This window comes from Eurosta solidaginis, chromosome 2, assembly GCF_040869045.1.
Source record: "Eurosta solidaginis isolate ZX-2024a chromosome 2, ASM4086904v1, whole genome shotgun sequence".
In the NCBI taxonomy this organism is placed as follows: Eukaryota; Metazoa; Arthropoda; class Insecta; order Diptera; family Tephritidae; genus Eurosta; species Eurosta solidaginis.
In genome coordinates this window covers 280,985,117-281,107,012 of record NC_090320.1, presented here as the reverse complement: position 1 = coordinate 281,107,012, position 121,896 = coordinate 280,985,117, and the positions used below count along the sequence as shown (strand labels likewise).

The window sequence follows — 121,896 nt, the reverse complement described above, 5'->3', positions numbered from 1 at the left end:
TAATTTTGATAAGATATATAAGATTATCTTAGCAAAATAATGAAATTGCCTTTATTTCATAATTAATAATAAATTCCCTTTATTTTGACACGATCCTAGGAGGAGTCAGTGGCAACACTTTTAACAACCGAAGGCAGAATTTGAGCTCGTATCAACTACATTCTGTCGGCTATTTTGTGTCGTGCCAATATATCCGTGGCAATTTGACAAAAATACATATCTCGAGTTAACATAAAAGTGATATTTTGGCTTGTTAATAGACACGCGTTACAAGTCTCACAATATTATTTATTCATAATCCCATAAAACCATATCGCCAAATGGCTCCTGCAAATATAAGAAGTCACTATAATGAAATAATGATAAGTTTTTAGTTAAAGGTTAATTTATCGCCATTATCTTAACTCAAGATTTGTCGCTTTGTCAAATTGCCACATGTTTAACATATGTACGTATATTTACTACTTTGTCGAAGTCTTAAATATGTAGCATTAGTTACGTTCCATTGAGACTTGAGCGAGATACGGATAGAAATTTAACATGCAAATGCAACAACAACGTTGTGATCCTGATATTTATCTGGTTCAATTTCTGATCCGTATAGCAGTTCTGTTCGTTTCGTTTTCTGTAGTAAATTTTTTGACAGCTAACCACTTTTGAGTTGGTAGCACTCATGGCTCAACTATATGGTTGGTTCATCTCTACAGCAACAACATACATTTGTTCACATTGCCAAAATCAGAGTGTTGCTGTTAGACGAATGGAATGGAATGAAAACATAAAACTTAGCAGCATTTGTATGTAGTAAGAAAATGTTGTAAATTCGTTGGTTTCATTTTAAGTTTGCCATCTCCTTCTGACAATCCCTACTACAGTGAAATGAAAAAAATAAAATCAGCTGGTGAGATGAGTCAACCATATAGTTGAGCCATTGTAGCACTGAACTAAATATGTGTACATTTGCGTATACATAAAAGAATTCGCCATATTTAAAAGCGAAAACACTGAAAGAGTAAACAACTTGAAGATGATGTAAGGAAAATAAATAGTTTGCTTACGTGCGAAACTATTTAAATGTTAATAATTCTATCAGTATCTTAAAATTTTGTGTACGTTTCTTCTTATTTTCAACAAAACAGATGTTTTATATTAGTGCTGCCAGTTCTCATAAAGTTGATCCAGATCGTTCCAATGAGATTTGAGCCAGAGCCAGAGCTCGATAAACGAATGGAACGGCCCTATTATGTCTGTTTATATTTTCATACATGTATATGCAATTATCAACAGCTGATAGGTTAATTTGGGGGTGGTATTGAATTTGGCAGGTCAAAGCAGTACGTGTTTTATTTGTACAACCAAGCTTGCTTCTGATCAAATATTTATTTACGTGCCTACATATGTATGTATATTATTGCAAAGAATTATATTAGTTTAATAGTAAATACATTGTTTGCGCCTAATTGGCATTTCTATATGTAATCATATCAAACGTCAATTAGTGGCATTGGCAGCACTGACTGTCAGCTGTCAATGACTACTTCCGATTATTCTTAAAGTAAACAAACAAAGAAAAACTAGTGCAAGTGTTTTTTATAATCGGCTATAATCCTCGCGTAAGTAAACCTTACAACCCGCAACCCGCATTTTAACGCTAACATTTTGGTCCATCGACCCGGATCGCGCAATATTTCCGCAAAATATAGTCCACATCGCTTTAATTTTATAAGTTTCATAAAAACCCGCAAATAAAAAATGTCTTCGTTGAAAGTTCACGATTCTGCTTTAAATGCATTAAAGCGGCATTTGCAATCGAGCAAAGCCGATTCGCTTGCAGTCAATGTAGAGGCTGCAGCCACATATTTGCAATTGCTAGAGGAGCAGTGGGAACGTTTCTGCAAAGCATAAGAAGAAGTGGAGGTGTCGTGTGGCGACGAAAACACAGCAGTAGTGAGGAGTGGTATTTGATCGCTAAATCAAATTTTAAGCGCATTCTTGCGCCACAAAAGCAACCAACCCCTGCAGTAACTCCGACTGCACCTGCACGCATGCCGCTACCGAAGCTGCAGTTACCATCCTTTAGTGGCGATCCAACAAAATGACGCATTCTGTTCACTAGTGAATTCCAATGCAAGTTTGTCGGACGGACAGAAGTTGCAATACTTGCGAAATTGTTTAAATGGTGAAGCATTGGAATTAGTAGTTTTGCTGTAAGCGACAGCAACTACAGTGAAGCTTGGGATATGCTGACAGCACGCTATAAAGTTATGCGTATCATAGTGGACAGCCATATAAAAGCATTATCATAGATCGAAAAGGCATCGAAAGACTCCGCAAAAGCAATTAAACACATTTTAAATTTAACATTGCAGCACGTTGGTGCGCTACGTGCCCTCAAACGCCCGGTTGAATTTTGGGACGACTGGCTTGTCCATTTGACTGTTTCGAAATTAGCCTATGAAACGCGAAAACAGTGGGAACTATCGCTTGTAGCCGACGATGTGCCATCATTTACATCGCTTCGAGATTTTTTGGAAACGCGAGCCCGCTCTTTGGAGATGGTGCCCGCTGCCGCAAACGCACGTACAACTGCAAAGAATGTTTTGCATACAACATGCAACCAATTAGTACCAAAAAATCATCCATCATCCAAAACCGCTAAAACGACATCGTGTACATACTGCAAAGGAGAGCATCGAATAAAAAATTCAACCAACTCGACGCGAGAGCAAAGCTATCCACAATCAAAACAGATGGTGCATGTCTAAACTGCCTTAGTAAAGGATATGTTTTCGCTAACTGCCGCAGCTCGTCATCGTGCCGCATATGCCAACGCCGCCACCACACGCTTCTTCATGCTGGTCTCAATACAAACGAGGCAGCTCCTGCTATGCAAAATGCCGTCCAAAACAACGTAACGTCGCACTACGCTGATGCTGAACGCGTGGTATTATTAGCTACTGCTGACATTTTATTGCAAGGTAACTCCGGCCGCTGGCAGCCAGCCAGGGCACTGTTCGACAACGGCTCACATGCTTCGTTCATCACGGAGCCCTGCGTTCAACGACTTCGTTTACCACGAAATACGTCACCAGCTTGCGTCACGGGTATTGGATCCGTACAAGGAGGTCGCACAAAGGGTGAGGTCAAGTTATCCATAGCGCCAAAGTCACTAAACTCTAAATTTCACGTGTGTACGCTTATTTTATCTAAAATTACTAACGACCTACCAACAAACGCCTTGTCCGAATCACGTTGGCCGCATGTCAGTGGCTTACCGCTTGCTGACCCTAACTATTTCAAACCTGGTCCGATAGATGTCTTGATTGGCATGGACGAAATGGACAAGTTTTTACTCGACGGCCTAAAAAAGGGTGAAAATGGCACTCCGATGGCACAGAACACCGTGTTTGGGTGGGTGCTGTTTGGCAACGCGACTCCCTCACAAATAAAACCCCGGGTAATCTCAACGCATTATTGTAATACGCAACTAACTGACCTCCTCGCTAAGTTTTGGGAGCTGGAAGAGCTACCACCTAGAAAGTTTTACACGCCCGAAGAGTTATATTGTGAGAAGTTATTCGACGATACAACACAGCGCGCAACTGACGGCCGATTTATTGTACGTTTACCGCTGAAATCCGAGGTGTTGATTGGTGAGTCGCGTAATGCAGCCGTTCGGGCATTGTTGCGAATGGAAAGCAGGTTCGCCACCAACAAAGACCTTCACGAAGAGTACTGCAAATTTATGAAGGAGCTTCTTGACTTGGGTCATATGGAGCTAGCTACTCCAACAACGCGAACCGCATACTATATGCCACATCACGCCGTGGTAAAAGAAACAAGTTCTACTACTAAGCTTAAGGTCGTATTCAACGCGTCAATGAAGACGTCGTCAGGGCACTCGTTAAACGACGCGCTAATGGTTGGTCCTCAGCTCCAACAAGATCTCTTCCCGATTTTATTTATTTAAAATAAAGCAAACATATATATATATATATATAAACGACTATAAGGAGTTTCAATTTTAATTCTTTATTAAAGAAAAACTAGTGCAAGTGTTTTTTATAATCGGCTATAATCCTCGCGTAAGTAAACCTTACAACCCGCAACCCGCATTTTAACGCTAAAATACATAGCCCACATCCCAAATTTCAAACTTAAAGTATAGATCCTATATTTGTCATACATTTAACATGTTGCATACATATTATAAACGTTTACTCAACAAATAAGTAAATATCTGCAAATTAAAAACACTTAAATTCTTAAAAGAATTCAGCTCGACCGACATGGCGCGACGCGAATTCACCATAAAAATTAGTGGCGAAATGTCAGAATTTGGGAGAAAAGGAATCAGCGATACCCCAAGCAAACATTAGTTACGTTCCATTGAGACTTGAGCGAGATACGGATAGAAATTTAACATGCAAATGCAACAACAACGTTGTGATCCTGTTATTTATCTGGTCCAATTTCTGATCCGTATGGCAGTTCTGTTCGTTTCGTTTTCTGTAATAGATTTTTTGACAGCTAACCACTTTTGAGTTGGTAGCACTAATGGCTCAACTATATGGTTGGTTCATCTCTACAGCAACAACATACATTTGTTCACATTGCCAAAATCAGAGTGTTGCTGTTAGACGAATGGAATGGAATGAAAACATAAAACTTAGCTGCATTTGTATGTAGTAAGAAAATGTTGTAAATTCGTTGGTTTCATTTTAAGTTTGCCATCTCCTTCTGACAATCCCTACTACAGTGAAATGAAAAAAATAAAATCAGCTGGTGAGATGAGTCAACCATATAGTTGAGCCATTGTAGCACTGAACTAAATATGTGGACATTTGTGTATACATAAAAGAATTCGCCATATTTAAAAGTAAAAACACTGAAAGAGTAAACAACTTGAAGATGATGTAAGGAAAATAAATAGTTTGCTTACGTGCGAAACTATTTAAATGTTAATAATTCTATCAGTATCTTAAAATTTTGTGTACGTTTCTTCTTATTTTCAACAAAACAGATGTTTTATATTAGTGCTGCCAGTTCTCATAAAGTTGATCCAGATCGTTCCAATGAGATTTGAGCCAGAGCCAGAGCTCAATAAACCAATGGAACGGCCCTATTACGTTTGACATCTCGTCGCTTTGCAGCGAGCATTTCGCTACTTTTTCCGAACTGACGTCTCTCATAGCATCATCTTTGATAGCACATATTCGTTCAAACTTGGCAGCACAGACATTGTAATAGATTAGGCCACGTAATTTTATTGTAGAAGTTGTCAAACGAAAACATATGGAAAACAAATTTACGGATATCACTACATTTGCAAAATAACAATATAAAATATTCTTAATTATTTAAATTAAAAAAACACACACAACTTACAGATATGAGCGACCTGAGTCAATGGTATAATCAAATACCGCGCTTCACACGCTACTGGCTTACATGTACGGTGACGCTCAGCCTGCTGGCACGTTTCAATATACTGCCCATGAGCTCCATGTACCTGCATAGTGAAGCGGTATTTGGACGACTGCAGTTGTGGCGATGTATAACTGCGCTATTCGTTTATCCGCTAACATCAGCGACAGGATTCCATTTCCTTATAAATTGTTATTTCATATCGCGTTACATAGCGCAGCTGGAGAAGGAGCAATTCGGGCGTAGTCCTGCTGATTATTTGTATATGCTATTGATAATTGCATTTTTGGCGAATGTAGGAGGCATGCTATTTAATGTGAGTATAATCATGATATGATGCATGTTTTAGAAAATTATAATGCAGCTTCTTGTTCCATCAGGTATATTTCCTTATGGACCTGTTGGTTGTATCCACAACATATGTATGGTGTCAATTGAATAAAGATGTCATTGTTAATTTTTGGTTTGGCACGCGTTTTAAAGCTATATATTTGCCATGGGTCTTGGCAATAATGGAACTTGTATTCCAAGGGTAGGCTGTAAACTGTAATACCACGTCATTGATTGCACTGCGGTGAATAATCATTATTATTCCTTTTTTCTTAGATCAATTGCATCACTCATTGGCATTTTTATTGGACATGTTTATTACTTTTTCAAATTCCAATATCCACAAGAGCTTGGTGGTGGTGCATTTTTGGAAACCCCTGGTTTGTTGTAAGTGTGCATTATTTTTTGTAGTTAGCGGGATGCGTTTATAACGCTTTTCTTTACAATCTGTAAAACTTTCAAGATGAGTCCCATTTAAGGGTAAATAAGTCAACCGTAGTTTCTGAAGGAGTGGAGCTGATATGCTTTGTTTTTTTTTTTTGGAGGACGTGAGCGAGGAAAAGCCGATTATGTCATGTTGTTGTTGTTGTAGAGATAAGGTTGCTCCCCGAAGGCTTTGGGGAGTGTTATCAATGTAATGGTCCTTTGCCGAATACAGATCCGGTGCCACAGCACCATTAGGGTGCTAGCCCGATCATTTCGGGAACGATTTATGTGGCCACATTGAACCTTCAGGCCATTCCCTCCCTCCCCACCAAGTTCCATGAGGAGCTTGGGGTCGCCAGAGCCTCGTCTTTTAGTGACATAGGATTCGCCGCGGATAGGTGAGGTTGACAATTGGGTTTGGAGAAGCTATATATTGCGCTGGCAACCTGAAGGGTTGCGCTACACAGCCCCTTGAATCTGGTATTTTAGTCGCCTCTTACGACAGGCATACCTACCGCGTTAATATTCTGACCCCCTAACCCGCTGGGGTCCGATTCTGTCATATCGTGTTTTTGTGATTATTAAGTATAGATCTATTGAGCACACGTGCTCGCTACTTCAAATTGTGATTTAACAAATAGATTTAGTAGCCCCAATATTCACATAGGGATCTGATAATGGCGCCAGACAGTTAAGAATTAATAAACTAATCGGAACACTTGCCTGCAATTTTATTGGGAGCTCCTTCGGTTTTGAAGCATCGCAATTACTTGCAACAGGGTCAAATCATATAAGCCTTTAAAATTTCTGCAGCCATATCAATCAAAGCATATGATGTATTTCATCTGCTCATTATTAATTGGCGGACCCAATATTAGCACGACAATGAAATTCGTGTTGTCGAATTCGAAGAAATGGGCGAGAGTATGTAATGCATTCTTTGGATTGCAATACCATACGACGAGTCATCAATCGATAACAAAAGAACAATTCTGATATTAACATAAACATGATGTATCTGACATCGCCACAGAGATTAAAGAAGGCATCAAAAGAGCCAAGTACAGCAGTGGGCCCAGTAGTCATAGCCATGCCGATGGTAGTACACCCCGACGTTGAGAGACTCGGCTACCTAGCTGACGTTTTCAATTAGTTGTTGTTGTTGTTGTTGTAGCGATTAGGTTACTCCCCGAAGGCTTTGGGGAGTGTTATCGATGTGATGGTCCTTTGTCGGATACAGATCCGATACGCTCCGGTAACACAGCACCATCAAGGTGCTGACCCGACCATCTCGGGAACGATTTATATGGCTACATTGAACCTTCAGGCCATCCCTCCCTCCCCACCCCCAAGTTCCATGAGGAGCTTGGGGTCGCCAGAGCCTCGTCTGTTAGTGAAACGGGATTCGCCGCTCGAAGGTGAGGTTGACAAAATCACGGTGGGCGCTGTTCTCAGAGTCTAATATGCAATACGTACAAAAGAAAAAGCAGACCTGCCATGGAGTCGCGCGTCACTTCGGTTTTGTAACAGGTCGCGCCTATTGCACTGTTTAAACAAAACCACGGTGGGTCTTGTCCATGCCTTGCGTATATCAAAAATCGTATAGACAAGTATTTTATTCATAAATCTGCTGAAATCGGTGATATATTAAGGTACATTCCATAGGCACAAATATTCATTTTTTATTTTTATTTTTTGAAACACAAAGAAATACCTCTGTCTCATACTATGTCTAAGGGGCACCTCTTTCGTCTACTAAATACTTTGTGACACAACCACCCTAACTTAATTTAAAGTAATATTGGCTTTCCATTTTCGTTTATATATTCTGCTCATGCATGTACTAAAGTCACGTTTTTTATAGTTGGATAGCTATCGTGAGATAAAATAAATTGTTTGCGGACCGAATTGCAAATTTGAAAGTATATATACTTTTTCCCGGTTTCATTTGGAAGTCAACCAGAGGGATAAGATTAGAGTCCGTACTAGGTGAAGAATCAAATTTGAGAGGAGTTTTTAGGTTTGGCATAAGAACTATTTTTCCGAATATTTTGCTACAGAAAATTATCTTTTTATATATCAGCGGGGGCTGAAAAAATTATCAAAGCTTCAGTTGATGACATGTCACAGGGACTCATATAAAGTTCGAATATTATTATACTTAGCGTAAAAACGCTATAATGAATACAAATGATTTATGAAAACTTACTTAATTTCACTTATTTTTTCACCTCACTAGAAAACAATATGTACCAGATATCAGTGGCGGATTTAGTGGTTTCGGTGAGCCACCAGCGAGTCGTGCGCCTCAACGGCCAGTAGCTGGAAATGGTATTTTTGGCAATACCTGGGGACGTGGCAATCAATTGGGACGGAATTGAAATGAAAGTGAAAAAAGGTAATGAAGTGGAATATACTTAAACTGCAGAACTTCTAGTATATTTTAAAAGATATTATTTTGAAAAAACTACAATACTTTTAATTTATATGCATACCATGTTAATGTATTTACGTAAATATCTTTATGTGCATTTGCATATGCGCTAAGTTAAGTAACGAAAACTGACTAAAAAAGACTACTCTTATACCTTAAATAACTACTGCAATCATATTTCATCTCTCTTTTCTACTACCTTATCTTGGTGTATATGTAAATATAAAGAAAAAAGCGCATTATATGATGATGTCGTCATTGTTATACATAATAAAGAGTTAGCTTTGAGTTTTTGTATGTTATACATAATTCGACCACATAAAATCACATACTTACATATGTAAACTTAATAGCTATGTAAATAATGTAATAAAAACACACAAAACAAGAACAAATATATTTATAATAACAATTTATTCAATAAAATAAAAAAAAATTACAAATACATATAGTATCAAAATATGCTAACAATAATATACGTACACAAAATTCTATCGTCCGTTGACATATTCTTCATTTAATATCGCAAAGTAATGCAACGCCTCGTAATATCCAATGATCTGGCGGCTTCAAAGATTGCAGCCAAAGTGGTGTGATGTAGTTGAGGTCAGTGCGATTAATTTTCTTGTAAACGGGACACTGGAAGTAATTTATAAAAAAGCAAACAAAAGGGTTTTACATTCAAAAATTTTAAGACTGGAATAAATTTTAATAAATCGGTATAATATTAATTAATTAATATTAAGGGTATAATCAGCCCTATTCTGCATTTCGACTTGGATTGGAATTTTTTCGATTTGGCAATTTTGGTATTCTGTGTTCCAATCTCTTTCGATCCAACTTCGAATCGTTCGATTTTGTGTATTCTGCATTTCGATCGTAGTTCCGTTTTTCTAAGTTGCAAATTAGTTGGCGGAAAAATATTTTCTTTTTATTTCTATATTAATTTATAACAGAATTTTAACAAAAATGTAAGTAAAACTTGCTAAGAAACGTAGAAGGCTTGATGATGATTGTTTTTTTATATGTTTCCAGGTCAAAAACAACATGTCGATGTCGAAGTCCTTGGACGTATTTGCCCCGCAAAAGTATCTAACACATACTTGAAAGCATCCCTATTAAGTCGAAAGTTTTTTTTTGAACCCAAATAAGAAAATAAGTCATTAAACTTTACCACTTTTAAGTTCAATTTCTTACAATTCGTCATTCATCTCAAATGGATTACACAAATCTCGCAATATTTGCCTTTCCATTTTCGCCTGGCCATTTTCGTATGCGTTGCTTTCCAACTCCACAAATAATAAACAGCTATAATTTGTGTCTGTTCGTTGGGTCCAGTTATATGCCAAAGCAAGCTGCCGGAGTAGAGGAAGGTGGAGCGAAAACGTAAACAATCCTTGCGGAAAGAATAAATAAATCTTCATAAAGTATTTTAGGCCAGTGCAATGAAATTAGCATCCATAAAACTCAGAAAATGTCAACTATATCCGTGCAGTAATCCGTTTTAACAAAACTTGTTGGCCACGGCGGGGAATCGGCCAAAAGAACGACAAAAACACACTTACAATTATGAAAACACTTCACTCAAAAAAAATATAACACGGCGGTAATATATTCTATTGCTTTTTTTACAAACTGGCCTGGATAATAAAATATAAACGTTTTTCAGTGTTTTTTACAAATTTTCTTTAATTTATTTTGTTCCAATGTTCACACATTCCGTACAAACAGCTGATTTCGAAAAATCATTTGCTCTTTTCCCGTTACGATTCCGTCGTAATGCAGAATACCCAAGTTCGATTAAAGCGGAGCGTAGAACGGGAACGTAATCGAAATGCAGAATAGGGGTGAATATTTTTAAACGGTTTTATTTAGCTTGACTTGACAGGCTGGCTGGCACGAATTTTGTAATTGAAATTTAAGTAACTTTACGATAAGCTACAAGCTTGAAATTTGGAATATAGTTCAGAACCCCATGACAATGCAATAATAAGAAAAAATCGCCGCTAGGTGGCGCATGGATCGACATGTTCAAAAAATCGTATTTGTAGTGCAATTTGGGTCATATTTGGAACACATAATATATACAAAAATAGAAAGCGACCTATGAAAATAAATCGCCACTAGGTGACGCAAGGATCGAGATATTAAAAAAAATCGTATTTGTGGTCCGATTTGGCTCATATTTGGAACACATAATACATATCTGGGGCCACCGTGGTGTGATGGTAGCGTGCTCGACCAGCTCACGCAGTGAGGACGCACGGGATACAAACTGCGATATCTGTTGGTATCATATTTTCGGCAAGAACCCAACACGGTGTCGGCCACCATGCGCTTTCACACCAAAGCTTTCGGAAATCTAGTCAGCCCTCCGTACAAAGCGGCTATGTTGGAGGAGGATATGAACTCCAGCCGCCTTTACATTTGACCGCCTATACATTTGAGACAGAACGTCTTCAATGAAATTTGTCATCGACACGGGCACCGAGGTTTCGGTTGTACCCAAACGTCACGGTGAGAGTATGCAGCCAAACGCAATGAAACTGGTTGCTGCAAACAATACTACAATTAATACATTCGGCAAACGACAGATAACATTAGATCTCGGCCTCCGATGGCCATTTAAGTGGTGTTTCATAATCGCCGACGTTGCACATCCTATAATAGGTGCGGATTTCCTAAGACACTACGACGTGTTGGTGGATTTAAAAAACAAAGCAAAGAATCGATAACGCATATGCATACGCAATTGCAAACACAAACCAAGGAATTATTTCCAAATAACCAACATAATTTTTACGAGAACTACAAAACTACGACGGCATTTCGAGACCGTTCGACCAATACAAACGTCACAGCATGGTAAACCTGCGGTATTTGTTCCCAAGGATCTGCGCTTATGCAGCCATACTTTTCTACGCGACGATACAATTAAAAAGCCGTTGAAAGCACCTTACGACGGGCCATACCTGGTTGTTAACAAATACCCCAAGACATACACGATAATGATTGAGATGAATTAGCAGCAATAACACAAGCCACAAGTATTGATGCCAGCACATCGGCGAATTTTCTGGAAAGGGGGCGGCGTAGTGACTACCCAAATCGAACCATGCAGCAATATGTGGCAACATCCTAGAACAGCTGAGTTTTAGCAATCGCCAACGTCTAGTAATACTTTAAATTTCAACGCATAATATAATTTGGGACTTTCCTTCTAAGATACGACATTGTTCTTTTTAGTTTTAGTTTAAGCTTTATTTGAGTTAATAAATATAGAATAATAAACATAAACATTCTATACATACAACAATAGAAAGCGACCTATGAAAAAATCTCCGCTAGGTGGGGCAAGGATCGAGATATTCAAAACAATCGTATTTGTGGTCCGATTTGGAACACATAAAACATACATGAACGGAAAGCGACCTATGATGTTCGATTTGGCCCCCAGCGGGTTAGGGGGTCAGAACGTACCCGCGGTAGGTATGCCTGTCGTAAGAGGCGACTAAAATACCAGTTTCAAGGGGCTGTGTAGCGCAACCCTCCAGGTTGCCAGCGCAATATATAGCTTCTCCAAACCCAATTGTCAACCTCACCTATCCGCGGCGAATTCTGTTTCACTAACAGACGAGGCTCTGGCGACCCCAAGCTCCATTGTTGTTGGGGTGGGGAGGGAGGGGATGGCCTGAAGGTTTATTGTGGCCACATAAATCGTTCCCGAGATGGTGGGGCTAGCACCTTAATGGTGCTGTGGTACCGGATCTGTATCCGGCAAATCACATCGATAACACCCCCCAAAGCCTTCCGGGAGCAACCTTATCGCTACAACAACAACAACAACAACATGTTCGATTTGGCTCATATTTGGAACACATATTACATACAGTCGGGTAGAAGTGACATCAAAATATTTTGGAGTTGGAGGAGGGACAAGCATACGTGGCGCAGAGTGGAGTAAAGTCTTTGGAAGGATTATGTATTGAGGACTTAGGTTGTAACAAATTTTCAGGAAAGAGCCCTTGTAATAATGAGTCGCTAAATGAACTAAACAGAATGAGAAATAATAGGCAATTAAATAAAGACTAAAAACTTGAAAATAAAATGATTAAAAAAAATGTTTAAGTTAAACGGTTTTATTGAAAACAATACTTCTATGAAGTAATAATAATACTAAAAGCTAGAAAATAATTAGGCAGGTCCTAGGTACTAGTCACCACACTCCTCATCAATCTAAGGCGTTGATCAGACAAATAAAAGCGTTGGATGCGTCAAATTTCTATTGATAGTCATATATAAGACCAACTGCCCTTAATAAGGTCAAGCTACGCCTCACATTTTAGAAATTTCACGCGGTAATTGAATATTCAATTATTATGTTTTTCTAAGAGAAACTGAAAAGAATGAAAGAAAGAAACATTTACTGGCATATTGCGATGGAACCATTTCGAAAACCGCCAACGTAATCATCACCAGGCATTTTCGTAATGTTATCAAAGGTTTCACCGAGATTCGAACCGCGAATCACACGATGAAACTGCAGTTGCCTTAACCACATAATAATTGCATATTCAATTATTATAAGCCGGTGTTAAGCTCATGAATTCTTAATAAGTTAAAATTTTTTTTTTTTTAATTATTCTATTTCTAATTCAGTTGAACATTTTTTTGTACCACCAAAAGTCATTCATTTCACTCAGCTGTAGTGAACAACAATTCTATCTAAAATCATCTTCGCCTCAAAGCAAGTGAAATTATATTTTTGAATAAGCGGTTTTTTGATATTAAAAGTGCATACTTTCGAACATTAAAAAAGTTTTTTTTTATAATATATTTCGCTAATATTTTATTCTTTTGAGCGAAATATCTTTTTCGGATAAGTCAACAATATTCATTTTTTTGGAAAGGGCGACATCTGAACTGATCTTTCGTTTTCGATTTTGAGAAAATCAGCTGATACGCACACGCACGTTCGTAAATTCAAAAAAATTATTTGCGTGAAAACATATTTGAACAATTTGCTATTTTTTTTGGTAAACCCTTGGCCCTGCAGATTCGCAACTCATTAGCATTCTCATGTTCGAGTTTTCGAAATGTTTTATTTTTTTGTTTAAAGAAAGTGAACGTCTGAATGATATACTCGTTTTCGACAAACAGGCCTGATCAATTTACCCATCGAAAACTCAAAATATGAGCTGTTATTTATACATTCATTGATGGATTTGGTCACACAGATTTTCTGAAAAGCTGCACTCAACACTAGAGTGTTCGAATATTCAAATAATGTTTTTGTTTTAGAAAAGCGATAGTATTTCAATCTTTTTGTTTTCGAAAACTGTTAATACGGGTTCCTAAATTTATTGATTTTGTTATTGCAATTCGCGGATAAGCCGTTGACCAACATTCAAAAGTCTTAAATAAATTCTCATTTTAGAAAATTGGAAACAATTATTCTTTTTTGTAGGAATTCGAAACTGAATACTCTTAGTTTCGAGAACTTGGAATGCTGATTGATTTAGTCTGCATACTGTCCGACTACCGGCCTATGTTAGAAAATTTCGAAAGCAATATATTTTGATGAAAATATTTGTACAATACTCTCGGCTTTTGCAAATTTTCTAAAAAGTCTTATAAAATTCGGTTTCTGGAGATTAGGAAACTGATGGTTTTGGTTTAACCCTGTCGAAGTTGCGTATTCCCAAGACCATCCATTAGACTAAAAGTTCAACATCATCATACTTACCGTATATAATTTTGGATTTTTTGGTGCCACCGAATTTATAGCATAAATATGTACAACTGGTAGCAGCACATAGAGCACCTTATTTGACGCTTCAATCAAACGTGAGAGTTTGCGATCCCAGCCAGCGCCATCCACATATAGGCCCTCAACGAAGACACCTTCCTTAGGTGGTTTCTTACATTCGTCAGTGCCCACTTTTAGGACATCATTATGCATAGTCACTTGATCTAAAGCCCAACCCTGATGAGCGCGTGCTACTTCTTGTTTCATGGCGGTGAGAAAACCTTGTGGATTGAAAAAGCCCGACATCCAGAAAACAACTGGGCGTCCCTTGAAAGTTCGAGAGCATAAAATTTGTGGATCAGTGTATTACTAACCGGACACCATGTCTTAATATATGCAGGCACTTACTGTAAAACACCAGCTATTGAATTGATGATTACGTTCAAGTAATTCTGTAAACCAGAAACCCAAACTTGATGATATCCAACTGCCACGCTTCCATATATTTGGCACACGTGCATTGAATATATTATCTAAAGCATCACGCAACTGTTCACTCATAATGATTGTACCCTCGATAGCTAGTAGAAGATCCTTGAGTGTGCCACGTACAAGAATGATGATCTGTGCTCCAAAAAACCAGAAGAGAAGATATTTGAAACATTTAAAAGCTTATTATTTTTGCCACTCAAATCCAGCTGCTTAACTTACTCGCTGCATACGATCGATTTCTTGTCGCAAAAATATATTCATCGAACTGGTAATGCCCATTAGGAGTAGGCGTTGACGCACCTCATATAAATCATATGGTGGCGGCATTTTACTTTGCATTTCACGTGTCTGTCGTGCTACGCGATCTTCACGCGTCTCCCCAGTGCCACTAGAAGACTCTAAAAGGATAGAGAGTGGAAGTATTTAATTAGAACCAAGGACTTTCATTTCAGTGTAACACCATTATGTTGTTGCGACCGACAAGATTTAAGACCGAGCTTCTCTTCCAATCTGCATCGTGCCCCTTTAATTTTTCCTACAAATTAGCGGAAGGGACCTAAAGGTTTTAACTCCGACTCCAAACGGGAGCGTAACGTTTGCCTGTTTTAGAAAATTCTACCTCGCAAAATCCTGCAAAATGTTAAAAAATCCTGCTTAGGTAAAATCCTGGTTTTCTAAAATTTTGCTTTTCCAAAATCCTGGTTTTCCAAAATTTTGCTTTTGCTAAATCCGGCTTGAAAAATTCTGCTTTTAGTGTACTTACCCTTTAGATAAACTTTCTGAACAACGAAATGAATCGACATACGCAGCGAAAGTATTCAAACTCATACACAGTGATTTTAGAAATCAAATAAACTTTATTCGTAATATGTTTTTATATATGTATGTGTGTACGTATGTAAATATTTTAGTCTAGTAAATTGAAATATTTTTTGCAGCTCTCTTCAAATAACTTGGTTGATTTAATTCATTCCTTTTTTTAATAACTCTTCGTAGTTCCTTGTTTTTTTTTTTAATTATGTTTCTTTTCTTTCTTATTATTTCTCCATTTTCCCTTCATTGTATTTGAGTTTTCGCATAAATAAGCTCCTTTTGTAAATTGTATACGAGTTTATAAAATTATGAGGTACTTTCACCTACAATGACTTTTAGTCTACGATGTATAACGGTATTTCTAGTTCCAGCAATTCGTCAATGAACATGTCTACATACATACATATGTATGTATGTTCATATGGATGGAATAATAAAATAAAAATTATGTGTACACAGTGTTGTATTTAAATGTAATATAAACAATGTTAAAGTGGACATGTCATTACTTTGAAAAGTGCACACTTTTCAAAGTAATGACATGTCCACTTTAACATTGTTTATATTACATTTAAATACAGAATTTTTTAATTCGGGATTTTGAGAAGCAGAATTTTAAAAAATCAGGAGTTAAAAAAAGCAGGATTTTAAAAAAGCAGGATTTAAAAAAAACAGGATTTTCCTTTCGGGATTTTGCAAAAACAGGATTTCGTTATCAACCCCTCAAACGACAGATAGTTTTTACCGAGAAGATTTTCATGGCAGAAATGCACTCGGGGTGTTTGCCAAATCACTGTCCTAACTATTCCCAATAAAAAAAACGTTTCTATAAATTTTATAAAACTATTCTCAGATCGAGAAATGGCACTGAAGACAGCACAGTGCTGCAACTTAGTAACAGGTTTGTCCCTCATTTAAATACGAAAACTATTCCCTGTCAATAACTAGAACTTTGCAGAAGTATTAAATTGTTTAAAAACTGTTACCAATTTAAAAAAAACTGTCCTCAGTAATGTAAATGCATTTACTCCAATTTAAAGAATCTGTTCCCAGTAAAAATTTAAACTTTTTACGATTGCTTAAAAACTATTATACACGGCGGACGTCGTGGTGTGATGGAAGCGTGCTCCGCCATCCACACCGAAGATCCTGGGTGTTTGATCCGGCAGTGTTTGGCAAGCACTCCGAGTGTATTTCTGCCAAGAAAAGCTCTCAGTGAAAACTTATCTGCCTTGCAGATGCCGTTCGGAGTCGGCATAAAACATGTAGGTCCTGTCCCGCCAATTTTTAGGAAAAATTAAAAGGAGCACGACGCAAATTGGAAGAGAAGCTCGGTGGAAAATCTCTTCGGAGGTTATCGCGCCTTACATTTATTTTATTTTTATTATATTAATTATATAAAAACTGTTCCCAGTAATGTACAATTTACTTCTCGCAATTCGGTCCATTTCAGGACACTATCCGGTGTAAAAACTAAACTGTTTGCAGCTATTGGATTGTTTAAAAACTGTTCTCAGTAATATGATTTTTACTTCTTGTCAATCTATGAAACTATTCCAGGTAACAAAACCAAACTAAAAAGAATTATTCGATTGTTTAAAACTCGTTATCAATTTGAAAAACTGTTCTCAGTAATGTAAGCTTGATTCCTTCGCATTTGCTCCAACTTTAAGAAGCTATTCCCAGTCAAAAACTTGAGACTTTGTATGATTGTTTAAAAACTGTTTTCAATTTTAAAACCTGTTTTCAATTTAAAAAACTGTTTTCGATTCAAAACATCGTTCCCAGTAATGTTAAATCTATTTATCGCAATTGTTCCCATTTTAGGACACAAAAGTAAAAAACTAAACTTTTTGCAGTTATTGGATTGTTTAAAAACTGTTCTCAACTAAAAAAATGTCTTCCCAATAACGTAAATTTTATTTCGGCTTTGCTCCAACTTAAGGAAAGTGCTCGCAATCTAATACTTGAACTTTGCGGGATTGTTTAGAAACTGTTCTCAGCAATACAAGCTTTCTTCGTAAGTGTTCCCATTTTTTATTTAAATTTCAACATTTCGCGGAGCCGAAATTGTCTCATAAGTATTTATTCAGAACCCCATGATTCGCAGTAGTTTGTCTTGACGATTACTAACCAAAGTTTCATATTCGGGCCCCATGTTGGGCGCCATTGTGGCTTACTCCTCGCTCGGTAAGGAACTAGCCTAGAATACAAGAATACCAGCTTTCTGACACTTTCTACTATTCAAGCAGTTGTCGGTAAAACATCAGACTCGTAATCGCTGGGTCGTGAGAAAGCGCTCCACGTTGAAGACCATTCTAATGTAGCTGATTGTTCCAGTGTTAAGGAGCCTGGGATGCAAACATACTTGCTTACCACCATACCATCCAAACAGTTAGTCACTCAACGGTCTTCGGCTAAAGATATCTTTCTAACCTTAGAGGCGTTATTGAAAATGATTTTGGGTCTACATAAATTTATAAATGTTCCCCAATTCGTGCCTCTCGGGGATTCTCAAGGAGGAGGTTGGGGTAAAAGTGTTGAAATAGTTTAGGTCACCTAAACCAAATTTTCGGGATTGGTCTCCTCAATAATAGCATTGTGGCACTTGTGTCGCTCCAGGGCAGAATCGTTTTAAAGTTGGAGTTTACCGTAAGCGTGCTAAGTATAACCATCCGAGCTTTTCGGATGAGGTAGTACTCTAGTAAAAAGTGGTGATTCCTTTCTTAAGATGTTTCACTGCTTGCTTTTGTCTTAGTCAAACGACGACTAAAAACTGTTTTGGGCCTAGCCTGATAAGGTCTACGTTAGCTATTATGATACACTTCTAATTAACTAAATCAAACCCAAATAAAATTCTCGAACTCACCTTTCGGTTGTATAGAAATGATTGTATCCAAAATATTTCTCATCGTATTTGTCTGATATGTAATCTCGGCATTCGAATGAAAACCATAAACTTGTGGTGGGTCCAATAACGGCATATCCTCGATCGCTTCCAAATATGCTTCTTGCTCTTTGAAACAAAAGATCTTGTAACCCTTGAAGAACTCAAATGTGGGTGCAAACAAATTATCATGGAACCAAACACGAGCAAAAGTATTCAACAAGCGTTTGTCATAATCATCTGTGACGCGACCACCATACTGCACCTCACCCAACATATAACGCACCGTCGTCCAACTAATGCCCTTACCGGGCTCCAAATCGTCCAAATGATTTTGAACAAACAAACAACTGGCATACCAATCAGCAAAATTGAACTCATATGGAATATTCCAACCCAATGGACCAAATTTACGACGCTCTTGTACGACTGAATGCAGAAAGGATATGGCAAATACCAAAGGATGATAAAATTGTGATTGCGAATAGTCGAGAAAATCTTGTGATAAATTGCCATAGGTGCGCTTGAGACCAGCGCGTATGCCTGCTGGCGGTTCATTAGTGAATTTGATAGACATTTGTAAGAGTGTTATAGAGAATTTGTCATGCGGTTCGGTAGTGATCCAAACACGGAAAGAGTCATTAAATGAACCCGGCTCAGCTTTTTCCAACTCCAACAATTGCAAACACAACTCGTTCATATATTCCAAACCCAAATGGCAATTTTGGAGTAAAACCCAGCCACCCTCTTGCAGACAACGCGCGACCAACTTGCGTGCATGTATCTCCTGTCCTTGACCCATCGATATGGGGAAACATTTGAGTTCGTTCTTTTTGGCTAAAGCTTCGATGTTGGATGAGGGATCCGAACCCATGGAAAGAAAGCAAACCAATGGTGTAAGCGGCTTGCTCTCCAACAGCAACTCATCGAAATTCAATACGACCGGTTCGGCAAAACGATCACCCAATGAGTTAGCGATATATTTACGACTTTGCGCGATCGCACGATCTACGCACCATGAACGTACCAGCAGCAGTTTGTGGAATGGTTGTAGCGCATTGAAACCATCTGGTATTACTTCATTTTCGGGACATTCTTTCTTATACCAATTGAACCAACCGCGTTCATTATTTTGTACCTTTGTTAGCACATGTGCGAATAGACTCATTTTTGATAATTGAACCAAATTTAACCAAGTCTCATCCGTAATCCAACGAAATGGCACCGGTGGGCAATCATTCAAATTCAAAGCAGCGCCACCTTTGATGAAATTCTGAAACTCGTCGTATGTTATCAAATCCAGTTGACGATCAATATTGAGCGCTATCAAGAGCACGAATAGAAACTTGTGCATCTCGTAGAGACCCCGCGACTTATAGCGGTAAATCTCGAAAGTCAAATATGAAATAATACGTTTGATGCGTTTCGCTGTAATATGCGTCTTAGCCGAGAGATGCATTGACGCATCGAAACGTTCTAGAAATTGCACCAATGAGGTCTGATACATATTATTCACCATAGCCATGGTGCAGACTAAAAAGTATAAAACGCTTCCACGCGTTGCCACGGGACGATATTCTTCGCGCGCCAAATTAATTTTAGCTTCGGTCACTTTAGCAATTTCGATTTTCTCCTTAACCTCAATTGCAGTATTTTTGCTTGTATTCAATACTTCAATCACGGTGACGTCATCCAATAAGCTACCCTGTGTGGTGGATAATTTATGCAGTAAATTCGCTTCCAATTCTTTCATTTTCTTCATATTATTTGTGACAGTTTCAACCAATTCTTGACGCTCCTCTTCCAATTCTTTGCGTTCAGTGAGTATAACACGTCCCAATAATTGATCTTCCAACCCTTTCATGGTAACTGTAAAATCAATAATCGAAGTGCGCGCGAAAATTTCAGGTGTATACGCGGGATTCGGCAATTTAGTTGTGATATAACAACGGAAATTTGGATTATAATCCACCTCTTTGTCGCCTACTTTGATTTTATACGAAGTTCCCACTTTTAACAAATTACGATCCAGCACATTATCCAATGAAGGATCCAATTCTTCGCCTACATCCTCAATAATCATAGGTAAACCCAAACTCACTGAGTCCTCAACATGATTACGAAAATATTTATGATTCAATGCAGTCACAATCAAATGATTGTGTTTCTCTTTATTCTTTATCCAAGCTTTACCCTGTGATTGCGGATCGATTAGCAATGGGAAACGTACCGCTTTGGTTGCTATAATGCCATTTTGCACAGATAACTCATCGGAGGGAAGCCCCTGTATATTCCATTCACCAATTTGTGTACGATCTGTCAAACTATCAATAATATTTAAATGCGCTGAGAGCGGTATGGTGCGCTCACGCACTTCCTTTAGCCATTGCGTTTGCAAATCAATGCGATATTCTTGATTGAAAGGTCCCGTATAAGAGAGGAAGGCAGTCAATATAATTGTATCACCCACAAGACGATCTGTTTCACTTTTAAATTGTGCTATCTGTTCGGTCCAACGTATCTTTTCGCCCGCCAAGCCGCTAATCAATGCAGTTGCGGCATCCATTTTATCTTGCACTTTCTTCGCTTCACCCAGCACAGCGTCCTTTTTGGCAATGGCTTCATCGAAACGCGCTTGCACTTCGGCTAGCTCACGCTCTTTGGCCGCGAAAAGATCTTCAGCTTCTTTTAAATCGGATGCTGCCTTTTGGTATTTAGCAGTTTGTACGGCTAAGTTGGCTTTTAGGGGCAACACCTCTTTGTTCACCTCATAGTATTTAGCCATAGCAATGGTCCAAGATAAGAGACCGGCTACATTACCGCATGCGACTTTAGCTGCTTCAAATGTATACAAACTGGGTAGTGGAGTAGAGTAAAATAGAAAAATAAATAATCAATGTAACAAGTCGTCAATGGTGGCAGAAATAGTGTAACTTCCTACAGACCTGGTTTATTCGATTTTTATCCTGTGAAGGACGGTTAAACAGACAGCATTCTCCAAAACTATGAGAGTCTATCTGGAGCTCTCTAAGATACCTATGGAACCATCACCAATAATAAAAGTTGACAAATTTAGCTTGAGGGTAGTTCATTGCCCTGTCTAATATTTTTTTATAAGTGGCGCCCGGGCAGGAACCTAAGCTAGCTGTCAATAATGAACTCGCAGGGCGTCCGACCAAGTGCAAAAGTAAATCAGAGCTACGCTTGAGCTGATATCCTAGCAGTAGAATTAAATTAGTTTTAAATCTTCAGATACAATAACTGTTCTCAAAAGGCAAAAAAGCACACTTCAGCCTGTCGGCCCATTATGTTATCACCGGTGAGAACTCTGCTCAAAGGCTGATATAACTAAAGCATCGTATTTGCTCGGACAAGCGTAGTATGTCCCCTATTTCCGCAAAGGCGGCGTCTGCTAGACAAATGAATAAGTATTGATTTAAGAATCGATATCTTTTTCTGTTCGTTTTATTAATGTTAGCCCATATCTGCTTAGTCACCCAACACGTAGAGTTATGTGTTTGCCAGAAATTTTTCTGCTCAATGAAGTTCACTTTGAAATTTACAGGCAGACAGATTAGAGAGTGCGCGAGTGGTGCTGTAACCATATGCCACTGCAGAGCTTAGGTTAGGTTAAAGGGCGTGCGTGAGAATATTCCACACTTCCACTCGGGGGCATTTTTGGACATTGCGAGTGCCCTCAGTCAGTGCCGTGTGGCAGCACATTCGTCCAACCAGATTACTTTATTCACAGAATAAAATGAAAAAGTGGCTTAACTCCTTGTACTTAAGGAAAGTTTGTGGCCGTTTTTGGTCACATCATGTAAGCAGAAGATAAAGTATTTGCCACCAAGCTTCATATTTCCAAGGAGTTTGCCTATCTAGCCTTTTTTCGAAACATTTGCTTCAAAAACCACCTTCCACACTTTCTTATTCATAGCCGAGCCTCTCTGAAATCTCTGTTTCTACCTCACACCCCAGCCTGCTGCGAATTGGATTCCTCCTCAGTATTGGATTAAAAATTGTTAACACCCCCATCCCGAGACGCCCTAAACCTACAATGGAAAAATTGCATATTTCCAATTTTGCAGCTCTGAAGTCCACTAAGAAGTTCAACTTCACTTTCGTCCCACTAAAATGAGTACTCACTTGTAATTAAAATATGGCAACATCAAGTCCACCATCTCCGCATTAATTATGTCTGTCGGGTATTCGACAATCTTCCTCAGGAAGCTAGTATCGGACATCACTTTTAGCGATTCTTCCCAAGAGCTTTGTAAGAATTGTTTCTCAAAATCTGGTTTGATAGGTTTGATTTTCTTGCGAAATAGAATGCACACGACATCCATAATAAGCGTAATCAAATATGGTGGTTTACCCAGTTTTCGTACAGTCGCAATATCAGCAGCTTTGATTGTCTAAGATGGCGAAAATAAAAAAAAGTGTGTATCAACACTTTAAAGATCCCACAGATCCATCTACTCACCTTCAGTGCTGCCTCGGCTTCCTCTAAAGCTGGTCTCGCTTTTTCCAACTTCGCCTCTGCCACCTCTTTGTCTGCTGATATAACTTTGACCAACTCACTGGCTTGCGCTTTCTTCTCGGCCACCTGCACTTTGACCACCTCCGCGGCGGCTGTAGATTGTGCCACAGTCTCGAGCACTACTTCAGCTTCCTCTGTCGCTACAGCAATTACTTTATTCATTTCAATTAGGTCTTTTTTCAACACAGAAACTGCAGCGCCCGCTTCGTCTAATTTATCCAAACCTGAACTCATGCGATCGGACATTGTTATAATATTTACTTGTTTATCTTGATAGAGCGTTTTATAGCTTTGTAAGAATGATATTAAGGACTTGGGTGTAACGAATGTGGTGCGTCGAAAACGTTCGAAATATGATAGACAAGCTTCAGATACTGTTTCTTGTATCCAACTCATTAGATCGATAATGCTCTCTTTGACTTCGGGAGCACACACCATGGGAAAGTCTTTGAGGTAATGTCGTGATACGGCAATACGCGCATCTTCAGGCCATTTTTGGAACCAATCAATGACACAACCGGATATCAACCCAGGGAATTTTAAAGAGCGCGCACGGAATTTCTCGCCAATCTATGATTGAGGATTTAGATAATTCGAACTTGTAAGTTATGTATATTACTTACCGGTGAGAAGCAAAGTGCGATGTGCAGATTGTAGCGTGCGCGTGATAAGAAGAAATCGTAGAGATTATCTTGTGTTGGTATGCGTTTAGGTGCTATCTTCTTCATGATCGGTATGATTTCAGAGTAGATTTCATCTGTAAAAAATGAGAAGAGTTTTAAATATAGACAGTTTTAAAAATGTGAAGCTTTGAAAAGTAATAATAATACCACTGGAACTTTGAAGTAGAGGGTCACCTCTCCTCTACAAACTTTCCAGTTTTTTTGATAAGGCTGAATATCTTATCAAAAGATAGTGCACATACAGCTGCAAGTCTCAAAGCATCCGAACCGAAAATGAGAAACCTGTCGCTAGAATAGAGCGTAAAGATGTATGGTGAACAGATGACGTCTTTGATGATGCCTACATTAGACATTTGCTGTATTCCCATGGACGTTCGAAATCAGAGCTAAGGCCAAGGAGTCAGACTACAGAAGGTGGGCGACTGTACAACAGGCAGAGAAATTGGCTTAGAGCCACGGAGGAAGAAGTGAGCACTGTTCAAATTAGCGTGATAAGCCCGTTTTGCCGGCCTACTGTGAGACGCTTAAGATCACTAAGCACAAATTAGTACTAACTGTGGAGATCCGCGTTCGGGATTAAGTCGCCGCATAAGCAGGAGAAATCAGCAATATAATCTAGTGCTATTTGACATAAAAGATGTGGTAATGAACATCAGAGCACCAAACTCAAGAGTGGTTTTAGCGCTGAAAACATTCCCCGAAGACCTTGGGATGAGTGTCAAGCCCTTGCTATATATAAATCCGGTAAGCTCGGGTACCAGCATCTTGAGATACTAGCCCAAATTTAGTTTGAACGATGTGATTGAAATATGTCGAATTTTAGTAATTCGACTGGAGAAGCGGACCGGATCAACTCATCTTTGTGACACCTTCCACGGTCTCTAGTGGAAGTTTACTGTAACCGTAGACTCTGATTGTATGCAGAATGCTGATTTACGTATGAAATCCTGTTGCCATTAAACCCAAAGCAATAGAGCATGGGAGTCGCGTTTCACCTGTCATTGACCAAAACCTTGCGGCTCGCAAAAAATCGAGTCGAAATTTTGATCTAGTTATACTAAGTTTACAACATCAACTAAGTTTACATCTCAACCCATGTTACTTCGAGATGGCGCCTGAGCCGGAACACTCTAAAGTAAACAACTTAAACTTAAATTTTTGTTTTATTTTTCGGTGAAAAGCGGAAATAGAATGGAAATCCTATTTAATAAAGCAGTTCCTACTGAGAGATTATCATTAAATTAAATCCACTTGCAGAGGTAAAACTCAAGTTGTTTCCAAAAACACTTACCCATTTCATCCTTGGCAAATAGATTAGCAATTTCACCCGAACTTAATATATTGTTGATATACTCCAGAAAACCTTCATCTTTAATTTCATTATCCGTAAAGATGAATGTAATGCCACGCCCCTCTAAGCCAGCTGTACGATATAGATACTTCAAATCTTCAACGAGATTACCAGCATTATAAGCGCGTGTTAATACAATTTGAAAGAATTTATAATTAGCCATAAACGATGATAGACGCGTTAAACTCTGCTTGCCCGAACCGCCGACACCGACTAACAAAGCATTGCCTCTGTCAGAGAAAAGAAGGAAAAGGATGAAACAATAAATTGCGCAGTGTACAAAAAGTTACTCGCCGACAGGCACTTACCTTGGCATACTCAATATACGCGAAACAATCATTAAATGAACGAGCGCATCATGAAAGAACACCAGATCCATGGTAAAACCGCGTACATATTCGTTAAATTGACCCATATAGAATAAAACTTTATTTTTGACGAAATCCATGCTAGAATTTGGAGAAAGAGAAAAAAGTATTATCTGTTGATGATGTCGGTGATGTTCAATGCGAAACCTTATTATACGTTCACAATCTAATCTTATACAATGTTTACAACTCGACCATTCCTGACCATGGATCGCCCTCGATCCTATGGCAATTAAGCTAAAGGATCAGTCACTGCATCCTCTCTACCAATGTCGCAGTTATCGGCTTTACTCACCCATCTCCGAATGCGATGGGCTTCAATGACCCCATCATATGGAAGCTGGGTCAGTTGACAATTCTCAATGTCACGAATGACATAGCGACCATTCCCTAATACCTTGTGCACTACGTAAGGTCCTTTATACTGAGGCAAAAATTTCTTATTGACACCTACGGCCGTATCAACATTTTTTATGACTACGTAGTCTCATACTTCATACGTCTTGCATTTTGTAACAGACGCGGAGAGCCGTTTTGAGTCATATTCTTGCCTATTTTTAATTTCTTTCGAGGCCTTTTTCCGTATAGTGACCAAGTCTCGATTTGCATCGGAATATAGTTTGTCCTGAAAGTATTTCGTGAATTCATCAATTAAAATTCCGTTTTGCTCCAAATAAAGTTCCTTTGTGTCATGGCAGGTGCTTTGAACCGAATTATTTATAGCGTATTCAACCTCCAGCAGTTTTTTACACCAGTCGGCATGGTTTATTGGATCCGTTAATTTCCCTAGCATTGTTTTAATAATCCTATTTATGCGTTCAACTTGCCCGTTGGCTTGTGAAGAGGCGACAGCAACCTTAACATGGTATATATTTCGTTTGGAAACAAAATCGGCAAATTCCAAAGATGTAAAACTTGTGCCTCTATCACTAATAAATTTTCTAGGGCGACTGTAGTAGCTAAAATACTTTTCAAGTGCGGCAGTAACTTCTCGAGTGCTAGTGGAATTTGTTGGATACAACTTAACAAATTTAGTAAAGGCATCAACTACCACTAATATGTGCTTCCTCTTTGAGTTTATAGATGGTAATGGACCACAATGATCAATATGCAATGTATCAAACGGAAGTGGAACTTTTGGTATTGCATGAAAATTTCTCTCCTTGGCCCTGGGTTGAGTTGCGTACATTAGGCATTTTAAACAATTTCTAACAAACATTTCTACCTTTACTTTCATATTTATCAAAAATAAATGTAAGGCGCGATAACCTCCGAAGAGATCTAAGGCCGAGCTTCTCTTCCAATTTGCGTCGTGCTCCTCTTGATTTTCCCTACAAATTGGCCGGACGGGACCTACATGTTTTATGCCGACTCCGAACGGCATCTGCAAGGCAGATGAGCTTTCACTGAGAGCTTTTCATGGCAGAAATACACTCGGAGCGCTTGCCAGACACTGCCGAGGGGCGGTGTGGTAGGCGGAGCACGCTACCATCACACCACGGTGATAATACATGTCTAGCTTACTAACTATCTACTATCAACGGATTGATGTCCGAATTTTTCGTGAACCACTCGTAAGATATTTATTTCCATTTCAGAGGGTACATACAACCTCCTTTTTTGTCGTGCTTAATCTTATATATCAAACCATCTATTAGATCAAACCCTTCAACAGCGCTTTCGGTGAGACGATTTCTCAAAGAAGCAATAGTCTCATCCCTCTCCTGTGCTATTTGAATCTGAAATTCTACGTCGTTAGTATCTATAATTAATGCTATCTCTGCCCTACTTAAAGCATGAACATGTCCCATTGAGCTCCTTTCCTATGTTGTATTTTATAATTGTAGTTCTCTAGTTCAAGCGCCCACCTAGCAATTCTTGAGTTCAGCTGCTTCCTTTCTAAATTCATGGCTAATGAGTTTCAGTCCGTGATTGTTTTAAAAGGCATACCTTCCAAGTAAGTTCTGAATCTTCTTAAGGCGTAAATAATCGCTAAGGTTTCGAGTTCGTAACTATCGTACCTGGATTCAGCGCTTGACGCAGTCTTTGAGAAATAAGAAATTGGATGAAATTTTTTGTAATCTTGCCTCTGTAGTAAGACAGCACCAAATCCAATTGTACTATCATCTCCCCCTGTGGGTTAGGGGTTAGAATATGCCCACGGTAGGTATACCGGTCGTAAAAGGCGACCATAATACCATGGGTACCCAATCCATGAGTAAGGTGTTTTACTCGAAAGGTAGCAGGGTGGACGCAGTGTATCACCCTGTGAGACCCTAGGCAAGGTCTTTATAAAAAGTGCTACCGCGGGAGCAGGAGATGCCAGTGTGATCTGGTGCACTGCATCGAACGATGCTTTGTACTCAGGTCTCACCTCCTGTCCTGGGATGGCCCCCTTGTGGGAGCATCGCGGTGGCTGTGGTTTCAAACAGAGTTCACTTATGACACACGCTCTGAGTAGACTTGTTTTCCCTTGGGGGCCCAAGACCCAAGGGAATTCGGTCTCATGCTTGCCACGGCGGTCCCAATTTCATTGAGAAGCTGACCCTGAGGGGCAGATGATAGGTTGGTCACATCCCTTAAATTGTGGCAAATGCTGAAAAATAGTTGACGAAAGATGGTGTAAGAGCGCATGTCTATCGTGAGCCAAAAAGCAATCGATAATTGTACGAGTGGGCCGGTGCTCATCTCGTCTTTTGAGATGTTTTGAGGCTGCTTTAGACTGCGCAAGCGAATAGAAGGCGTTCGCTGTGTGGCTGGCCACACCCTATATGTGGCAAGGTTTGACGTTGTCAAATCACTGCAGTGTGGCGGACTGCAATGCAAAGATGTTGCTGGGGCAGGTACTCGGTACTTACAGGTCTGTGAGCGGAAAAGGTTGGCCACATCCCTTAATTGTGGTAGGAGTGTATTTGGAAGGAGTGGAGTGTATTTGGAGGCAAATTGGTGCATAATTGTTGTGTAATTGAGTGGAAATTGGAGCGAAATTAGTAGCGAAAATGGAAGCCAATAGAAGACGATATGGCACACAATGTTTGTCAACGAGTGTGGCCTCAAGCGATGTCGAGGGGCATTGTTGAGGCGGGCACTCGGCACTTACAGGTCTGTGTGCGGAAAAGGTTGGTCACATCCCTTGATTTAAATTGTGATGGTGTTGGTGTTGAGGACGGCGCGCATGATTTGATGCCAAGCTCACTTCGTTTGTCAACCTACCTTAAGCAACATCTAAGCAAAACCAAGCGCCGCTAAATATCTCAATCTGGTTAACTTGTTAACCAGATACTGAGATATCAAAATCAATGAAAGAGGGACCCTGAGGCAAGCACGGAACTCGCGGTGGAGTTGCCGTGCAACCGGGTGCCATTACCCGAAAATGGAAGAGGAGGATGGATAGTCCTCCTCGGCCAAACCAAGGCTGGTTGACTTGAACACCCCAGCTCACCGCATTGGTACCAACTTGTTGGGCCGAAGATCAACGGACATTGATCTGTGTTTTACACCGGAGGTAAGTCTTCACGACAGGGACTCCCGTAATTCACGTTCTTTCGTCTGTACTATCATCACAGTGCAATTCTGTTTCTCTATCACGGTTGTATGTTGCAAGGACTGGACTGTTGGACAGTCGAGATTTTAGTTCATTAAAGGCATTGAGGCAATTCCCATCGAAATTGAAATCAGAGTTTCTCTTAAGAAGGTTTTGAAGTGGCTTGGCTATTTGCGAAAAAGACTGGACGAGATTTTAGTTCATTAAAGGCATTGAGGCAATTCCCATCGAAATTGAAATCAGAGTTTCTCTTAAGAAGGTTTTGAAGTGGCTTGGCTATTTGCGAAAAAGACTGGACAAAACGACGAAAATATGAAAAAAAGTTCTAAACAAGATTGTTGTTATTTCTGATAGACGGGTATTGGGAAACCGCGTATACTCTTAATATGCGAATCATTTGGTCTGATACCTGATTGTGATACTTCATAGCCCAAATAGTCTATTTCACCAAATTTCGATTTAACGAGATTGAGTTTTAGTCCTCGCATAGACAACCGTTCCAAAACAGTCTTAAGTGCATCTTTGTGCTCTTCAAAATCCTGGCTGGCAATAAGAATGTCGTCCATGTAGACTATAAGCGTCCTATTTTCAATCAAGTCAATAAAGCGTTGAAAGACAGCGGGGGCATTTTTTAATCCAAATGGCATTTTAAGGTACTCGTATTGACCATTCGGTGTTACGAAAGCAGTATACGGAATCGAACCAGGTTCCATTTGTATTTGGTGGAAACCACTCTTCAAATCTAATAACGAAAAAAAATTTTTTTTTCAAGGAACTCAATGCAGTCATCAATTAGTAGTTATCCCTAACTGTTATCTTGTTCAGGGCCCTATAGTCAATGCACAAACGAGTATTACATTTTTCTTTTTCACCAGTATGATTGCAGAGGCATACGGAGAGTTACTAGGCCTAATTATATTTTCCTTTAACAGCTCGTCTACCATTGATTGAACCTCGCTTCGTTCTGAATAAGAAAGTCGTCTGGGATTACAATGAAATGGGACATCAGTTGTGAGATGTATCTTCATTTCATACTTATACGGTTCTACCTTAATAGTGGTATTTAAATAAGTCTCGTCAATAATTTGTTTTAACTCTAACTGGCGACTTTTCAATAACTTTATATCTACGTCGATATCGTTATGCGACGCTATGTCTATACCGAAAACAACTGGTATGTCAGTATCATCATTTGCATAATTTGGAAATATTTTTGGCCCATTTTCGGCTTCGATAACTGCGGCATGGTTTTCAATCACACCTACAAAATTAATTATTTCCTCGGCATTTGGTTTCATCTCAAATTCTCTCTTAACCGGTCCATCGAACTTAACTTTAACCAATTTTATGTTAAAGAATTCTAAAAAGTCACGTCCCAAAATAACTGGCAAAGACATATATTCATCTGATAGTATTTTAAGTTCAACAGCTCTTATTATACTCAGTTGAGCAGAGCTCACAGAGTATATTAACTTTGATTGTATAACGGTTGGTTGTACAGGTATAAAGGAATCGAGATAGATATAGATTTCCATATATCAAAATCATCAGTATCGAAAAAAAAATTTGATTGAGCCATGTCCGTCCGTCCGTACGTCCTTTAACACGATAACTTGAGTAAATTTTGAGGTATCTTGATGAAATTTGGTATGTAGGTTCCAGGGCACTCATCTCAGATCGCTATTTAAAATGAACGATATCGGACTATAACCACGCCCACTTTTTCGATATCGGAAATTTCGAAAAAACGAAAAATTGCGATAATTCAGTACAAAAGACGGATAAAGCGATGAAATTTGGTAGGTGAGTTGAACTTATGACGCAGAATAGAAAATTAGTAAAATTTTGGACAATGGGCGTGGCACCGCTCACTTTTAAAAGAAGGTAATTTAGAAGTTTTGCAAGCTGTAATTTGGCAGTCGTTGAAGATATCATGATGAAATTTGGCAGGAACGTTACTCCTATTACTATATGTATGCTTAATAAAAATTTGCAAAATCAGAGAATGACCACGGCCACTTTAAAAAAAATTTTTCTTAAAATACTATCCAAGCTTTTTGCTTGCAGAAAATAAGCAAACGACACCTTTAATCACCTTTCGTAGATAGCAATCATTTTAAATTTCAACAAATTGTATAAATCTCTTAACGTGTCTGCACCCCGCATAAGGCGTTGTTGGGGTTTTTGGCGTCGGCTTTGGTGGCTTTTGAGAACGAGACGATCAACGACAATCATGAGCCGGGGTGGGCGTGAGCTTAGCACCTGCTAAGCGACCGTATATGTATACGATAAGCGAGAGCACAATTGTTACTTCGCCAAAATTAACGACAGCTCTTTTAGTTTGATTTCGATGGTCGTACGGAAAGGAAGTGTCGCACGTGCGCTTAAAATAGAGTACCAAAGAGTGCATGTGACACGTGCTCACAGTTCAAGCATTGAAATCAAACTGAATAAATAATTGATTTTGCTTTCGTGCACGTACGCGTTCGTGTATACTAACACATTCTCAATTTGGTAACCGTGGAAATGTAGTGGTGCCCACCGCTGATCATGAGACTGATTTCAAAAACAGCAACTTTTTGGTGATAGTTGATTAGGTTATTACAGGCATTACCGAATGATTTGCTGTCATGAAAAATTTGAAGAACAGCTTATCTTTTTTGTGACAATTTGGATACATGGATGAGGTTTCAATAGGAGAAAGCGCCGTTCAATTTTTCAGCAAATACAATTCAGACGTTTCCGAGATTTTAGGAGATGAAATGATCCCACTTGAAGCACATTTACTCAGCAAATTTTAACCAAAATATGCCCCATTTGAATTCCATCTGTGCTCTAAATCTAGCTACAATTTTTCCTAATATTTGTGCTGCTCTACATATTTTTTCCACCATACCTGTAACAGTAGCTAGTGCTGAACGTTCCTTCAGTGTTCTTGCAGGGCTAAAGAACTTCCATCTATCAAGAACGCCTTACAGGACTTGGCATGCTCTGTATTGAAGCACCAACAGCGAGACAGTTGAATTTTGACACTATCATAGATAATTTCGCAGCTGTTAAGGCCAGGAAAGCCCACTTTCTCTTTTAATATACCAAATTACTACCAAAAAATATTTGTATTGCAATTTAAAGAAATTTATTTCATACAATTAATGCAATATTTAAATAAAACTATACGCAATAAACTGTACTTATTATACTCAGTTGAGCAGAGCTCACAGAGTATATTAACTTTGATTGCATAACGGTTGGTTGTACAGGTATAAAGGAATCGAGATAGATATACTTCCATATATCAAAATCATCAGTATCGAAAAAAAATTCGATTGAGCCATGTCCGTCCGTCCGTCCGTCCGTCTGTCCGTTAACACGATAACTTGAGTAAATTTTGAGGTATCTTGATGAAATTTGGTATCTAGGTTCCTGGGCATTCATCTCAGATCGCTATTTAAAATGAACGATATCGGACAATAACCACGCCCACTTTTTCGATATCGAAAATTTCGAAAAATCGAAAAAGTGCGATAATTCATTACCAAATACGCATTAAGCGATGAAACTTGGTAGGTGAGTTGAGCTTATGACGCAGAATAGAAAACTAGTAAAATTTTGGACAATGGGCGTGGCACCGCCTACTTTTAAATGAAGGTAATTTAGAAGTTTTGCAAGCTGTAATTTGGCAGTCGTTGAAGATATCATGATGAAGTTTGGCAGGAACGTTACTCTTATTAATTTATGTCTGCTTAATAAAAATTAGCAAAATCGGAGAACGACCACGCCCACTTTTTAAAAAAATTTTTTTTTAAATTCAAATTTTAAAAGAAAAGTTAATATCTTTACAGCATATAAGTAAATTATGCCAAAATTCAACTCCAGTAATGATATGGTGCAACAAAATACAAAAATAAAAGAAAATTTCAAAATGGGCGTGGCTCCGCCCTTTTTCATTTAATTTGTCTAAGATGCTTTTAATGCCATAAGTCGAACAAAAATTAACCAATCATTGTGAAATTTGGTAGAGGCTTAGCTCCTAGGACGATAACTGTTTTCTGTGATACACAGTCGACCGTCTGTCCTTCCGCTCGGCCTTTAACACGATAACTTGAGCAAAAATCGATATATCTTTACTAAACTCAGTTCACGTACTTATCTGAACTCACTTTGTATTGGTGTAAAAAATGGCCGAAATCCGACTATGACCACGCCCACTTTTTCGATATCGAAAATTACGAAAAATGAAAAAAATGCCATAATTATATACCAAATACGAAAAAAGGAACGAAACATGGTAATTGTATTGGTCTATTGACGCAAAATATAACTTTAGAAAAAACTTGGTAAAATGGGTGTGACACCTACCATATTAAGTAGAATAAAATGAAAAAGTTTTGCAGGGCGAAATCAAAAGCCCTTGGAATCTTGGAAGGAATACTGTACGTGGTATTACATATATAAATAAATTAGCGGTACCCGACAGATGATGTTCTGGATCACACTGGTCCACATTTTGGTAGATATCTCGAAAACGCCTTCACATATACAACTAAGGGCCACTCCCTTTTAAAACCCTCATTAATACCTTTAATTTGATAGCCATATCGTACAAACGCATTCTAGAGTCACCCCTGGTCCACGTTTATGGCGATATCTCGAAAAGGCGTCCACATATAGAACTAAGGCCCACTCCTTTTTAAAATACTCATTAACACCTTTCATTTGATACCCATATCGTACGAAAAAATTCTAGAGTCGCCCCTGGCCCACCTTTATGGCGATATTTCGAAAAGGCGTCCACCTATAGAACTAAGGTCTACGCCCTTTTAAAATACTCATTAACACCTTTCATTTGATACCCATATCGTACAAACAAATTCTAGAGTCACCCCTGGTCCACCTTTATGGCGATATTTCGAAAAGGCGTCCACCTATAGAACTAAGGTCCACGCCCTTTTAAGATACTCATTAACACCTTTCATTTGATACCCATATCGTACAAACAAATTCTAGAGTCACCCCTGGTCCACGTTTATGGCGATATCTCGAAAAGGCGTCCACACATAGAACTAAGGCCCACTCCTTTTTAAAATACTCATTAACACCTTTCATTTGATACCCATATCGTACAAACAAATTCTAGAGTCGCCCCTGGTCCACCTTTATGGCGATATTTCGAAAAGGCGTCCACCTATAGAACTAAGGCCCACGCCCTTTTAAAATACTCATTAACACCTTTCATTTGATACCCATATTGTACAAACGCATTCTAGAGTCAACCCTGGTCCACTTTTATAACGATATTCCTAAAAGGCGTCCACCTATAGAACTAAGGCCCACTCCCTTTTAAAACACTTATTAACACCTTTCGTTTGATACCCATATTGTACAAACGCATTCTACAGTCAACCCTGGTCCACTTTTATAACGATATTCCGAAAAGGCGTCCACCTATAGAACTAAGGCCCACTCCCTTTTAAAATACTCATTAACACCTTTCATTTGATACCCATATAGTACAAACAAATTCTAGAGTCACCCCTGGTCCACCTTTATGGCGATATTTCGAAAAGGTGTCCACCTATAGAACTAAGGCCCACTCCTTTTTAAAATACTCATTAACACCTTTCATTTGATACCCATATCGTACAAACAAATTCTAGAGTCGCCCCTGGTCCACCTTTATGGCGATATTTCGAAAAGGCGTCCACCTATAGAACTAAGGCCCACTTTCTTTTAAGATACTCATTAACACCTTTCATTTGATACCCATATCGTACAAGCAAATTCTAGAGTCACCCCTGGTCCACGTTTATGGCGATATCTCGAAAAGGCATCCACCTATAGAACTAAGGCCTACGCCCTTTTAAAATACTCATTAACACCTTTCATTTGATACCCATATCGTACAAACAAATTCTAGAGTCACCCCTGGTCCACGTTTATGGCGATATCTCGAAAAGGCATCCACCTATAGAACTAAGACCCACGCCCCTTTAAAATACTCATTAACACCTTTCACTTGATACCCATATTGTACAAACGCATTCTAGAGTCACCCCTGGTCCACTTTTATAACGATATTCCGAAAAGGCGTCCACCTATAGAACTAAGGCCCACTCCCTTTTAAAACACTTATTAACACCTTTCGTTTGATACCCATATCGTACAAACAAATTCTAGAGTCACCCCTGGTCCATCTTTATGGCGATATCTCGAAACGGCGTCCATCTATAGAACTAAGGCCCATTCCCTTTTAAAATAGTCATTACCACCTTTCATTTGATACCCATATCGTACAAAATAAATTCTAGAGTCAGGCCTGGTCCACCTTTATGGCGATATCCCTAAATGGCGTCCATCTATAGAACTATGGCCCACTTCCTCTTAAAATACTCTTTAGTACCTTCCATTTGATACACGTGTCATACAAACAGATTCCAGGGTTACCCTAGGTTCTTTTTACAACATGGTGATTTTCCCTTACTTTGTCTCCACAGCTCTCAACTGAGTATGTAATGTTCGGTTACACCCGAACTTAGCCTTCCTTACTTGTTTTTTCATTAGTATTCAGACCGATCTATTCACCGATTTTTAAAGTGTAATATTTCTCGCTATCAGTATAATAATTTATTTTCTACAAATATATTAATACTTTATGAAGAATATGTATATTTCTATGTAAACATATTTACTCATATGTTGATCTGTATGAATGTGTAGATAAATTAAAGGTCGTAACTATATATTCATTGAATATAATATACATGTATGCATGTATACGTTTAAATATATATACAAATGCATATAAATATGTAAAAGATGGTAATATTGATTTTGAGAATTTGTTCATTTTTTTCCCCCGGGCCCGGATTTTCTCTCGGCGGCCCTGTCTCGATTCCTTTATACCTGTACAACCAACCGTTATCCAATCAAAGTTATAATACCCTGTGTGCAAAGCACGCTGAGTATAAAAAACAAATAAAGGTGAAGGTTAAGATAAAGATGAAGACGAAGATAAATATATAGACTGCCCGGCATACAGATACTTTCAGTCTAGCCCCAATTTCTTTTTACTTCGTTTATATTACTTTCTTTTCATGTTCTATTCTTCAAATGTCAGTGTAACTCATAACTTCACCAGCGTGTAAGCCCTACTCTCAATGCCCTCACTTGTAGACTTCTTGCAAAAAATCGTGCTTGGATAGACTAATTCTATTACATACAAAAAGACCTCAGTTATAAAAGCTATTCTTATACGCACGAAGCATTTTTGGTTTCTAGTTTGTTATGGAACGGCGGAACTGAGTTTTATGGCCGGCTACCATGCCGGTGAGAAGGGCTTGTTTATGTCCTGCGATTGCGGCGTGTGCACTGGCAAACATATCCCGCAGCTTCAGTCAGCGTGGGTTCAAAAAAAACACAATTGCAAGGCCAAGTCACCTCCTCTTCAGTCCATCGTCTAACAGCCTAAAGTTTATTTTGCACACTGAGGAAAACAACCGCTATTATCTTGCATACCAGACCACCAGACGGTACCAGGACCCACTGCCTAGCAGCGCCTAGAGACATTTTAAGGGCTGCTCTAAACCCACCCAACCTATGGCTTCGTTGATGGCTTTGAAGCCCCATAGCACCACTACACGACCTCAGAAATTAGACCAACTCAAAAGAAAGATTTAGGGATCCATAATTTTTATTCTATTACAAATTTTCATGTTAGATACATAAACATTATGATTAATGATAAAAGAAAGAAACTCCAATTATATACACGAGATTGCCCAAGGCAAGGTATCATATTCTAAAACTAAACATTAGCATACTGATTAGTATAAGTAATTTATCTTAGCTTAATCACTAACGAAATTTTTGTGGTGGGTATTACTATTAATATATTCCTGACCTACCTCAATTTTTCCATTTTAAAGTGGTCACTGAACTTTGGGTTAACATTCGCAAGAACCATATGCACATTTGTACATAATTATGAAAGAAAATTTTCTCCCGCAATAAAGACTGGAAAAAAAAGAGAAGGGCGGGCAGTTCTTGCGATCTACAGAGATGCGCTCCGTGAGAATTCACACTTTGGAAAGCATGTATGAATTCCTGTATATGTACCCACGCAGGTAAAGCGTGCAAAAAAAAACAATGAAAGATCGCGAATTTCCACAAACAGAAATTGTTCGTGTTAATATGCTTACATATATACTCATGAGTTAAAAAGAGTCGTCCTTATACTCTGCTGCAACCTTGTAGGCGGCTAAGGATAATAGTTCCGGCTAGACAAAAAAAATAGTCATCGGAAATCTCATGATTCCTCGCGAAACAAAATTATAGCATATGAACTTTGTATATCAAGACTACGCATGTACATATATATATATTAAGTAAACTGGTTCTCTACTTACATCATTTATTGTTGACACATCAATGTCCCCCGCAGCGTAGAAGGCCTCCTCCGCAGGTAGATTTTGTTGTCAGCTTGCTAAAGGTTGGTTTAATTATGGTTCTATACGTATCTACATGCAATGTCTTTAGTCCATGCCCAAAAGAAAATTATTCCAAGCTATTAGTTCATCCTAACAGACACCCCAAGATCCAAAAACGAGAGAGAGAGCCACGTCTGCTCCAAAAAAAAAATATCCGATTTGAATATTAAGATTATGAAGCCCTCAAACTAAGAAAATCATGAATGGAGCGAAGTCAAAAAAAACTATGCTGTGGGGGGGATTTACTACATATGTTCGTGTGTACGTGCTCTTATGACAGCAAGCATTATAGTATGACAATAAGTTCATTGATAGCAATTGAGGAAGATTAGGAATAAACGTACAAACCACGAGTAATCCCACCAAATGTTTAAGATTTTATTCTGATAGTTAGAGATCTCCTTAAATACAAAATATCATTATTTCAAGTTGCGAAAAAAAAAATTTAGTAACTAATAGCGAACTAGATCTATTTCATGTAGTGCACACGGGTACAGCACAGCAGTATTTAATGAAAAAGAAATCGATTCGAGAAGAAAAAATTTTACAATATCTAAATTTCCATTTTTTTTTTGTTTCCTTTTTTTTTTTTTTTGTCAATTCATTCTTCGTTATTAATCTACGTGTTAAAGCTAGTGATAGTGATATTTTTCATCAAGTTTTAAGGTTACGCTGACATGTGCTTTTAAGACCCCACGAGGGTAATCCTGCACATGTCTCTTTATGTATGTACATCTAATATACGAGCACTTGAGCTAAATTTATGCAAAACGTGTTTACTTTAGAAAAATGTTAATTAATTAATGAAGAAAACGATTATGTTGGGCGTAAAGCCTATCTCCCCTCTTCGAAGGTTCAAGGGCGAAAAGCAAAACGTTCCTAGGAACACAAACTCAAAGTTCGGAACCTATGTTCCTAAAGGAGAAGTTGGCAAAAAAAAACCCACAATAGGCACCAAAGCAAATTCCGATGTCTCCCGTTAATCCTTTGGTTTAATCGCTGGCTCACACATAAATAAGTTGGCTGACCGGGCACCTCTCCAATCACGTCAATCCCATAAGTTTTTGTCTTTTCGAATTCAATGTAGACACAGCAGCTCCTCGTATTGTGCTCCAATAAATAATACAGTAACGCCAAATTTGTACATTTTGTATGTCTTCCTAATTGCAGGTATCGAGTTATGGTGACATTCAGGCTAGTTTCGGGCTTACAATTGAATATTAAAACTTTTTCACTCGCGATGATGTGTTCTGCAGCGTGGCTGGATCTTAAAAGGCGGAAACTCGCTTTTTTTTTCTCTCATACCGAAGCAAACCGGTGATCCCGTCGAAGTAATCGATAAGTCTTTATCGAAGCACAGCTGATCCGTCATGATCGGAAGGGAAATTTCCTAGCTGTGTTCGATTAGCCATTCATTCGTACAAAAGGCAGGGGCCATGAACAAACCAATTCAATGTCGAATTACAATATGTAAAAGTGAGATCCGTAGATTTTTCTTTTTTCTTATTTCTATGTACCCCCGTACACACCCCCCTACCTAAAGTATTGGTGCAGTCACTATAGGTAGTTACGTTTTGGCCTCTTGCAAGTCTTTTCGATGGTAAACACCACGATGCTTTGTAGCTTCATCCTCAAGTTCATACAAACAATTGCCTTTTACTGCTATAACTTTGGATTTAACGAATTTTGGTGCGAGTTTTGCCGAAAACTTTTTAGCAGCATCGCTCTGAACAAAATTTCTTCGGAAGACTGTGTCCCCTGTATTAAAGACTTTGGTTGTACTACGAAGGTTGTATCTTTTAGCTGATGCTTCGAAGGCTTTAGAAATATTTTCAGCTAAAGTTTTCTTTAAGCATTGCATTTTGTCTACTCTCGTTAAAACGTTTTCGTCCAACGTTTGCAGCTGTCGTATAAGTTCATAATCTTTTCCGTGTGTCAACATCTGTTGCCCGAATAACGCATAGTACGGAGTGCAACAGATGGTTTGGTGATATGAGCTTCGCAGTGCCTCGGAAATGTGGGGAAGATTGACATCCCATTTAGTTTGGTCAGACTTTAGGTAGGCTCTTATTCCTTGCAATATAGAGCGATTTACACGTTCGCTTGCATTCGCCTGAGGACTGTACAGCGCGGTGTATGTATGTGTAATACCACGCTCGGCTAATAAACTATTAAACTGTATGCTCTTAAACTGCCTTCCATTGTCGCTTAGGATAACTTCCGGGGTTCCAAAAATACTAAAGACATGTTCCTTCAGGAATTCGCAAATTGGTCTACTATCAAATTTTCTAATGGCCTTTAAAAGAACAAACTTTGTTAGGTGATCGAGCACAATAATAATACCTGTATTGCCTTGTTTTGATTTAGGATAGGGGCCGAGCAGGTCAATGTAAAGTTTTTGGAAAGGCCTGCTAACTATGTATTGGGATGTCATAGGTGGACGCAGTGTCACATTTGGAGACTTGGATTGACGACACACGTCACACTTTCCCACAAAGTCTTTAACATCAACTGTCAGAGTTGGCCAGTACAAGTTTGTGCGTAGGCGCTCGATAGTTTTGGCTACTCCGCCGTGACTCTTATTCGGAGGACAGTGGGCACTTATTAGGGCTTCGGAGACGAGTGTTTTCGGTACCCACAGTTTCCAATTGAATGCTTCCCTTTCAGTGTTGCCGTCAGGAAACTCTGTTCGTTTATATATATGTTTGTCCACTACTTTCAGATCTGGCAGTCTGGGCTCATTATTGCGTATATGCTGTCGCAGTTTAATGTACTCCGCTGAGTCAAATTCAGTTGACGATATGTCAATAAGTGGTCTCAATTCCAATTCCGGTAATGCACTTACTTGGACCATATCTTCAAAATTTTGTCTTGAAAGGCAATCCGGAACAACATTTTGAGATCCCTTTCGGTGCTCTATTTTGAACCTAAACCCTTGCAACTTCAATGACCAACGGGCTAAGTGACCCGATAAGTCCGTTTGGCGCATCAGCCATTGCAAGCTGGCGTGATCAGTGACAATTGTGAAGTCCTGTCCCTCGACATAGGCACGAAACTTCTTCAGACTTAAGATTGCTGCTAAGCATTCCAACTCGGTGACACTGTAGTTACTCTGTGCTTTATTGAGCTTCTGGGAGAAATAAGCTACAGGTACTTCTACGCCGTCTTCATCTTTCTGGGCTAGGACTGCACCAACACCAAGCTTACTCGCGTCGCACTGAATGATGAATGGTTTCTTATAATTCGGGTTAGCCAATACAGGTGCTGAGCATAGTTTTTCCTTGAGAGTTTCAAAAGCCTTGTTCGCATCTTCATTCCATTCAAATCGTTTACTCCTTTTTAATAAGTTAGTTAGAGGTGTGGTTACCGTGGCAAAGTTATCGACGAATCGGCGGTACCATCCTGCCATGCCCAGAAAACGTCTAAGTTGTTTGACGCTAGTTGGGGTCGGGTAGTTTACGACAGACGATATTTTGTCAGGGTCTGTGCGGAGAATACCGTTTCCGACGATATAACCCAAGTACTTTACTTCTCGTATGCAGAACTTACTTTTTTGGACGTTTATAGTGAGGCCAGCTTTTCTTAACTGGTACGCAACATCGGACAAAACTTTCACATGCGTTACAAAATCTTCGGTCACAACTAATAAATCATCCAAGTATACGAACACTTGCTCTTTTAGATAAGGCGGTATGACCCGATCCATCAATCTACAAAGGGCTTGCGGTGCATTACATAGGCCGAAGGGCATAACGCAGTAGCGATAAAGCGGCCGGTTTGGAACGGTGAAACATGTAAAGTCTCTTGAGCTTTCGGCCATAGGTATTTGCCAGAACGCTCGACGGAGGTCGAGAGAGCTAATATATTTTGCTTTTGGCAATCTACTAAGGATGCCATCTATATGGGGGAGCAGATATGCATCTTTGATTGTCAACGCATTGACTTTCCTTGAGTCTAAGCACAACCGGACTTTATTGGACTTTTTGACTAATACAACCGGGCTGGACCACGGACTGTTAGGTGATTCTTCGATCACTCCTAACCTTAGCATCTCATCGATTTCAGCGTGTACTAACTTTTCTACAGCGGGCGATATGGGGAAATAACGCTGCTTAATCGGACGTGCATGGGGTTCGAGCTCAATAATGTGCTCGATTAGATGGGTCTTTCCTAAACCCTCTTTCTCAAAACTTGGAAATCCACTTTTAACAAAACTAAGCTGTTGCTCTTGCTGGTCAGTTAAGGGAATACTATTTTCTTCTGTGCCCTCTCCACCTGAAGGAAAGGTTATTTCGGAAACAACATGCGGGGCTATTTGAAAATCTCTCCAGAAATCTACACCCAAAATTACCTTTTGGGCTATGCTAGGTATAATATAAAAATTTATTTTTTTAACTTTATTGTTAAATTTCACGTCTAATTGCAATTGTCCAAATACAACTTGAGACTGACCGTCGGCTGTGCAAACGGAAATGTGGTGCTGTCGGAGTTGCTTTTTCTCGCTGACTTCCTTGGCCAATGAGCCTCCTAAACATGAAACTTGGGCTCCACTATCGAGTAGGCCCATGTGTTTCTCGTCGAATATCTCAATTTCAGCATATGGTCTTGTGTCTTTTGAACTTTGTTGTATCGACGATATTAATTTATTTACGTTGTTTTTGTTGGACTTAACTTTTTTCCAAAAATTGTTTAACCTAACTGTGGAGCGATTTGGCGAATTCCGTTGAATATCCGGTGTATCATTAAATATTTTTGAACGTACAATTTGGTAGTTCTTCAATCGAACTTCATAAGGGACTATTTTAGTTACGGGGTTCGGTCGTAGCGGGGTTTCGACATTTTCGACATCGAAGCCTCGCTCTTTTGCGAGTTTCCCGGATTGCATTTTAGGCAGTTGGGCTTATATACCTCTGGCAAACCGCAACCATAACAAAAGACACGTCGGTCTGCGAGGCAATCGAAGAAACGGTGACCCTCTTCCCGGCAATTCCAACACTCGATTTTGCCGCTACTTGTAGCCTCTGTAATTCCGTCGATTTCAAGAATTTCGTCTGCTTCTTCCGTAGCTTCAGTGTTAATGCCAACCTCGTTTAGCTGTCGTCGTGGTAATTGGCGCTGGTTTGGAACTGCTGGAGATGTGGTGCTTGCTTTTGCGATCTCATTAAGGAGATTCTCGCCTTTCAAACATAATCGTCGTAATTCCGCGAGAGAGTGCACTGAGACGTATAACAGTTGCTGACGAATACGGGGACGGAGGTTTCTCTGCAAAATCTCGACAAGCTCTGATTCTGGTAACGGGTTCTGCAAGGCCTCAGCAATTTTCATTATTGAGTTTCGGAAGTCGTCGAAACCTTCGCTAGGACCTTGCCTTCTACCTCGAATCAATTCTTTGATTTCTGTGTCGCTCTTATATTCCTGAAAGTTGGTACGTAGTGCCTGACACAGGGTTGGCCACGTCACGCGTTCAACTGACCGCCTATATCGCCAATACCAATCCCTAGCATCTTTCGTGAAAAGGCTTTGTACATGCTCACATAACAAATTAAAATTCCCTCCCAATGTATCTATCACCTGAGACTCAATCCTGTATACAAAGTTGTCAACCGAAAGCTTGTTACTTCCATCGAACTTGATGTCCCAGCTAGCTATGAGCTGGGCTATCCTGCCTGAGTTAGGAGCAATACTCATACCGCTAAACCGGAATTGATCTAGCTGTCGGTTGAAGTGGTCGTCCATATGGGCATTTTCTCGCACCCGATTAGGTGTCGAATTAATTGTAGGCCCCCGCGCATTTTCTTTTGACAAATTGATAGGCGGTTCTGGTGGAGGCACGCTATCTTGGGACACTACCTGGGGGTTCAAATTTAAGTTAAGCCTACCTAGAGCATTTACTACAGTGTTTTCTAGTCTTTCTTCGATAATCTCGGCTATACGTTGGTTGATGTTTTCAAACATGGATGCTTGCCTCGCTGAAATTACTGCCCCAACGATGTTACGTATTCGTGCGTCTTCATCAGAGCTGTTTGAGTTCACAGCCGCACCAAGGCTTTCACTTCTTTGTTGATTTCCCGGTATCGAGCTTGTACTTCCCTGCGTTCCCGATGGTGCTTGTTGGGAACTCGTCAGAACTGCTGTACCTGACTCCTTGTCTCCTGTGGTAACGGGTGTAGTTTTTGATCTTGTTTGCACACCGAAATCTTTATTTGAACACTTTGCATTGCATTGAGGACAGGAATTGTGATGCTTAAGCCAGTTAAGAAGGCAGTACCGGTGAAATAGGTGGGCACATGTGGTTATCAAAGTGTCGTCGTCTGCATTAAAGCTCACACGGCATATCGTGCAACCCTTTCGTTGTGGCCCTAAACTTTCAGTACTATGACGTAATGACATGTTTACTCATTTAAGGTTTTGTTTAAAAAAAATCTAATATTTACTCACGGAAGACCGATAAGAAAATTTTAGGAATCCTCTAAGTTCTAAAGCTATACGACAATTAACAAAAAGGTATCCACTAATTTGAAATTCAATGCTGATTTATCGAGCTTAAATTTTTATGGAGGATGAACTTACAGTATCATTAATTACCCATTAAATATGTCAATGTTATAACGATAAGTAATTTAAGGTTTCGAGAAAAAACAATTTTCGAACTAGATGATAAAAAAAAATCAAATTTTAACACTGAGTTTGGTCAACATTTTCAGTCGTGAAGTGGTTTATGTCGGCAAGAGGGATTCTATACTGGTGGTGCTTCAGTATAAGCCATTTTGCAGCTATTATTGATGAAAAATTAGGTATCGGTTATAGCCTTGGACCGTGACTATAATATTCCGAATACTTCCTACAATCAAATTTCAAGTATTTGTTTACTTAAAATAAGTTTTTTAGAACTACTGAACATCTCTGAAATAGGGAATTGAGATTTGCCAATTTACTCTCATTATCTTTCATACTAAGTACGCACTTAGACGTTTCCATCGGTAAGCTGGCTGGCATATAGCCCATCACAGCAGAATTCCACATGGATAGTGCATACGAGGCAGAACCAAAAATAATGAAATTAACGAAATATATGTGTCGACCTACGTCCTTAATTTGGTACATTCTCCAGACATGTAGCCTTTAAGAATGAGCATTCCTACAAAAAGGAATATGTATATCGACTTGCCAAATATTATAAATCTAAACCAAACTTGCTATGTGGTCCTGTCCGAAGCCTAAGCTTTTAGCCTGAAGCTTTGAAGTTCAAAGACTCACTTTTTATGCTGGTATACGAAAAATATACGACGGACGGACAAATAACATTCGATAGGGGATCGAAATAGGGGAACCGCTTTCATTATGGGTACTGAGTAGTACGCCATTCTTTATCAAGTCGGGCCCCACGCTTGGGCGCCATTTTTATTCTGTTATGGAACGGCGGAACTGGGTTTTATGGCCGGCTACCATGCCGGTGAGAAGGGCTTGTTTATGTCCTGCGATTGCGGCGTGTGCACTGGCAAACATATCCCGCAGCTTCAGTCAGCGTGGGTTCAAAAAAAAACACAATTGCAAGGCCAAGTCACCTCCTCTTCAGTCCATCGTCTAACAGCCTAAAGTTTATTTTGCACACTGAGGAAAACAACCGCTATTATCTTGCATACCAGACCACCAGACGGTACCAGGACCCACTGCCTAGCAGCGCCTAGAGACATTTTAAGGGCTGCTCTAAACCCACCCAACCTATGGCTTCGTTGATGGCTTTGAAGCCCCATAGCACCACTACACGACCTCAGAAATTAGACCAACTCAAAAGAAAGATTTAGGGATCCATAATTTTTATTCTATTACAAATTTTCATGTTAGATACATAAACATTATGATTAATGATAAAAGAAAGAAACTCCAATTATATACACGAGATTGCCCAAGGCAAGGTATCATATTCTAAAACTAAACATTAGCATACTGATTAGTATAAGTAATTTATCTTAGCTTAATCACTAACGAAATTTTTGTGGTGGGTATTACTATTAATATATTCCTGACCTACCTCAATTTTTCCATTTTAAAGTGGTCACTGAACTTTGGGTTAACATTCGCAAGAACCATATGCACATTTGTACATAATTATGAAAGAAAATTTTCTCCCGCAATAAAGACTGGAAAAAAAAGAGAACGGCGGGCAGTTCTTGCGATCTACAGAGATGCGCTCCGTGAGAATTCACACTTTGGAAAGCATGTAGGAATTCCTGTATATGTACCCACGCAGGTAAAGCGTGCAAAAAAAAAACAATGAAAGATCGCGAATTTCTACAAACAGAAATTTTTCGTGTTAATATGCTTACATATATACTCATGAGTTAAAAAGAGTCGTCCTTATACTCTGCTGCAACCTTGTAGGCGGCTAAGGATAATAGTTCCGGCTAGACAAAAAAAATAGTCATCGGAAATCTCATGATTCCTCGCGAAACAAAATTATAGCATATGAACTTTGTATATCAAGACTACGCATGTACATATATATATATTAAGTAAACTGGTTCTCTACTTACATCATTTATTGTTGACACATCAATGTCCCCCGCAGCGTAGAAGGCCTCCTCCGCAGGTAGATTTTGTTGTCAGCTTGCTAAAGGTTGGTTTAATTATGGTTCTATACGTATCTACATGCAATGTCTTTAGTCCATGCCCAAAAGAAAATTATTCCAAGCTATTAGTTCATCCTAACAGACACCCCAAGATCCAAAAACGAGAGAGAGAGCCATGTCAGCATACACATTTTAATGTACATACGTACATATGCCGTAGCACCAAAACTAAAGAGTAACATTTTCCGTTGTTTTCCCTTTCAGTGATTTGCTCCATTCATAATTTAGCTATAATTTCTGTTGAGCTTGCTAGTCTCAAATGACTCACTACCACCTAAAAGGGTGCTTTCTAAGATTTGTAGATTTGGTAGGTAACTAAGAAAAAAAAAAAACACGAGGTCTTCATTAGTTGAGATGTAGGTGATCGCTTATCCATAATAATTTAAACTTTAAATAATAGCAAAAGGACACGAAATCATACGACCTGCGGAGGAGGCCTTCTACGCTGCGTGGGATCCTGAATTATCAAAAACAACATGTAAGTGACAAAATATACAACAATGAGTATGAATTATTATAAACGAAATTGGTACTAACGTTTGCTTTCTACCACTAATGGTAGTAGTTTTGGTTGTTTTTGGGTGATTTTTTTTTGATTTGCTATTTTTATTTTTGACTGTTTAAAGTCTTTGCGATTTACCTTTCGAGTTTGCACATTTTGAAACTGTTTTTTTTTTCTTAATGTTACCTCTCTCTCAATGATTAAGGTTCTCTTTTAGTATACCAAACTCTCTCTCTTGTTTTTTTTCTATTAGTGAGATGATTATGATATATATATTAATAATAACAAGCGTAGTCGCATTGATCGCGAGAATTGACGCTTGTCCCGATTCTTGTTCATTCCAAATAATTGCTCAGATCTCCACCTACATTTATGTGCACGTACATATGTACCTATGTATAAACAAAAATTATGTACAAACTAAAAGTCTATGACCAAATGATATTCGGAATTGAGGTAGGTCAGGAATAATAGTTTTGGATACCCGCCAGGAAAAGTGGTTAGTAATAAACAAACTCTTTTTTTTGCTTATTTCTTTATAAGTACATTATATTCCGTACTTTAAAGAGCATATATTTTTGGAATTAATTAGTATTTTTAAGAACAATGTTTAGATTTAAAGTTTGAGAATTGTACTGAAATAAATAATATGGATCTTTAAATTATTTTTGAGTTGGTCTAATTTCGAAGGTCGTGTGGTGGTATAAAGGGGCTTCGGTACCATCAATGAAGCCAAGGTTGGGTGGGTTTGGAGCAGCCCAAAAATATTTTCTAGGCGCTGCAGGGCAAGTGGTTTTGGTATTGTGTGGATGGATTGGTGCGCAAGATGGTGGTTGTTAATTTGTTTCTTTCCCTAGTGTGCAAAATTAAATTTATCTTGTTAGATGATGGACTGGGGAGAAGGTGACTTGGTCTTGCATTTGTGTATTTTGAACCCACGCTGACTGAAGCTGCGGGATAGGCATACTAGTGCACACGCCGCAAATGCAGGACATAAACAGGCCCTTCTCACCGGCATAGTAGCCGGCCACAAAACTCAGTTCCACCGGTCCATAACAGAATAAGTTGGCAGATCAATTTCCTCTTCTTAAATTATCTTATAAGCTTGAGAACCTTTTGTTAGAGTCCAAAACCAGTCATAATCTATTTTCACTCACCTTGGTATTTCTTCATATATTTTCGGCGGTTCCAATGATACTTCCACATCATCATCCTCACCAGCATCGGGCGGATCTCTTAAGAAATCCACAAAATATGTTTCATCCTCTGGATAAAATTCAGTGACCTCTTCGGGTAAATGTTTTAGAGCATCACGTTGCATGCACGCTTCAAACCAATCTTTATCCTTGAACTCGGTAAAACGATCGGCAATGACTCGGGTACATTCGTGACGCCACAATTTCAATACTGTTTGTACAGTTTCGCATTCCTCCGCATGAATTTTTAATATACCCTCCCAGATGCGTGAAAGATCACGCAAATTAAAAACATAATGGAAATTTGCGGGCGTCGGCAACATTTTCGTTTTGACGTTTTGCCAGAAAATGCGTGTTAACGGTACTAAATGTGGTATTATATCAACCACTTCCTCATTGAAACGCGCCAAACAAAAGTAGCCCTGCCCTATTTTATTGAATATCTGATCCATGGAATTATTACTGGGCAAGGTACAATTGAAGATAGATAAATGACGTTTCAAACGATTTGGTATATCATTACGTCCACCGCCCGGATGTATCATGGCAGCCAAAAGTTGTATGTCCATGATTGTGGAGAAATCGCCTAAAAGGGAAGGTAATATCATAAATTGAGTTTAAAGAATAGATGGAGCGCTTAATTTGTGTACCTGGTTTTTCCAACGAGTAGAAACCTCCCTGCTCGATCATTTGACGTACAATTTCATTAGTAATTTGATCGCCCCATTCATTTATTACCGGCATATTAATATCATCGATGAAGACGGTCATCGAACGCTGACCCGGTGGACCATAAGTGGTGCCAACGCGTTTCTCCACGTATGACTCGATAATGCGCTAAAGATAAGAAATGAATAAGAAAAGTAATCAACAAAAGTGAAACTTTAGCTGTGTTGGTAAGCGTAAAATCATCGTAGTGGTGCTACTTTGGTGGCTGATAAACTTGCAACGAGGCAAAACGCATGCACGCATGTTTGCTTACACTCCAGAAACAATTCTTAAAAAAGCAGTAAAAATCATATACATATATTGTTTCTAATTGCTGTTTTTATGTACGGGTCCCTTTTTCACTTTAATTTGCAATCCAAATATATAAATAAAGTTTTGGTTATAAAGAGGAGATTCGGGATATTAGCGAGCTTTGGGCAATTTTGGTCGTAGTGCTTTTGTTTAGCTATATTTTATTAAAATAATTTGTTAAAAATAAACGATTGTGAGCACACAAAGAAATCTATTTGTACTATGGCACTATTGTGAATATTTGCACTGCATTGCCGGCAGTTGCTACTATACGACAGATGGCAGCGCAAGCTGTAATTTTAATTTATTGATAGAACAGCTGATTTCTGTTGATATTTGATAAGAGACTTTCATATTGGTTGCGCAAGATGCTCACGGGTCCGGCTCGTAATCAAAAAATTTTAACAAAATACATACATGCATTGCTAGCTTTAAACAATTAAAACATTTTGTGCTCCGCAATACAATGCAATGTTCAAGTGCGCCTTCATGGCAGAGCACTTCCTTACCTGACTGAAAAAATAAAAGTTAATGGATTGACGATATTCCTGCAAAGCACAACTAGTACGTAAGCAGTCGAAGAATGGCCTGCTTTTATTCCAACGTAATACTCTCGTCGTCCTTTCATCGTATTGAAAAGTACAGAAAGTGTAACAAAAGCTGATTCTATCAATTTATAATCATCCAAAGAAATTTGGGCTACAAGAGCCCGTGATTCAGCAAGAGAGGAACACTCTTAAGGCCATATTATGTATGACGTCGTGAAACTTTTTGTTGGAGTCACCAACATTCACAGTCACCACTATATAATACCAAAAATTTCATAAAGGCATTCTGGTTTACTGTCACTCACTGAAGTGAATGAATGCACTTATATGATAGGAACTTTGGTTCACACGAGAAAAAATTACTCGTTGCGTTATACACAATTCGCCCTTTAAAAACAAAAAATTGTCATATGGTCCAAGATAACAGAGTTCAACCTGTAAAGTTTTTCAAAGAAATGCACGAATTGATGACCGCGAATAAGGGAAGGACGTTCTGAAGACAGGTTAAGTTGTGTGTAGCTACCCCGGTGGTTGATCTTACTTCAGACAGCAAAGTACTTTGTGATGCCACATACGTTAACAGTGACTATATAAGCTATCGCTACTTAGGAGAATCGTTGCGATGCAACGGTATCGTTTCGAATAAGACCGATCTCGAGCCTAGATAAATCCTTTGGAGATTCAAGTAAGCAAAATTTAACAGTGCATGATGTGACTCGATGGTTCCATTTGATAGTTCTCCATGCAGCGCCGTTTTCCATCATATTACGACGCACGTTATGGACTTATATTATATATTTTCTGGTAACACTACGGACTCATTCAGTCTATGCGAGGTCCTCATGAACCGGCCCGTTCAACCTAACCTACAGATAGTTATTTGTCAAAACACCAGTCATCAGTAGCCTTATATAACCCAATAATTTAAGGAGTCGCCAATCTACTTCTGATCAGAAGGATGCCGCTATCCTGCAAGAGGTTGTGTCCACCCAGGGATGCATAAGCTGACTCAAGGCCCTCTGTGTCCGGTTCAGTCATACCCTTGAGTGCTACAACATTCTGGTGTCAGATGCAAGAACGCTCCAGCGGGTTAGGGGCTTAGAATATACCCGTGGTAGGTATGCTTGTCGTAAGAGGCGACTAAAATACCAAATTGATTCAGGGGTTGTGTAGCGCAACCCTCTCAAGGGGTTGCCCGCGCAATATATAGCTTCTCCAACACCCAATTGTCAACTTCATTTACCCGTGGCGAATCCTGTTTCATGAACAGGGGGTGGGAAGGCGGTATGTTCGGGCTAGTAGCTTTATGGTGCTTGTTGCCGGTACTTACCGGATCTGCATCCGGCAAAGGACCATCAACATCGATATTACTCCCCAAGGCCTTCGGGGAGTGTCCTTATCGCTACAACAACAACATGCAAAAAAGGTTAGCCGCCCCCAACCCACCCACGATTTCACCACAATTTGGATTGGGGCTTAAGTATCAACTTGGCTAGCTGAGTTTGCTACGTTTTTACTTATCCTACAAATCGACGGACTTATATGCTTTACCTCGACTCCGAACGGTAACTGGTAGGACAGACGCATTTATTTCCTGAGGGCTTGCTAAAACACTACCGAGAGGTAAACCGTTTTCGAAAAATGTTCTAAAAGTTGCTAATCACTCGAGTCGTGAACTTTCGGTTAGTTGGACCTGCACACCACTTCTATTAGACGGCGACATCCCATCAACTGCGTCTTTAACTACGGCAGCTTCCGCTTTGAATCTTTAACAGTGATAGTTAACCCTTACGTCTATCGACTTTGCTACAGAATACGGGTGTCGATAGGTATATAGACTTTTTGGACCTAAGTGCCGTTCGCTTACTCGAAGGACCACTTCATCTTTCCTCCAAGTCTTCTATGATTCCGAGACCAACATCAGGACAGGTAGGAAGAGAGACATATAGACCGTGATCGTTGTTCGCCTACTTATTCCAAAATAGCACTTGTGCGCACTTCCGTTGAATTATAGGGCTGGTATTGCATTCGCTATTAAAACTGGGGCCCTGTCTTTCACACTCATAACATAGTCTTAGCTAAATTGTTATTTCACATACCTGAAACATATTTGGTGTGGTTGCCGATGAAAAATTAAACGATTTTGAGATATGTTGCTCTGGATCATAATGAGACATATAACCTTTAATCATCACCGTCTTCGCTGTACCCTGCTCACCAATCAGCAATACCTGTTTGCGTTGCTTCGCAATGTTATGCATCAAATAGCCCGTACGCACATTATCGACATTCGGTACTAAAATTGATGCAAATTCCGGTATACTATCCTCCGGATAAATGAAATCCTCAACACGCGTATTCCAATGTTGCCACATGCCCTGATCATCCACATAATATTCAAATATAGTCTCGCCAGGTAGACGCTTAGGCCACTCTATATAAAATGGACAAATGAGGCTTTAGTTTAGGAACGAAATCATTAATCTTAAAGAAAACGTTTACATACTCAGCTTGGATGGATGTTTGACGACATACTCCTCAAATTTATCACGTTCAGCGATCTCTAATACAGCGCCCAAAGTCCACATTAATGCAAATAAGAACATACGCTCCACAAACCGTTCGCTTCTATTTGTATATTCCTCTAGCATACCATCCATAATTTCAAGCATTTGCTTAATATAAATTGCTTCCAAGATACGCATTTTAGCCATTAGCTTAGTTTGCAGGAATGTATGAGCATCATCGTAGAGGGCGGCATAACATCGTCTATAAATGTCTGCTTCTGCTGCTGGTTGTTTGCGTACCCATGCTGTAGAGTGGGGAAAGAATGTGCAATGAATGAAGTTTTGTAATTTATACTGAGTGGTATTTTGGGAGTAAATCGTCTTCTTTCCATCTTTATGTATTTAGCACGTTTCAACGTATGGGTCATCCTAACCTAACATTTCATGGGGACAACCCTCTACCGATCCGTGTTTATATTCGCTCACTTTGCGGGTACAACATCAATAGTTCTTGGGTTGGCATTCCTGCATCCCTCATGAATCTTAAAGTTGCTTAAAGAAGAAAGCTGCGCATTCCTATATGTGTCAAGCGGAATCAACAAATCTTCATTCCGGCAGCGGTGCTGAAATTTCTGTGAGTTGAACCAAAAAGTTACGAAAACAATACTTGAAGCAATCTGGAAATGATACCTAAGCTATCGAAAAAGCCATCCAGAAGTTATCCTGAAATTGTCCCGAAGAGATTTCTTAAACAATGCCGAAATAATCCCTATTCCAAAAACTCACGAAAGAGTCTCAAATCATCCAGAAATAGTCCCAAAATTCCCGAAATAATCTCGAATAGTCCATAAAACAACCTCGCATTAGTACCTTAATAATCCCGAAACAGCTACCAAATAGTTCAGAAATGAAATAGTTGCGAAACTACCCTGAAACAAGCCCGAAAATATCCCGGAACAAGCATCTGAAACTATCTCAGCTTAGTTCTGAAACGATCCCGATCTAGGAACTGCCACAAGAGTACCGAGGCATATATCCTCGTCCTTAGCAAGTACCTTTTCTAGGAATTTCATCGGCTTTAACGCCCGAGCAGGTTTCAACTTAAACCAGAACTGTACATAGATAGGTAAAGACACTCCCCCAGCGGGCTAGGGGCCAGAATATACCCGCGGTAGGTATGCCTGTCGTAAGAGGTGACTAAAATACCAGATTCAAGGGGATGTGTAGCGCAACCCTTCAGGTTGCCAGCGCAATATACAGCTTCTCCAAACCCAATTGTCAACCTCACCTATCCGGGGCGAATCTTGTTTCACTAACAGACGAGGCTCTGGCGACCACAAGTTTCATGGGGAGGGAAGGATGGCCTGAAGGTTTAATGTGGCCATATATGTAAATCGTTCCCAAGATGGTCGGGCTAGCACCTTAATGGTGCTGTGTTACCGGAGCGTACCGGATCTGTATCCGGCAAAGGACCATCACATCGATAATACTCCCCAAAGCCTTCGGGGAGCAACCTTATCGCTACAACAACAACACGTAAAGACACCTTCGACCCCGTTCCGGTTGATGTTGTAACGGAAAAAAGCCACCACCGAGGTTTTGGAATGGTCAGGTATTAACTTGTGAGCCTGATTGCGAGAAGGATCTAGACACCTACCAAAATGGGAATTGCGCCAAGAACTTGCTTGCCCACCTGTTTACTAGGAGACATCTGTCCAGCCGAATTCCAGTCTGATGGCCAGACTCATTTCGTATGTGATGGGATCAAGAGATCCACGTGGTAGGAGGACGTAATGTCCTAGCCTTAATGATGTTTACTGTAAAGTCAATCGGTGCTAACAATCGATGTCAAGCATTCACCGACCACAATCGGTTGTAGTATGGTCTAAATAAGTACCAAACCTCCTAACCGAATGACGCTATAGACCTAACGCATCCTATTCGCGTGACAGATGACAGTTACATTATACCGATTCTTAGCCTTAATCTGTACGTCTACATGAGTATACACACCACGTAAATATTATGACACGGGTTTGTAGTAACAATTATTACGCACCTTCCATATAAACGGTCCATTTTAATACCGACGAACTCATAAATGTCATACCAACACGACTAACCGTAGCCGGCGACGCATTATCTACATTGTCTGGTTCGAAGACCAGTTTCGAATTATCCGCCATTTTTATACGATCACCATTAGCTAAGGTCAATGTTTTGTTATCGTCCAAGACCGAATTCAAATTTTCAATCCAGACAGCATCTACAGGCCCATCCAGAACGATCCAGCAATTTTGATGTTTCGGAATTTTTAACGTACGACGCCATAGCGTAGAGAATATGCCATCAGTCCAATCATTGGTAGCCACATCGAGACGACCAAACATTTGCGGTGCTGTTATAGCCTGAGAAAGTGGAAAGTTGCAGAATTTAGTGAATTCAATGTTCGCATTCTTCCTATCTTCACTTACCTTAGGATTCATACGCATCTCTTTGTGTGGTTGTCCCATTTCGGTAAAACATCTCAACATAGCATTTGTGCAACTTGTCTTACCAGACCCTGTCGGTCCCATCAACATCAAACCGTGACGCACCAAAGAAGTTTCATACAATTGCACCACCTTTAAATTCCATTCAGGATTATTCACATAGCCCAGTTCGTCAGCAACTTTTACAATTGCGCGCTGTAGATCTTTATACGAGGCAGTCGTCAACTTAATACCAGGAAACATATCATCAATTAAGGATATGAAAAGACCTTCATCTTCATCAATCAACTTGGAGACGTTCATGTCACGTAGCACGCGCATCACAATAGTCTCTTCTGTATCGTTAGGATTGGCGCGTTTTTGTGCACCCAGTGTACGTAAAACTGACAATATATTACGTAAACCAAAATCGTAGTGCACTTGCTTGGATAATTGTTCTTCGCAAAGTTTGTACAGCGTGAAAAATTTCCTTGATAGCACAACATTTTCCTTAAAACCACAACTGGCCAACTTAACACGTATAATAATAGCGCGATCTGGTACCATCATAGCCACTGAACGAAACATAATTTTCAAATTCTCAGGCAACTCTTGACGTCCCGCATAACCGGGATTCATTGTAATAAAGAGACCAAATTCAGGATTAAGTGTCACGGTATCACCATCACTAAAAAGAAACCAGGTACGTTTCTCCTTACGTGCAGTTAGAACAATATAGATTTGTTGCGCTGCTACCGATAAGACGGGCAACTCGATGCGGTTGAATTCGTCAAAGCAGCCCCAGGAGCCAGACTGTGCTAAGCCTTTGTAAATACGTCCTAAGCCACGGAAATCCATTTGATCCGAACAATTGAATACCACAACCAATTTGCCCAAAGCACGTCCCATATCTTTTGTAGTTTCAGTTTTGCCAGTGCCAGCAGGTCCAGCCGGAGCGCCACCCATTGACATGCCTTTTTTTGAAGAAATTAGTATAATCCAAATGAAAAATCAGAATTGTAGGCACTTACCTATAGCTTGCGCCAAGGTAATATAACAACGATCCGTCAATGGCGTAATAGCCAAACGTTCTGTCACACCCAAATATTCATTTTGATATATGAAATTTACATCCGTAATACCGACTAGTATGTCATCGTTGTCCTCATGGTAGTAGAAGCGTGCTTGCTTTTGCCACTCAAAGTCTCCGGCGGATCTGACGCGCATTGTGCAGAGGTCGTCGAAAATATCTCTGAAATGTGGGTAAATATATTAGAACGTCCGTGGGACAAAAATTCATTATAATCAAGAATGTTAGAGGTGCAATTTAATTTGTCCGATAAAATTCGCTGAAATCCCACAATCCTCGCAGATCAATCATTTGCAGACTGCATTTTATCGCACCACTCAGCTCCTTAATTGCAGCTGAGCTATCCGAGTAAATATTAAATTCCCTGACAGTAAGAGCATTCGATACTTTACACACGATCTCTAATCGCTTTGACTTCCATACCCTATAACTCATATCACAACGCCTTAATAAAGTCCAACCCTAATGTCTGGTCGTCTTCTGAAATCCAAGACTAGAATCCCACTTCTAATATTTACTTTCGTTGTACAGTTTCTAAAGATAGGAACAATAGCTCACCGCGGGTTTGTCAATTTAAGTGTTTCTCCAATCAAAGGGTTGTCTAGTTGAACCCCTGAGTGTATCCTTGGAAGCCGCATCAGTGAAGAGAAAAAGCTTCAACCAACTTTTCGATTTGCTAGTGGCCTCACATACTAAAAGTTTTGGAAATTTAATGGTCGGTCATATATTACCGCACCGCATAAATATTGTGGCGAATGTTGACATCACTAGGCTGTTAGTAAATAATCACGCAACAACCAAAACATTAAAGCAAGCCACACTTGTATACATGAACACTTCAATCATCATTTACACACATACATGGAAGGCGACGAGAAGTACATGCACACACATAACCAGCAGCTCGAAGTGAAGAGATATTTCACACACACATGTAATCATCAACCGAAGTTCTTACTCACACATACAAACGCATATAACTAATTACCAAGCAGGAGATACCAGAGTTCTAAAAGGTGGAACGTCTAGACCTTTGGAAAAATATGCGGACTAGTCAACAGGGAGTATAAAAGCAGCGCAAGATGAGTAATAACCAATCAGTTTGATTAACACACGCTATTGTGAAGTACGTGATATTGAAGTATAATTGTACTACTCCAAAGTAAGCTAAATAAAGTCCAGTTTGCAATACTGAATATTGGAGAGATTTATTCAACAGCGATTCGAACGTTAGCAGAAGATTTGAAATAAGCGGAATTTCCCAAAATTCGTTACAATATAGAGACCTACAAATATATAACATATGTATTATGAGTACTTTGATCCAAACTAATGTTGTAAGTTTGTTTAATGGTGTGTTCAGTTTATACTTATATTTAAGAATTCATGAGCTTAACACCGGCTTATAATAATTGAATTTCAATTATTATGTTTTTTAATGGAAACTGAAAATAAAGAAACATTTACTGGCATATTGCGATGGAACCATTTCGAAAACCGCCAACGTAATCATCATCAGGCAATTTTGTAATGTTATCAAAGGTTTCACCGGGATTCGAACCGTGAATTACATGGTGAAACTGCAGGTGCCTTAACCACTAGGCTATCCTGCTGGTATTTGTTTTCATGCTTAATTCAGTTTTTCTCATTTCTACACTAACAACACAACTGAGACATTTTGTCTCTATATTAATTTGTGTGCCATGTAGATGTGTTTTTTTAATGTTCTTCTTCGTTGCGAATGAGAAGGTTTGTAAACTCGGGCTCAGTTTTACATATTTATGTATGTTTGTTTGTTGTATGTTGTAATACTGTCACCGTGCAACTTCGACAATACATTCTGCTTAGCTACGGTCTGCACTATTCTCATGGGTTGCCCGTTCTTTAGCTAATTTCTATGTGACAAAGCAACATTATCAACGCGTCTATGCAAATCCCCCTTAAAGGTTGTCTAATGGTCCGCTGATTTTTTCCCAGCTTTTATGCTTACGAGCATTTGATTCAAAATACCCCACACAGGCTCTTACACTATCCCGAACTCAATGCATGAAATTCAAGCGCGCTACTTCTTATACCAATCCCATTGAGCGCGAACAATAAATTACCTTTGATGTACATGTATGGTCACCATGGTCTCGAAGCGTATACGATCTAACTTTGTTAAATCCTTCACAGTCAAATCAATAAAGTAATTGAGTAAATTCAGAAATTTCGCATTTGTTCGTTTCATTATAAGACGATCGGTGCGACATTTACGTAACGCATACTCTGAGTCGCGCGTCCAAAGCAACTGTACACCCAAAAGACCAGCTTGACCGCAATATGATGGGAATTCTTCTACAAAAATGAATTCAGGATCGTTTAAACTTTGTGCCATACTGGCCAATATAGTACGCATTGTATCTTGCATCTCTTTTAATAGCTTGCCGAGCCATAACTCTACGCTGCCGCTACATTGAACTGGAGTTTCGAAAGGAACTTTCTCATTGTTCATTGAATTCATAGCGATCATAACATCGTTCGTTTTCTCTTGAAAGTCAACCTGCGGTAGAAATTATGAGAGCAATACAAATCTACTCATGTAAGATAATGCGGACAAGAAATCTTACCGTTGCTATGGCATCAAATATGCTAAGTAAATGTGGTTGTATCGTGGTCGGATCTGAAGCTTGTCCGAGTATTTCAAGTAGCACTGGATCAGAGATAAAGAAGAAACGTGGAAAGAGCAAACGTTTCGATTCCAAGTAACCTAAAAGAGAGAACAAAAAATAAAATAAATAAATGCAAAATACGATAACCTCCGAAGAAGTTTTAGACCGAGCTTTTCCTCCAATTTGCGTCGTGCTCCTTTTTAATTTTTACATCGGCATTTTTATTTATTTATTTATTTTTTTTATTTAAATATCTTCTGTTTGAAAAAACTTCACTGAAAGAAAAAGACTAGTAAAATCAAACGAAATACGGGTCAATTCAACCGAAATTTCTGTCAATTTTTATCCATCGCAACAAGATGTTGAATCAACTGCGCACAAATCGTTGATTCGTAGTTGACCGTTTTAGTAGTCAAATAAACAAAAAAAGTTGTTTCATTATACTTTACCCATAGTTTTGTTAAATTAACAATTATTACTGTCGCTCTAGGAATACCAATCAAAACTGTCGATATAAAAGGGATTTCTGTTCTTTTAAAATTACCAGTGCAAACTGTTAAATTAACAGAGTTTATAGTCGAAATGACACTACCAGTGAAATCTATTGAAATAACAGGTATTTGTTTTTTAAATGGTTTTATTTAGCTTGACTTGACACGGTGGACGGCCGGCCGGCACGAATTTTGGAATTGAAATTTAAGCTAAGATAAGCTACAAGCTTGAAACGTGGAATATAGTTCAGAACCAGATGACAATGCAATAATAAGAAAAAATCGCCGCTAGGTGGCGCAAGGATCGATATTCACAAAAATCGTTATTTGTGTTCCGATTTGGCTCATATTTGGAACACATAATACATACAAGAATAGAAAGCGACCTATGAAAAAGATCGCCGTTAGGTGGCGCAAGGATCGAGATATTAAAAAAATTTTATTTTTGGGCCGATTCGGTCCATATTTGGAACACATAATACATACAAGAATAGAAAGCGACCTATGAAAAAATCGCTGCTAGGTGGCGCAAGGATCGAGATATTAAAAAAATTTTATTTTTGGGCCGATTTGGCTCATATTTGGAACAAATATTACATACAGTCCTGCAGAAGTGACATCAGAATATTTTGTAGTTCGAGGAGGTAGAAGCATACGTGGCGCAGAGTCGAGTAAACTGTTTGGAAGAATTATGTATTGAGGACTGAGATTGTAACAAATTGTCAGGAAAAAGTCCGTGTAATAAAGAGTCACTAAATGAACTAAATAAAATGAGAAATAATAGGCAATTAAATAAAGACTTAAACTTGAAAATAAAATGATTAAAAAAGTTGATCAGACAATTAAATAAACGCATTGGGCGCGTGAAATTTCTAAAAATGTGAGGCGTAGCATAACCTTATTAAGGTTCAGTTGGTCTTATATATGACTATCAATAGAAATTTGACGCGTCTAACGCTTTTATTTAATTGTCTCATCAACTCCCTAGATTGATGAGGAGTGTGATGACTAGTACCTAGGACCTACCTAATTATTTTCTAGCTTTTAGTGTTATTATTACTTCATGTAAGTATTGTTTTCAAGAAAACCGTTTAACTAAAAATTTTTTTTTTAATCATTTTATAAATTTTTACATCGACTCTGAACGGCATTTTTATTTATTTAAATATCTTCAGATTGAAAAAACTTGTTTCTAAAATTTTAATGTTGCTTTGCCCGTGACGCGAACCCAGAATCTTCGGTGTGGTAGGCTGAACACGCTATCACCACACCACGGCGGCCGATCATATAAAAGCTTATAATTTTCAATCCTTCCATAAACTTACCAGTCAACGACTTCTGACAAGTCTCCAATTGATCCAACAACCATGTTAGACTTGTCGCCAATGTATCATCACCCGTGCAACATTCTACAGCATTCGGAATCTCACGTGCTCTATACATTATTCGCACATAATTCTTATCGATATTAGTAAAACGTTTTGCTTCCAATGGTAATTGTTTCGAAATATCGCCACCAACAAATACCGCTTCCAAATAAATCCATAAATTTTGTGTCATCAACCATTTCTCTAGGATCTCGCCAGTATTCACCAATTTCGAAAGCCATAATTGGATGTCCTTTTTGAATGGCGCATTATAACGATTCGAGGCCAATGAGTTCATCACCATTAAACTATCCTCTAATGCAGCAATAATATCCAATGTTTCTTGTCCTTTTAATACGAGCTCACCACGACTCTTGAATTGACCTAATTGCAAATTGACCGTTGACCAATCCGCTATAACTTGTTTCAGTTTTGCTTCAATATCCAATTCTTTACTGGCGCCCACACAAATATCCTCTACATCATCCTTGTACTTGAGGATGGGTGCTTCAAGTAGTTTACCAAGCGTGAACTTGGCGCTTGTTGGATCGAAATCAGTTTTAAGAAGAGCATTGAGACGTACCCAATGACGCTCTTTCATTGCTTTGTTGGTCATTAACTCCAGTAGTGGGCACGTTTCATTAAAATCGTCAATTTTAGTTTTTAGATCAATAAATGCGGGCCATGTTTGCATGCCTTTGGGTAGCTTACGACATCTTGATTGAAAGAAGATTGAGGAGATAAGAGAATATATAGAGATTGAGAGGTGTGAGATATGGTTAGAGATGTGTTAAGATTACGATCAGCTTTTCACAAACAAGCACCCTCATAAATCGAATAGTGTCACTTTTAGAATAGTTTCCCAATCAAGAATACGCAGAACCGATACAGCAAAGGCTTTTAAATCGGCAGTAGCGTGTAAAGCTGTTGAGACCAAATGTTCCCGGCTCCATACCAGTTGTTTTCTTTTCTAAAAACTCACTTTAATGGTGTCTTGTGCTAATGGTCTGCAAACCATTTCAGGGTTTACAATGGTTTCGGAATGTCAAATAGTCCAAATTATTCATACTAGCTGTCAACCCATCCAAAAGTGAGCTGTTTAGGAAGAGGTAGGTTCTTGAATTTAAAGCACCTTCAATTGGAGGAATATCTCTGGTGTTGTATGATAGGGTTAAGTATTAGGGATGATTCTCGATAGCAAGCTTCCGTTGAAGCTTAATATGGAGGACAGAGTTGGGAAGGCTTCGAAACTCAGTGTCAACCAGAAATTCAGGCAGCCCAATCACTGCTGCATCTCCCAGGCGAAGGTCGGAGCTATTAGTAATGCGACAGATGACATTTTATCTGCTCTGTTAGGGAATTTAACATTTACTCATATAATCAGGCGGTTATCAAAGCGCTAAGCTCCGCTACTGTGAGCTGTTGAGCTTCGAGTAACCTAAGCAAACGCTGTGCTAACACCACCTCTTGCCAGGTGTGTCAGCTCTTTCTTTGTCAGTTCGTTTACTCCAAGTGCTCGGCGACGATATTAGAATTTACTAAAGTTCATCTTTGTGGGAATGTCTTAGAGTGTCCATACGAAGTGGGTGACTTTGGCCGTTGCGAAAGAGGTTACGACAGCTATCCCTGTTTCGCTCTAAATGACGCCAATTTAGAGCACCAATGTAAATCAAGGTTTCCCTCACTTGCCTCTTCCAATTCGGTGGAGACTTTCCTCTTCCTCTGCTTTTAATGCCCCGCCAGCGAAGCCTTTATCTTCATATCTGCGTAAAATTCATACAGCTCATCATTATACCTCCTTCGATACTCGCCGTCGACGTCACGGACGCGACAGAACCATAAACCTTCCAGAGAACTTTTCTCTCGATATCCAGCCAGTGTCATCGGTAGATGGGTAGATGTGGTTGTAACCAAACGCAGCAAAAATGGGTTCAGGCGAGCTGTCCCATAAATGAAAAGCGGCTAATCAACTTAACCTAACTTAGCCTTGCATTTCAACTACACATACCTGACTTGGAAGTCAGCCAACTCCGCACTGATCTTTTCAATATCCACCTCAGCCCACGGCATCTCATAGTAATCGGCGATGGTTTTCAATACTTGTATGTACAAGGAGTACAAACGATTCAAATAATTAAATTCACGTTTACGTTGATGCAGCAATGGATAATCAGTGATTGGCAAACCAAATAATTTTTCACCACTATTATACATTTCATATTTACGCCACAACTCGTCAAATTGACCCTGAAACAGGAATACACGATCACTTGCTTCTTTAGCCGAAATACCCTCAACCATAGGCCCATTCGCTTCGAAATTGATATTGAATTGTTCGAACTCTTTAACAAATTGCGCAATGCCCTCGTTCAACTCGCGCAACAGCGGGCCTTCCATATCCGAAATGCGTTGTGATGTTTTCTTGGCCTGTAAGGAGGTTTGAAAAAATGTGTTTGTCTAGTGAGGAAAACTGTATGGAATCTTGGGACTTACATTATCCAACATTTTGTTGAATGCCAATTGTAAGCTATCCACTTTATCGTAATCGTCTTGTGGCACAAATATATTATACTGAGCGAATAGCGCATAAGTATCCGTTATCAAGCTGAGGTTCATGTCCATGCTAAGGATGAGAAATTGTAAATTAGGTTAGGTTGAATTGGCCGGTCTGTGAGGATCTCACATAGACTGTTAGTGTTAGCAGAAGTTTGCTCAACGACCGAACTGAAAACCACTATCTGAAACTAGGGCCCATGTTATAAAATAACTCCGCCCTCTAGCAGAAGCTTTATAGGACTTATGGTACTAGCTTCTAAAAGCTGTAGTCTTAGCCTGGCGAGCGCAGGGCACGAGCTCAAAACGGGCTCGATCGTTTCCTCCTCAAACATGCACTTCCTACGTCTGCTATCACTTACAAGGCCTTATTTAAAAGCAGGCGCGCCAGAAGGCAGTCCGAATCCCATAATAAGCCTCTTTTCAGTGATAACTGTGTAAATCTACGGTTATAAGTTCTGCACATGATCATCGACACTTTACAGCCCCGCGCCTGCAACTCTCGCGCAATCTGATTAGGGTGTATACTGTACAAGCTTCGAGAGATGCGTCCTGTTAAGCTATCTCATCCGTGGCATAGAGTGCAGCCGTCGGGGTTGTTTTCAGAGTTCATGTTATGCAAGGTATTGATAGCCTGCATACCCGCTTTAATTTTTTGTGTGGCTGTTGACCAAACAAGGACTCCATGTAAATATCCAATGAGAGACAGAGGGCGATAGACACCACGTACACCCCAGCATTCTTTTACATCCATTAAGTGCCTTCGATGCCTTCTTCACTCTCTCCTCCACGTTGAGCTTCCACGAGGTTTCTCCTGAAAGGTCACCCCTCCTAGCTTAGGTCTAGTCCAACTTGGGACCTTATGCCTCTTAGAATAAAAGTCTAGTTGAGGGGTCGATTGCTAATACGCTACCAAAAATATCGAGAGGTGTCAAACGACGCGTCTTGACATCAGTATTAATAATCCCAAGGAGGAAAATACAAATTTTAACTCGATCAAAAGATATTAAAGAAAAACCGAAAAATTGTGCAGAATACCTTTCTGCGTTGGCGGCCTTGGGCCGCGCTTATAAAAAATTACCCTGGGTGGGCCCAACACCGGTTTGGAGACCAAAACTCTATCCGCGCAAAACACTTATGTTCACAATTTTTTTTGTGGGTACAACAACATTACAACAACCACTTGAAAATCGCCAACTTCAACTGCAAATATCTCCGGACAGAGATAAACAATTTTCTTTTCCGCCTTCGGATTATCGTTGTCGAGGTCAATACGCGTCTTTTGACACCTCTCTCGATACTTTTGGTAGCGTATTAGCATTTGACCCTCAACTAGACTTTTACCCCACTTAGTAAACAAGACCATACCGATGTTCGTATTGGCGCTCAACCCTACATTAGATTCATCGAAGAGCTAACTATATTTTGACGGATCCCACATTGAATCACCTGAACAGTTGGTTAGTAGTCAGCGTCCACAGCAGTGGTGATAATACCCCGCCCTACGGAGTGTTACTGCCCGTCGATTTTATGGCGTTATACAGCACCCACTGCGAAGTAATCTTCCTGCAATTAAGCATGCACCGGATCCACCTGGTTGTACTTCAATGATTACCTGTTTAGAGACATTGTTGAAAGCCCCGACAATATCTTAGAAGACTCCCAAGGTGTGCTTATATTCCAAGGCTTTCTCTATCTTTACAACCACCCTATGCAGTGCCGTGTGTACCGACATGTTGTGTTGTGGTGAACAGTATTATATCCATGTTGGACATTGTGTACACGTCTATCAGCCCCACAAAGGTTTTGAGCAGAAATGAGGTTGAGCTAAAGGTTCTGTAGTCTTTGGGATACGTACATATGTACACTAATCCTCCTCGCCTTTGGTAGGAAAACGATACAAGCAGTTCTCCAAGAGTTGGGTACATGATTCAGTTTTATGCATGGATATCCAGCGTTCAATATATTTTTACGCCATTCGACGATCATTCCTACTCGATATTTGTAGCATGGGAGGGAATATACCATCCGGGGGCGGCGATTTTGGTATCAATCACCATGCCCGGCACTACCTGCTCCATGATCGAAGTGTAAGTGTTGTCTGCTGGCTCTTCTGCATCATCTTCTGATGGGAAATGTGCGTTGAAAAGCGCTTCAAGGGTCTATTCACTACTGAGTCACTATTCCTCTTTCTCTTCCTTTATAGGTCCCCAAAACAATGTTCCCTTTAGCTAGAACTTTTCTCAACCGCGCTGTTTCACGTCTTTAATGGAAAATAATTGGATTCCTCCAATTCTTTTATAGTGACAACTTTGGGTTGTCCCAGTTTTGTTTCTACATGTTTCTGGAATTTGGTCCAGTCCGTTGACCTAGGGTTTCTAAAGATTCCTCCTTTCTCCACCCTTTTTAGGAGTATGTTGAAGCTGATATACGCATGTTGAGAGAAGAATGACCTATAAAGGACTCTTCAATCATGTCTTGGCTCAACGTTCAGAGCTCAATGTAATATCAAGAACATTGCTCGGTATTGCATCAACATATTTAGGGGCACTGTCCCTGTTCGCTATATGCAAATTGCTTTGCTTGCATCCAAGCCTTTGACCAACCGCCCTTTGCGGTCTTTCTCTTCCACTAGCCTTTTACACTGTCCCTGTGGTGTCTGCGGTATGGACCATATAGCAGAATGCTAGGCCACCACTGCTAGGTATGAGTGTAGCTATTTTCTTACCATGATATGAGAAATTGTTAGAATGGAAAATGTTGGGCTTAAAACTTAAGAAACTTACGTTATAAAATTATCACGTATCTTTTCCAGGCAATTCATTGCTTGTCGTACGTCGTCTAAATCGTTTATAGGTTTACTAAGTATAAGCTCCATTTCGGTAATAAAGTCGACCATTTCGTCTAGTTGCTTCTTGTATTGAGCGCTCAACAACTGACCCAGTAAGACTTTCCATTTTTTGGATTCATCTACATACTTCGCAACCGCTTTTTCTGTTTATGAGAAATTTGAGAGGTACGAAACTTTCCCGCCTTTAAACATTATACATACCCATACGTATTTCAATGGGACCAATGACCTTTTCCATCTTCATTTCTTTCAGATCTTGCGTGATGTTATCATAATAAATAAATTTATCGCGGATATCCACTGTTAAAGGATTTGTATCGACGAAATCTTGTATAATCTGCTCACGATTTTCGCTCCACAAATATTTGTACTTGTTAAAAGTTTCCTGCGTAATATAATGAAATTATGTAATAGTAAACAAAACTTATTTGCTCAATTTTCTTACGCACCGTCAAAAAATCATCCACATCCTGTTTGTACAATAGAAGACCATTCGCTAAATTCGTAATAGCTCGTATGATATCCTTGTGGTCGACAACGTATCGAAAATAGGATCGATCATAACGATTCTCATCTTGAATTTCAAGTATACCATATAAGTAAATAACAAAGTTTCTCAAAACTCTAGCAAAATCTGTTCACCTACCGACAGTTACACGTCTCAAAGCACGTTCCAAAGTTTTAGCCTGCCTTCCCCATGTGGATATGAAATAATTGATTTCGGTACATACTTGTATTGCAGCATGGAAATGTGTTTGCATCACCTCTAAGCTCGGATCAATCGAACAACCGAGCTCCAAGTCAATATCCATAATTGTGTAGAGTATCGGTTTCATCGGATCGGTGCGCCAGTTCGTTCTAATAAGGAAAATGGTTTGATTTCGTAAGATAAAAAGAAGAAAGAAGCAAACCCTATGTAAGTTGGATTTCGTCGAAGGCTGGGGTAGCACTCATTCAAACCGGAGTCGGGCAGGAACCTATTTACTTTCTGTTATGTATGAAACGAGATGGCAGCGCCACGACAATAAATTATTTATATATACATCTGGCAACTGTGTTGCCAGAACATTCTTTATCTTCTTTATTAATTTTTTATCTTTCAATTGATATACTTTGTCGCATTAACTTTAAAATGTAACAATTAACTTATTTCATTAATTAAATAAACAGTCATATATAAAAGTGGTGTCAGAAGTGTATTTTAAAAATGAGCCTTACACCGGAGGATTTAAAAACAGTGTTGGATGCGCTAGCAGGAGCAATCCGAGGAGCTGTGGAGGAGGCTGCACAGAATGCTGGGGCAAATACAAACGTAAATCGTTCGGTGTCACCCAAACCGCCACCGTTTAGTATTACGGAATACACATCAGAAGATAAATCCTCAGTACAGGATTATTTTACACGTGTAGATTGGGCATTACAGTTGAGGAAGGTTCCAGAGGCGGAACAGCACAAGTTCGTACGTGTACACATGGGGGCAGAGCTTAATACAGCGCTAAAAATTCTTGTTAGCCCAAAAACACCAGGCTCGCTCAACTACAGCGAAATAAAAAATATCTTGATTCGCCATTTTGATGGCTGTAGGAATAAGTATGCAGAAAGTATCAAGTTCCGGCAAAACAAACAAGAAAAGGGAGAGCCGATTTCCAAGTTCGCACTTCGGTTAAGAGAAGCGGCTGTATACTGTGAGTATGGAGAATTTAATTTGTTTCGTCCCTCCCACAAATTGTCATCCTCCCAGCAGCTCCTTGCAGAAGGACTGCTACATATTCTCTTACTCCGGGAAGGTATCGAACCCAATCCGGGTCCGTCTCCTGACCCCAGTCCTGAGAAATGGTTTTGCTGCATTTGCCAGAAAAGAATCTTTTTAGGACGGTCATACTCTGTTCAGTGTGTCTCGTGCAAGGGATGTTTGCATCGGACAGGATGTTCTGGGCTTGATCCCAAAACCCGACGTCCACGTAACTTTTATAAATCTTTTGTGACTCCTTGCTGCTCACGCCCAAGGGCGTCCCGTAGTCTACGCCTAAGCGTATTCCCACTACCTTCCAGCAGCTTCGCTGCTCAGCAAGCCACAACAAGTACCCGCTGCTGCTCGCGCCCCACGGCGCCAACAACTTAAACAGCTGATACCACTCATAACTACTACCTTCGTAGTAGAGCTGGTAGCAATGCTGAGCATCAGCCCCTGCCCCTGTCTTCTTCTCCCCCCCTCTTTTCTGGCAGCAATCGTGCAGGTCAGGGAAACAGACTCTTAATCCCTGCCTCCGTTTGCACCGTCTGCCAGCACAGAATATATAGGTTTGCGACATCCGCTCAATACAGCTCCTGCCTTGGGTGGTGCCACTTTCCTAGATGTTCTGGTCTCCGCGACGGCAACCCCTCGACGGGTTTCATCGCGCCATGTTGCCAGGTCGCAAACCCAAATCATCCGGGTACCCCAATGCTTGCCCAAGGGCGCCCAGTCCCAAGGCCACAACAGCAATTGCGTCCTGGCCTTCCACAACCTAGGCGTTGTCACCCCTCACTTACCCCTAGAGTGGCGGCGTCACCCCTCATGCACTTCAGAATTCTGCAGTTCAACTGTAATGGACTAACTGGGAAGATTACGGAGATAGTCGATTTTATGAAGCGGCACAACTTCCGCATTGCTGCGATTCAAGAGACTAAACTCACAGCAAGATCTGCATTGTAGACCTGCTCTGGTTATAATGTCCACAGGAAAGACCGCGAGAGCGGAAATGGAGGCGGCCTCGCGTTTATTATACACCACTCTGTGCAATATCATATATTTGATCCTGTCATCGACCGCAGTGACAATGTCTTAGAACGTCAAGGCCTATCTGTCCGGTCAGGCGATGCAAATCTAGAAATCATCAACATCTACATCCCTCCTGTCACCTGTTGCCCCAGTGGATACCGCCCTAATATTGAGGCCTTACTCACTGGCAACAATCGCATTATCTTAGGCGATTTCAATGCCCATCACGACCTATGGCATTCAAACTTGCGGGCGGACAGTAGGGGTGAGATGTTGGCGGATCAAATAGACGAAACGACGTTCTGCACAATAAACGGAGACGCCCCCACACGTATGGTAGGAAGCTGTCATAGCTCGCCAGATATCTCAATCGTGAGCGCAGAACTCGTAAACTGCGTCAACTGGCAGCCGATGGTAACATTGGCATCCGACCACCTGCCCATACTTATTTCGTTCGAGCGTACCGCCGACTTCATCGTCACCGAAAAACGCACTTTCATAAACTTCAAAAAAGGAAAGTGGGAAGAATATAAATCTGCAACATACAGCAGCTTTGCTGCCCTCCCTATCCTGACTGATGCCCGCCAAGGGGAGCGTGCCTTCCGTAAGGTCATTGAATCCGCCTCGGCACATTTCATTCCCGCCGGGAGAATTCCCGAAATCCGGCCCCACTTCCCGGCGGAGGCCGCGAGCTTAGCGAGGGAACGCGACCTTATAAGACAGCTTGATCCAGGCGACCCCCAAATAAGGGATATAAACCAACGCATCAGATTGCTTGTGGACGAACACAAGCGGGCGAAATGGGAAGAGCACCTAAGAGGTTGTAACCTCTCTACCGGTGTAGGTAAACTTTGGTCCACCGTAAAGTCCCTATCGAATCCGACTAAGCACAAAGACAAAGTTTGCATCGCCTTTGGCGATAAGGTGCTGTCGGATGCGAAAAAATGCGCGAGCGCTTTCTGCCGACAATATATAATGCATCCTACGGTCGACAAAGATAGACGGAGAGCCAATAGACACGCACATAAACACAAACTCAGCGCGTCACCAATTACCATCACCGCTAGAGAGGTTGAGGACGCCATTGGTCGCGCTAAACCATCCAAAGCAGTGGGCCCAGACGGCATAGCCATGCCGATGCTTAAAAACCTAGGGAAAGAGGGTTTCAAATATTTAGCGCATGTCTTCAACCTGTCTCTTTCCACCTTTGTCATACCCGAGAAATGGAAAATGGCCAAGGTGGTCCCGCTACTAAAGCCTGGGAAACCAGCTAACGTAGGTGAGTCATATCGTCCGATATCTCTCCTATCGCAAGTGGCAAAGACGCTTGAAGCCATTTTGCTCCCTAATTTCCAAGCACATTTGCAGCTAGCCCCTCATCAGCATGGCTTCAGAAAACTCCATAGCACTACCTCCGCGCTAAATGTCATTAGCACCCAGATAAATTGCGGTTTGAATCAATATCCCCACCATAGAACAGTACTCGTAGCGTTAGACCTATCAAAAGCTTTTGATACGGTCAACCATGGCTCGTTACTGCAAGACCTGGAAGGGTTTACCCTTCCCCCATGTCTTAAAAGGTGGACCGCAAATTATCTGGGTGGTCGGCAGGCATCGGTGCAATTCAGAAACGAAACATCAAAACAAAGGAGAATTAAACAAGGGGTGCCACAGGGTGGTGTCCTATCCCCGCTTTTGTTTAATTTCTACATATCTAAGCTACCTTCACCACCGGAAGGAGTCACAATCGTTTCCTACGCCGATGACTGCACAATAATGGCCACAGGCCCAGGCCCAAAGATCGATGAGCTATGCAATAAAATAAACGGCTATCTCCCTGATCTCTCCAGTTTTTTCGCCTCGCGAAACCTGGCATTGTCACCGACTAAATCTTCCGCGACCTTATTTACAACATGGACGCCCCAAATGTCGACCATATTGAACATCCACGTCGATGGCACTACGCTACCGACTGTCCTACACCCCAAAATCTTGGGTGTGACGTTTGATCAGGATCTACATTTTGGTGCGCACGCAACCGCAATTGTTCCAAGAATTCAGAGCCGTAATAAAATCCTCAAATCCCTTGCTGGCAGTACCTGGGGAAAAGATAAAGAAACGCTCTTGACAACATACAAAGCAATTAGCTAGCCGATTACGTGCTACGCGTCACCCATATGGTTGCCAAGCCTAAAAACCACCCACTGGAAGAAACTACAGGCCTGCCAAAATACTGCTCTCAGAATCGCCACGGGCTGTCTTCTTATGTCCCCAGAACACCATCTGCATAATGAGGCGAGAATACTCCCCATCAGGGAGAGAAATGAGATGCTGACCAAACAGTTTCTGTTGAATACCCAGAAACCTGGGCATCCCAATTGACGAACCAGCACCGCCTAGGGGCCTAAGGAGTCATCTCCGTAAGCATTTTGAGGAAATACGGCACCTGAGAACCCAGCCGTATGAAGCGGAAAAACACAAGCAGGTCCTTGGTGAACTCCATAGACAGGCGTCGGACCTTTATGTCGGGAATTGCCCGGTGAATCCAGTACTTGAAGAAAAATATCCAGAACTCGCAGAAGAGGAACGCATACTCCCCAGGGAAACGCGTGTCACTCTTGCTCAACTTCGTTCTGGATACTGTAACAGGTTAAACTCTTACCTATCCAGAATCAACCCCGACATACAAAATGTATGCCCTGCTTGCAATTTGTCCCCACATGACACCAACCATCTCTTTAATTGTAATGTGGAACCAACGCCTCTAACACCCCTTTCCTTATGGTCCACCCCCGTTGAAACGGCAAGTTTCCTTGGACTCCCGTTAGAGGATATTGATGATAATTTGTGATCGGTCGCGGCTATTAGGTGGGGCGAGCATTGCTACAACAACAACAACAACAGTATGGAGAATTCTTAGATAGAATGCTACTAGAGCAATTGTTGTATGGCGTAGAATCACAAGTTATTTGTAATGAAGTTATTTCAAAGAAACCAAAAAATTTTGCTGAAGCATACGAAATTGCGCATACAATCGAATTAACACAAAACGCCACAACAGACCTAAAGTGCACAGAGGTGATACAAACAAGCGAGCCAACGTATAAACTGGGATACGCACCAGTTAAAACAAAAAGAAATACAAATTCGAAAAACCTGAGTGGCGAAAAACCGATGCAGAGGGAAAAAGAGAAAGGGTCCAATTGTTACGGATGTGGGGGGCAGCACCTTAGAAAAGGCTGCAAATTTAAGAGTGGGCCACATCGCCAAAGTGTGCAAGACCAAATTAGATCAGATTTCAGAGGATGAATGTGAATCAGTTCAAAAACTAAACAGTGTTAATGCATGCAATGCAGTAGATAGAAAAATGATTCCTATATATATAGATGGGAAACAAATTCAGATGGAATTAGATACGGGTGCACCATGTGCAGTAATGAATTGCAAAACGTTGCGTTCGATTAAACCAAATTTTAGGTTGTTAAAGGCAGATCGACGATTTACAAGCTATACGGGCCACAAGGTGAACTGCATTGGACGGGTCGTAGTAACTGCGACAATGGGGAAAACTTCACGACGACTTAATTTGTATGTCGTTCAAGGAGATTGTGATACACTTTGCGGCCGAGAATGGATATCGCAATTCGCACGAGAAATAAACTTCACTAAACTGTTTTCATCGTCTAACCGAATCAATGCTATAAATTCAACAGCATCAAAACTATCAATATACCAACAACATTTCCACCAACATCTCATTACACGTTTTGAGGACATCTTCAGTACGACAGTTGCGAAGTTGAGTGGGCCACCTGCAAAAGTAAAGCTCAAAGCTGGAGCAACACCAGATTTCGCGCGAGCGCGCGATGTACCGATGGCGCTGAGAGAGGAGTATGCCCAGGAAATAGATCGTAAAATTCAGTCAGGTTTTTACAAGAGAGTGGAGCATTCAGAATGGGCCTCAACAACACACGTAGTAGCAAAAAAGAATTGGGGTATTCGCATTACCGGTAATTATAAGCCCAATCCAAAAATGATCATTGACGAACATCCGATTCCAAAAGCAGAAGATTTGTTTAATAAAATGAAAAACGCTACAATATTTTGTCACTTAGATATAACAGATGCATATACGCATTTAACAATTGACGATGAGTTTGCGCATGTATTGACATTAAATACAGTGACGCATGGGTTAATACGACCTACTCGTGCGGTATATGGAGCAGCAAATATTCCAGCTATCTGGCAAAGAAAAATGGAGACTGTGTTACAGGGAGTCCCAAATGTTTTAAATTTTTTTGATGATATATTGGTGTTTGCTGAAAACTGCGAGCAGCTATTGATAGTTTTGGAAACGACACTAAATCGCATTAAATCACATGGTTTGCATTTGAACAAGTCAAAGTGTGTCTTTGTGACACCATCGGTGGAGTTCCTTGGCCACCGCATCGACGAACAGGGCGTACATAAATCCGAAAAACACATTGAAGCGGTACTAAACGCTCCGAAGCCAACGACTTTCGAAGAGTTACAGCTGTTTTTAGGAAAAACCACGTATTATAGCGCATTTATTCCAGATTTGGCCACAAGTGCACGGCCATTGCGGGATATGCTGAAAAGCGAGAAATTTTACTGGACTAAGGAGGCAAACGCAGCGTTTGCCCTATTGAAAGAGACGTTGGTTTCACCTCAAGTGCTGATGCCATACAACCCAACACTACCTGTACTACCGGCAACAGACGCGAGTCCAACAGGATTAGGAGCCGTGATTTCACACCGTTTAGAGAACGGGGCCGAACGACCAATTGCATACGCAAGTCGAACATTGAATGCTACAGAACAACGCTATCCACAGATTGACAAAGAGGCATTGGCAATTGTGTGGGCGGTTCAGAAATTTTTCAAATATTTATACGCGCGTCAATGGACACTAATCACTGATCATAAGCCATTATCACAAATATTACAACCTGACAAATCGCTTCCAGTATTATGCATAAGTAGAATAGCGAACTACGCAGACTTTTTAAGCAGATTTGATTTCCAGGTAGTGTACAAGAGCTCAAAGGCGAACGCGAATGCCGACTATCTTTCACGCGCCCACTTTCGGCCACCGAAGTGATTACAAATTAAGCAGTTGCAGCAGACAGCCATGACGAATCTAGACGAAGTTCGACCACTTCATGATTCGCCAAATCAACCAATTACCACTAAGTTCAGAACACATAGCAAGAGAGTCCAGAAAAGATGAACGAATGGGTAAAATAATTAAACTACTGGAGAGTGGCCAGTGCTTGAAAAGGGCAGGTTACAAATCCCCAGAAGTCAATTATAAGTTGTCCTCCGGATGTTTGACGTTCGAACATCGTGTTGTTATTCCACCAAAATATCGAAACAAACTGCTTGACAATTTACACGCGGGGCATTTAGGAATTGTTAAGATGAAAGGGATTGCTCGCTCATTCATATACTGGCCGGGCACAGACAATGATATCGAGAATATTGCGAACCAATGTGATGCATGTGCGTGAGGATCATCATTGGGAATACCCCAAGGGACCATGGGAACGTATTCATATCGACTATGCGACCCTTTCGAGGGAGCGATGTTGCTGGTAATCTCGAACGCATACAGTAAGTGGTTAGAAGTGAGAGTTACTAAATCTATAACAGCAACGGCGACAATTGCGCTGTTGGACGAAGTGTTTGCGGCTTACGGCGTGCCGCTAAATTTCGTTTCTGATAATGGAACAAATTTCACTTCTGCAGAATTTAACAACTTTCTGACAGCAGTTGGTGTTAAATATCACAAATATTCAGCGCCGTATCACCCAGCAACTAACGGACAAGCAGAGCGTAGCGTACAAACAGTCAAGAAAGCATTGAAAGCGATGGGTACTACGAGTAGTTCATTAAAGACAAATTTGAATGAATTTTTGAGGCAATACAAAAACGCACCGCATGCAACCACAGGGTCATCACCAGCACTACTATTTATGGGGCGAGAGTTGCGCACAAGGTTGAATCTGATTCGACCAGAGGAAATTTCAAAGAAGGTAGAAGAGAAGCAATACGTAAAGTCCAAGAAAACTATTAGAGAGTTTGAACCAAATCAAAATGTTTACTTTTTGTCTGGAAATCCACGAATTTGTAAGTGGCTCAGGGGAACCATAAACGCACGTCTAGGTGATCTGCACTATGAAATACTCTTCAATGGGAAAAGTGTAAAACGGCATGTGGACCAAATATGCAAAGCCCCGGTTGGACCTGATAAAACAGCTCGGGAAGTTGATTATTACAAGGCGAGGCTGTCAACCGAAGACAACACTAATCAAACCGAGGCATCAGCTGAAGTAGATAGCACTGAAGCAATAACGCAACCGGTGGTTACTGAAACGGAGCAAAACGAATCTTGGGGATCGGAAGATTTTGAAGGCTTTGCTTCGGCCAATAGTACAATAGGACAAAATCCTACATCGACACCGCATACAACACCCGACACAAGTAGCATAGCTCAAATTCCACGGCGATCAACCAGACAGAGAAGGGCACCTGACGGATACTCACCTTAGACCTTGCAGAGGAGGGAAAAATGTTATGTATGAAACGAGATGGCAGCGCCACGACAATAAATTATTTATATATACAACATTCTTTATCTTCTTCTTTATTACTTTTTTATCTTTCAATTGATATACTTTGACGCATTATACTATGTTCAAACAGATAAATAAATTGAGGAAATTTCAATTTAAATTGAGTGGTGTTCATACAACTCAATTTAGCTTACACAATAGTAATTTGATAGCTGGTTGGCTCATCTCTACAGCAACAGCATACCTTTGTTCAGACTGTCAAAATGTGCGTGTTAGTATTCGGCGAATGGAATGGAATCAACACTATAATTTTTGGGTGTTGTAAGAAAATGTGTTCAATATTTTGGTTTCATTTTGAGTTTGCCATCTTTTTTGACAATCCTTTCTGCAGTAAAATGAAACAAATTAAAACAGCTGATGAGATGAGCCAACCAACTATAAGCCATGCGTAACTGACGTTTAAATCTACTCAATAAACACACTTTACAAGGTTGCATTTGCAGTTTGAAACAATTTATTACGCAATTCTTTTTAAATCGCCAATTTATTATTACAATTTACTATATGATAAATAGCGTAATAAATTGCCCAAATGGCATAAATTGCAAATTTGGTGTGTTTGTACATAGTATTAACTTTAAAATGTAACAATTAACTTATTTCATTAATTAAATAAACACTCATATATAAAACTTTCTAAATAACTACACGGCGGTATTTGGTCCAAAACGTACACACACACATACATGTTGTTGTTGTAGCAATAAGGACACTCCCCGAAGGCCTTGGGGATTATTATCGATGCTGATGGTGCTTTGTCGGATGCAGATCCGGTACGCTTTGGTAACCAGCACCATTAAGGTACTAGTCCGACCATCTCGTGAACGATTTGGTATGACCACATCAAACCTTCTAGGCCATACCGCCCTCCCACCACTTAGATCCATGAGGAACTTGGGGTCGCCAGAGTCTCGGCTCTTAAAGAAACAGGATTCGCCACAGGAAGGTGACGTTGACAATCGGTTGGAGAAGCTATATATTGCACTGGCAACTCCTTGAATCAATTTGGTATTTTAGTCGCCTCTTACTACAGGTATATCTGCGGCGGGTATATTCTGAGTACCCTATCCAGCTACATCGTAGCGAAGAGTTGTACCTAGTTGCAATATTGACGGGGAACTGTAACCAACCGGTGATTGATAGAGGGGTTGTCAGCCTTAGTGTCGATGGACAGCGTCCGGCTGTCGTTGGAGTCGGTGGAAAGGCGGCGAAACACGGGAAACAGTATATATGTTGACGGGCTCCTTACAGTTGGCGGCGAAATCGGTGAGCTGTAACTAGGTTTCCAATGGACTTGTGTCCTATCACCAGTAGAGGTGGTTATGATGCTCGGCCAGGCGACTTGTGGCGTTGATGTCTTGGGGATATGATGGCCACACCCGATGAAGATGTGGATCGATTTCCAAGCTACCGATGGTTGACGAAATCGATATCCGGCGAGTCGCTGTCGACAAATCGGTGGATAGATATGCTGAATCGGTGGATCGATTTATAAGTAACCGGTAGTTGGTGAAATCGAACCTTGGCAAGCCGCATATGATTCGGGGGATCGATTTCCAAGCAAACGATAGCCGAAGGTTATAAGTGGAGGGTTGGTGGAAATGAACCCAAGTAATTTATATGGTAGCCTGGTCCCGTAGGTACGGTGGCGGTTGATGCCTGTGTCTGGCAGAAGGAGGGATTTTGGAACTAGGTTCGTTCACGCCCAATATCCGGACACACTAGTGTTACAGTAGGGCCGTATGTGGTTTTAACTATATGAATAGCGTTGTAATGCTACGAAAGACTAAAAAGCGGTGCTACTGAAAGCCACATTAAGCGACAAAGCAAGACTGGAGTCAGAGGAACGCGCGAGAGGCTAAAATTACGGTACTGTGCAAAAAGATATTAAATGAAATATAAGCCAAAAAAGTGTGCGTTCATATTTCAGCCTTAAAAACCTCTCATCCATAAAAGAAATCTCAGGTGAATGTACTAAAAAAATATTCTTTTTGCTTACTTTCGTTAAAGATGCTGCCAAACTCTTATTGGTTAGCGTACTTCCCTTCGCAACTGCGTTGACGCCGCAAGCATAATCCTGATGAAGCCATGTTACAGTTGGTGGTAACGTTACATATGCAAGACTATTGCATACATCGAAAGTATAAGCAGGCAGATCATCAGCGATTGAAGACTTCTGGCACATGTAGGCAGAAGAGTCAATCAAGTTAATTATCTTGTGTGACGTCTGACTGGTGTCTATAATAATGATAGATTATATGGTTGTATTTGGCATTCAAATGACCGTAGTGGAGACTTCCATATGGAGAAGAAAGCTTAGGTAAAAAAAGATTTTTAAATAAATACGATGCGCTAGGCCAAATTGCTGGGACGAACCCCTTCAAGTTTTAAGCCGACTCCGAACGGCAGCTGCAAAAAAACGTTTTCTTTGCCCGGGACTTGAACTCAGGAGCTTCGGTGGGGTAGGCGGAGCGCACTACCACCACACAACGATGCCCGCTAGCTGTAGTTCAACTGCTGGAAAATATAGTATTTCTGTTATGGAGGCACCCACTACAAAGTAAGCTACAAGTACAAATTCAGCTGTAGACTTTAAAACTGCTACGGATAATTTGAAGATATTCCTAAGCGACTAGGTAACATCATACAAGAAACCCTTTTCAACAAATCTATAGATAATGGGGCTGATCAACATATTACACATTCCTCGTGTTCCAATGGCACATGAGTCAGATACAGATAGAGATTTAACATTCAAATGCAACAACAATGTGTTCCATATGGAACACGAGGATTATGTACTGATTGCAAACGGCGACAAAGGTAAAAGCAGTCAACTTTACACTAAACAACGACAAACTCACCTCACTTAACAACGACAAACTCACCTCAATATTTTATGACGCACGAAATCCAAAGAACGTTTCGAACATTGCACCAATGACAAAATCATTTTCGAATTATAATACGAAAATAAATCCATACAATCATTACGTAAATGATTCAACTCGTAACGTATGCCCTCGTAATTACGCATTTGTAAAGTTTTGAGTACATCATCGGGTACCAAATAAATGGTACGATAGATCTTTTGAAATTGTATCCAATCCCATTTGTCAATCGGATAATTACCCTCAGCGCGCCAATTACTATCATTAATTTTCTCAGGCGGTAATTGAAAAACCCGCCGTCCTTTCGAATCGGTAGGACCGAAATCCAATATGTCGACAAACATATTAATCAAATCGATAACGGCACGTTCAATGCAGACCGAGTTGCGTTCAATGATGGCCTCTGCGAACGAGATAGAAAATGTTTAAGTAATTTTTAGAAGATAATATTGTGACGAATATTACCATCTCTAAGGTTATTAAATAAAGGCACAACAACAGAAACATTAAGCAAGCTACATAAACAAATTAATCATCATTTACCCACATACATACAAGGCAACGAAGAGATAACTTACATACAGATGTAGTCATCGGTGGAAGTAGTACTCACATATACACGCGCATATGGCTATGCGAGAGGCTATAAACGTTTATCTGTAGTTTATAGCTGGTAGCATATAGCTGGTAACCAAGTATAAAATTCTAGCAGAAGAAACGTCTAGACATTTGCGCACAGAGTATAAAAGCAGCGAAAGCCGAGTAATCTGTAATCAGTTTGATTTAAGCACGCTATCAGTTTCGAAGCGAAGTTTAATTGCGAAGTACTTTCAAAGTAGTCTAATAAAGACCATTTTGTAATACAGATTATTGGAGTATTTTATTCAACAGTTTAGCGATACGAACGTAAGAAGGTTGCAAATAAGCAGAAATACCCTAAATTCGTTACAATATGACAATTGGAAGACATACCAAGCTCCACACGCAAATTATTGCTCATATCAAGATATTTATCTGATGTGATGGGCTCTTCAGGTAGATAAACATACAAAAATTCGGTTACATTTTCCATTTCTCTTAGTATTCGTATTTTTTCAATATTCACCACTGTGCGATAGAATGTCTCAACATCGTCAACTTTCTGCAAAGAAAGGTGAACGAGATATCAGAAAATAGAAAAGCAGAAGCATATCACCAAAGAAATTGACGCGCTTACATCATCAAGTGCCTGTACGAAATCTTCAAGATTCTCTGAAATCCATGTAATAGACGATAGAGCGGGCTTCAACATAACCGAGATTTCCTGTAAACGAAAGCGCATGATATTTATAAAAACAGCCGAGATCGATTGACGAAACCGATTGTAACGCTTGATGACTTCCTTAAGTTGAACGGCTGGTTCGAGTATTCGATCTTTGCAATATGTTATAACGCTGGCAATATTTGGAACCTCTGCAATTAGAAAATTAAAAGAGAAGTTTTATTTGAAGTAGTGTGGTAAATAGACCCTTAGTGCTTACACGGGTTTTTACCGATCTAGCCCTACGATGTTTAATGCGTTTGTAATGCTGCTTTCAGTACAGTACTAGCCCCTAGACTGCTTCAGTGTAAACGCAAACAGTCGCACCCCTAGGTGCAACTACAAACCGTTCCACTCTAAAAGCTATCAACAAGACAATAGAAGACACTGACACAATACAAGAGAAGACTTGCAGGCATTTCATTCGCTAGGCAATCGCGTACCACGAGTGCGTTAACTTCTCAAATAGCTTATCATGACTATTACTTAAGTACAAATATTTGCACTTAACAAAGATCAAACATCCACTAGCCGTTTTACAATACACCTGCCGACCCTCCCCTGTTCACCTGCTGTCATCTGTATCAATCATCCAGCGGTCCGTCGTTCAACAGCTCAGCCGTTGTAAAACTAGTTGTAACTTTGTCAGCGATTCCGCCGGCCAAGTATCATCCACAATCTACCTTCAACTACGTTCAACATTTAATCACCAACCATCCGAAAATGCAATGGAATTAAATCCAGACCAAACATTTTATCTATGCCAAAAATAGTACAAAAGGACTACTCACAACCGAAGACCTTCAAGCTGGTCCTCCCATCAAAGCCAGCACACCTAAAGAGGTGCCAGTTTCACGGACACATCTCTATCAACTGTCGACCAAAATACAGAAGGCGTTCGAATTCGAGGAAAAAATTCTCTGTACTCTTCTTGAGATCAAAGATGAACTCTACAATACGTCTTACAAGAGCGAAAATATACCACTGCTGAGAATAGGAATTAAGGGACGTTACTAAAGATGAATAGGCGCTCTACTGCACACGATGGTTTCAGGTGCCAAGGTTACGCGGGTGATATAACAAGGAGATTGTGCGCCAGCTAACATCAACCCATCAAAGATGGCCAACATCTACCAGAAGAAGAGTCCTTCCAGCGATAAGAACAATAACCATAGATGGCGTGGCACTGGAACATGGGGTGGGGTCACCTTTGACACCAAGCTCTCATGGAAGCAACACTTTGGCCACATTTCAACTAGGGCCATGAAGTCCATAATGGAATGCAAATGTCTAACATACAAATCATGAGGCTTGTCTGAACCTACAACGCGGATATTGCAAGGAAACCATCGCCTTAATTAGCGACAGTCAAGCCGCACTCAAGGCAGTTTCGGCGTTCGAAATAAGCACTAGTCTTGCACTACGTGGAAAATCTGAACCAACTATAGCGGAGTGAAGGTCAATGTGCGGGGGCGGGCAGCCTGGCAAGAGAGGCAGAAATTCTCAGCCGCTTTTGTCAGTTGGCCCACACGAAATTAAGGGCATGTATTCCTAGAAACGAGAGAGATGAACGCTGACGCAATGTACAAATCGCTATAGGGCAATCATAGGCCTTTCAAAAATAACCTAAGATTTGTAACACGTGTTCTTACGGAAAATTGCAGATTCAACAGCCAGATGCATAACAATCGAGTGACACATGCCGGTTTTGTGATCGGTAAGCCTAGACGGCGGAGGGGAGCATATCCTCCGTGAAACGCGTCGCAATCTCAAGTCGTAGTGCTAAGTCGGCTTGGATCAGGTGCTGTGAATGTGGTGAGGGCACAATAGACCAATGGTCGTTTCCGTTCTCCGATTTTACCTTCAACCTTCCGTTCATCGGCTCACCACCCATTCTACCGTCAGCTTTAGCACTTTCGACCGACTTTATTTGGCCGCTTCTACTCTTACTCTGAACCGACGACGTAGTCATCTACCACTCATCTCCCCATCATCCCGATCAGTTAAAACTTTTCGTTATGGCGTGTGTGTGCCTGACTTAAATACCACCAACAAATTATGGCGTAAACCATCAGAAGCTAACTCATGCCGTCGTATTTTCTATGGACTTGGAAACATATTTCATACTTAATTCCGCCAATAACAGGTCCCTTATAAATCAATATCAAAAATTTAGAAAAAAGTGTTTTCAATTAAAAAAATGTTTTTCTAAGCCCGTTCGCCCCTCGGCAGTGGTTTGGCAAACACTTTGAGTGTATTTCTGCCATGAACGGCTTCTCAGTGAGAATTCATCTACCTTGCAGCTCCCGTTAAGTCCTCATAAAACATGTAGATCCCGTCGCGCCAACTTGTTGGAAAAATTAAAAAGGAGAGCGATGAAAATTGGAAGAAAAACTTGGCCTAGATCTCCTATTTTTTTAATTCTGGTGTTGATTTAAAGCCTCACCTAATTTTAACTTCCACATCCATTCAGTTTCCTTGATTAACTGTTTAATGGCTGGATCCAAATTTACTGTATATACAGCTGATTCTTTTTGGCATAACAAAATGGGCGAATTCAATAAGCACCGCACCTCTTCAGCATAATCAAACCAAGCTTTGTGATAGGTCATCTCATAATGACATATAATACCATTCATATAATTGTAATAGCGCACAGTTCGTTGAGCTTTTTTATGAGCCAATACACATTGACGATATCTCAAAACCTTCATGGGCTCATCAATTTTCTTAAAAATGGAGCGTATCCAAGTGATGCGCCCCGCAACAGGTGGCATATTGCGTGCAATAAATGGACTACCACGTTCTTCGTTATAAACATCTTTGAGTAGAAACATTTCCTTTTCCAACATTTCAGCTACCTCTAAATAACGCCGATCCAAGCATAAACATTCCAAACCCAAACGTTCAAAACGTTGCAATATCAATATTACCGATTCAGCAATGGGCACATCAGCAATCTGTTGTTTGACGAATTGTTGCATGCCCACTTCAGCTTGTTCGACCTCTTTGACAAAGTCATCGTAATCTTTGTTAAATAACTCAATACGATAGTCAAGTGGATCATAGCGCTTGGAAGCGATCGTACTACGTGCGCCCTTAATTTGTGCATTAAACTTTTCCATGCCATTTATGCTGATCACGTCCAATACCGAGTAAGTTAGCTCAGTATTAAATATATCCCTGATCTGTTGGCGATGAGGAGGAGCAAAAAAGAAGATAGTATTACTGATACGTTTTTAGGCCAATCACAAGAAAAAAGTTTATAGATCCTACCCACCTTTTCTAAGCGCGTTTGAAATTTCTCCAAGCATGTAAAAATGAAGACCTTTGAGACAACCCAGGGATTCTCATTCGCATATGACATATCTTCAACTGTTTGTAAATAAATTGATTTGTAATATTCCATAATTTCATTACATTTATTTATACGCGCTATAACGATATCTGGAGATAAAGACCAGATGACTTTGCGTCCTCCGTCAGTTAAATATCGACGACTTGTCAATGTTATTTGATTTGAGATCTTCACAAAGAGACCAGTCACATTGCTTGGTGTGTTGAAGTAATGAGCCGTCTTTGAGACATTACGTATTGCCACCATCAAACCTGGTAAGCTGCTAATAATTTCATCTGGCGCAGATCTATACAAAGGAAATAAAAATGTAAAGGATTCACTCGGATGTACGAAATATTTAGATGACTTCAACCCCTTCCTGAATAAATGGGAAAGATTTTGAAGATCTTTATTGGAACGATTTTCCGTTTTTTTATAAAATTTGGTTTGAAGATAACCGAACAACGGAGCCTCACTCATCACATCATCAGAAACCCGAAACGGAAAGCCGTTTTGTTCATTAGTTAAATGCTTTTTGATCAGGTCCGCGAACATGGGTTGCTCTTCATCCTACATATGACGCGACCGTCGGTAGATAAAATCTTGTTGCATAATCCATATATACTCCGCAATAGAACCCATCATGTACGAAAAATGTAATCAGGTTAAAGCGTGACGGACTGTCTATGGACTGCCTACTCTTACTACTAAACATATATGAGCACACTTGCAGGGATCCTGGAATCAGTCCCCAGCAGCAGTAAAGTCTCATTAGTCGAGAGGTACGTTACCTAATACGTTAGATGACTCGACATCGGGTGCTTTTTCACAGCAAAACATACGAACCCTAGTTGAAAGAAGTGGTTAGAAAGAGAGAGGTAATAGTGTCTTCGTGGTATCACACTGGCCTAAATGTTCCTCCGCGGCAGCCGCTTCATCCTTACCTTTCGGGCGATGCCAGCCGCGCTGCATCTATACCGGAAGTTTTGATTAGGGTTATCCGAGATAACCCTCCGAAGTCATTACTCATGGTAATTAGCGTTACATTAATGCCCCTATTACCGTTTACAACTCAACTCTGGTTGGGTTGAAATTTCGCAATTTGGTATTACAGATTACAACTCAACCTGTCAAAAAAAATTTCGGTTGAGTTGTCTAGCCTTACAACTTTTTGTGGCATTGCCGTTTACAACCTTGTGTTGGTGTAGTTGTCAAAGACGTCAAAATCTTACAACTGCTTACTAGCAGTTGTCTCATACAATTTTGCAGTTGTTTTGAAAAAATGTTACGTTTTAGAAGACGGTTCACCACCTAATTTTTAACAAAAATTTTCAAGGTCAAAAGACACGTTTCGACCTCCGATTTAAGAATCCGAAAACAAAAATTGTAATTCTTTACGACAGCATGACACTGCTAATACGCGTCCAAAAATATCGAGAGAGGTTCCAAAAGACGCGTATTAATCTCGAGAACCGAAGGCGGAAAATAAACATTTTATCTCTGTCCGGAGATATTTTCAGTTGAAGTTGGCGATTTTAATGTGGTTGTTGTAATGTTGTTGTCTTTTTTCGGTTTGTGTTTAATATCTTTTGAACGAGTTAAAATTTGTATTTTCCGCCTTCGGATTATTAATACTGATGTCAAGACGCGTCGTTTAATACCTCTCTCGATATTTTTGGACACGTATTAGCAGTGTCATGCTGTCGTAAAGAATTACCACAAACATTAATTCTAATAAAATCTAATTTCATGTGGTTGTTGTATTTTGCCAGATTTTTTGTATACAGCAATGCAGAAAGGTGTTGGACCCAACCAGGATTATTTTTACGAATCGCGGCCAAAGGCTGCCAACGCAGAAAGATGTTCTTTGCAAAAAAACTGTGGACCGGGCCTCATATTTCGGACCCTCTCGGGCCATTTTGTGGGTCTTTGTAAATATCTTTCGAAAGAAATAAAATTTTTAATTTTCGCTTTCGAATCCTAAAAACGGAGATGGAAACCCGTCTTTTGATACCACCTTTGATAAGAGTTAGATGGTGCACGGGCTTATAAAACGTTACCAAAAAAACAAAAAATTTAAGGCCGGTAGTTACACATTTTTTAATCAAACAATAATAAACAATTTTGTACACATTTCTAGAAAAACCAACGTTTAAACGAATTACATTGAATAACTTTTTGACTTTATTGATATTCCATAGTTGGACGAGGCTGGTCGCAGTTTGGATGCAGCCAAAATAGGTGAAATTATGCGAGTCCCATTGATACTAATCACTACTCCTGGGAATCCTATTTGAGTTAAATACAGTTTTTTCTGTTAGGGTTTTAATCTACTTCGCACAAATACGCTTCTCAATTATATCTAATACCAGTCCAACACCAAAATCATTTCCACAGCATATTTGATAGCTGCCGTCAGCAAGGAATCGGAGTGTGGCGCATAATTTTAAAATACGAACGCGTATGCGGAAATGGTTCTTAATTTTGTTTAGTACTGAGTAAAATGCTTCCTTTCCAATCTGCAAAATAACTTCATATGAAGCTCATTATTTGTCACTTAAACATTTTCTTACTTGGTGCTTGGTAGTTCCAAGGGGTTGGAATGATCACGCAAATGTTTCCGTATTCGCGACATGTCAATCACCAACATTTTCGCCAGTTTAAAATAGATTTCATATAACATTAATAAAAAAAATCACATTTGAAAATGCTTAAATTTCTGCCACAAATTGATCAGCTGTTCATTTATCTGTCAAATCATCACTTTCTTAGCTTGGCAGCACCAATTCAACTTCAACTGAAATAAGTTGTAATTCGTAATACCAAACAGGAGTTGAGTTGTCTGAAAGTTGAGTTGTTTTAATTACAACCCAACCAAGTTGAGTTGTGTACCGTAATAGGCCCTTAAGACCAGGACGCTTGTCATCAACGCCAATAGCGGTAGGAATACGTTGCAAACTGTCTTAGAACGTACAAGCTCTGGCGACGGACCATAGATCCCAGATCATTATGCTTCCCTCCCTTGAACGGACGAAACATCAAATGAGCAGACAGATACACATCCCTGCTTTCTACTGAGCGATGTTGAGGCTAAAGCCTTAAAAACAATAGGTTTTAGCCTTATAGTCAAGTTAATACTGAATTACAATAAACCGACAAAGCATAGAGCTAAGTGAGCAATATCACTCGCGCTCCCGGAATAAGTCGACACAGACTTGAAGTAAATCGATAAGCACGCAGATACGTGTACAATTTACGTGGTCTCCCTACCAGTTCATTTTGGGTACGGGACGGCAGTGTTGGTGTTATCGCAGCGACGAGAGTAGACTTACGCATTCTTAGTATACAGAGTTGTATGATTTAGAAACTAACCGAGGTATTGGCTTAATTTTCATAATTAATTGGCGCTTAACTGCATCCCAGGGATGGAAATCAAACCGAGCTTTTGCTTTTCTCACACTAATGATATTTTTCATATTACCTGTACAAGGGGTCCCAAAACTTCTGTAACGATGATATGTAACGCACATTATCCTTTGCCTCATTTAGCACCAGAGTCACTTGGTTATCGATCTCAGCCCATTTCTTTTGGTGACAGAAAGGAAATAAGAAAGTTAGTATTATGTTATATGCTCTTGGATTTTCCTACACCTATTTCACCTTCAAGAGTTTCGACGAACGTGATAGGACCAAACATTGTTTATGATTGTTAAAAGCGCCCGACGACACAAACTCCATAATCAATGTGTAACGCGCTAATTGGCGACGCCAATTAACCAACATTTGTAGCGGCCCAACATCTGGCGCATCACGTAAAATCTGCTTGCCTTCAACCAAAATTCCTTGTATTTGACGTAACCATTGCGCGAAATAGCGTTCCACCAAACGTACACGTCCCACATCTTTAGCGCTTGCCTCAATTTGAAATTTCACCAAAAGTAAACCCTTATATAGCTCATGTGAGACCTCGAAATTGACACGAGTCGCCACAGTGGCCTCCGAAGATTGCAGAAATATATTATACATATTAAGTATATGAAAGAATTTGCGCTTTTGTTCTGGCTCTGCGACACCGAAATCAGTGAGCACCTCCAACGAGGCAGTCAACACCCGTTTCATAAACTCTTTAATCACCAACAAACAATTACCGTCTTCGGCAACCCAACGAAAGATTGCTACATCATCCGAGACTGTACGATTTTCTATTGATTTATTATTATTATTGCGATACACAATAACCCATGAGCCTTTCATTTTTACATAATCACTTTTCAAGCAGGTAGCACGTTTTACATCGGCATTTTTCAGCTTATCCTGATAGCGGCCCGATTCGGGTGGATATCCGCGTTGCGTTGAATAGGTCAGCATGCAAGCGCGTGGGCCGCGATCCTCAAACATACCGTTGAGGAGTTCGACAAACGATTGATCGTCCACTAAGCCCATTATCATCTCGTCCATATCGACATTTAATAAATCGGCTGCAATTTCGATTACGTAACGCTGATTAGCACCCAACGAAGAAATGCGCTGCTGACGATATTCTTTGAGTAGTTGCAATCTTTTGCGTTCGTTTTCTTCACGTTCATGATCGGTAACGCTGAGACGCCGGGCCGTATGTTTTTGTATGGTGCGCGAAACGCCAAATAATTTGCGTAAACGTAAAACATTTTTTTCTCCACTGTCCATTGATCACTTCTTCCTTATTTATTCCTCTTACAACCCCTTATTTATTCTCGAATTTTATGTAGCTTTTGTATAAAAATTCGTTAAAAAATTTTCAAAAATAATCAAATCTATACAAAAATTGCGTGTGTTCTGTTGAAAAACTTTTTTTCAACTAATTTTTTCCATTTGACATTTTTAGAGATGAAAAAAAAATCGATTCTAAGCAAAGTCTACACAAAAAAAAATTTGGGATTTTGTCGTATATAGTCATCGGTATGCATTTGATAAATTGTAGTGAATATTTACCTGGTAAGTGTGTGCTACTCAGCTGACACCCGAAATATGTTTGGATCTAAACAACCTTAGGATAAGAAATGACTCCAGCTTTCGCGAAAACTGACGCCAATTAGAAACATCAAGAGAGATTGAGTCTATCATCACCTGCCCCTCCCAACTCAGTTAAGGCTTCCCCTTTGCCTCTGCTACCATTCGCATAACACGACGTAGCCAGCAATGCCTTCGGGCTTTGTTTGCATTTACGTTAGGCCCATAATTAAACCTTCTTCGATACACGCCGCTGGCACCACGGAGAACCATAAATATTTTTCATTCGGATACTTCAAATGCCATCCCATATTTTCTCGACACATTGCTTTATCCGAGACGTACATCAGGATAGATATGATGAGGCTTGTAGTACGTAATTTTTGTTCCTCGAAAAGGGACTTTACTTTCAATTATCTCCTCAATATAAAGTCTGGCATTGTCTACGCAGCGCAGTTAATGCTGGTGCTCAGATAGACAAGGTCCTTCAGTCTCAAATTTGTAATCGTCGACAGTGATGTGGCTGCCAAGGCGCGTATGTGTCAATTCTTTATTTCATGACAGCATCTACTTCGTCTAAGCGCTAAACATGTTCACTGCGCTATTGCAGCTCATGATCAGTTTGAGTTTTTTTTTGCTGTTCTAGTCTGTCTTGACGCAGAACTTATGGCATAGTTGCTAAAGCAAATGATATCAATCTATATCATCAGCATACGCCAGTAATTGTATGCTCTTATAACAGATTGGTCAAATCGTGGCTAAGATATGCTACGAGAATTATCTTCTTAATCATCAAGTTAAAGAATTGACACCTTTTTTCCGCATGTTCCGTCTTCGCGGGAATTGTTTGCAACAAACTGATGCAGCTGAATTATTCCACTTTTGAATTAAGCGAAATCTGCAAACTTATCTCCAGTTTTAATATTTTGTCCCATTCCTTTGTGGGGGGAAACAGTTGGCACAGCGTACCATTCTTGTTGAATACTTTGCCAAAGTTCTTGCGTGCCCTTAAGAGATTTTATCAAACCCAAAAGGTACTCGAAATGTCAGAAAATTAAAGGTTCATTTTTTCTTCTTTTTTTTTACTTTTCAAAACGGCATTTATATTCAAATATTTATTACTTTTCTATTTGATAAAATCTACACAATAAATTCAATAAACAAAAAATTTATATAATAATTAGTATTATTAATAATAGAGTTTAAAGATAAACGTTACAGACATATATTTATTGTATTATTTCAACAATTAATAGATTATATATACATATATATTTGTTGTTACATGTTGATTTCTCATTTACGCTACACTAAAGAAATTTATTTTTATCATTTTTTTCTTTTATCTAATTTTTTTTTTAAGTGTGTAAGTTTTTTAATTTAATTTTACTGTACATACAAATGTTAGCTTAAATATAAAACTTTGTTATTTTGCGCTTTTATAAAATACATATACATATATATGTACTTATAGCTCTAACCGCTTTGTTAAGAGAAATTTATAAACAAAATGGTATGCTTTGGGTATAAGTAAAAAAAAATATTGTGAATTGAATTCAAGCAAATCTAAAAACACTAAAACAAAAATTGTTTTATGTATACATATAATGTATGTATATAGTTTAGATCTTTATCGATTTTAATAAATTTTTGTCAATGACTCTTTTTTTTTATATAAATAACTGAGTTCTGCCAAGAGGATAATTCACAATATCTTAAACAAATTTACAAAATTTTGAATTTGAAGTTTTTTTTAATATTTTTCAGTATTTCTATCTTCAAATCTATAAACCCAAAGTTTAGAACTTTAAAATTGCATAAAATTCGCCCTTTAATAAAATGTAACATAGACTGAATGAGACTTTAGTCCCGCCAAAAGTTTTCTCAACGACAAAACTTAAAAACTTATGCGCCATTGTGTTGGTGGCTTTGAGTGAAAGGAGAAAGACGAAGAAATTGTATCGTCACTATCAATTGGCGCTTAACAGCCTAGGAGATTTTGGCGTTGCGTAACAAGTCATAGGGAAAAGAGAGAAGATCACAGGCGCACTGCGCCAGGTTTGAGGCAATCTAAGTTACTGTTAGGTTATACTACAAATCGCTATAGGGTATTAATAGGCCTCTCGAAAAATAACCTAAGAATCCTAACAGCTATTCTTACAGGACATTATAGACTCAACAGCCATATGCAGAAACTGGGGATTCTATCTAATAACACATGTCGATTTTGTGATCGGTCAGCGGAGACTGGAACGCGACGCAATCTCAAGATGTAGGGCTTAGGTTATAGGCTCAAAAGATCTGCTAGAGTTCATCAAGGAAGTCGGCTTGCATGAGGTGGCGTGAAGGAGATGAGGACACAATAGAGCAATGGTCGCAGTGCAATCCTCAATAAATTATCTGTCTATTTAAGAAGTCAGACCAGCTATCCCTGTTTCAACATAACTGAAACCAATTGCGAACACCAAGGAAGATCAAGTCTTCTTGGCGGAGGTCTTCTCCTAACTCTGTTTCCAAGTAGGCGTGCCGATAGGAATACTTTCAGTGCCAGAGCGCCTTCATGCTCCTTGGTACCCGAGGTCGTTTTCTCTACTATAAATAAATTTGCTAAAAGTATATTTCAGTAACGAATACACTTATAATCCCCAGCGCACTTTCTACACTTTCTGCTTTCACTCGAAGTTAGAAATAAAACTTCGAATAGGGCAGCGGACTTAAACGGTGTTCCGATTAGAATTTTAAAATTGGTAAATTCGAAGCGAGCTATAAATGAGGTCCTGGCATGTAACTAAGAATTCGTAATTTGATAATTGAAAAATCAATAAGTTTGCTGAAACTTGCCAGTTTTATAAAATTATGGCAATTCGAGATTTGTACGAATCAAAGAGCTTACAAATAGTTTCAAAAAAAAAACATTGTTCGATTTGTATTTGAAATTATAATTTTCTAGGTTATTCCAAATAACTAGAAAATATTCACTAAAAATATTCAGCTATGGTGTAATTTGACAGTTATAACGCTCGCATTGTTTACCGCTCCAAAGCACCCAGCGAGTCGTAAAGAATTGGTTTTTTTGTATACTTTTGATTTTGAAAAAAAAAACAGGCATATTTTTATTTTTATTTGAGTATGGTACGTTTAAAAATTTTTGACAAGTCTATAAGTTCGCGTGAGCTAACTGCAAATAGTTTAAAATATTGAAAATTAGGTATTTTGAAAGTTACGAAAAAATAAAATATAATTAAACTTATTTAAAACGAAAAAAATCTGTTATATGATTAAACAATAGTTTTAACCATAAAGCAACAAATCATGAGTTTGATTTCAAGCATTGGCTGATTTCACATGTCTCAAAAGCTAAACCGATTTGATAAGTAAGTCATTATTTAATTTCATTAATTGCAATGTTTAGCATTTCTTCTGTTTTTTTTTTTCTTTTTTTTTTTTTGTTATTTTATACAAATGGGTTAAGTAGGAGAAAAGCCACTTCAAATAAGTTTAAAAAAAATTTTTTATATATAGCTGCTAATTTAATTAAATGTTAGTAATAAACTTTTTTATTTCTACTGTATGTTTAACTTTTTACACAAAATTAGGCTAGCCTTAGAAAAGCCTAAGAATAGCTAAAACTTATTCATATAAAGAAAATATAAACATTTCAACAAAACCACAGAAGCTATCTACCTCCTACGGGCTGCTGCTGTCCGGACAATTCTTAGCTTGCAAGCTTTATCATATTAACTACTTTACATTTCCTGCCATACAACATGATATACGTAAAATATACTCTTTATAAGATTATAAACTATTGTTGCTTGCGCTATTTAAATGTAGTACTAATTCGTTAGTGAATGAAAAACAAAAATAAACAAGAAAGTGACCAACAAATTAGACATGAATATTACAAATACTTTTGCTATGCACTAATCTATAATCTCACGAGAGCTCTATAAAGAAATAGATGAGTGTATGTACATTAGAGCGGGTAAAATTTTTTCCATCAGGAGTATAGCAAAAACGTAATCTACAGTGCCGATTTTTGCAAAATAGATATTTTGCCATATGAATGTAGGGTTTGGCTAAAAAATCTTCATAGCTTCTGATAGAATTATAGGAAAATTATCATATTGGGCTTACTTTAAAGGTATTTTACGTACATTTCAGAATCTGTATTAAAATCTATAGTGTTTTTGAATTTTAGTAGAGATATCAGACTTAAATTATGAGAAATTAGCCTAAAATGAACTTTTAACTACTATATTATCATTTTTAACAAATTTCTTATGGAAAATTTTTTTCTTTACAGCTAAAATAAGTTGAGAACATTTACAACAACTTTCATTCAGACAGTGTTTCTTTTTTCGAATTCGTTTAGTAGAAAAAAATTTTCAAAAAAAAACCCCTATATTTTCAAGTAATAAGCAAAAAAACCCTATCTTTATAATTTTAATGTAATTTATTAAAAAAATTATTTTTTACTTAGAATAGACCATTTTAACGTATTTTTGAAAATTTTGATCAAAAAATATTTAATTATCATACCCCAAGATGATTAAAAACGTTCAAATTTAAAAGCATTTTCTGTTCGAAAAATAATGTATCGTCGGAGAAAAATGTACCTTAAATGTGATTATTCTTGAATAATCATTTATGATTCCTATTTCGAAACGCTTTTTATTCATATTTGATATCATTGTAAAATTGAGCTTTACTTGTTTTAGAGTAATATTTGACTGCTTTTCACAGTCATTTTCTGATCATATTCGTGAACATATTTCAATAGTTTTGGTTGAGATTTTTGAATCATTTTTGAATGCGCTTATCATGCATTTATTCTTCATATCTCATTCAAATTAAGATACTACATAATAATCTTATTTCATCAGGGGAAGAAAGCAAGCGAAAGTGAGCTATTCCAACCACAGGTAACTAGCAAACAAACTTCACCGATATACACCTGCGACTGCAACATCCAACATCAGCATTATCGTCTGCGTCTTAAAATACGGATACGATACGGGATGTTGAAAACGTATATGTCAAGATAGTTTCACTTACCTGGGGTTCAAATAGCTCACAACCTTTGTATTGTCAAATCATTATGTATTTTCTGGGAAGCCGAAGGTGGAGAAATGGTTGGGGAAATCTTCGGTCACGAGCAGCATTACATTATTTTTTGTCTTGAAGAATATCTTTTGCATAAATTATATTTTTTCTTAGCTTCATGATTGAAAAAATATGAGTATGAGAAAAAAATAAGATTTTTAATGAAAAGTAAAATTTCAACAAGTATTAAATTCATTATTCAATCAACAAATATAGTCAGAAAATATTCAGAAAGCTGAATGAAAAATGATTATAAATTTTTGATCACCTAAAGTAAACACATTCGATTCAAATATGATTCCAAAATGTGATTGAAAAACTATATTCAGTTTTTGTTCATCGAAAGGTAAGCATATTTGATTATTCTTTTTGTTGATATTTATGAAATATTAAAATTTAATCATCAAAGGACTTTAAAAATTATTCCAAAAAGTTATCGAAAAATGATTTTCGGTTTTTGATCATCAAGACTATTCGTATTTGATTATTTCTTTTGTTCAATTGTATGATAACTCATTATTTAGTCAGAAAGAGAAATAAAATTGTATTGATATGTAGGGGAATTCAAAATTGAATCACCTAAATGCTGAGTGGGATGTTGTTATTATTTTTTAAAATCTTTTTTGCTCTTCATTCGTGGTTGTTTTTCACGACTTTCTGCTGTAACAGCCATAACACCTTCACGTTTTTTTTTTGTCTATAACACGTTTGGAAACAGATGTTAACAATTGTACATTCTCGATGGCTAACCAAAGCAAGCAGGTATTACGTCTATATACAAGAACTAATACACCATCGGAAAATTTTAAAACTCTAACAGTTTATATTATTAGAATTTATGTGCCAATGTATTTCAATGTAAAATACTATATTCTGTTGTATATCAAAGTTTATTCGTTGGACACGATACCTACCACGTAATTTACTTAATATTGTAGATGGTGTAATCGAAAATAATTCATATTACGCTCATTCAGAAAACATTTTATTAACAATGTTATTTGATGATAGAAAAGCCATACGTGATAGAGCTATCAAAAAAATTCTATACTATCGAGAAAAAATACTTCATCCAACTAAACTCAGAGTTTACAAAAAATATAATATCAATTTTAATGCTTTAGATTATACTGATATGATTGATCTGAATGACGTTAATTTACTATCTGAACCGGCATTCACAAGAACTATTCCATACGATCACTTGGTACAATTCTTACATTATGATGAGCTAACACTAGATGATCCTAATATTGCAATGCATATACAAGGAACAGAAAGATATGTACAGTTGTTAACATCTGTTTCCAAACGTGTTATAGAAAAAAACGTGAAGGTGTTATGGCTTTTACAGCAGAAAGTCGTGAAAAACAACCACGAATGGAGAGCAAAAAAGATTTAAAAATAATAACATAACATTACTATTATTTTGAAAAATACGTTAAAATGGTCAATTCTACGTAAAAAAATAATTTTTTAAATAAATTACATTAAAATTATAAAAATTGTGCTTTTTTTTTTTGCTTTTTACTTATAATATATGTTTTTTTTTTTTGAAAATTTTTTCTACTAAACCGAATTCGAAAAAAGAAAAACTGTCTGAATGAAAGTTGTTAGAAATGCTCTGAACTTATTTTAGCCGTAAGGAAAAAAAATTTTCCATAAGAACTTTGTTAAAAATGATAATATAGTAGTTAAAAGTTCATTTTAGCCTAATTTCTCATAATTTAAGGCTGATATCTCTACTAAAATTCAAAAACACAATAGATTTTAATACAGATTCTGAAATGTACGTAAAATACCTTTAAAGTAAGCCCAATATGATATTTTTCTATAATTCTATCAGAAGCTATGAAGATTTTTTGGCCAAACCCTACATTCATATGGCAAAATATCTATTTTGCAAAAATCGGGACCTCGAAATCGGGCTTAGAGCTATGGTGTCTTCAGCAATTTTTCTTAGAATCATCTGTAGATTAGGTTTTTGCTATACGCCTGATGGAAAAAAATCCATCCATACAATTTGACCCGCTCTAATGTACATACATGTAAGTGGGGACTAACAAAACTTCGTTTAGTTCAGCAGAAAATGTTTATTATAAATTTTTTTTATTTTCTCTACATGGTAGTCACTTTTCAAAACAACCTACAAAATATCTTCTCTCTTTACAATTTCCCATTCTGCACAATAGCATTTTTCAGTTCTCCCTCTTGCGTTTATGATTGGTTTATTGCTCACAAGTGAATTTGATATATACCTAAATGCGCAGATCTTACATTTTGGACTTTAGAAGATTGACTGTAAAAATGGAGTGACTATGAAACATTAAATTCGACATTCACCATGCAAGTCCTCTTAGAATGTACGAAACCACTTGCTTTGTTATACAATTGCTAGCGGCTTTAGTGTCCGAAGGGAAATGGGGATTATAGCATAAGATATTACTACGGGCTGTCCATTTTAACTAAGCATTTTGAAAAACGCCACGTAAAGCATATCAAAGAATTTATTTACTTTTTTTTACGAAAAATATTTACGTCTTCAACTAAACGAATTTCTATTAGCAACCGCGTAGAGCTGTGAGCACGAAAATAGCAACAACAATTTTTAACACAACAGATGTTTACCACTTGTATTTTATTTTCCTTTATTTTACATAAAGTTTAATGAATTGGATAATGAAAACTATTCAATCCGATTTCGAAAGTTCGAGGTGTTTAAATATTTTCAAATCAATTTTGAAAACATTTTCGAAAATTGGGAGCGGTTGAAAACCGATCACTAAAATTTTTAGATTTTCAGAAACGGTTTGAGTATGCAATTTTGTTGGCCAATCAATGTTAAGTGTAAAATTTAAATTTTTTTGTGCAAGGAAGTCTGAAAGATCGTTCGATAAATCAATGCGCGCCTTCAGACTTTAAACTTGTACTTTATTAGGCAAAAATTGATTTTCATGCTCAAAAAGTTTCACAAAGCTCTAGGCGAAATTTTGGAAATTTTGACACGTTTCGAATTTTCGAAAGTTTTCCAAAATGTTTTTGAAATCGGCTTGCATTATTTCGTTAAACAAAAATATTTTTTTTATTTTTTCTAAAATTAAGTAAAGTTAATGATGAAAGCAAAAAATATTTGATACATTTTGTCAATAATAATTGCTACTATTTTCGTGTGCACAACTGTATATTGGATGTGTATATACGTGCGTATCTACAAACATAGGTGCTTATATGAATGCTAATGTACAAGTATGTAAGTATAATATTTCCACATGTCAAATGTTTGTTTACATATTTATATTCAATATGTAGTTGCATGTAAATGTATTTATGAGTATGGGCGCATGTGTCTTTATATAAATGTATTAAGTATTAACAAATTGATGTACGTATCTACGTACGTATGTATTTACCTGCAATGAGAAACGTATCTATACATACATTACATAAGCTACTTAAATTATTGTGTTAAATGTTACAGCATGCAAAATATATGTGTGTGCATACTAACATACATACATTCAATGTACATCTATCAAATTTTGCTTTAACCAGCTATTAAATGAACTATTTTACTGTAGTTATTATTTATTTTTTAAAGTACATACTTCTACAACCTCTTATTAATTACTTTATATACAACTGAAGCGCAAAAGAAAAACATGTTAGAAAAGATTCTTTCAACTCATTTTTGCCCACTATTAGTCCTACTTATGAACTAGTTCTATATTTGTGTGTAGGTATATTACATGAACTGAATTGTATAAGGTCTCTTCGCCGTGTGTGTAGGTGCGCATACAAAAACGTGTGAGTGGCTACTTGCTACGCATAAACTCTAAGCCTTACTACTTAAGTTTAAATTTTGTATTTCGCAGAAACTATTTTTTTTTATATATTTTCAATTTAAAAACAGTAAATTATATATATAAAGTATAATTCAATCTACTTGAGTTAGTAATATAGTATGTTGGTGCAAATAATAAAAAAAAAGCTGAATACAGCAAACTTTTTTACAGCTTTAACAAACTTTGACATTACTTTCCTTTTTTTATACCTAATGCCACGTAGTGGTGTAATATTTGCTCGAACTATTCACGAAATGCCCCTTCTCTCACCTACTAACCTTTACGCCTTTTTCTTTTTTGTTTAAAATATTTCTATAAACCTTGAGTTTGTTCACTCTCAAACTATTTTCAAAATTCAAGCTGTTTAAACAGTTGGTTGATATTACTTTAAAATTTGTGTCTACAAATTTTCTGCTCTATACTGAAATTTAATGATAGCTACATATGTACTTACATATGTATTTTAAATCAATAAATGTTTAAGAAGCAAGCCAAGTGAGCATATTATTTCTTGAACTCGAGATTTTCGTCGTGCGACTGAACTCTAACTAATTCAGATGCAATTTTAACATTTATTGCGGGCTTATTATGTTTTCACTGCCGTTATTATTGATGACTGTTTTTGACACATTTTCGATTTTATCGGCATTTAACGTTAACAGATTACAGCTAGCCGCTATAGATGATCCAGTTTCCCCCACATCGTCCACAGCATCTACTTGTGTTTTTGATTGTGATATTAATGTGGTTGTTGTTGCTTCGCTCAATGGTGTTGTTACAAGTTTTGTTCTTGCCGCTGCGATTATCAGTGTTGAAGTTGGTGAAGCTGGCGCAGCATCATTATCGCCAAGCACGATTACTTCACTTTGTATTTTCGTGGCTTTTTTGGTTGCAGCACCGATATTGCACTGCTCCTCCACTTTGTCTACCTTAGCCACAGCGTGCGTTAATTGGGTGTTAATATCCTCTTCTATATATTCGATGGCTGTGTTCTCATCAATATCGGCAACTAAAAGAAACAAAACAAATACACATAAAATAAAATTCTTAACAACATAAATTTATTACATTAACATTTTAACTGGTAATCTCTATTACATAAATTTAAAAATTGTTTCATGTTTTAAACTTTTGTTAATTTAATTTGAAACATGAGCTTAATAAATTTTTGAATTTCTTTCTTTTCTTTAATAATTGTTCTATTTAATTTTTTTTTTAATTTTACCTTTATATTAAGTCCCTTTCATGTTGTCCCCTCATTTCCATACGAATTTTTGACCCACGGAAAAGTCTTTCGGTAACTTCCCGTTGAGCTAGACACTTGATACCTAGAACATAGTTCAGATCTGGGAGACATTACAATGTAAGTGAAAAAAAATCCGCTACGTGGCGCACGGATCGAGATATACAGAAAGTTAATTTTAAAATGGAAATTTTGCGATCGACTTTCAACTAACTTCTCGGTGATCCAGAGACTTGAAACTTAGCACACAGTTTGCGAGTCGATGGGTCTAGAATTCGTGGAAAACAAAATGCCGCCAGGTGGCAGACGAATCGAGATAAACGAAATAGGATAAATTAATTTTAATTTGGGAATCTTTCAATCCATTTTTAACTAACTTCCGGGTCACCTGGAGAGTTTTAACTTAGCCCATAGTTCGGGACCCGGTGACAATACAATATAAAGAAAACAAAATTCCGCTAGGTGGCGCGCTAAGTGAGATAACTACAAATCCCTGAAAAATGAGGGGAATTTTGCGATCGATTTTTGAGTATCTTGCCGGTGAGCTAGAGCTTGAAACTTGGGCCGTGGGTCAGAACCCGGTGACAATGCAACATTTGATTTAAAAAAAATCGCTAGGTGGCACGCGGTTCAAGATAGTAAGAAAACAAATTTTAATTTGGGAATCCTTCAATCCATTTGTAACTAACTTCCCGGTTACCTAGTGTGGCAAATACTCTTACCAATTTTTACTTTGTTTTAAATATTATTTTTTTACACTTCTATCTTTTTAAATTTTGTCTTCTCAAAGAAAAATTATGATTATTAAAAATTCTTTTATACACGGAACTACTGTTTTTCTTTTAAATATATAGTTTTATCTATATATATTTTTGGTGACCCCCGATATACGTAAAAGCAAAATGTCCTTAAGTCATTCTCCGGTTCGTCCAGCAAATCCTCTAAGAGGAGGTGGTCAGCCCAATTCTAAACGAAAATTCCGTGCGAGTTTTCTCCCTTCTCCCATTCCTCGTATTCTAAATAAAAATTCCTTGTGAGTTTTTTCACTTCTCCCTTTCCTTCTATTCTGAACAATGTTCGAAAAAGCGGAAACCGGTTATGGGAGAAAAGTAGGTATTCAGCCCAATTCTAACCGAAAATTCCGTGCGAGTTTTTTCCCTTCTCCCATTCCTCGTATTCTAAATAAAAATTCCTTGTGAGTTTTTTCACTTCTCCCTTTCCTCCTATTCTGAACAATGTTCGAAGAAGAGGAAACCGGTTATGGGAGAAAAGTAGGTATTATGAATGTGAGGGAGATTTCTTTGCCATTTCATAGGAGTTTTTTCACTAGTTAAATTAAAGGGAATGCATCAAAATAGTTAAAGGAAATTCGTTCTTTTAAGAAAGAACACTTATTTGTACAAATTTGTGCTAAAATATTTATTTACATTCTACCACAATATTTTCACTGTTAATACAACAACAGCAACCACACTATTCTTTATTTTAAGTCGAAAAGCGTATCATAAGCAACGGAAGAGCTCTTTGTATATTTGATGCAGCCATCCAGAAATTGCGCAAGGATTTTTTAAGAAGGCTTAAGTAGATTTTGGCATATGGCGAAAGGCGAACTCAACTCGACGTGGCCGCCAGAAAATTGCTTTGCAGAATGAAAGCAGGCAACTCCGGCGGATTTGTGTTATCCCGCCGTCTTCTTCTTTTGCTCCTCTGTTGATGTTGCTGTGGCACCAATTCATTACTCATTTCAGTGAATACAACGTGAAATGCAATAATGTGCATTGTTTATACCTTATTTCTTAATTTCAAACAAATTCGCAACAATAATTAAACTTTTAAATTTTTTAAACAAAATAAGAAATGCGCAACGAAATTTCAATTGACAAAACAGCTGACTTCGAAAATTCGAAATTGTTATTCCCCAATTTTTCTTCTCCCTAGGAGAAAAGAATTGGAGGAATTTTTCCGCGGGAATAAAAAAATCCGCGAGAACAAAATTCCGCGAGAATATTTAGAATTGGTCTGATTATGAATGTGAGGAAGAGGGAGATTTCTCTGCCATTTCATAGGAGTTTTTTCACTTGTTAAATTAAAGGGAATGCATCAAAATAGTTAAAGGAAATTGGTTATTTTAAGAAAGAACACTTATTTGTACAAATTTGTGCTAAAAGATGTATTTATATTCTACCACAATATTCTCACTTCTAATACAACAACAACTACAACCACAATATTCTTTATTTTAAGTTGAAAAGTATATCATAAGCAACGGTAGAGCTCTTGGAATACAAATTTGATGCAGCCATCCAGAAATTGCGCAAGGTTTTTTAATAAGGCTTAAATAGATTTTGGCATATGATGAAGGACGAATTCAACTCAACTTGGCCGCCAGAAAATTGCTTTGCTGAATGAAAGCAGGCAACTCCGGCAGATTTGTGTTATGCGGCCGTCTTCTTCTTATGTTCCGCTGTTGATGTTGCTGTGGCACCAATTCATTACTCATTTCAGTGAATACCACATGAAATGCAATAAATACTGTGCAATGTTTATATTTTATTTCCTAATTTCCAACAAATTTGCAAAAATAATTAAACTTTTCAATTTTTTAAACAAAATAAGAAATGTGCAACGAAATTTCAATTGACAAAACAGCTGACTTCGAAAATTCGAAATTCCTATTCCCCAATTATTGTTCTCCCTAGGAGAACAGAATTGGAGGAATTTTTCCGCGGGAATAAAAAAATCCGCGAGAATATTTAGAATTGGTCTGGGTATATCATCGCAACGTCAGAATTTGGGCACAGATAATATTGAAATTGGAGAAGCAACCGTATGCAAGCTACCTCCTTTCTGGTCGGAACAGCCACAGAGGGATGAAACGAAATACGCACATGTTGTCGCTAATTTGGACTCAGCACATTTAAAATTTGTTGGAAACATTTTACTTTCCCCACCACAAGAAAATAAATATGAAGCCATTAAGCAATGCCTGATATCATCCTTTGCTATTTCGGAAGAAGTTAAATTAAAGAAGCTGTTTGGAAGTTTAGTGATTGGTGATCAGAAGCCAACACATTTTTTACAGTCAATGAAAGCATTAGGAGTAGGTAACGGTGTTGGAGATAATGTGTTAAAGACTATATTTTTAGATCAATTACCGGATAGTGTACGTTCAATATTAGCAACAAGCAATGCAGAACTTACAGAATTAGCTCAACAAGCTGATAAAATTTTCTAAATTTCTCGGCCGCAGATGGCATCTTTATCAAATACTGATAATGTCTCATCAATCGACTTTCTGGAAAAATTGAAGTACTACATCGCAAATTCAATGACGTACTGCGCGGGAGAAGTAGCAGCAGAGATCGCTCAATGGTTGGTAAAAGTAGAAAGAATGGTAAGTCAAAGAGAAATGATTTGTGTTGGTATCATAGCCGTTTTGGTCTTAAAGCATCTAAATGCATTCCACCATGCTCATATAAGCAATCAAAAAACTAAAAGAATTTTCGGGTTCTGCGACGCTAGAAATATCTTCAACTACAAGTCGGCTTTTAGTAAAAGATCGTTTATCAAATCAAATTTTCTTGGTTGATACTGGCTCTGACGTATCTGTCATACCGACAACGAAGCTAATAGTTCACCAACTTTCTATGTGTCCCTTGAAACTTTATGCTGTTAACGGTAATTAAATCAAAACACATGGCATGCAGATTTTAGAACTAAATTTTGGATTGAGACGTTCATTCAATTGGATTTTCGTTGTCGCTGACGTTACTCGTCCTATTATCGGGTCTGATTTTCTTAAGCATTACAATTTACTTCCGGATTTACGCAATGGTACTTTAGTAGATGGAACAACTTTCGTTGGAACTAAAGCTCGTATTACAAGTACTGCATCCCCTTCAGTTTCGCATATAGTAAAGGATAATTCAGAACATCAAAAGATTTTAAGACAATTCCATGAGGTTATAAGTGTAAACTCTTCTCTTAAACACCCAAAGGAAACTCTTGCTTTTCACTTCATAGAAACTTCTGGAAAACCAGTTACTGCTAAAGTTAGACGACTGGATCCTAAACGTTTGGCAATTGCTAAAAAAGAATTTCAATTTTTGTTAGATCAGGGTATAATTCAGCCTTCTAAATGTGCTTGGGCCAATCCATTGCATATGTTTCCCAAAAAAATTGGGGACGGGCGCCCTTGCGGAGATTACAGATTCTTGAATAAAACAACCTTGCCCGATAAATACTCCATTCCGTTTATAACTGATTTCAATCATAATCTCTATGGAAAACATATTTTTTCCAAGCTGGATTTGGTACGAGCATATCATCAAATTCGCATGCATAAAGATGATGTACAGAAAACGGCCATTATAACACCATTCGGACTTTTCGAATTTCTCAAAATGCCGTTTGGTATTCGAAATGCGGCCCAAACTTTTCAACGTTACATGGATGAAGTTTGTCGTAATTTAGATTTCGTTTTTGTGTACATTGATGATGTACTCATAGCTTCAACGAATATTACCGAGCACCCTCAACATTTGAAGATTTTACTTAATCGTTTCAAGGAATTCGGAATTATTAACAATCCTGATAAATGTGTATTTGGAGTGTCTAAAATAGTTTTTAGGTTTTGAAATAAGCAGCGAAGGCATTTCTCCAATGAAATCAAAAATTGATGCAATACTATCGTATAAGACGCCTGAGGATATAACTGAATTTAGGCGTTTTTTGGCAATGATAATTTTTTATCGAAAATTCTTACCTGCTGGAGCAGAAGTTCAAGCAAAGCTTAATAATTTAACGAAAGGTGCAATTAAAAATGATAACACGAAAATTTATTGGACTGAAGAGTTAAATGATGCTTTTGACTATTGTAAGCAAAGTATTGCAAGTGCAGTAATATTAGTGCATCCTAATCCAGAACTAGAAATATGTCTTAATAAAGTTGACGCCTCAAATATCGCTATAGGGGCAGTCCTTGAACAAAAAGAAGGTAAGGACTGGAGGCCGTTAAGTTTTTTCTCTTGAAAGTTGTCGCATGCTGAATATAACTACAGCACGTATGACAGAGCTTTTGTTGTTGGAAGCAAGAAATTTTGTTTTATATACGGATCACAAGCCATTAACTTTTGCGTTTAAGTAAAAGAAGTCTGAAAATGCAACTCCACGTCAGTTTCGACATTTGGATTTCATTGCTCAATTCACAACGGATGTGCGTCACATTTCAGGAAAAGATAATGTTGTGGCGGATGCGTTGTCTAGAATTGATGAAATAACTGTAATTAACTATCAACATATCGCACAAGCTCAGAATAATGACAAGGAATTACAGTTGTTATTACAAAATCCAAGAGGACTTCAAGTTAAACTTCTGAAAATTCCCGAATCGGAAGTGGAAATATTTTGTGACGTGTCAACTCAACACGTAAGACCCTATATCCCAATGGAATTTAGAAAAGTCATTTTCGAAAACTTACATAGTTTATCGGACCCTGGAATAAAAGCAACACAACGTTTGTTGACTCAAAGATTCTTATGGCCTTCTATAAATAAGGATTGCAATCAATGGGTTAAATTTTGTTTAAAATGTCAAGCAAAAAAAGTTTATCGACATACTAAGTCACATCATGGTATTTTTTCAGTGCCAACACATCGATTTTCTAGTATACATTTGGATTTAGTTGGTCCTTTACCTCCTTCCGAAGGTAAAAGATATTTGCTTACTATGGTAGATCGTTTCAGCCGTTGGATGGAAGTAATCCCAATTAGTACAATTACTGCAGAGGAAATTTGTTGCGCATTTTATGATAATGTTTTCTCTAATTTTGCTAAAATTATAGGCTGTAAGCTTTACCACACTACGTCTTTTCATCCGCAATCAAATAGAATGGTAGAACGTCTACATCGAACCTTAAAAGCAGCTCTTATTTCACATGAAAATGTACAATGGACGAAGGCATTATCAACAGTGTTGTTGGGATTACGCACTTCTTTTAAAGAGGACATTCAAGCATCAGCAGCAGAACTGGTCTATGGCCAGACGATTCATTTTCCTGGTGAATATTTTACTGACAATATCTGAACGATATGCAAGGTGAAGTTCTCAGCAATTTACGAAGTTTCATGGCAGAAATGAAACCTATTCCAGCTAGTACCCATTCAAGTCTCAAGCCTTTTGTTTATAAAGATTTACAAGATTGCAAATATGTGTGGGTGAGATGAGAACATCAAAAGGGTTTAGATTTTCGATATAATGGACCTTTCAAAGTTGTTGAGCGGAATTCCAAAGATTTTAAAATTCAAGTTGGTCAAAAAGAAGATACAATTTTCATCGACGGATTAAAACCATTTTTTTTAGAATCTTTGTCGGTAAACAATACTAATTTTTTAAGTTCATTATCAGTTTGTACAAATATAAAGGTTAAATCTGTTTCGTTTAATTTATGTTAAACTATGAAGGGTGTAATGTGGCAAACACTCTTACCAATTTTTACTTTGTTTTAAAAATTCTTTTTTTACACTTCTATCCTTTTAAATTTTGTCTTCTCAAAGAAAAATTATGATTATTTAAAATTCTTTTAAACACGGAACTACTGTTTTTCTTTTAAATATATAGTTTTATCTATACTTAAGAGACTTGAAACTTGGCACTTAGTTAGAGACCTGGTGACAATACAACTTATAGAAAACAAAGTTCCGCTAGGTGGCGCGCTAGTCAAGATAACTGCAAATCCTTTAAAAACGGGGGAATCTTGCGATCGATTTTCGAGTAACTTCCCGGTGAGCTGGAGATATGAAACTTGAGCCGTAAGTCAGAACCCGGTGACAATGCAAAATTGTATCAAGAAAACTCTGCTAAGTGTCGCATGGATCAAGATATTGAGAAAACTAGTTTTAAATTGGGAATCTTGCAATCGATTTTTAACTAACTTCTTGGATATCTAGAGACTTGAAACCTGAAATATAGTTTAATACTCGCTGACAGTGCAATGTTTGATCCAAAAATTTGAGCTACGTAACGCACAAGTCGAACTATTTAGAAGATTAGGCCATACCTTCATGGGTAGCCTCCCGAGTGTGGCAGGCGTTGTAGAATTCCACCTCGTTGAAGGCCCAACTCAATGCACGTCCTTGCATACTTTTAGGCGTACGCGACTTTCACCACGATTCTTTTAGACTATCAGGCGTATGCGAATTTCACCACGATTTTCAGCTGTGCAAATTAAGTAGCTGACAAACGAGGTGGAATTTTCTTGTTATGATGCGAGGTGGAATTCTTTTGTTTTCGCCAGTGTTGTCAGCGAAAATTCCACTAATTCTCTTAAATCTTGCTATTTTGAACAAATAAATAAAGATATGAATTTTCGCTTAGGAATTGCTTAAATTACTAATCAAAGTTGCAATTGCCTTTTTGTAGGCAGTTCTAAAACATTTAAAATAAAAAGATGATACAAAAATTTTAACGACTACCTTTATATAAATGGACCAAAAAATAGAAGGCAATTTTTACTTTAATACAGACATAGTCTTGCTGAATTTTAACTAAAAACTATAAAAAACTTAAAACTATAAAGGTTGAGCGTAATCTTTCAATTTAAGGCAAACCATGTACTTGGGATTAACTAATTGTTTATTTAAAATTTAAACACGCACTCTATTCAACAAAACTATGTCTGTATTAAAGTAAAAATTGTCTTCTATTTTTTGGTCCTTTTATATAAAGGTAGTACTTTTTTTTATCATCTTTTTATTTTAGCTTTACTTTTATTTTTTTCTTTATTTTTATTTATTTTCTTATAGTTTTTCATTTGTAAGAGTAATCCAAATTCAACTCACCAATAGTTTCATCAAATCCAGCATCAGTTTCACATTCAATGCCTGTCGTATTAGCATTACCGCCTTCTTCGTTGTGCTCATTTGTTGCATTAATTTTCTTTTCAAATTTATTTTCATTTCCTTTCTGTGCTTTGTGATCACCAACGGAGGTGATCGTAGCGGCAGGCTGAGCCTTTTTGCGCTTTTCTTCTCTTTCATTTTCATCGTCATCGTCTATAACCTCAATCGGTTCACTATCATCATTAGAAAGAACGGCGGCAACAACAGCAGCGGAAGTTGTGCTGGGGTTCGTATTATTGTTAAAAGGCTTTTGCATGCGTCCTACTTTCAACTTAACAGTTGTCTCACGTTGCTTTGCCATTAAAGCCTCACCTTCACTCTCATTGCCACTAAAAATAGTATACGCTTTTTCGCTTATTTCTTGACCCTCCTCGCCGCCTGTCCCCTCACCCACCGCTTCACCATCTACTGTACCGTCTGTTTCAGCACCAACATCAGTGTCGCCGTCCTCTTGCTCTTCGACAATAACATCTTCAAAACTATCATCAATAATTATAGTTTCACCATCAATGGATTCTTTATCTTGATGTTGCTGCTGTTGCTTTTGCTGTTTATCAGTACCACTAATATTATCACTCGCTTGTCGACGACATACTGAACGTGCAGCAGCTTTGGTGGCAGCAGCAACAGCTGTTGCTTGATCTAATTCCATTTCCCAATCGGTTGCACCTAAAATTATTGTGGACGGTTGCTGTTGTTGGCTTTGTGTTGCACTTTCAACTAACGATGTCGGCAACACTGTTACCGTATCGCCAATATTATTACCCATTGTTATATTTGTACCATCACCACTATCAACAATTATCGGCATATTTAATATATCAACTGGTGTATCCTCTGTAATCATTTGACTGCGTATTGTATTGCTTATACCAACTGATATTGGTGTATTCAAATTATACTTATTGCTATTATCAAAAAAAGTTGTAGCTTTAATTGGTGTATTTATCGTACTTTTAGCTGTTGAGGCACCAATTATTACCACATTCGGTTTGACTGTGTCTGAACTTTGAGCTGTTTGTTGCACTTTATTGGTGGCAGCAACAGTACTACCACCTGAATTTTTCGCTAGCGTTATTGTACCGGCTGTGGTGCGTACTCCTGCCGATGGTACAAATACCATATTCATATTACCTTTTTTACCACCAGTATTTGTGTTACTTGCTGAGCGGGTCGTTTGTGATTGTGATGTGGCGGTGTGAAAGGGGTTTGCCGTTAAATTACCAGGTGAATTAAGTGGTGCTGGTATTATTTGTATATTTTGTATGGCTACGCGTGGCGGCTGATGTTGTGAAGATGTGCCTGCACCGCTACTAACTACTGCCTTGGGTAAAATTTTGTGTGATAAAGTACTGTGTAATTTTCCTTTGCTGCTGCCATCTGTAGCGCCTGATTGTATGAAAACTTTACCATTTGATATTTTTACATTTGTACGTGATATATTTTTGAGTTGATGTTGTAAAAAGGGTGCTGTTGTTGGTTGTTGATTTTGTTGATTCGTTTGGCTTATAGTACTAATGTTTGTATTCGTATTCGCTGGCGTTAACTTGATGTTGCTAATAATTTGTGGACCCGAATTGGAAGATGTGAAGGTGCCAGAGATCTGGAAGTATATAATTAGAAAATGCTTATTAAAAACTTTTATTCGAGCTCTAGGCCATACAAATATATACATATATCAAAATTTTAAAAACCGATTTTGATTTTGCATATACAATATTTATTATTGTCGATATTTTGACCTCAGTTTGAAGTCATCTTCAGGAACATATGATTGTTGCTTATCGACTTGACTCGACTCGTGCCTTTGTGTGGCCTAGAGCACGAATAAAAGTTTTTAATAAGCAACAACACTAAGGCGGGTAACAACTACAAAAGAAACAATAATTAAAAAATTATAATTTGTGCTTTTTTTTCACTAGGCTTAAGCTACTTCATGTGGAATTTGAGCCGACATAGTTTTTGAAATGGGAATTCTAAATAAGTATGAGAAGTTGATAAAGGCCCGAAACGTTACAGGAAGTAAGCGGTTCCAAAACTACACGCGCTGAAAATATAACAGATTTCAAAAAAGTTACCGATTCCAAAAAAAGCCCTTCCCAAAAGCCATCCATCCAAAAACAGTTATATATATAATGTAAAAAGTTTAAAAGTGACTGGTTGCAATTACAAAAAAGTAACCGGTTAAAAAGAGTAACTTTTCAAAGAAAGAGAACCGGTTAAAAAAAATAACCTTTTCTCTAAACTTCAATGGTTACAGGTTCCAAAAAATTAACCGGTTTCAAAAGCGTAACCGGTTGCCTAAACATAAAAAGTTACCGGACCCAAAAAGTAATCGCCTCTTTCGAAAGTAATGGGTCCAAAAAAGGGAGTGCAATTGAGGTTGTTGTTGTTGTTGTAGCGATAAGGACACTCCCCGAAGGTCTTGGGGAGTGTTATCGAGTTGATGGTCCTTTGCCGGATGCAGATCCGGTACGTTCCGGTACCAAGCCCGACCATCTCGGGAACGATGTTATGACCACATGCGACCTTCTAGGCCATAACGCCCTCCCACCCCCTAGATCCATGGGGAGTTCGGGGTCGCCGGAGCCTCGGCTGTTAATGAAACAAGATTCGCCACGGATAGGTGAGAGAGAGAAGCTATATATTGCGGTGGCAACCTGAAAAGGTTGCGATACACAATCCCTTGAATCTGGTATTTTAGTCGCCTCTTACGACAGGCATACCTACCGCGGGTATATTCTGACCCCCTAACCCGCTGGGCACGTGCAATTGAGGTAGTGCAGCGTAACACTTAGTTGATATCTTAAAACTTACCTTTCCTGTATTGCTTGTACTGATGCCAATTGCGCCCGTTTTAATAAATTGTGATTTACGGAAAACCGAAGCACCGGAAGTCAATGTTGAAAATAACGCATTGCCTGAAGAGCCAACAGTTTGATTTGGCGAAAGCAATAATGTTGAGCCCATATTTTTGACAACAGTTGTTGTGCCACCAACTAAAGTATTAGAATTACTACTCAAACAACCGCCACCAGCGCCGCCTACAAGTGTTGCACCATTATTTAGTGTTTCAATTTTTGTTATATTTACTGTATTACCGCCGCTGCTTACATTAGCACCACCAGCAACAGTGGCACCGCCGCCTAAAGTAACTGGCAATTTTGTTGTCAACACTTTACCTTGCACCGGTAGAGATGATGATGATGTAATTGTTGTTGTTGCTGTTGTTGCCATAACATTTTCGTTAATATTATTAGCGCTTTGTAATTGTATAATTGCAGGTGGTGTATGTGTTGGTCCAGCAAGTGATGTTTGTATATTGCTAGCGCTACTATTATTATTAATATTGTTGGCATTATTGGCTTCGATAAAACTAAACACTTGTGTTTGACTGGGTAAAATAGTATTGCTTTCATTAGATCCACCAGCAGAAGTATTAAGCAACGCAGCGTTTGTTAGTTTTTTTGTTGTAAGCTTGGTGCCAGGTGGTAAAATAGTTGTATTTATTGCACGTAATTTTGTTGCAGCAGCTGTTATTTGCGGTAATGTCATAATTTGTGGTGGTGTAGTAGTGGTAGATTGTAATTGTGTAAATGTAGATGCTGTTGATACAACAATTGCTGATGCCACTGATGTTCCTACTGATGCCGTTGTAGATGATGATGACAATTGTGGCGGAAGACGATCTTCTAATATAATTTTTTGAACTGGTGTTGATATTAATTGCTTTTCAGTTTTGTTATGTATCATTGGTGAAATCGGCATATTAACGCCGACACCACCAAGGGAAACACCACTCATATTGCTACTTGTTGGGGCATCAATACGTGTGCTAGATGAAACTAAAACATTCATTGATGTTGCTGATGGTGATGGTGTGTGCGAGACCATTGAGGACGTTAACACCGTTGGTGAAACTGCAGTTGCCATTGGAGTGGGAGAAGTTATAACACTTGGCAATTGTAACTTAGTTAAATTCTTGGTTATATCCTTCTTTGAAGCAGCAATAAGTGGTTGAGCATATTTTGTTTCGTTGTAAGATTCATCAATTCCCTCGCCAACTATATGTTGTAAACTACGTAAGCCGGTTTGTGGCAGTAGTTGTTGTTGGGACTGAGCAAGTTGTTGTTCTTGGTGCTGCTGTTGTTGCAGTAATTGCAGTTGCTTTTGTTCTTGTAATTTTAAATTAGATTTACGTCCACTTTTAGCTGGCGTTGCCTGTCGCTTACCAGGCGTGCCAGGCATTACAGTGCCAGTGCTACCAGCGCCTGCTGATGCTGCTGATTTTTTCGTTGCCAGCTTTTGTTTAGGTTGCACCTGTTGCATTTGGTTTATACGATTCTGTGCAGCTTTGCTATTATGATTATGATACAATTTTTGTATATTGCTACCCATGTTGGGTGATGTAGGTTGAGCGCTGTTCGCAGTTATGTGATGGAACTGCTTTTGCTTTTGTTGTTGTTGCTGTTGTTGTTTGATTGGCGAAGTATCGCTAACAATGCGTTTTTTGTTACTGCCAGTATGGCTATCGGATATGTTACGCTTAAGATTTTTCTTGCTACTGCTAGGTATGTCTGGCATTTTGAACTAATAATAAAATGAAATAATATGTAAAAGTTAGATAAATTTAAGTATGTAATTGCTATCGTACAATAAACAAATATTTTTTTTAAGTTGCAAATATTCTTAGCGTCTCTCCTTCTCAAAATAAGTTATATTCTTTTCTTATTCTCTCTGTTTTAGTCTTAGTTATTGTTGCTTAACTGAAAAACTATCCTAAAATGTTTAAGGGGAGGAGGTTACGAGCGTAAATGCGACTGCCTAACAATAGTAATAATGTTCACATTATGTCGGAATTTTATGTCCGGCATTTGCATTGTCGGTATCTTGAATGGTGGGGGTTCGGTCGTATTCTGATTATGATTTTTGAATTGGCTTAGCTAGGTGAGCGATATTTATTACAAGAGTTAGTTATAACGTAAGTAGTTGTTGTATATTCTAACCCCCTAACCCGCTGGGGGTAAACGTAAGTAGTCTATGTGATCAATTCAAACACAAGGCTAGGAATATTTCTTCTTAAGGTTTGAAAACGCGTTTCCAAAGCCCTTGAAATGGTGAATCGTGGTAATTATATATGTGAACAAGGGACAACGCGTACTCATTAAGTCGGTTTTTATGGATATGTGTGTCAGAACGTCACAGCTTCAGTCTGTATATACATGTGTATGTCCCCGCGTGGTAATGTAATGTGAAAACAAGTCCTCTAACAACATGGCAGCAAAACATGGTGACTGCGTCGCCTAATTCTGATGATGCCTTTTATGATAAACAATACATATGCGCGCTGCTTCCTTCTAGACCTGATCCTGTAGTGGGCGGAAACTATGGATATGCGCGGTTAAATCGTCCAAAATAAAAAGAACAATATAAAACCGAATCCTAAATTATTCATAACAAATTTTCGATTGATTTCTTATAAATTTGTTTCTGGCATTTCAAATAAGTAAAATTAGTCAAAATTAATTTTTGTCCCCTTTGGTTTTTGAGAAATTTTAAAATTTTTTTTAAAATCAAAAACCATTATAGCCGCCGAGAAGAGAGAACGTTTTACCTTCTCATATTTGTATCATGGTCCTAAGCTACGTTGGTCGGAAAAGTACTTTTTTTGATACAGGCTAATAGGCATAAGAATGTTCGTGCATTAGCGTGGTCCCTAAAAATAAAATGATTCAACTTTTCAATCTCACCCCTTCAACTATGTCGGAAATATAACAGATACATTTTTATGCAAATTTGGGTTGTATTTAAAAAATAATAATATTTTAAGCTTGTTGAGTCCCTATAGCTTAATCTGATCGAAACGCTGTGGCCGTATTTAACCTTAGTATTACCGTTTGGAGTAGTGAGCCTTAAAAAATAATTTACTTTTTAGGGACCACCCTAATGTACCTTCAATGTTCAGTGAAGTCATATACAAATGATCGCGCTTAGGACTTTAAAATATTGTAGCATGCAATCTTAATAAAAAAATTTTAGATTACTTATATTCTTATTTATGTTTTATAAATTATTATACAACTCAGCACAACACACGCAGACTGTACTTTTAATAGCTCAAATTTACTCTATTCCTTCCCTTCATCGTCATCATTATATAATTGCGCCCATACACACATACACACATAAACATCAATTTAGAACTTACAGGATCTTCTGTGACGACATAAGCATCCCTTTTTGTTTCCCATGCAGCCTTTTCTACACTTTCTCGTCCAGCAATTGCACTCAAAGTATTTGCATGTTCAGCAGCAATTGCCGCTGCTGCTGTATCAGCTGGATAAGGTAAGTTAGCATTTTCTGTAGCTGTTTCTTTGGCCACATTATTGGCAATTAAGGCTAGAGCTGTTTGTGGTGCCACACGCGGTAACATTGGATAAGAACGACGTCCTTCACGTGACCACTCCTGCCATGTATTTGGGCCAGATATTCTATACAATTTGAATAGTAAAATCAAACAACCAAACACACAAAATATGTTTGTATATTTAGTTAATATGCAATCATTTAGAGGCACTTCATTTGTACATAATAAAAATGTCGTCTCATTTCGTAACTATGCGACTGATTGGTAATAATTAAGAAAAACTTACGCTTCTGCAATGGTACATAATTGTTCATCGTTTGCCACACGACGCGCTTCAGCACGATGACGCTCTTGTGAGATGTGAAATATGCCACGCAATTCCTCAAGAAGTTTAGCCTTATTTTCGGTTAGGCCACCCTGAGCGCGAAATACACTTATCACGTTCGAATAAGATTCCAGCTCTGCAAATAAAGAAAGGAGTTCATTAACAATATTTTCTATTTTACACACATTAGTGAGTTTATTGAGGCTACATGAAGGATATGCGTAGCTCCTGTATGTGCCCTAACATTGGCTCAATTAACATCGTATATACAAGCTTCGTTTGCCACTTTCTTACCAAGTCTTCTCAAAATGCCCCGACACTCATCTCTACTCATTTGCAACGCTTGCGGCCACATCCTGCAAGTATAATATCGACGTTACACACTTCCAAAATGTTTTTAAACTGTTACACGATTTTGGAAAACAATTTTCTCAAAAGTTTTTGCAAATTGGAGCGAAAAATCCACTACTGCTTCTTCTTCATTCAAGATTGGCAGCCATTAATGTTTATTTGTCAAAAAAAAGTCAGTACAGTACAAAACTGTCAAATGGGAAATGTTCGGAAACGCTTATTTCGCCAGCGATGTGCGTTACTTCGTCGCAACTGTTGAGTGATCCGTTGCTAACTCTGTTTCTCCAGTATAATTTGTATTTTTGAAACAATTCATTGTGCCAACTGTCAAATGACATAATTTTTCTAAAATTTAAGGATCAACAGCTTATTAAACTCGAGGGCCAGAGCAAACATTTATACCAATTTGTCTGTTATTTGTTGAAGAAAGCATATATAGTGCAATAATAGCCGTGTTTTTTTTCGTCTATAAACGTTTACGCTTAAACTTTATATGGACTGATAAACGTCAAACTTTAAATACACCTCTGAAATTGCTGCACATAAAATTTGTACTACTAAATTTCAATACGCATTATACTCAGATGTAACTGAAATATGTGTCTACCACTAATTCTATGTATCAATCCTTAAAATGGTGCGTGAACACAATTCATCTGCTATAGGTGATATATAGACATACAAGAGAGGGTTGTGTCTCCGCTTTTCGGTACACTCTGTGATGTAGCTAGTTATTTAACAACTGTCGCTAGATGGGTCTCCTAAGCATTATTTAAGCGAAGATAAGCGTTTTTTTAAGCGCAAACGTAAACGGATACGCGTGTAAAAATCACGGCTAATAAAGGTGAAGTCATGTACCTAACTTTGCTTACACTATACTGCTAGTAGTTTATTAAAAAAATTTCTTATATAATACGTTGGAGAACACAAAGTCACGTTAACCTTTTTGTCTGAATAAATCGCCAAATCGGGTTTTTAGTGTATTTAATATTATATATATATATATTTTTTTTTTTCGAAAAGTAAAGTAAAATTTATTCCACTTGCAGTATATTTAAAAAGCATTTAGATCACGCTTACACATACAATAATCTACGATAAATCCACTTTGTGCTGTCTTTCTTCTATTGTCAAATTCTTTAATTTTGTAAGTTTTGTTTTGTTAAGTAAATTTTTGTTTCGTTCGTAAGTTTGTCTGCTTTTTCAAAAAATTTTGAAATATTCAATTAATAAAAAAATGTTTAAAAATATTTAAAAAATGCCAAATTATTGCATGTAGCCGGGTGTAAATAAGATACGCAAATCAAAAAAAAAAAGTTGCCGATTATCAGTAACAAAACATATTGTGTTAACAGCGTAGAGCCAACAGATTTTCTAAACCGCTATTGCAGTTGGATAATAGCCATGCTTTTTTACACGCGTATACGTTTCGTTTGCGCGTGAAAAAACGCCTATCCCCGCTTAGATAATGCTTAGGAGACCCATCTAGCGGCAGTGGTTAAACAACTAGCTACAGCACAGGGTGTATATAAAAGCGAATACACAACCCTCTGTTGTATTTCTCTGTATAAAATATAGCTGAATCAGTTGTGATAAATAGGGGACGCGCATAGAATACATATAATTAGTGCAGAGGGTGAAACATATGCCGTCTTCCAGTGAGTTTTACAGCTCCGGCTCACGCTCAGTTCTCACGGGAATGCTCTGGATCATTGAGAGACTTGAGAAGCAGATGTCGTGAAATTTTCGCACACGTGAAATGTGATAGACAGATGCCGCCGCTGTTTTTTATTTAACATGGAGATCTCGTCTATTAGGTTGCAACATAACTGAGTATCAAAGGGCAAGGAGTTGCATATTTTTATTCAGACTAATCTTAACGAAGTCTCCCCCATACTTGTATGACAAACCTGGTGGACCTAGGTCATGTACTCTGAATACACCCAGTTTTAATTATGTGGCATCGACTAGGCTGTTCTTCGTCAACACCATACGTCTCTGGAACTCTACTGTGAGAAACTCTTTAAACCAAAACAACTATAGACGTGTTCTTTATAGTTTTCTTTCTAATAACACATAAACCAACTATCAGCATAATGCAACCTATCCTCTACTGACTTCTTACCTTCCTTTGTCTACGCTTTTTATACTCAGTTGAGCAGAGCTCACAGAGTATATTAACTTTGATTGGATAACGGTTGGTTGTACAGGTATAAAGGAATCGAGATAGATATAGACTTCCATATATCAAAATCATCAGTATCGAACAAAAATTCGATTGAGCCATGTCCGTCCGCCCGTCCGTCTGTCCGTTAACACGAGAACTTGATTAAATTTTGAGGTATCTTAATGAAATTTGGTATGTAGGTTCCTGGGCACTCATCTCAGATCGCTATTTAAAATGAAAGATATCGGACATTCGACGATATCGGACGATATCGGAAATTTCGAAAAATCGAAAAAGTGCGATAATTCATTACCAAATACGGATTAGCGATGAAACTTGGTAGGCGAGTTGAACTTGTGACGCAGAATAGAAAACTGGTAAAATTTTGGACAATGGGCGTGGCACCGCCCACTTTCAAAAGAAGGTAATTTAGAAGTTTTGCAAGCTGTAATTTGGCAGTCGTTGAAGATATCATGATGCAATTTGGCAGGAACGTTACTCTTATTACTATATGTCTGCTTAATAAAAATTAGCAAAATCGGAGAACGACCACGCCCACTTTTTAAAAAAAAATTTCTTTTAATTCAAATTTTAAAAGAAAAGTTAATATCTTTACAGTATATAAGTAAATTATGTCAACATTCAACTCCAGTAATGATATGGTGCAACAAAATACAAAAATAAAAGAAAATTTCAAAATGGGCGTGGCTCCGCCCTTTTTCATTTAATTTGTCTAGGATACTTTTAATGCCATAAGTCGAACAAAAATTTACCAATCCTTGTGAAATTTGTTAGAGGCGTAGATTCTAGGACGATAACTGTTTTCTCTGTAAAAGGGCGAAATCGGTTGAAGCCACGCCCAGTTTTTATACACAGTCGACCGTCTGTCTTTCCGCTCGGCCGTTAACACGATAACTTGAGCAAAAATCGATATATCTTTACTAAACTCAGTTCACGTACTTATCTGAACTCACTTTGTATTGGTGTAAAAAATGGCCGAAATCCGACTATGACCACGCCCACTTTTTCGATATCCAATATTACGAAAAACGAAAAAAATTCCATAATTATATACCAAATACGAAAAAAAGGGATGAAACATGCTAATATTATTGGTCTATTGACGCAAAATATAACTTTAGAAAAAAACTTGGTAAAATGGGTGTGACACCTACCATATTAAGTAGAAGAAAATGAAAAAGTCAAAAGCCCTTGGAATCTTGGAAGGAATACTGTTCGCGGTATTACATATATAAATAAATTAGCGGTACCCGACAGATGATGTTTTGGATCACCCTGGTCCACATTTTGGTCGATATCTCGAAAACGCCTTCACATATACAACTAAGGTCCACTCCCTTTTAAAACCCTCATTAATACCTTTAATTTGATACCCATATCGTACAAACACATTCTAGAGTCACCCCTGGTCCACGTTTATGGCGATATCTCGAAAAGGCGTCCACATATATAACTAAGGCCCACTCCTTTTTAAAATACCCATTAACACGTTTCATTTGATACCCATATCATACTAAAAAATTCTAGAGTCACCCCTGGCCCAACTTTATGGCGATATCTCGAAAAGGCATACACCTATAGAACTAAGGCCCACTCCCTTTTAAAATACTCATCAACACCTTTCATTTGATACCCATATCGTACGAACAAATTCTAGAGTCACCCCTGGTCCACCTTTATGGCGATATCTCGAAAAGGCGTGGACATATAGAACTAAGGCCCACGCCCTCTTAAAATACTCGTTAACACCTTTCATTTGATACTCATATCGTACAAACAAATTCTAGAGTCACCCCTAGTCCATCTTTATGTCGATATCTCGAAAAGGCGTCCATCTATAGAACTTAGGCCCACGCCCTTTTAAAATACTCATTAATACCTTTCATTTGATACCCATATCGTACAAAATAAATTCTAGATTCACCCATGGTCCACCTTTATGGCGATATCTCGAAAAGGCATCCACCTATAGAACTTAGGCCCACTCCCTTTTAAAATTATCATTAACACATTTCATTTGATACCCATATCGTACAAACAAATTCTAGAGTCAGGCCTGGTCCACCTTTACGGCGATATCCCTAAATGGCGTCCAGCTATAGAACTATGGCCTACTTCCTCTTAAAATACTCTTTAATACCTTCCATTTGAAACACATCTCATACAAACACATTCCAGGGTTACCCTAGGTCCTTTTTACAACATGGTGATTTTCCCTTACTTTGTCTCCACAGCTCTCAACTGAGTATATAATGTTCGGTTAAACCCGAACTTAGCCTTCCTTACTTGTTTTTATACTCAGTTGAGCAGAGCTCACAGAGTATATTAAGTTTGACTGGATAACGGTTGGTTGTACAGGTATAAAGGAATCGAGATAGATATAGACTTCCATATATCAAAATCATCAGAATCGAAAAAAAATTTGATTGAGCCATGTCCGTCCGTCCGTCCGTTAACACGATAACTTGAGTAAATTTTGAGGTATCTTGATGAAATTTGGTACGTAGGTTCCTGAGCACTCATCTCAGATCGCTATTTAAGATGAACGATATTGGACTATAACCACGCCCACTTTTCGATATCGAAAAACCGAAAAAGTGAAATAATTCACTACCAAAGACAGATAAAGCGATGAAACTTGGTAGGTGAGTTGAACTTATGACGCAGAATATAAAATTAGTAAAATTTAGGACAATGGGCGTGGCACCGCCCACTTTTAAAAGAAGGTAATTTAAAATTTTGCAAGCTGTAATTTGGCAGTCGTTGAAGATATCATGATGAAATTTGGCAGAACGTTACTCCTATTACTATATGTACGCTTAATAAAAATTAACAAAATCAGAGAAGGACCACGCCCACTTTAAAAAAAAATTTTTTTTTAAATAAAATTTTAGCAAAAAATTGTATATCTTTGCCCCTGGTCCACCTTTATGGAGATATCTCGAAACGGCGTCCACCTATAGAACTAAGGATTACTCCCTTTTAAAATACTCATTAACACCTTTCATTTGATACCCAATCGTACATACAAATTCTAGAGTAAACCCTGATCCACCTTTATGGCGATATCCCTAAATGGCGTGCACCTCTAGAACTTTGGCCCACTCCCTCATAAAATATCTTTAATGCCTTTCATTTGATACACATGTCATACAAACACATTCCAGCGTTTGCCTCGGTTCATTTTCCTACATGGTTATTTTCCCTTATTTTGTCACCATAGCTCTCAACTGAGTATGTAATGTTCGGTTACACCCGAACTTAACCTCCCTTACTTGTTATACTTAAGCTATTTATTTTTTTTTAAATTTGTTAAATTAATTATATGTATGTATATTTATAAATGAATATGATTCACTTGACTTCCCTGCAAAAATTGTTGGATCATGTGGTCCACTGGAGTACTTACCAGTATACCCACTGTAATGCACCAACTCATATTTCTACACGAACATATTGTAAGCCGATCATTGCTCGTTTTTAACGATTGTAATCACTACACGATGTTTATTGGACTGTGGGTACTCCATGGATTACTCTGGTGTAATGCTGAGCTGGAGTATATGGTCCAGTCCTAGGACATCGCAATGTTAATTGGACCATATTTTTTGTATGAATTGTGGTTAATTTTGGAGCACTCAGTTGGTCCATACCATGCAAAAATCCTTGGATCATGTGGTCCACTGGAGTACTTACCATTGTACTCCCCTGTAATGCACCAATGGACCAACTCATATTTCTACACGAACATATTGTAAGCCGATCATTGCTAGTTTTTAACGATTGTAATCACTACACAATGTTTATTGGACCGTGGGTACTCCATGGATTACTCTGATGTAATGCGGAGCTGGAGTATATGGTCCAGTCCTAGGACACCGCAATGTTAATTGGACCATATTTTTTGTATGAATTGTGGTTAATTTTGGAGCACTCGGTTGGTCCTTAGCGAGTACTCTATACATGCATGCATGGAGTACTCGCGATTTTTGCAGGGTTGTAATAATTTTGTGTTGTACGATAAAAGATTCTGTTATCTTACTGTACTAATAACGAACTCTTAAATAAATGAAAATATATGAAATTAAACTCATACGGCGAAAGGCTACCCTGCAAAAAACGCGAGTACTCTATAAATAATGTAAGGAATACTCCTTTGGGAGTATAGGACTGCTCCAAATCTAATCTGTATTCATACAAAAAATGTGCTCCAATTAACATTGCGATGTCCTAGGAGAGGATTAGGTAATCCCACTCTCGCTTTGTTTGTGAGTAATCCATAGTGTACATACGTGAGAGTACTTTCCAGAGTACTTTCACTGTAGTACTCCATGGAGCACCCGCAGAGGATCATATGCCAAAGTACTAAAGGGGAATTGTGTCGGAAAGAATTATCGGAGTGAATTTAGTTAAAAACAAGTAAGGAAGGCTAAGTTCGGGTGTAACCGATGTTATGGAATCGCATTTACGATGGAAGCAGTAAGGAAGGCGGTCGGCATGATGTAGTGGTGCACAGTGGCTAGTCATTGTCGGCTGGGGCGGGTCCTTGCCAACCTTACTGTTCCTGCGCCATAAGCAGAAAAATGTTCCTATCATGCCTATCAAAACGAGCAGCTGTCAAATTCAAAAAACCTGGCAGAAGCGCAGAGACCGACTCAAAACGCTTATCAATACAAAATAAAACAACATCCGGCTGAACCGGATGTCACGGACAGACCGTTAACATTCCAAAATTTAAATTCAAATTCAAAAAAAAATAAAAAAAACTGACGCAAGAAAAAATTACCGAACCGGACATGACCGGTTACTACTCTGAAATCAAATATCAATAAAGCTGAAAAGTAAAATAACAAAACTGAAAGGGAAATAAAAGGCCGAATACACAGAGGGGCGCCGCGGGTGTTGTTGCGACGCCCGGTGCTTAGTCCCACCCTCAAATAACCATGGCCACCGACGCACCTAAATTTCGGTGGCCCCTTACCTGTATACCCTACGTGCCTTCTAAAAGAATGAAGATGCCAACATTCCCATTTTTAATTACAATTTTTATTTATAATCCATCATTTAAAAAAATTTAATATGTAGATGTATATACTAATCAATCCTGAGATTTATCTAAATTTGCTTTCTTCAAAATAAGTTGTACGCATTAAGTTACAGAGGAAACGATGAATAAAATGCTTGTTTAAGAAGTAAAAGAAATAATTTCGAACAAAGAAATTGTACATAAGTATCTAATTGACATAATTCATTACGATCCCGGTATTAAGAAACATGAATAGTAAATATTACTTTGTAAAGCCAAAGCAATAATTCCTTTTAGGGGCTTTAAACGTTTTTAGATGGTTCTAAAATAAGTTTGGTTGCAAGTTTATTGCAGCTTATCAAATAAATGATCCTTCTTTTACTAATAAAAGGTGTTTAATATCTTCGACTGCTATTCTTTTGTTCGCAGCTATATGTACATATAACATTTTTTTTGTTGTAAAAAAAAATTATACAGGAAGTTGTATTCCTTCTTATTATAACTAAGTTTGATAACATTGTTGCGGTTGTTGCTCTGGTTTACAGGTCATTTGCTGAAAATAATGTGGAATTCATCTAAATGCTCTTTCGAATCTATTTCCATACTGCTGAATAGATTTTAATTTCATAGGTATGCTTGTACATAGCAAATAACGTGGAAACCAAGCGAAGCACACTGGAGTAAAAAAAAATACCTTAAGAAAAATGTAGTTATTTGGCTCAAAATTCCTATAGTAAATCGTAGACCGCCTTACAGAATTTGCAGACTTCTTAACATTTATATTTTCTTATTTCTAACTTAGAATGTTCCTTTTGTTAGGATTTAATTAGATTTTCTTATTTCACATCTATTTTAAATTATAGTTTTCCAAACTTCAAATTTACTTTTGGATTGTATTTAGTAAAAATTTTTTTTTTTTTTTCTAAGTTCCAATTTATGATAATTGCATTCGATTGTATCCAATTACGTTAATTATACTTTTCTCATATCAGCAAGTTCAATTGTATTAAATTCATTTCATTTGTCTTATCTCGAGTCTATGGAAATTGATTGCCACACCAATGGATATGGTCGGCAAAACTCTCGTAACAATTTAATAAGCTTTTATAGCTTTAGTCTTCGTTGACACATACTAACTTGTGCCGTGTGATCATATAGAGAAAAATTATTTATGAACTTTCCGGTGACGTTTCAGTCGCAACAGTATAGTGGAGCAGTAAAAAAAAATATTTCAAAAAAAATTTATAGAAAGAGTTTATTTGTTCCTGATCACCAAGACGTAGATCCTCTATTTCTTGTTGCGACTAGATTCTAATTTCTCGCGGAAAGGCATATGTCGCTAATGTGTAATGCATTACCCATTCGCATGGCTTTCGCATGTATGTATATAAAAAAAAATATGGTTCCGAGTGACACATTCAAAAATGTAAGGCACTATATATACTAGTGACACTATTCTGTAACTTGACTGGAATAAAATTATTTGCAGAACTCAAACTTTTATAATTTTGGTTTTCTATTTCTTGACTGTATTGACCTTTCACAAGCTTTACAGAACAATGTTTCTTATTCGCAAGATTACAGAACGGGTTTTACATTGCACTTATCCGACGGGTCAACAGAGTTAAGAGCACCAAAGTGTCCGAATTCATATACCGTATGTTCGAATCAAGTTACAGAAAGGGGTCTTTAGGTTCATTAAGCGTGCTTGGAATGAATTACAAAAATTTGAAACGATAATCTGTAAGTGACGAATTTTATCACTTCATATAAATACATAATATAATTTCACCGAGTTGGAACGGACTCACCCAGTTTCAAACGTTGTTGTTGTAGTTGGTGTTGGTACTGTTGGTGGTTGTTGCGCTCTGGCCCGAGGTGATCGAGTGAACCTGGTGGCAATAGACTTCGTGATGACCTTTACGAACTTGATGACTTGGTGCTAATTTTGACGTTCGTTGGGTTACGCTGCCGCGTGCTGCTGCCGTTTCTCAATTGTCCTTATGTTATTTGCTTCATATATGGGTGTTTTATGCTTGGTGGCGATAATATGATATTGTTACCGGAGACTGATCTTTTCCACTGCTTTCAACAATTCACCCGAGCGTGTGGGAATCGATGTATTACCCCAGTCAAAGAAAAGTGCTGTAACCTTTTTAAATTTTCTCCACACAATTGAGTGTTGTTAGATTCAGTCACACATAA

The 121,896-nt window shown here is 38.4% G+C and overlaps 3 protein-coding genes across 3 annotated transcripts; 1 reads left to right on the top strand and 2 right to left on the bottom strand.

Moving 5' to 3' along the window:
- Positions 1-5,222: 5,222 nt before the first annotated feature.
- Der-1 (derlin-1) lies at positions 5,223-9,060 on the top strand. The gene is made up of 4 exons (XM_067768211.1): positions 5,223-5,743; positions 5,808-5,959; positions 6,034-6,144; positions 8,423-9,060. Exons 1-4 carry the CDS (start codon positions 5,393-5,395, stop codon positions 8,562-8,564), a joined length of 756 nt encoding a protein of 251 aa, XP_067624312.1. The 5' UTR covers positions 5,223-5,392; the 3' UTR covers positions 8,565-9,060.
- On the bottom strand, positions 8,906-87,041 carry kl-3 (dynein heavy chain 8, axonemal kl-3). Its single transcript, XM_067768210.1, has 33 exons — positions 86,016-87,041; positions 85,837-85,940; positions 82,299-82,662; positions 81,465-82,206; positions 78,935-79,170; positions 78,691-78,859; positions 77,716-78,121; positions 66,054-66,265; positions 65,857-65,981; positions 65,609-65,792; positions 65,343-65,550; positions 62,497-62,626; positions 62,012-62,430; positions 59,962-60,719; positions 58,104-58,243; positions 57,600-58,036; positions 55,436-55,656; positions 54,408-55,378; positions 53,993-54,341; positions 51,933-52,238; positions 51,526-51,860; positions 48,509-48,695; positions 47,820-48,444; positions 25,441-25,581; positions 25,073-25,362; positions 23,722-23,855; positions 23,042-23,668; positions 22,705-22,973; positions 18,541-21,413; positions 15,078-15,256; positions 14,775-14,990; positions 14,364-14,693; positions 8,906-9,256 (listed from the first exon to the last, which is right to left on the bottom strand). The coding sequence occupies exons 1-33, from the start codon at positions 87,039-87,041 to the stop codon at positions 9,131-9,133; spliced, it is 13,839 nt and encodes a 4,612-aa protein (XP_067624311.1). The 3' UTR covers positions 8,906-9,130.
- Positions 87,042-88,474: 1,433 nt separating this feature from the next.
- LOC137241052 (BRCA2-interacting transcriptional repressor EMSY) lies at positions 88,475-112,608 on the bottom strand. Its single transcript, XM_067768209.1, has 6 exons — positions 112,421-112,608; positions 112,088-112,262; positions 111,643-111,925; positions 108,252-110,024; positions 105,375-107,037; positions 88,475-97,301 (listed from the first exon to the last, which is right to left on the bottom strand). The coding sequence occupies exons 1-6, from the start codon at positions 112,479-112,481 to the stop codon at positions 96,865-96,867; spliced, it is 4,392 nt and encodes a 1,463-aa protein (XP_067624310.1). The 5' UTR covers positions 112,482-112,608; the 3' UTR covers positions 88,475-96,864.
- Positions 112,609-121,896: the final 9,288 nt, after the last annotated feature.

Excerpts from the sequence above, each read along its gene's own strand:
- Der-1 (XM_067768211.1), top strand. The coding sequence starts at position 5,393 with ATGAGCGACCTGAGTCAATGGTATAATCAAATACCGCGCTTCACACGC. Across the intron at positions 5,960-6,033 it reads ATGGAACTTGTATTCCAAGG|ATCAATTGCATCACTCATTG; the intron begins GTAGGCTGTAAA and ends CTTTTTTCTTAG. Across the intron at positions 6,145-8,422 it reads TTGGAAACCCCTGGTTTGTT|AAAACAATATGTACCAGATA; the intron begins GTAAGTGTGCAT and ends TCACCTCACTAG.
- kl-3 (XM_067768210.1), bottom strand. The coding sequence starts at position 87,041 with ATGGACAGTGGAGAAAAAAATGTTTTACGTTTACGCAAATTATTTGGC. Across the intron at positions 62,431-62,496 it reads TCAACAAAATGTTGGATAAT|GCCAAGAAAACATCACAACG; the intron begins GTAAGTCCCAAG and ends ACCTCCTTACAG. Across the intron at positions 15,257-18,540 it reads CATTTCTATACAACCGAAAG|AGTCTTCTAGTGGCACTGGG; the intron begins GTGAGTTCGAGA and ends CTATCCTTTTAG.
- LOC137241052 (XM_067768209.1), bottom strand. The coding sequence starts at position 112,481 with ATGTGGCCGCAAGCGTTGCAAATGAGTAGAGATGAGTGTCGGGGCATT. Across the intron at positions 112,263-112,420 it reads GGGCATTTTGAGAAGACTTG|AGCTGGAATCTTATTCGAAC; the intron begins GTAAGAAAGTGG and ends CTTTATTTGCAG. Across the intron at positions 107,038-108,251 it reads GTACAAGCAATACAGGAAAG|ATCTCTGGCACCTTCACATC; the intron begins GTAAGTTTTAAG and ends ATATACTTCCAG.